The sequence below is a fragment of the Nilaparvata lugens genome, chromosome 10, assembly GCF_014356525.2.
Source record: "Nilaparvata lugens isolate BPH chromosome 10, ASM1435652v1, whole genome shotgun sequence".
Taxonomy (NCBI): domain Eukaryota; kingdom Metazoa; phylum Arthropoda; class Insecta; order Hemiptera; family Delphacidae; genus Nilaparvata; species Nilaparvata lugens.
The window spans coordinates 408,132-530,027 of NC_052513.1; the positions used below are offsets into that span (position 1 = coordinate 408,132).

General features: G+C 34.9%; 1 protein-coding gene across 1 annotated transcript; it reads left to right on the forward strand.

The window, feature by feature from the left end:
* Window positions 1–66,169: 66,169 nt before the first annotated feature.
* LOC111058695 (serine-aspartate repeat-containing protein C-like) lies at window positions 66,170–121,204 on the forward strand. Its single transcript, XM_039436577.1, has 3 exons — window positions 66,170–66,925; window positions 120,174–120,225; window positions 120,966–121,204. Exons 1-3 carry the CDS (start codon window positions 66,170–66,172, stop codon window positions 121,202–121,204), a joined length of 1,047 nt encoding a protein of 348 aa, XP_039292511.1.
* The last annotated feature ends 692 nt before the right edge of the window (window positions 121,205–121,896 follow it).

Below are 121,896 nucleotides of genomic sequence, written 5' to 3' on the forward strand. Positions count from 1 at the left end.
GTGAATTAGAACTATGATAAATTATCGCAAATTGTATTGCAAAAATTAAATATTGTATGCATACGTTTGATAGCCTAGATTTCGTACTTCTTTGATTAAATAGAAATTTCTAAAATATTGATCTATATTTTTCTTTCAATTAAATACCTTTAATACTAATTTTTTTTTTTTTTTTTCTTTATCTTATTAATTTCTTAATTTATAATAACCCTTTCGGCGAGCTAGCTTTGATCATCAGATTATTTCGAAGCACTAGGGCGCCCATCACTAAATTCAAATTTAAATCACTCACGTGTCGAAAATCTTCTTGTAAGTCGCCGATCCGACCACCCATGTGGTCCGGGAATATGGTAGCCGGAATCGTCTCCTCCAAGGGTTATAAATTTAATTATAATGAAAAATGACTTCTGCTTCACAATAGCATCACGAAGTCTTCTTAAAAATTTAATAATTTACTTTAACTTTAACTTTTACAAAATTATTAATAAGTACTTCGCTCTAAAATATTTGGGGTCCTCTTATGGTGGCATCTGGCTGGCGAGTCTTTTTGTTGGCGAGTGCTGGTTCTTCCTTCTCAAGTTTTACAGATTCTCTTTCCGACTTTCAAATTAGCATAAAATTTAAATATCTCAATCTTCCGCCATTAAATTCAAATAGATCTTGCAAAGAATGCCAAAATGTTGCTTATATGATATGAAAAAGCAGTTTGTAATATAATAACTATAGATAATAATCATATTGTTATGCATCTACATAAATTGGCGGAGCTTTGGACATATCAATGTCCATTCTTCGGAAAGAATATTAAAAATATCCTCCCCACTAACTCTCTACCAAAACGTTAATTTCGTTATTTAAACTAAGGATTTATTTATTAATGGAAATATTGTAAAAGTTTTAATCAATATGAATATTAAAGAGAAAAAAAAACAGAAAATTGATAGAGTAAAATAATTATATAGGTAGATAAGATCAAATATTGATTAATAAAATGAAGTAGGCTGAAAGTAGATCAGGGTTATCAACTTTCAGTAATATACAGCATTATGCAGTGGATAATTGAAATAACATGAGTTTATAATATATATATATATATATATATATATATATATATATAATATATATATATATATATATATACAATTCGTTCTATAACATGGTTTAAAGGTTTGTATTTGTGGGATGGGTGGGGATGGTTGTCATGTGATCGTTCTAGGGCCGGACAGTTTCAGTCCAAAAGATGTTTTTTTAAAGTCAGGATGAAGCTCGCTCGGCTCTCGATGGACCTGATAGAAACAGGAAGTGCATTCCATGCACGACAGGCACTGACTAAGAAGGATTTTGTGAAAATAGTAGTTCGATGATTGGGTATCCTTAAAGTACTTTCTCCGGTTCTAGTATGTGAAGCATCTATCCTCCTACCTTCAGAGACAAATTTGAAATCATCTTTAAAATAGTTCGGATTACCGTATATCAAGATATCTCTAACAAGCTTGACTATTCGAAAAAGCCTCTGATCGGGAAGCTTTAATGTTGAACTAGCAATGTGGGCTGGGGTGATATGATCATGGCGTTGGAGAGAGTAGACGAAACGTAGACAATAATTTTGGCAACGCTGTAGTTTATCATTCAGAGTGACTTGCATATCGTTAAGAACAGAATTACAATACATTAAATGTGGGAAGATGAGAGATTGAACCAATAATAATTTAATGTTTCTAGGGAGGATATCGTGCATTTTCTTCAATGCATGCATGGCTGAGAATACCTTTTTACAAGTTTTGTTCACTTGTTCTGACCAGTCAAGAGTATTATTCATAATAATGCCTAAATTTTTAACTGAGCTACAGTAAGGAATGTCATTACCGTCTACACTAATTTTGTGAATCGATTCAAGGTCAATATGTTTATAAGACGAGAATATCCAATTATAATGGGTTGTGTTTTGATGGGATTAAGCTTAAGGCCATTTTTCTTTGTCCATTCCACTATCGAATGATATCCTGATTCATTATTCCAACTGTTTCATTAATTTTTGTTATGGGACAGCTTAAATAGATTTGAAGGTCGTCTGCATAAGTATGGAAACTGGAGAATTTGATAATGGAAGAAAGGTCATTAGCATACAAAGTGAAGAGGAGAGGGCCTAAAATTGAACCTTGTGGTACTCCATGCATAACGTTTTTCCAAGTTGACTTTTTGTCACCGACAGATACACATTGTTTCCTACCTAATAGATAGGATTTAAACCAAACTAACGAGTTGTGACTGAAACCAAGAATAGCCAACTTATTCAGAAGGACTGTATGATCAACAGTATCGAATGCTTTAGAAAAATCAAATAGGGTGAGGATGGTGCATTTTCTTTGGTCCATAGCTAACCTTATATCATCAGTGACACGAAGCAGAGCTGTCTCAGTTGAATGGAATTTTCTAAAGCCTGATTGAAAGTTATGAAGCTTACTATTGTTGTCTAGAAATTTTACAACTTGAGCATGAATGAGTCTTTCTAGCACTTTGGACAATGCAGGTAAAATACTGATTGGTCTAAAATCCTCAACTTTATGGGTGATGGAACTTTATTTAGAGGGCGAACCAGAGCAAACTTCCAGTTTTCAGGGAAAATGCCTTCTTCAAGTGACTTGTTGAAAATGTATGTAATGGTTGGTAAAACAGCAAATAACATCTTCTTGATAAATTTAATAGGAATTTTGTCTACACCCATAGCATTACTATGATACGTTGAATTGCTCTGAAAGTGTCTTCTTCTGAGATTGGATGGAAATGAAATTGATCAGTGATTGGTAAATCTAAGTTTGTAACCTGCTCTTCAAGATCATCAATGTGATTAGCAATGACAACTTCGTCGCGTTGGTTAGAGTGTGAAACGAAATGGTCATTTATATTATTCAATGGTAAGTCAATTTGTGGATTCGATTTCTCTTTGCCAAGCCCGAATTCTTTTATTCCCTGCCAAAGTGATTTAGAGTCTTGTCTATTGTTTGTCATAAACGAATTCAAGTACCTAATCTTTGAGTTCCGTAATTCCTGTTTAACCCTATTTCTAAGGCTCCTATACTCTATCAAACTGTCCAAGTCAAATGTCTTTTTAATTTTCTATGTGCTTTGTCTCTACGTCCCATCATCTTAGTATGTCTTCAGTCATCCACGGTACTCGTCGTTTTCTATTAATCCTCCTTGTCACATAAGGTGCATGTTTGTCATACAAAGTCAAAGTCCAATTCTCGAAAGTCTTGACCATGTCATCAACTGAGGGTAATGCTTCAATTTGATGCCATGGAGTCTGAGCCACATCAGTCAGGAAGGCGGCTTCATCAAAGTTTTTGAAGTCTCTATAAGTGATAATTTTCTGTTCTGGCTTGGGTATCTTATGGGAAAGTACACAGTAGATCAAATCATGTCTAGAAATAGCTGGGACTGAGATTTGGCCTGCTTGAACAACCTCATTGGGATCACTAACAATGAGAAGGTCAATGAGTGTGTCTGATTCATTAGTATGATGAGTTGGATCGAGAGGTAAAATAGTCATGTTTAGGCATTGGAAAATTGTAGTCAGTTGAAAGTAGTCAAAGTTACGATTTGTCATGTTCAAGTCGGTGTTCATATCCCCCATAACTAGTATACGGTTATAACAAGGCATAAGAGAAAGCAAGGCACTTTCGAAATCTGTGAAATGACCTATTTTTGGTGGGCGATAACAGATACCAACGAGTAATTTATCAGTACTAGATAAGGATAATTCAAGTAGCATAAACTCTGGTCTGGAACAATACTCTTGTTTAGATGTGATTAAAACTTTTGTTTTGATACCTTCTTTCACATAAATTGCTACACCCCCACAAGCTTTATTTAATCTATCATTCCGGAAAAGATTATATCCAGGCAATGCAACAAAATTTGATGAAATACTAGGCTTCAAAAATGATTCGGAAATTCCGATTATATTGAAGTCCTGAAAACGGAAGATTGCTCTGAGTTCATCAATGTGGCAACTGAGGGATTGTACGTTAAGGTGAGCAGCCTTGAAAAGTTTTTTGAAAGAGTGGAGCTTATTTGCTAGAAACATACCTGCGTCATTATTACTATTATTGAAATAATCATACCTACTTGAGGGCGAGCGAGCTGACGTGTCAGTGAGAGGCATCATGGAAGCAGCAGACCAATCGTGAACCGACCTCAGAACAACACATGACGGGGAAAATGGGGATGAAACTGATAAAACTTAACCTAAATGAAAAAGTCTCTTGATTCGAGTGCATTCAGCATGCCTTGACAGTTCGGCTCCCTTCACTATTTAAAGCACTAGTTCAAAACAAAATTCACTAAACACAATAAGATGTAGATGTGTGGAGTTCCGGTGATGAATAATCCTAATGGTGAATAAGACGAAGATTGAGGAAGAACTGGTAGTGGGAGATCTGGTCCAAGTGGAGATAGAGCGAGTAGGTATCCAGTAGTGGAAGAATCGGGTCCAAGTGGAGGTAAGCGAGAAGGAATCCAGTAGTGGAAGATCGAGTCCAAGTGGAGACAGAGAGAGATGGAATCCAGTGGTGGAAAATCGAGCCCAAGTGGAGATAGAGAGAGATGGAATCCAGTAGTGGAAGATCGTGTTCATGGTGGAGATAGAGCGAAATGGGATCCAGTAAAAACTGAAAAAGAGAAGAAAAAGCCAGCAGAAAAACGAAAAATCTTTGAAGAAAGTTATCAATTGAGAAAAGATACATAATACAACTGATAATGAATAATATCCCCATAAAATTGAAGAGGAATAGTATGATTCAATGTGGGAAAGAATCGAATATTATATGGATAAATATATGGATATTATAATATAATATATGGATACTAGTAGAAGGTAATCAGATAGAAAGAGAAAAGGTAGGAAGATAAATAGATATAGAAAGAGAAATAAACATTTGAACATGCTGGATAGCTAGTGAAAAAATCACAGGGAAAATAATGATAACAATGGGGAAGAAAAGAAGAGAAAGAAGGAATGTGCACAAATTGAGAAGAACTTATGAAACTGAACTATAGAATAAGAAATAGAACATCGTATTGTGATCTTGAATTAATCAAGGAGAAAGAAGAAGAAGAAGAAAAGAAGAAGAAAAGAAGAAGAAAAGAAGAAGAAGAAGAAGAAGAAGAAGAAGAGAAGAAGAAGAAGAAGACGAAGAAGAAGAAGAAGAATAGAAAAGAATAATAATCATCATCGCAAACAACAATATTCAAGTAATCATTATAAATATAAGATCAAGAAGAGAAATTAGAAAGAAAAATAAGAAGTAGAGGAGACGATGGAGAAAGTGCTAGATTATTTTAGATGAGTTTTAAATAGGATTGAACGGTGAAGTGTGAAAAATATTATATAGTATTAGAAGTATAATTAACTATTGGGAGTTGCAATAACAATAAAAGTAGTAAATTGAGAACTGTAATATTTTAGTGATGAATGTCTAAGATAACATTAAATGAAACACAGCCCCTATATAAGCATATGAACAGACTACCCACCCCTCCGTTCTATCAATAATTCTTCACACCATTGCTTCTATTGCTCGAGCTGTGGCAACAGTAGGAGATATCATTATGTACACCTAATATAGAAGAGATTACTATCTTTACCTATAGATTACATCCATATCTATAACGTATGTTAATCATCCAATTTATTTGAAATTCAGCATTTCGAAAATTATTAATTATGGAAATAATTTTGGTAAGAGATGTAATAATTATTAGTAAGAATAGAGATAATGATTCTCTAAGTACCCTCTGGAGTATAGTAGTTGATGCATTGAACGTAGTTTTGGGAATTAATATCAAGATAAATTATTAATCAGTATTAACAAATGTGGATCTCCTTAGTTTGAAATAATTGCCTCATACATAATCATAAATAGCAGTGGAAAGATTCATTTATAGAACAGAAAGCCAGCTCATGAAAAATGCCAAGGTATATCACTATTGTGAAATGTTTTAATACGAATTTCCTATTTTTGTAGTGAAGGGCACCTTAGTAATCGAATCCTGAAATGATTCAATTTACCTTTATTTTTTGAAGGTCGGTCATCCTCTCGACTGTGTGGACCCTCTTGGATCCTCCCTCGCCGATAGAGATCTTGATCCTCCCGTCCGATGACCAGACATTCCTATGCCCATGACGGTCGGCCGCAGCGTTGAGGATCTTGAGGCGCTCCGCAGTCAGATCCTCGCGAATGGTGACGCCGGAACCCTTCAGCTTCCTCTTAGCGTCGAAGATCATCTTCCTGGTCCGGTAGCTGCAGAGTCGAACTATGATGGGTCGGTCCTTGGGTTTAGCTTGCCCTTGTTGAGGTGGTTGACGCCTTCCAACGCGATGCGAGCGGTTGACATCCGCCAAAGTCACGGGCACGTTCAGCTTCTTGTTAAAGACATCGAGCGCCAGCAGGTCCGTGTCTTCTTTGTCACTCTCCGGGATCCCAAAAATACGTATAGAATGTCGGCGCCCATATTGCTCGAGGTCGTCGACCTTCAGGTGACAAGACACCTCCAGCTCACGAATTCTATCGTGCAGCTGTTTGTTCTCCTCCTTCAATGCCTGAAGTTCCTCGAAAATAGATTTTACAGCCATTGATACAGCACTGTGGACAGACTCTTCGATTTGCTGTCGAATAATGAGGAGGGTCTCTTCGGACAATGCTCCAGAAATAGCTGGCTTCGGAGCATTGACCTCATTCTTCGGTGTGCCTCTATTCGGTCGAACCATCGTGTACCGTTAGGTGGATTTACACTTTTATAGGCGAGAAGGTGAACTGAAGATTTAGGAATGTTTTTTCAAGATAAATAAAGAGAGTGTGAGTTAATCAAAAATATAATTTCACTATTGAATTAAGCTCGAGAAACTGAATAACTAGATGTATAATTTGAAGTGAATTGAACTGTATAAACCCTACGAAATATCTGTTAGAAGACGGAGCCGAACTGACACACGTTTACTCACTCGACATAACCGACAAGAGATGAAAGACATAATCTGAGAGAGAAAGAAAGATGGGAAAGATAGAGAGAGAGACAATTAAAGTATGAATGTATGACAGAAGAGAAGAATTGATTTGTATATAGTTTTTTTATATATTTTCATATAAATAATAATATGAAATCAATAGTGATGGGAGAGAGTGAGTGTATGGGTAGAAGAGAAAATGAGAAGATGAGGAGAGGAAGAGAGATAATGAGTGAGAAGTCAGGACGAAGATGGAATTTGATTTGTCATGCGTGAAAATGCTAGAGACGTGCAATTAATTCCGATGTTCGCTCGGCTCAAATTAATTTCCCTTTGCAGGGTCCGACTTTTTGCCTTGCTCGCTTGGTCTCTGCTCTGCTGTCTTAAAACTCCTCTCTTCCTTCCGCCCTCGCTCCCTCTCACTCACTCTCTCTCCCTCACTCTCACTCTCTTTCACTCACTCACCTACACCCCTTCTCTCTATCAGACTCCTCATGTAAATGAGTGTCGATTCGCTCCAGAAAACAAGTGCGCTGTTGGAGATATTTTCGCGTAGGAATGATATTATTAAAATGTGTCCTTCATATTGAGAGCATTGGGATTCATTCATTGGGTATGTTTGTGAAATGGAAAAAAGTGAAATTTCTAGTGTAGCCTATAATATACTCCACGGGAGTTGATTCACCGTTTTATTAGTGATATTGAGGTTGATAACCATATTGAATGAGAATGACTTGATATTGTCAAAACCACTAATACATTAAAACAATTTGAAATATTACTCTCAGTTGATACATATTATCAACAATGAACTGGATGCATGGACATTGAGCAGCATAATACTAGTAGCTCTGTGAACAGTAGACCTCACGCAATTTCTTATCCACAAGTATCTGATGTCACCTGTTTGTAATGTTAGCAAACTCAGTTCACGTTCGAATTTGTATTCTATATGATATAGTTCAACCAGTTCCGTGATAATCTTTCCATATGATGGAAATTAATTTTTTACAATCAAAAATATTAAATTTCTTCAGCATTATTCAGTTTATTTGATTATTTCTAATCACCTATAAAATAAGTTTTTTTTCAAATTTGAGAATATTGATACTGATGGGCACGCATAATAATACCATGACTGCAAAACAATATATTGAAACCAAAAACCTTAAAGATGCATACCTCTTCAAGGTCTCCGATTGAAACAATAGACCTTATAGAAATAGACACGGCTTCTCTAGACATCTGTGTAATCCACTTGTCAGCTGATTGATTTTGGATAATTCTATAGTCTGATTAATAATATCTTCAGAGTATATGATATATATAGTGATATCGGAGTATGTGAGAATTCCTTTTCTCTTCATATTATCCTTAAAATGCAAAGTTTCAAAAAACGTTGTGTATACATCTACGCGCATTTGATGAAGGGATATTCCTGCCAATTCTCATCGAATTATATCAACGCGTTTGGCCCTAATTGCGTTACATACATACATACATGGTATTGTCTGTGTGCCTTTATATGTATATGTATATCAATAAATAAATGAAAAAATTAATAAAATACATTCATACAGGCAAAAGGAAATCCGAGTTAAAGAATAGACCTCGCTACGTCCGGTCAATAAAATAGTAAGGATAAAGCCCCACGGTTAGCCATTAGTTGTTGACCAATGAAGGTTGTCATCTACTGTTATTGGCCCAGACAATTATTCCAAATATAGCTATGAGAACAGTTAAGGAACAATAAATGTGGATAAACTCAGTTACTAACAGAACCAAATAGATAGGCTCAATACGAAAAAGAATGCAAGAAAAGTCAAAACAAAGATGGAAATTGTAGTAGGAGCAGTGCAGTTTCTACCCACTTGTTATTTCAGTTTCGAATTTGAACTTGGCTCCTGTCTGAATAATATTTTTTCTTCCTTTCGTTTTTCGTAACGTGATTGTATTTTATCATATCTTTTGTTTCATATTATCCGTTTGGCTTTGTTAATACAGTAACACGTTTCTCTCCATTGATTGTTATTTTAAACGGGTTTCATGACTATTATTGGAGTACTTGGGTGTGTCGTGTCTCGACCAATGACAGTGGAGCTCATCCTTCATTGGTAAACAGCTAATAGCCAATCTTAGAGCTTCACCCCACCATAATATACTTCCTCCTTCATGCAAAAATATCCATCCGCTGAATGTTGAAGCTTTCACTTCACTCGAGATTAATAATGGTGTGAGAACCAAAACTATCATTTTCATTCATTCATTCATCCATTCATTCATTCATTCATTCATTCATTCATTCATTCATTCATTCATTCATTCATTCATTCATTCATTCATTCATTCATTCATTCATTCATTCATTCATTCATTCATTCATTCATTCATTCATTCATTCATTCATTCATTCATTCATTCATTCATTCATTCATTCATTCATTCATTCATCCATCCATCCATCCAACCATCCATCCATCCATCCATCCATTCATTCATTCATTCATTCATTCATTCATTCATTCATTCATTCATTCATTCATTCATTCATTCATTCATTCATTCATTCATCCATTGATATTGACAATACTTACAATGTGGGTAATATCAACAGGCATCACCCCAAAACTACTTCAAACCCCAATCTAAAAAAAATCTGGTGTGGCGCACTCACACAACTTTCCTTGCCGTTATGAAAATCGATCACCTGACGCTAGTGTTCACGCGCATCTCAAGTCCACTATTGAAAGATCTGAGCCAACTGGTGACAGGACAATAACGCTGGAGACACACAAGGTCTGCTATCTCTTCATAGTGAATGATTTAATAGAATCAACTCTTAGCAACAGTTTGCAATTGAAATAATCACATTATATCGAATTTCGAGCTTGTTTTCAATTTTTGATGAAAATGTTACTAAACATCAATTGTAGAGATTTTCATGTTCGATCTTTCCCACTTCAATTTTTTATTTTAATTGTATCTGAAGCCTGATAGTTGGGAATCTAAAATAAAACTTTGCATAGATGGGGCGGAGCTCCTGAAATTTTTACAAATATGGGACTTGTAACAGTTGGTAGAGCTTATCATTGACTACTATTTTAGGTATAAATTTTATCAAAATCATAGCAGCTGTTTTCGAGGAAATCGCGAAAAACCCTGTTTTTGACAACATATTCGCCATTTTAGCCGCCATCTTGAATTGCATTTAATCTAAATTGTTCGTGTCGGATTCCTATATTGTAAGGACCTTTTGTTCAAATTTCAAGTCATTCCTGTAATTGGGAGATGAGATATCGTGTACACAGACACACATACACTCATATACACACACACATACAGACCAATACCCAATAAACCACTTTTTTGGACTCAGGGGACCTTGAAACGTATAGAAATTTACAAATTGGGGTACCTTGACTTTTTTCGGAAATCTTCCCTTACCTATGGTAATAGAGCAAGGAAAGTAAAAAATGAACAGTCTAGAAGTTATGTAGAAAGCATATTCAATGATTGAAGATGATCCACAAAATAATTCATAGTAAATTTTGAACATGAAGCAAAGTTCTCAATAATGAATCAAGTAACGATAATCCACTAGCCATTTTTCATGGGTTCCTGATTTAGTAACTTAAATCTTTGATCACTCAACACACTAAACTTCAACAAAGCCAGTCAGTGCATTATTTCCTCCCGAACTTGATATCACAATTTAGCGCCGATTCAGCGATTTCGCGCACTAATCCAGCTACTGCCCTTCAAATTTATAAATCGCCACAAACAATTGCCACAAAATGCATTGTTTTAATGAGAGAAGCTGTCAGATTTAATGAAATAGCTGCTTTGTGTTTCACATGTGCACATTGGGGCACAGGGCTCACATGGATTTAATCGGGGCCCTCGAATATAATGGGCAGGAAAGTGTCGAAATCAAGTGACATGTTATTAATGGTGGGTGGGTCCCTTTGTTCTTTTGTCGGTGACGTTTCTTTGGGTCCATAGAGATCAACACCGTCATTGGAATTTTTGTTTGGGGTTTGTTGTTCTGCTTGACTTGCTAGTTTCACTTTTTGTGTAGTTGAGAAGTTGATATTGTGGTAGTTATTCTTATTGAATGAAAAAGACTAAGAAATTGTCAAAAAAACACTGATTTATTGATAATTAGAAAGATCGGTTTTCGGTTATTACACCATTGTCAATCTCTGATAAACTGACAATTTTTGCAATTTCTTAGTCTTTTTCATTCAGTTTGTTGTACTCACGTTATTTAAGTTTACATGAATGGATATTTCCAGATCTTCCTGATGATATTTTTGTATTATATTTTTCTCCTCAGATATTTTTGATGTTTCGACGTTTATAATTCAACCTAAGTATAATATTTGTAGATTTGAGTGAAATTTTTAATATTTTTTGTGATTGTGAAGGAAGAGTTTTGTTTGGATTTGTATTTTTAAATCAATTGATCTGATAAATTCAAACTTATTGAAGTACATACATTTTTTTGGACTCAAAATAGTGTGTGAATTAAGTTATCATTCACATAACCTCTAGACTGTGTATTCCAAATCAAGGTTAAAAGCAGTTTAGGGCGAATTCCTGTTGTTTTTACCTGCATTGTATAAATAAATGAATAGATAAATTATGATAATTATCTATGAATAAATAAATGAATTCTCTCTCATTCTTGTACGATGAGTTCTCTCATCACTGTTTCTCTCATTAGTTTCTCCCATTTTTCTCATATATGTGTCACTGTTTCTCGCATATATATTTTCCCCATTTCTCCACTCTCTCATCTTCTTTTTCAACTTTCTTCAAGTTCTTCTCATGCCTCTAAGTTTCTACACTTCGTTCTATTTGTCTCTAGCTCTTGCCTTTTCCTCCTTCCTATAATCTTCACTGAAGATCAACATCATCTTCAATTCTTTGATGAAAACTACTAGTCTGTTCTAGTATGTTCACGGTCATAATAGTATATTTCGAACCTAGGGCCGAAAATGAGACTTTTCCGGCTCGAAATCGGTTTTCAAGTCCGAGGCCGTAGGCCGAGAACTAGAAAAGATTGAGAGCCGGAAAAAAATTTTTGCCCATGGTGAGAACGTTATTTTTCGCCACACAGAAAAATAAACAATATAAATATGAGAATAATTGTTTATTAGGCACCTCCGAAAGCAAAACAGGAAGGTCATAGCTCTAGCAAATCTGAGGTAGTCTGAATATCAGGAAATTGTCCAAGTATTTTTATTTTTTAATCTGATTTGTATAAATAACCTAAAAGATTATGTTCAATTATGTAAGAGGTTGAGTTTTTACATTTTATTCTTCCAAATGACAATAAGATGATATTATTAGGAATGTTTTGATTCTTGAATAATAAACACAAATAATGAAAAGTTTTTTGATCAGCTGTTTTAGCACTCTTGAAATTTGGCCAATCTGAATGTCAACATCAATAATGCTTGTTGTCGTTGACTCCGGAAGTTTAGGTTAGAAGTTCTATCCCACTCTGAAAATCGAATTTGAATAGTTTATAATATATATCTTATATGTATTTTATTCATCCAAATAAAATGATAGTATCTTATTGCAGAATACTTATTCAATTCTAGAAGCATAAACTGATTCCGTTTCATAAGCCATTTTGTGAACACGTTCACATCAAATCAGAATCAGCTGACTTCAAGGTTATTTTACAGCCCTAGGGCCGTAAAACTTTTACCGTCCTGGTCAGAAAACAATCATTTTCGGCCTCCATATGACGCACGAAAACCAGCTAATTACATCCAAGTGGGGCGAAAACTATTATTACAAATAATCAGTAATTAATACAGCTGGATATCAGTATCAGTGAACTGTTTTTACCTTGAAGATATCATTTCTATGAGATCTAATGGGACTATTCACACTCGCTAGGCCGGGCTGAGTGGGAATAGTTCTATTGTAACTTATAGCGATAATATTTTAACTGAACCGGACATGTTCATTGATACTGAAAATATGTGAGAATCCAGCTTCATAAATCACTAATTATATGTGAGCTACAATGACCTTGATGCAATAATTGGTATTCATCGTATTTTCCAAACATTATGATAAAATTAGTGGAGAAGGCTTTTTATTTTGATAGCTCTTCTTTGCTCTTAATTTTTTTTCTGGTTCCGACTTCGTTTGATGATTCTTGGGTGTCTTCATCTATTGAGACCATAAAACAAGGATATTGATAGTTTTGATTGTTTATAATTCCATAATTAATATTATTAGTGAGAATGCAGAAATGTAGTGGAATATCATGGATCCATTCCACCGTGTCAGGAGTCGATATAGCCTAGTTATTTGTACATCTAGAGTTAAAAGTACTGTTTTTTCTCCCTGAGGGGAAAGTTTGAAGCCCAAGGTGAAGCCGAGGGCAACAATTTTCCTGGGGGAGAAAAAACATTTTTCACTCGTGATGTACACAACATTTCTCCTCCACCTACATTTACAGAGACTGCAAAATAAATAATTTTGATAACTCAGATTATTGGTGACAATGTTTCAACAATATTATCAGATGACCGACAATCGAAAATGGCTGACTCCAGTTCACGCGTTTCAGATTTGAATTAAAGATGAAAAAAATTTGTTTACTGGTATTTTGAATAGTATAATATATTTCAAAATATTTATACATTTTTATCGTCTACTAATATTAAGTATGTAATATTATACAAACATATATTTCATGATTTGATCAAATTTCTGGTTGAGGTATTGAATTCAGTTTACTCAATGATAGACACTTCTATTATGTTTCCTCATCTGAGCTTAGACCTTCTAACCCATTTCAAATAGTTTTTGAATAGAGATGCTTTCCATTTTATTCAAATGGAGTTACTTTTACGCCCTAGGGAGTTTTTCCGTTTTTTCGTCCCGAGAGCGAAAAAGTGACACTTTAGTATTATGTTCCAGGGAGTAAAGTAAGCACTTTAGAAAGTAGGTGGAGGAAAATTTTATTTTATAATACCCATGTATAAAAAATATTCTTTATTTATCTATTTACAACTGTTTTCTTATTTCAACAATTCGATTCTCTTTTCAGAAACCACAAATCTCCCACATCACTCAGGATTGAAAAACGAGGAACCCAGCAGTCAGCAAACCCAGGTATTTCGCATTATTAGCACTTTATATGAATATTTCAAATTCCTCAACATATCTATCTATTGCCCAGTGTCCATGACAAATATGCCGGTGGATGCACTTTATAGCTTGCGTCCCTCCCATGTCCCCCTATGTTCACTATGTGTCCCACCATGGATCCCCCTATGTCCTCCTTGTGTTCCCCTATGTGTCCCTCTGAAACTTATCGAATATTCTCGCAGTAAAAGTGCTTACCAAGCGAATTTCGAACGATAGCTTGCGGCAAGGTGGGCGAGCAAGATCAATTCCCAGTGTTATTCTTCATTAAATATGAAGCTTCCGCTGCGAAATGAAGAGATATTGCATTTTTACTCTGGAAAACTCGCTGACTGCGCGCTTTTTTGCGGCTTGTCCTTTCATGTGATAGAGTGCTTTCACGCCGCAATTGTATTATCGAGCTGGAAACAAAAATGGAACGAAAAAGATTAGGGCGAGGTTGAGTGGGTCCTTTTTGTGGCGGTTCCCTTTGGATGCCAAACGGAAGTTGTCGGTATGAGTGCTGTAGATGACAATTGTGTCACCAAAACATTGTTGGATGTTCTGTCTAGATTGGTATGACTGCTTCAGTGCATTTTTTGGATCTCGGACTGCCTTGCTATAGTGAGGTCCACGTTATAATGGCAGTATTTGCACAACTTTGGTTTTGTAATCCTTGTCTATCATTCAACAAAGCCGGTGGTACTATCCTTTTCCAGGTCCACAACGATGCAAATTATGTTTTTGACAGTGTAGAAATATAATTAATTGTTGCAGAGAATCGGCATCGCTATTCTCCTATCTTCATCTACTGCCATTATAATGTGGACCTCACTATACAATGTTGGAATTTCAGTTTAGATTGATTCAACCAGATTTAGATTGATTTTTCAGATGATTCAGTTTGGATTGATTATATAACAACTGTTTCGAGCTTTACACATCAAGTTCATCAGCTTCCAAGTCTGGGCGTACACCGGTTAGTCAAGACAAGACTAGTCACGTTTAGTCACAATACTTCACATAGTTGACATGTCTATTTGCAATGACTAATCAGTGTGAGTTGCGTCATAAGCAACAATGTGAAGTATTGTGACTAAACGTGTATGATCATGTCTTGTCTTGTCTTGACTAACTAACTGGTGTGCTCCTAGCCTAAGTTGTCTTAGTAATACCACAGATTCAAGCTTATTAAGTTATCGTTTTTTGTTTATTCAGTGTATGGTAGTAGCGAAGTAACATAGATTTGGATGGCTATTTTCTACTGGTATTAGTATAGAATACTTCCCTGTTTTAGTAAGGAATGGGCTAAAACAGGGAAGTATTCCATCACCAGCCTTGTTCAATGTAGTTATGGAAGGAATGAATAGACAAGTGAGAGAGGAAGTAGGAGAAAGGGAAAAGAAAATGATATTTGCGGATGTTATGATGATTTGGGGAGAAACAGTTGAGGATGTACAGATGCAGTTGGATGCTTGGAGCAGGGTTATGGAGAAATATGGTCTGAAAATAAGCAGGGAAAAGAGTGAAGTAATGGTTTTTGGAAGGGATGACAATTTTGCCGGAAATATCAGATTGAATGGAGAACCCCTGAAAAATGTTGGAAGTTTCAGGTACTTGGGCAGTGAAATTGCAGATCATGGGAGAATAAACCACGAGTTAACTAGAAGATTACAAAAGGGGGGGAATTTCTACCAAACAGTGAAACATTTGATTTGGGATGGAAAAGTACCAGAAAAGGCAAAGATTATGATGTACAAGATGTATTACGTACCCATCATATTATACGGAGCCGAGACATGGAGAGAGAGTGGAGTCGAATACAGGCAGGAGAAATGAGGTTCCTCAGGGCAATAAAGGGGAAGACACGAAGAGACAGAGTTAGAAATAAGAATATAAGAAGAGAATTGAACATGGGGAGTATAAGGGAAAAGGTTGAAAGTATGAGACTACGCTGGTTTGGGCACATGAAGAGAATGAGAGAGGATCGGCTGCCAAGGAGAATGGCGGAGATGAGGATTGAAGGGAGGAGACCAAGAGGACGACCGCGACGACGATGGACAGACTCAGTGGGCAACGAAGTGGAGAAGAGAGGACACCGATGGCGGCAGGTGGAGGAGGAGCGATGGTGAGAGGACCGAACAAGATGGAGAGGCATTGTAAACACCCAGACCCGGCACTAGCTGGAACGGGACCCGCATATGTATGTATGTATGTATTAGTATTGTAAGTAGTTTAGGGTTCATTGCATTGGAAATTTTTTATTTTCTTACAAGAAAAGAAGAGTGATTTTGATTATGTCTGATTTATACTGTATTATTTTTGTTTTTTCGGAATAATAGTTCTGTAATCGGTCTGATAAGCACTACAAATTCCAAACACAAACTTCCATTTTACCTTCTTGCAAACATAACCTAAATATATAAATAAAAATTGGAATCTGAGTAGGTCTACCCTTTTTAAAACTATGTTTTCACGACATGTTTCGGTTTATAATGCCATTATCAAGTAATCATGAAAAAATTGTCGTGACAAAATAATTGTAAAAATGGAACTCAGATTTATATTTTTATATATAATCAAAGTATAAAGTACATAATCAAAAAGTTTATTGATAAAAAGTGTAACTATTGTATTTTTAAATTGTCTTGATGGAATAAACATCCACTCTATTCCATTCTATTCTATCCTAGTAGCACTAAAGAAAAATACATTAACTTAAATATCAATGGTTCTCTAAACGTGAACTACTAATCAATTAAAACAATGGTTTCGGTTGCTACACGATTATCAATCTAGTTAACTGGGAGCCTAAACATCGAGAGGTAGAAAAGCAGAATATATGCCCAACGATTGGTCGTTAGCTGTTGACCAGTGGGAATTGATCTTTACTTCCATTGATCTCAGCCTATTCTTGGCCAATGACAGTGGAGCTCAACCTTCATTGGACAACAGCTAGTGGCCAATCGTAGGGCTCCAACTCAACTACAGTATTTATATTCTGCTACCCAATGTTCAAGTTTTCTTTTTACTGGAGATTGATAAAAGGTGTAACAACGGAAACTAGCATCTCGAATTGTCTTAAATGAGTGGTTTTGATAATATCAAGTTGTTAATATCGGGGCACCGAGCTTCGCTCGTTATTTATTTATTGACTTTTGATAAACCGAATACTATTATTTAAAATGATTGGGGAAGGACTAACAGGCACAGCCCAAAACTGTTTCATCCCCGAATTTTTTATTTATAGACTATGAATGGTCTAGAAAGTAAATTATTATGTTCCATACACTTGAATTCAGGTTCAATTTTCTGTTCAAACATTTGAAAACAAAAAATCTAATTTAGATTATTCACAAACCAAATTGAATAACAAAATAACACTAACTAATCACTTAAAATTGTCAAATAATGATCAACTTTGAAAATTATTATATACTCCAGTTTAGGAGGATTATCATGTCATGTCAACAAATCAGATTATGTTAATCAAGTCGATTAAATTGTCTAGCTGATAGAATAAAATTTATGAATAACATTTCTCGCTGATTGATTATAATTGAACAGCTGGAAATAATTCTGTCTCTCCCCCACACAGGCAAATGTATCTTCTGTTATCGAGAGACGACAAAATTTTCATCTGTTTTCCAAGGATGAATTATTCTTTTCATGTCCTTCAGCGAGTTTTCCCAGGGATAAGACCCAGTGCAATTGAATTTTTATATCATGAACCTACTATGTTCCAAATTTCGTGAAAATCGTTAGAGACGTTTTCGAGATCCGTTGAACATGAATAACCAGATATAAATATACAGAAATCGCTCGCTTGATATAATAGGATATCATAAACCTACTATGTTCCAAATTTCGTGAAAATCGTTAGAGCCGTTTTCGAGATCCGTTGAACATAAATAACCAGATATAAATATACGGAAATTGCTCGCTTAATATAATAGGATATACAAAAATTCAAAGTACAAGAGAATGTAAATATATATAACATAGACATTATAAAAAAATAGTTGAAAAGTCTTGAAAATTTCCAACTTTCATTCCATATTTAACCGTATCTCGTATTATAATGATGAGTCAGTGGATTTGATGATATCAAGTTGTTATGTAACATAGACATTATACATAAAATCGTTGAAAAGTTTTGAAAATTTTCAACTTTCTTTTTATATTCCTGGACCATATTCACGTGATTTCCATTCCGATTTCCAAATTCTATCAACCCACAAAATGAGATTCTCTAAGATTTGGAAGAATCTTATTCAGTTTGAAGCCAAACGATAGAATGAATTGAATTTAGTGCGCAAATCAATACCGAACGTATCTTGGAGACTTTGAAGGCTGTGTGCGCCTAGCTTTGAAAGTGGATATCTTTGTCAAATCACAGCAAGGGGTTGGACATCTACAACAACTCTAGTGAAATTCACTTAAATCTTCACCATTTCTTATGATTAGCACCAATGCTTTTCATTTAACCAATGCTGACATGGTAAGATTCACTTAGAAATTGTCAGTGTTTCTTATGAATAATATCAAAGCTTCCCATTTAAATAATGCTGACAGTTGATAGTTGAAATATCCAGCCGTCCGTCAGTGGAGAAGTTGAGCTGTTTTGCGATTTATCTTTGAAAGTTTCTCTCATTATTTCGCTGCCCTTGAAGCGTGAATCCGATTAAAGTCTGATACTGGAGTTCGTCCAATCTGAGCGGATCTCGATCATTCTTGGCAATGTTAGTGAAAGTGAAAGGAGGAGGAATTGAGGAAAGGGAAGATGCAAAGTGGAGAAAAATTGGAACAAGGAGGAAAACAGTATTGAACTTGCTTTGGTATATTTTGATTGGACTGTTATGCGAAATTGAGGATTAGCTTCCGAAAACATCGTTAATTGCATACTATTCCAAGTCAAGTTTCAAACCACTGGGTAAGTGACAATCGAATAGTTATCAGTTTTATTAGATAAGAGATTATTGAAAGTAACGTATTATTTGTATTTTTATGTGCCATAGAGGAAAGATACGGTACCGTTAGGCTTAATTCGTCTAGGTAGCCCATAGTACGTACTTTCCAAAAACTCTAATACTGTTGGTTCCTATACATTATAATTCATTTACGTATTTCTATGCATTATACATCTAATAAGAAAGCCTTCGTAAAATGAAGGAGCATATATCAAACTAGGACAATCATTTATGAGTCCAAGAAAATGAAAGTATACGAACATAAATTATCATGGAACGTATTGATCGCAGTCTTCTACCTCTGATAATACTTCCAAAAGTTTATTACATCTATACCTCCTTGAATTATTCCTCATGATGTTGAAATTCAGTATTTTCAAAATCTGCTGAATGTCAAACACTTTCGTGAGTTTGATGCGGTACCTGTGCAATTTTCATGTACAGAATTGATGGATTTTCCACTGGATCCTTCATAAGTTGATCGTACTTCTATGTTGAGTTGAAGCACTTATAAAGGTGGGACCTATAAAGGTGCGTACAGATATACGCACCGCGAACATGAGCAACTCACTTTTAAACAGCTGACTATATTTGTATTTTTACAGAAACGGTAAGATACAGATATAAAAAGCTTGGCATCATCTGATTAAAAGTGAATTATTGCTCATGTTCGCGGTGCGTATATCTGTACGCACCTTTATAGGTACAAACTACAACATAACAACTATCTCTCATCAGTTCAAGATGAAACACAATGATAATGAAACGTTCCAAAACCCATTATCAATTCCCAGTCTCTATAGCCAAATATTATTGTACTGTAATTGTATTATGGCATTGAAGCTCAAAAAAATGAAATGAAATTATTATGACCAATTCATTTCATGGTCAACTCCATAATAAATGACGAAGAAAAGCATGATGGATTTTAAAAATATTCCAACTATCACATCATCAACAATAATATGCATTTTATTATACATTACATCATGAAGGATATTATTATACAGTAGAAGTACAACCAGTAGGCTCCGAAAATATCACTCTCCCCAATCCGAACCCTTCTATAACTTCAAACAAAGAATGTCACTCTCCCCAATTCGAACCTTCTATAACTTTTACCTTTGGTTCATGATCAGCCTTTCCGTTTTCTCTTCTCAATTTTCATTTGTAGGCAGCGTCGTGTCACAGGGAACATTTCTGTCTCCCACTGACATGACACAGCGAGACTTTCACTTGTTTGATCTCTCACGCAATCTTATTGAAACCGCGTCTCGTTTCTTTGTGCTCATGATACATTGTTCTGGCAGTGAGTTCAACTTTTTCCTACCTTCTTTACTTTCTTCCTTCATCCTCCATCTTATTCTAAACTTTCCGTGCTTGAATCTTTATGTACAAAGTTTTTGTCTTGTAAGATATCACGTGTTTATTTGATACAAAAACTATTCTTTATCCAGGCTCATGGCTATACTAAAACTGTAGTTGAACGAGCGTAGTGAATTCTTACTGATGACTAGAACTTTGAGTCGTTGTCCGTTTGCGGGTTTGTCGTTCAACGATTACTTAAAGGTGCGTACAGATGAACGCGCCGCGAACATAAGCAATTCACTTTTAATCAGCTCATGCCAAGCTTTTTATATCTGTATCTTACCGTTTCTGTAAAAATACAGATATAGTCAGCTGATTAGAAGCTAATTGCTCATCTTTGCGTCGCATATATCTGTACGCACCTTTAGATTACTTCATCAATCGGAGATTTCTTTAATCAATCAACTTTAAATTCTCCACACTTATTTTGTGAACCATTATGAAAATCAAGTTCGTTTGTAACGAAATTTTCTCACTCCTTCATCGTCCTTTGTGAGGATATAACAGGATAACAGCTGACTGCTGGTTTTTAGAAGTTATCACATAGAATGTATGTTGACCTTTATGCTTCGAAATGTGATTTCAGCTGTTTGTTTTGAATTCAGATCCTGAGTTATTCAGTAGTAGTAGACATAGTAGAAATCCACTATGTAAAATAAATAATACAGTGTAATATGTATATTAATAACTATGTTATTTTGCTTTTGAGAACTTGTATTTTGATTTTATATTGTGTACGTTTTTGTGAAATAGATTTGAATTTGAATAATAAATTTGAAAAATATTCACCCATACAGAGTAAACTATAGAGTTCATGAGCGAGCTCTTTAGGCCATGGGGTTCACTGTTTAATCTCATTATGGGTCGGTTTCCGAGCTCGAGATTTAGCTAAGTTCTAGAATTCAAACAGCTGGAGTCAGAAAATTGGCTTTTCCTACAGTTACGTTGAAAAGTGGCCATTGCTGCACTGATTACAGAACGCAAAGAATCACTTTTCCGCTCTAGTGCGGGAAAAATTTTTCTGCACTCCAGATTTGCAACATGGCAACGCAAAATACTTAGTAGGTTATATGGAGCAACAGTGCAGCAAAATCAAAATGAAGTTGGTAACAGTGACTGCTGTGGCTGCTATAGTGAGCAGAGGTGCAACCAAGCACAACGCGCTAATTATTATTCATTATATATTATAACCAAGGACAACGAGGACTTTAGGATTTTAGGATTAAGGTTTTTATCAATAATAAAATTACACAGAAAATATTTGATGGATTTCAGGCAATTTTACCCATAATAATTACCCACTTTTCATATTCAATGGTAACTGTAGGAAAAACTTAATGTGAAATACGTGCGCAAAGTTCCTCTGCTGCACTCAAGAAACCATTCCGCCCTCGCCTACGGCTCGGGCGTAAACGTTTCTTTCGTTCAGCAAACTGACACTTTGCGCACTAGTTGCACAAATAACTATTCCGAAACGGGGCGTAGTGGGTTCAAATTAAATTTCGATAAAATAGAAAATTGAACACAAAATAGAATAAAAATAGTGTGAAGTTTCAGCTATTTTGAATCATTTAGGAATGATTTATTCCGTCAAGGAAAAACGTTTCCAATTACAGAAATGATAAAATGAATATAATCATAAAAACTGCGACTACGCCTCGTTTCGGAAGGCCAGTTTTCTGACTCCAGCTGTTTAAATTCTAGAACTTAGCTGAATCCCGACATCGGAACCTGGCCCTGAATTCGACTTAACTTACATGGAACCGTGAGAAAGAGGTATTCCACGTGGAATCATGAGTTTCTTGAAAATTCTACCGATACGATCTACAGTGACTATGAATAAAAGTTTGTATAGTCTCTGTAGTACGATCCAGTAACAGCTGCCACCTACCGGCAGAATTGAGAACTACACCAGTAGGCGTTCTAATCCACCAATCAGAGAAGAGTATGGGGAGCTTAGAAGCGTGGCTTGCTTGCATTGGTTCGTTTTTCTTACGTCATGATTTTGGCATTCTCTATCATTCTTTCACTCTCTTTCAATCACTCACTTCCTCTCTCTTCGAGAAAAGTGTAAATGACAACAAAATATTGTTGAGTTTTTAGTTTCTTCATCCTTTTTCAAGAATAAACCCATACCCAATATCCATACCGGATCACCTATAAAGTTCTATTGGTTCACATAATAAGCCTTCGATTTCAATTTTTCTACTTTTCAATAATTTTCCAAAGTTTTGTTCATGTTTCTTATAATATCTTCAATACCTCAAAGTTTCCAAAGATCTACCCAAATTATCGATTTTTTCCATCTTGGACTATTTGCATAACTCTCCTTCTTCTTTCTAATTTTCCTTACCTGACTATGTTTCCTAACTACATTTCCTTATTAAGATTCTACTGTACACCTCTGAAATTTCGTATTTTAGTTCCGCCACTTCCAACTATGACAGATTCAGCGCTGGAGAGAGTTCGTTTGGAGGAGTAAAGACATATTGGAAGTCTAGAAGTGTCTCCCCCACCAATTGACCATTGCTACAAGTGAGCAACAAAAAGGAGGGAGAAAGAAATGACAAAAACCTCTGTCTCCATTCATGATTTCTGGTTCTGGAACAATGAGTCACGTTCCAACCAAGACACGACAAAGTATATTTGGCTACTACGTTATTGAATGCTAGAAAAGGGACAAAGCTATTCTCATGAGTGCTGCTCGTATCTTGAAATGCAACATTCCAACCTATTTCACACCAATTTGAACAAAATCATTGCTAGATTCTCTATTATATCAGTAGGCCTATAAATGTTATACAGTATGTATAAATCTGTTATACAAAAATAATTATTTATATTGATGACTCTTGGCCTTGTAAATGAGCGAGTAACGAAAAATCTTTCATAACAGGCATTTGTAAATTTAAAAATAAGGTAAGTTCTTGTCAGGTTCTGAATTGAAAAAAAACAAATTCAAATTCAAATAAAATTTATTTCCGTAAAATAATACATTGAAAAAATTATTAGTTTTGTAATCTACAATCAATTGTACAATTCAAGTCAAATCTAAATCGAATTTTTAGCATTATAGCAATATACATAGGCTACAGTTTACAATAAATCAAACTTGCATTAACAATAAATCAATAATAAATAAATATACAAATAAAATGAAATAATTGGAAATAACCCATAGGTTACAGAACCTGTTTGGGAAGAATGAAATTGTTCTTTTGAACAAGATGATTACAGTATGGAAAAGATTAGAACAAAAAAGATTATAGTAATGGATAAATAAATAAAATTGAAAATATATAAATAAAATAAATAGAAAAAAGAATAAAAATAACAGTTAAACATTTTCTTGGAACATTAAAGCCTCTAGAAGTGCTGCATTCACCAGCTATTTTTTAATCAATTTAGACGGATTTGTTGGAAAAATTATGTAGCTTCAAGTAAACATGCTAGATAATGTAAATTAGTTTTATAGAATAGGATTAATTATTAATTTACATTGATAAACTACAATAAGTCAGAAGATAATTGAATTATATCCTAAAGGTAGTCAGCCCAGGAATTCAATATCACATAAATATACACTATACTGTTACTAGAACTACTATTACACTAGAAACTGAAGCTACTATTATACCCTACAACTTCAAATTTATCAATATCAGAAGAAAACTTTTCTCCGTGAGTGTTCTCAAACACAAAATGTGTGCGAGAAGTACAAACTCATTACTTGTTTTAAAATGGAAAAATTAATCTAAAAAAGTATTATTAATAATAAAAAAATAATATAAAAGAAGTAATTGAAAATATATTTCTATGTATTTTAAATATATATTTCAGCGGAAGTTGAGACAGATAAGACGATAAAATATTTTGATGGTCTTCAAACAATATTACGTAAATTTTGAGAAATAATAAGCCTTACTTCTTCTTGTTCTCCTTCTTCACCTTCTCCTCTTTCTTCTCCTATTCCTCCTTCTTCACCTTCTCCTCCTTCTTTTTAATCTTTTTCTCATTCCTCCTTCACCTTCTCCTCCTTCTTTTCCCCTTATTCTTCTTCTCCCTCTTTTCCATCCACTTCTCCTCACTCTTTCCGTTCTAAATCTTCTCATTCTCCTCCTCGCTCTCACTCGTTTCTTTCTCTTTTTCTCTCTGCACAAATGCCCTTACCGGTGCAATGAAAAATGAAAAATGACTTTGTTAAAAATGAAAATATTGAAATTATGCAAAATTGAAGACACAAATATAGAATTGAACACAAACCATAACTACTACTATAAAAGGAGAAAAGGAAGAATAGTTATGTTTGTATAATTGATTGTGTTTGAGGAGATGTTGTGGTATTTCTCCATAATGGAAAATAAAAACAAATATTGTCACATACCACTTATTTATTATTAAAACTTACATTAAAGTAATGTAAGCCTAGGCCATTATGAAACCTAGGTACATTACTTTAATGTAAGTTTACTTTAATAAAGTATTACTTTAATAATACTTTCATGTAAGTTTTAATAATAAATAAGTGGTATGTGACAATATTTGTTTTTATTTTCCAGTTATGTTTGTGTCATCATTATTTCTTCTTACGTGCTTCTTGCGCCTCAATAATCCAATCTGGATTTCGAATTGGCATTGAACGCGTGTGTCGAGGATCAACAAGTTCCGGCAATACACAGTCCATATAAAATTTTTTCACTTGTTCAAGAATCTTCGAACTCCAGAACTGCTCATCTTTGTATACAGTAACAACTTCTGTCCCCTTTGGAGACCATATACAAAATAAGCAGTACTGACGTTTCGTAATGTGGAGTTGTCCCTGTATTTGATAGTAGTAGTTATGGTTTGTGTTCAATTCGATATTTGTATCTTCAATTTTGCAAAATTTCAATATTTTCAACTTTGCTGCTTCCCTTCGGAGTAGGTCCTTTATTGTCTGAGGGCATTTGACCTCCACAATACCATGCCCATCTTCTAATAATCCATCCGGCGATGCTGCCAGAAATGGAAAATCGGCATCAATGAATAGCCCACATTTCAAAATTTTTTGTCCAGCTATCTCACTAACTTTTTTTAGAGCAGCCTCCTCGTTCATCCTCCCATACTCCATTGCTGAACAATTTTTACCGCCCCCATACAATAGTTCGCGAACTACATTTTCACATCCGGTATTTGGCCTTCTCTTGCTTATTCGTCCAAAATTTGATGCATTAATCCTTTTCCGTGTCTCTTCAAGCCATTCAGCGGAGTGATGCTGCAGGACAGTCCTCCTTTCCAACTGGTGATGGCTCTCTTCTGATAACACCAGTGAGGCTAAAAACCTATTTTTCTCAATGACAAGTTCTTTTTCACTGATGTCAGGGCGTTGAGCATTCGGTCCGTAATCATGGTCAACTGTTGTTTTTTCACTTCTGCCTCTGCCCCTGGAATTACAAAAAAAAACAAGATCAATAGGACTATTCATAGGTGGCAAATTCGTCATTCCCATTCAAAAAATAGTGAAAATATATTATGGAAAATGCAGTAAAATTAGTGTAAGATAGGTCTGCCGATTACACTATTCGTAATTGACAATTGACATTTTTTGAATGGGTGTTTTCCAAGTTCCCTGAGCTTTCATAGCATAGAATCGTGAAACTGTTCAATATTTCTAAAAACGTTGACATGTATAATTGTATATTCGATTGAGAATTGAAGCTTTATTACTCAAATTACAAATGGAGATATATTGATTGTTATGGTTCTTGATGAAGGAAATTATGGATGTGTATCAAATATTAGCTTACCTTTTGGAAGCCCAGTATTGAATTAACGCTGTTCCTCTTCGTTTAAGCGGTTTCGCGCTAAGTTTCAATCTGCGTCCACTTTTGTGTCTAAAGCGTCGGCGACTTTGATGAGGCTTCGGCGTTTCGTCCATTTTTTATGATAAATAATTTGGTCGCATGCACTTCAACATTTTTATAACATTTCATGTAATTCGAAGTCAATTGGAATAGAATAGAAAAAGTATTATTCACTAACAAGGATTGTCTAGAATAAACAAGGCAAAACGTTTCTATAAATGAAAACCCATAGTAACTTATCACAAATGACTGGATGAACTGTCACTGTCACGTTTCAACGAACTAATAAGTCACACATGGCATGGATATGGCAAAAGCTAGCTGGAATTGAGAGACAGAGAGAGTGTAACAGACTTCTCATCTATTCCCCTCCCATTCCCACTCTTTCTTGTGGTCATTCATTCAATTCATTCATTGATACACTGCTGGGCAGTCTTAGTATGTAAGTAGTAGGTGGTGGGGGTTACGTTTCAACAGTAGAGCTCTCTGGAGAATAACCCTCGAACTAGGTTGGCAATGTAACGGTTCATTTTTGGTTCAAATTTGCAATTTTACGACTCAGTTTATTGCAAAAATATTAGGAATTTGAACAAAATTCAAACGGATTTAGATTTGTGTTGTTATTCTAAAGGTCACTGTATTTTCAAATTCGTTTCTCGATGCTTCTTTTTCAAAATAGCAAATTCATGTTTAAATAGCTAAAATAAGAAAAACTTGAAGAAATAATGAAATTATGAAAAGTGTATGCTCTCTGTAAAAGCATATAGTTGAGTCCTACGAACTTTCAAGGAAATAGTTCAATCCATTCTTGAGGTATGAGTGTAAGCAATATGCTTACTTTTCAGCTTGTTAGGTGGGTGTGCAGTAGAATCTTAAATTCACATCACTCACTAACTCTTGAATTTACTTGCCTTTTTCTCCCCAGTATCTTCATCTCTTTCCTCTCAACTGTGTCCTTCATTCTGTTCTACTTATATATTATATCCTGTTGTTCATCCTGTGATATCAAGTTTTGTTTCGTTCCAATTTTCAACTAGTTTATCCACCACTCTCTTTCCTTTTACGTATTTTCTCATCTACTTCCAGTGACTTACCATTGCTCTCTTCTCCCTCTTAAGCCCTGCACACACATCGATTTCTGTTCGTACGATATTTTGCCGTCCTTATGAATTCTCTCAGATTAAACGAAACTTGACAAACATCGTCTGTTTGAAATCATCTATTTAATTCAATACAATCTATAAGAACGGGAAAATATCGTATGAGCAAAAATCGATGTGTGTGTAGCTAGCGTTATTCATCTTCTTCCCTCATAATTCCTTCTTTCTCACTTTTTGAATCCCTTCTTCTTCGACAATCCTTCTCTACTTTCTGTTGCTCCTAATTGTCTTCTCATCCACTTCACTATTCCAATGCTGTTTGATTTCTATGATTTTCAACAATCATAATATTTCCCATTCCCTGATCCACTCCCTTCTCTCTCATATCTTCAATTTCCAAATTTTTCCTAATACACTCCCTCTTCTCTCATATCTTCAATTTCCACATTTTTCCTAATACACACTCCCTTCTCTCTCATATCTTCAATTTCCACATTTTTCCTGATCCACTCCCTTCTCTCTCATATCTTCAATTTCCACATTTTCCCAATCCACTCCCTTCTCTCTCATATCTTCAATTTCCACTTCTACTTTTCCGCTTTTAATATCTCATCTTATAATAAGTTCTTCTGCATTTTCTATTCCAATTCCCATTTTTCCTTATTCTCTCTATCAATCTATCACTCCTCCTTCTCCCATACACTACAGAGTGAACCTACTCTGTCTCTCTCTCTCTCACACACACATAACTCCTTGAAGACGTAGACCTGCATGAATGACTGATAACAATCGATTCCTTTGTACAGTAGTGACGTAGTCAAGCCACTCTAGATTGTGAGCATTGGTTGAATGGGACTATAAGAGGGATACTGACAGATTGAAGTGAGACTGACTGTAGCAGCGTCGAATCATCCTTCATTTTTAATAAAGCAACAATGCGAAACCCGCTAAGCGATTCTGGCCCATATATGAGGGATGGGGTTGTCAGCCATATTGCACCTTTATATAATATAGCGTTATATACCATTATATCACCGTCACAATACACTCATATTGGAGCAGATACACCAAACTAGAGAGTGTATTGTTCACGTTACTCAACCGAGTAGAACTTAGATTGCTTATTATATGCTGTGCTTCACTTTTGAAAGTTGGAACATATTCAAAGTGAAATTGACTTTCAACACGTTTGATATAGCCGTGAGGAGATTTGGGTTCCAAGGTCCGTGAAGAGATCAGTCAAGGTTCATGATCATGATCAATGGAATCATTGATAACTAACTATTCGTGAATTTATCCATAAAACTTATTCATGAACTATGGACTCAATGATCATCATTCCATGAAATTCTCTCCATTCAGAGTCATCCTGTGTATGGAGAGAATCGAATATATATCGTTGTTTCTCCAAAGATAACGAGCTACTCAACATAAGCCTATAAATGTTAAAGAAGCAAACAGCTTGAACATTGTAACTTCATTTTCGTATGATTTCAGTTGGATTCTTAAGTATCAGTATCAGTTATCGTTTCCGTTACAGTAGGAATATCATCGCTAAATGCTATAAGTTCCAATTCATACTCGTTCGGCTGTGCTGAGTGGGAATAGTCCTTTGATGAAAATTCTTGAGAATTATATTTTCACTGTGATGACTGATACTGATACGTTGGAGTCCAGCTTAATGCTCAGTTTTTGCTGGCGAAAGTTTTCTGCTTTTTAATTCATCCATCAGACTCATATATTTGTAGTGATATTGTAACAATATTCATTGTTCCAATTGTGAATGATGAGGATTATGCGAATTATCATTAGAAGTCAGTCCTGTATAACATTTTATTTCGCTGTCCCTCTTGTCATTTCTGGTTTCCCGTTCTCTAGCACTAGGTATGTTTATCAAGCATCCCTTTTATTAAGTTATATTGTCTAAATTCTAAATTCCAAATTAACTTTCCAAATTCATAGCACGGCACAATATATTTAAAGCTTTTGTTTATTATTTGAGTTTGAGCTTCGTTAATCACTTCCATCACAACTTTGGAAGATCATTATATCTTACTTGTGAATCAGACACTCCGTTGAACTAAGGGTGAGGACTTTTGATATGTTTACCCCTTACTATCCTTAAAAGAGCTGCGGGGTCAAAAATTGCGTTCCAAACTTTTCCCCCTATACATTTTCTTGAGCATTGGACTTGGACTATCCTATACTATTAAACGAGCAATTTCTGTTCATATGTTCATATGTTTATATGTTTATATGTTTGTATTTCACCGGATCTCGAAAACGGCTCTAACGATTCTCACGAAATTCAGAACATAGTAGGTTTATAATATAAAAATTCGATTGCACTAGGCCCCATCCCTGGGAAAACTTGCTGAAGGACATTTAAAGAATAATAATTTTTTATACAACTTTGGTGAGCGAGTTCATGTGTGTGGGACTGTGTCATAAAATTATGACTCAGCTGTTGAACTTTTGTAATCATTCAATCAGGTACTTAGAGTCGGTTGCAAAAAAGTCGGGTTATTCTTAATCCTGATTAATTCCAATGCAACCATCTTTTTAAATGGTCTTCTCTTATTTGGTTCACGTGAAATCAATCAGGATTAAAATTTAACCGGCTTTTGTGCAACTGGGCCTTTGTGAGGGAAATTTTGCAGTCATCTTTATCAATCGCATCAAAAACGTCTATCAGTTCTTCTATTATAATTATATTTACATTCAAATAATGATTCACTATAACCTAAATAATAATTACTATCGTCTACAGAAGCATTAAAAACAACCGTTGAAAATTAATTTACTATCAGCTGTTTCCCCATCAAATCTTTACAGATCTGATGTCAAGTTAATCCAAATTATTTGGTTTAAACCTCCTGCTTTGGAGGTTTAAACTTTCCAAGAGTTTAAACTCAACACAGAGTTTAAACTGATACTGTGCAAACGGAATTTTAGTTTAAACCAAAAAAAAACAAGATTTGGTTTAAGCTTTAGCTTAAACTTGCACTGTGCAAACGGCCCTAAGAGAAATGCCAAACCGTCGACTTGAATCTAAGACTTCACTTCGCTCGGTCAATAAGCTACTCAACATAAGCCTACAAATATGTTGCTAACAGAAAAGCTAACAGCTTGGACATTGTAACTTCATTTTGGTGTGATTTTAGTGGGATTCGTACGTATCAGTATCAGTTATCGTTTCCGTTACAGTGGGAATATCATTGCTATAAGTTCCAATTAATACTCGTTCGGCTGGGCCGAGTGGGAATAGTCCAGTAATAAAAATTCTTGAGACTTACATTTTCACTGTGATGACTGATACTGATACGTTGGAATTCAGCTTAATGCTCTGTTTTTGCTGGCAAAAGTGTTCTGCTTTCTAATTTATTCATCAGACAAATATTTTTGTAGTGATATTTTCAAAGCTTTTTGTTTATTATTAGAGTTTGAGCTTCGCTAATCACTTTCATCACAAATTTAGAAGATCAATATATCTTACTTGTGAATCAGACACTTCTGTTAGTTTAACATCCGTAAAACTAAGGGTGAGGACTTTTGATATGTTTACCTCTAACTATCCTTAAAAGAGCTGCGGGGTCAAAAATTGTGTTCCAAACTTATCCCTCTATACCTCTCCTTGAGCATTCATTGGACTTTGACTATCCTATACTATTAAACGAGCAATTTCTGTTTATATGTTCAGATGTTTATATGTTTGTATTTCACCGGATCTCGAAAACGGCTCTAACGATTCTCACGAAATTCAGAGCATAGTAGGTTTATAATATAGAAATTCGATTGCACTAGGTCTCATCCCTGGGAAAACTCGTTGAAGGACATTAGAAGGATAATAATTTATTATCCAACTTTGATGAGCGAGTTCATGTGTGTGGGACTGTGTCAAAAATTATGACTCAGCTGTTGAACTTTTGTAATCATTCAATCAGGTACTTAGTGTCGGTTACAAGAATAAATAAATAAATAAAAAAAATAAAACTACAACAACAATTACACAAAGTGATAGGTAAATTACAATATTACATACAATAGTTAGTTACAAAAAAATCTTATAATGTGTTCTCTACTTGTTTAGTTTTTTCTGTGTGAAAATTGACCTACTCCACTATAGCGTACCATGTTCTAGAGTAGGGTTTGTTAGTTTTTTTGACCTACTGGGTTACTCTTAATACTAACTACCGGTTCCTCCGGGTTACTCTTAATCCTGATTAATTCCAATGGAACCATCTTTTTAAGTGGTCTTCTCTGATTCACGTGAAATTGATCAGGATAAAAATTCAACCGGCTTCTCTGCAACTGGGCCTTTATGAGGGAAATTTTTGCATTCTTCTGGGAATTAATATCAATTCACTGTGATTAGATAGAACATTTCTGTATGAACTATAAATATCATTATAATTTCTTCTTTCGTAATATTTTTTATGCTTTTGTACTCCAGAGCGAAGCTCGGTCCTCGATATTAATATATTATATGCAACAGCTCAGCTTGAATGGAGCTAAACCAGCAGTTGGATAACCCGGAATGTGACACATCATGATAAATTATTCGACAATATTTTTATTTGAACCTAGTTAAGCCTTGATTGATCGTGAATGGTAGATTTTAGCCTAAATTTTTCAACACCAACACATTCATGATCTGCGAATTGTTCCATTTAACCCATATTGCATAGCAAATAGCACATATTGTAGCACAACTGAACGTTGGCTGGTATGAAGAGTCGTTACTCATAGCTGAAACGACAGGCCGCTGTCAGAATTCCCGACAAGTTTGCAGGAGCGGCCAACTTTCCCGTAAAGGATCTAATAAATTTCAAGACGGTGCGCCGCCATTTTGTTTCTGGAAAGCGCGCGCGAACAGAGTCCCTGACTTTTGGCGGGAAAACTCGAGTGGCGGTGATGTAAGAAAAACATCTTTGTGTGTCGGCGTTGAAGAGAACATACTGTGCACCACCCACTTGAAATACAAGAGTGGAAGATGTAGAAGAAGAAGGAAGAGGAGGAAAATGTGAAGAAGGAAAAGAAGGAGAAGGAGGAGAAGAAGGAGATGGTGAATTAGAAGGAGAAAAAAAGGGAAATACGATGACAGGAGAACAAGAACAAGAAGGAGTAGGAGAATACAGCAAAAAAGAATAAGAAGAAGGATGAGGAGAATACAGGAGAAGGAGAAGTGGGAGACAGAGAGATGAGAAGGAAAATATTGAATCAGATTAGATTTCTTTTATTATGTATGTTACAATATGCTAGAAAGACAGGGGATGAGAAGAGGAAGACAGAAATAGGAGAAGATGAAGATTGGGGAGAGGAAGACAGAAGAAGATAAAGAGAGAGAACAAGGATAAGAGAAAGAAGAAGAAGAAGAACACAGGAGAAAGAAAAAAAGGAGACGAGGAAAGGAAAAACAGAATACAGGGGAAGGAAATGAAGAATGAGAAGGAAAAGAAGATGAAGAGGAATGAGTAGGATTAGGAGGAGTTGAAGGAGGAGAAGGATGAGATAGTAAAGGAGGATGAGGAGGGGAGAAAGTAAGAAAATGAGGAGAAAATGGAGAATGAGGAGAATACAGGAAAAGAGAGAAGGGTAAACGAGAAAGGAGAAGAGAAAGATTAGATCAGATTTCTTTATTTATGTATGTTACAATATGTTAGAAAGACGGGGTTGAAGAAGAGGAAGACAGGAAGAGGAGAAGAGGACAGAAGAAGAAGAAAAAGAAAAGTAGAAGAAGTAGGAAGAAATAGAGAAATATGGGAAGAAGAAGGACGAAATAGAGAAGTATAAGAAGAAGAAGGACGAAATAGAGAAGTATAAGAAGAAGAGAAAAGGGAGAATAAGGAGAAGAAGGGGAAGAAGGAGAAGCAGATGAAGAAGATGCAGAAGAATGAGTAGGATTAGGGGGAGTCGAAGGGTGAGGAAGTGAAGGATGAGGAGGAGGAGAGAAAATAAGAGAAAGTGGAGGAAAAAGGAGAATGAGGAGATAAAGGAGGAGGAGGAAGAAGAGGAGGTGAAGGAGTAAGAAGCAGAAGATAAACGAGAAAAACATGAAGAAGAAGGACAAGAACAGGTTGTCTGTAGTGTTACTGTAGGACAGGTGTTAAGACTTTGTAAAAGACGTGTGTTGCAAAGAAGTAGGTAGGCTGCCTGAAGCCACTCTATAGTGAGGTCCACGTTATAATGGCAGTGGATAGAGATAGAAGAATAGCGATGCCGATTCTCTGCATTAATTAATTATATTTCTACACTGTAAAAACATAATTGGCATCGTTGTGGACCTATAAAAGGATAGTACCGTAGGCTTTGTCGAATAATAGACAAGGATAGCAACATCAAAGTTGATCAGATACTGTCATTATAACGTGGACCTCACTATAGAGAAGAGTGTGGATGGCTAACTTTGTTTCGCCGTTACAGTGTTGGTAACTTAATAAGGATTTACGTCTCCATGCAGCCAGCTTTTGCACTTGAATGAGTCGCGTTCACACGGAGCAAGTGAGTGTCGCTTCAGGTTGGATAGTTTGTGGCTGATAGTGTCGTTCATTTTCTTGAGAATTGTTCGTAGGAGTGAACCCGAAGTAAGAAGTTTGTTGCGGGAAAATGTTGGGATCTGAAGACTTGGAGTAGCAGAGTCAATGATTCTAAACATTCATATTTTAGTTCACAGTGTGAATAGTTTTGATAGCTTGAAAGCAATTCGGGATAGATCATGAAAGAGTTTTGATAGGGAGATTACGTTGCCAAATTATAGCAGTTCATTCTAGAGATGCCTACTTTAAATCACAGTGCAAAGAGTGAAACTGGAACTATACACTCGACCAATTATTACAAAAGCTATTTGTACTTGTAAATTGTCTTTCAGCATTCTCCTTAATGATCAATAATTTACAAATATAAAATTAGTTATTTGTATATCTAGAGTGAAAAGTACTGTTTTTCTCCCTGAGGGAGAAAAGTTTGAAGCCCGAGGCAGAAGCCGAGGGCAACAATTTTTCTGAGGGAGAAAATTTTTCACTCGTGATGTACACAACATTTTTCCTCCACCTACATTTCTATAAAAACTGCAAATAAAATAATATATTTTTAAAACGTACGTGGCCAAACAATGTGAAACAACATATTAATCTTTAAAGTAAACAGAAACAGCTGGCTTGTAATCACAGTTCTCCGCCGACAACAATGGCCGCCACAACTACAGCTATGATGAAGTTCCCGTTTCAAATTTGATTAGTTAATGAGGAATATTCGTTGGCTGGTATTTTGAATAACATGGAATAATAAGAAAATTTATACATTTTTCCATTATAGTGATATGAGGTTTGTAATAATTTTAGCATACAAACATAAATTTCATATATTGATCAAATGTCTGGTTGAGGTATTGAATTTAGTTGGTTTAATGACTACTCTATATGCTTCCTCATCTGAGCTTAGACCTTCTAACCTATCTCAAATGTAAGTTTTCAAAATAGAGATGCTTCCCATGTTATTGAAATGGAGTTACTTTTACGCTCTAGGGAGTTTTTCTGTTTTTTCCTACCGAAAGCGAAAAAGTGACACTTTAGTATTATGTTTCAGGGAGTAAAGTAGGCTCTTTAGACAGTAGGTGGAGGAAAAATTTATCTTTGTTTCAATGATGAATATTGTTCATGAGAATGGATGGTTACACAACATAATAACTAACCAAAATATTATTTGAACCAATTTAGGCAATAGGCTAATAAGAAATAATAGAGGTAATTTTTCAATATTAAATTTGTTTGCTTCATCCAATATATAAGTAGATATTGTAGGTGAATCATTTGTGTTGATAACTCTCATATTGGTATCTCTTAGCTGGAATGAATAATTACATATAAATAAATAGGAGAGAATTGAACGACTTTTTCATTCTGTAGCGAAAAGAAGGCTTGACAATTTCAAATCCTTGTTATCATTTGAACAATTCAACATGGAAACTGTACAATGTGAAGGCCTTTCCATCAAGGAAAAATAGTTAGCTACTATCCTTCCATTTCTGTGAAATCAAGGCATTGGATCAATTACCATCACTACTCAAAAAACAACATTCCACTTTCCTCTCTCATTACTAACAATTCTTGCCCAAAACAATTAATCCTGACATCCGCCTCACCCAGATTCCAAATATTATCATACCGAAGGTGAAACATAAACAAGCAAGAAGTTCTAATGAATGGAAGTTGGTTGAGTGACAGAGAAATTCTATTGTGTAAGTTAGCTGAGTGACAGAGAAGATGCTATTGTGCAAATAGAAGCTGGCAGAGTAAACAGTTGGCGTTTAGCCCAAAGAAGGGTGGTTGACGCCCCGTTTTATCAACGTTCTACCGAACCGTTGTTTTATCAAACGGTAGTTCACCCACCCAGCCTTTTTACAAGTGAATAATTATTGGTGTCAGTGGATAACACGATCGGGGCACAATGATCGGATAATTGATGGGTGGACAACACGATTTTGTTTGGAATTCGGATCAAGGGGGTTGTTTCAGTGGTTGGTTTATTATTTTCACACCTGTCTTCTCCAAATGTATTGGAGATTTCTTCGCCTGGATTTGAAAATGTGTCAAGTGCATTGATTTTTCTATTTCAATGGATCCTCCTGTTCATTACAGTGCTTGTAACATGTTGTTTCCGAAGTGAGACCGATAATAATTAAATCAATAATTCCATTCAATTCAACACAAAATACAAAAAAGAATTCAAAATACAAAAAATCACAATCAAAAATAAGTCTCTAATGAAATACAAAAATCTGGTGTGGCGCACTCACTCAACTTTCCTTGCCATTATGAAAATTTATCACCTGACGCTAGTGTTCACGCACATCTCAAGTCTACTATTTGAAGATCCAAGCCAGCTGGTGACAGGACAATACCGCTGGAGACACACGAAGTCTGTTATCTCTTCATAGTGAATGATTTAATAGAATCAACAGTTGTCAACAGTTTGCAATTCAAATAATAACATTTTCTCGAATCTCGAGCTTATTTTAAATTTTATTTGAAAATCTTACTGAATATTAATTGTAGAGATTTCCATGCTCAATCTTTTCCACTTGGAATTTTTTGTTTGAATTGTATCTGAAGCCTGATAATAATTGGGAATCTAAAATCAAACTTTGCATAGATGGGGCGGAGCTCCTGGAATTTTTACAGATATGTGACTTGTAGCAGTTGATATAACTCATCAATGACTATTTTAGGTATGAATTTAATGAAAATTGGAGCTGTTTTCGAGAAAATCACGAAAAACCCTGTTTTTGACAACATTTTCTCCATTTTAGACACCATCTTGAATTGCATTTGATCGAAATTGTTCGTGTCGGATCCTTATATTGTAAGGACCTTGAGTTCCAAATTTCAAGTCATCCGTTGATTGGGAGGTGAGATATCGTGTACACACACACACACACACACACACACACCACACACACACACACACACACACACACACACACAACACACACACACACATACAGACCAATACCCAAAAACCACTTTTTTGAACTCAGGGGACCTTGAAACATATAGAAATTTACAAATTGAGGTATCTTAATCTTTTTCGGAAAGCAATACTCTCCTTACCTATAGGTCAAGAATTGTAAAAACAGGCTTCATATGATGGGGTGTGCTGAAAAAAAAGTGGAAAAGTACCTAGGCATGTATGGTTTCCCATGTAATACGCAGGTTGAGGGTATAAAATTAAGGAATGAAGGGTGAAGAGGAGCGGAAAAGGGAAGAAATATTGAACAAAAAGTTAGTAGGATCATTAAAAATACAATATACCTACTACATCCTATTCCCTCCAGTAGGATATTGCAATATTCACTAGTAAAATCACAGCAAATCCCGGGAGTACAAAACTGCTGTCATAATCCCTCATAAATAGTATCAATGCTTCGAATTCAACTAATGCTGAAATTATGAAGTTGATTCCACTATACTTGACATGGTGTGAGAACTTTGTTGTTCATTAGGAAATCTATAAACGGAGACTACTCTTTGAACACTATTATATAATGATTTTCCACAAATTTTTCTAGATACTACACAATATGGTGGATAATATATATTATCACAAATATAAAATCAGGGGCTACTTTATTCAAATCAATAAAAACAATATAAAACTTGTAGTACCCTTTTTATTTAAAACATCTTGACTTGAAAATGGCCAAAGTAGGTCGAAACTAGTCGTTGAAATGTTTCAAAGTTTTTAAAATGTTTTAAATGAAAAGGGTACGACAAGTTTTATATTGTTTTCATTATGAATATAATATATCATCACACTATTTACTCTATTTTGGATAGTTCGTTCATTCTTCAGATCATACTCTTCAAAATTCATTGAATATTGTCAGACCAAGTGAAATTATTATTCAATATCATTTTGTGTATAATCTAGCATGATTATTTCTGGGTTATTGAAATGTGACTCCGAAAATCTATATTCTTGAACTGTGCTCAATAAATTTATTTGAATAGGAGCGAAGCTAGACACGCCCAAGTTGTCCAAATATGGTATGATTAGAGCCGTTGAACCTCGTATCTAAAACCGTTGAGAAGCGTATCCAGCCTCAGCCAATGACAGTAGAGCTCAACCTTCATTGGTCAACAGCTATTGACTAACCGTAGAGCTCCACCCACAAATCTGCTCCTCAATGTTTGACCATTCAGTTTGCTAGAGATTGATAATGGTTCAACAACCTAGAATAGTATCTCTAATTGTTCAATAAATCAAGACGGTCCAATTCAATATGGTTCATAATGAATGAATTCTTCATAAAGCTACTACTTAAAGCAGATATTTTCAATTAGTTTTGTTATTTTATAATTTTGTTCACCAATATTAGTACCTACTTTTGGAAATGGATATTAACATCAAATCCATAACAACACAGGAAGGAATTATCTGATGAGTATTGGTTTAGTTTTGTGTTATTGGTTTTACTCTCCATTCCAATCTTAATGAGACACAATTTGAATAAAACAACAAGCAGATATGAAACCTTCTTATGATTTAATTCAATATAAATATCTATCATTGACCGAACGAAGTGAGGTCTAAAATTCAAGTCGACGGTTTGGCATTTCTCTTAATGTTTAAATGTTTATATGTTTATATATTTATATGTTGCGCATTCACGGCGAAACGCGGTAATAGATTTTCATGAAATTTGACAAGTATGTTCATTTTAAATTGCGCGTCGTCATATATACAAGGTTTTTGGAAATTTTGCATTAAAGCTGGGTTTACACAAAATGGTTATAACTTAATCCTTATAGATTCTATTAGATTGAACGGAAGTTGACAAACATATATGTTTATCATGTGTATGATAAGTTATGTTCAATCTAATATAATCTGAAAGGATTGAGTTATTAACATTTTTTTTAAATTGATAGATTTGGTCGCAGCTTTAAGGTCTTTGGTTTCAATATTTTGTTTTGCAGTCATGAGTGCCCATCAGTATCAATATTCTCACATTCGAAAAAACTTATTTAATAGGTGAATAAAAATAAACAAATGAACTGAATAATGCTGGAGAAATTATAATATTTTTCATTCTAAAACATTAATTTCCATCAGATAGAAAGATCATCACCGAACTGGATGAATTATATCATATGAAATACAAATTCAAACGTGAACTGAGTTTGTTAACATTTAAAACAGTTGACATCTGGTACTTGTGGATGAGAATACTGCGTGAGGTCTACTGTCACAGAACTACTAGTAATATTACACATTCAATATTCCCCACACAGAGAAGATCACATATAAGTGACGATCCATCTGTTTCGTTCAGTGTGATCATTTTCCTCAACATATTCTTCACTCAGCATGAATGTATTCCATATCCTCCACATATTCTCAATTTATTCTCCATTTACCCCCAGTGGGTAACAAATTGTCGAGAGGTGGATTGTGATGGAAGGAGATGGGGAATCGAAAACACGACGGAGTGAGGGGAAAGGTAGATTACAGTTTCGGGTTTGTCGTGCCATCGTGTTTCATATGAAAAACACACGTGTGCAGTCTGAGCCTTTATCAAGGGCACCGGCAATCTCGCTGCTCTAAAATCTAGAATATCATGGCTTCCACCCTTGCTCCTGTTACATCCGGGAACAATCTGGTGCTTCATTGGTTGCTGGTGTTTACACAGTCGATGGATTTTGTTGAAACGGATCCACGTGATATGATCTCTGAGGGATTGATTGGGAGGAATTTGGAGTCAGTAGAGTGTCTCCAGATTGATTAGAAGAGATTCGAAGTGTTTTGCGATTGATTGGGGGAAAGTTTGAGTCTCACACATCCTCATATAATCATTTTGTGATATACTAGGAGATATATTTGTAGCCTCTAGATCTATCTATTTGAACAGTAGTATCATAGAATAAACAATCTAGCTTTAAACAATATGATATGATAATCATATGTCATAAATCAGTTGTTTGAATTATTCTAAATCATCAGAAAGTTTGAGTCTCACACATCCTCATATAATCATTTTGTGATATACTAGGAGATATATTTGTAACCTCTATATCTATCTATTTGAACAGTAGTATCATAGAATAAACAATCTAGCTTTAAACAATTTGATATGATAATCATATGTCATAAATCAGTTGTTTGAATTATTCTAAATCATCAGAAAGTTTGTTATTTTATCTCAGTTTATTCTAGTCAATAAAAGCCATTATTCTAGCTCTTCAATGGTCTCTATTTATTACAATTCTATTGACTAAAATAAACTGAGATAAAATAACAAACTTTCTGGTGATTTAGATGATATTCTAGCTCTTCAATGGTCTCTATTTATTACACAATGTGGGAGATAATAATCTAATAAACAATTTATAGCTCTCCTCTGGTATAGTCTCTAGATTGATTTCCTCTGTTAGTTGAATTCTAATGCTTTTTTGAATGTTACAATAAAATGAAAAATATGTGAGTGATAAGATATTTTGGTTTGTAATAAAATTATTGGATTCTAGATGTATCGCGATGGATTAGGAAATATTTTGAGTCTCATAACTATATCCTCGCATGATCTTTTCGTGATAAACTAGGAGACATTTATAGTTTCTATCATGATCTATTTGATCAGTAGTTGTCTTCAGCAGTTGTTTGAGGAAAATAATTGTAGTTCATGGCGTGATTGCCTCGTAATTGGTTGAGAGAAATTTGGAGTCTTCAGCATGATCGATTGATTATGAATTTCAGATTAAATAAACGGAAATTCAACTTGAGTTCTCAAGTTCCTAATGTTCAGTAATCACACCAAACTAATAGAAGTCAGTTCTAAGCTACCTTGTTTCCTGATGAGATGGAAATGATATTGGAATAATGTGTCTGAATAATTGAACAAATGGACTTTTTCTCAAATTTATTATCTGTAATAAGAGTAAAAATATCGGGGCACCGAGCTTCGATCGTTATTTTTATTTATTGATAAACAGAACACAATTCTCTTAAATGATCGATCGTGTTTATATTTCACAGCTGGCTATATGTCGTCTTATGAATTTCGGGGATGCAATATTTCGGTTTTTCACATACTCACTTGCTCACTCACTTTTTTACTATCCACAGCTGTTTCAGCCAAGGATGAATTATCCTTTTAATGTCGTTCAGCGAGTTTTCTCAAGGATGAGACCTAGTGCAATCGAATCATTATATCATAAACCTACTATGTTCCAAATTTCGTGAAAATCGTTAGAGCCGTTTTCGAGATTCGTTAAACATGAATAACCAGATATAAAAATAACCTGATATATAAAATACAGAAATTGCTCGCTTAATATAATAGGATAACAAATAACAAGATGAACAATATCAACCTGCAGGTTGAAGTATTTTGAGTCTGGTGACAGGAAGTTCTTGGAGAAAAATAGTTTGTGCTTAGAACAAATCAATGGATAAGTAGAATTTATTAATATCAATTTCCCTTTTCAAAATAACAGGGATGATTTGAAAGAAGCCATTATTGTTTCTCCAATATCATAAGATTATTATACAGACTCATGATGATCGAATTGGATTTTGAGGAAATAGAAAGTTTGTTAGTTAATGATCGTTAAACATGTTCGAAAATGACACAAATGTAAATATTCATCTCAATTATTATTGATCTAAATAAGAGTATGTTATCTCCAATACCAATGAATATTTATCTCAATGATCATTAATCCAAATAGGAGTATGTTATCTCCAATATCAATGAACGCAGTAATATTCAATCTAAATTTGTAGATAACTTAAGCTATTCACGTCAGTTTGTAAGCACATTAATAACACTAGAAATGCTATAGGATGGTTCTTGTAGGATTTGAACAAAGCTCTTTGACGCGTGTGAGTGTGTGTGTGCATGCCTACGTTTTTGGCAATAGCGCGAAAGGAATTGTATTAATTCCGCAACAGAACATGTAGTGAATGGGAAGCTTCATATTAGGATGATGATGGAATCTGATGTGGGCCACATCATGTGGGAGATCTCATGAAACTGTAGCTCATAACTGTTTCATCGCTGAGATGTTGGAATAATGCAAGGGTATTTTGGATTTTGTAACGATATTTCACTCAAACATTGGAAGATAATGGTGATGCGATAGTGATATTTCACACTTACAAGAAGGCAATATTGTTGAAATATTATTGAATTATCATGATATGACACTGAAGAGAAAAGATAGGATAAGTATTTTTTTCATCCTATAATATTGAGCGAGCGATTTCTGTTGTATTCAATATATATCTGGTTATTTTTATATCTGGCTATTTTTATATCTGGCTATTCATGTTTTACGGATCTCAAAAACAGCTCTAACGATTTTTACGAAATTTGGAACATAGTAGGTTTATGATATGAAGATTCGATTGCACTAGGTCTCATTCTTTGGAAAACTCACTGAACGACATTAAAAGGATAGATAATTCATCCTTGGAAAACAGATGATAATTATTTCGTCGTCTCGACGAAACAGAAGATGCGTGTGCCTGTGTGGGAGAGAGACAGAATTATTTCCAGCTGTGTAATCATAATCAATCAGCGAGAAATTTTATCTAGCTAGACAATTTAATCGATTTGATCAACATAATCTGATTTGTTGACATGATATGATAATCCTCCTAAACTAGAGTATATCATAATTTTCAAAGTTGATCATTATTTGACAATTTTAAGTGATTAGTGAGTGTTATTTTGTTATTCAATTTGGTTCGTATATAATCTAAATTATATTTTTTTTTTGTTTTTAAATGTTTGAACAGAAAATTGAACCTGAATCCAAGTGTATGGAACATAACCTACTTTCTGGACTATTTATTGTGTATATATCAAAATTCGAGAAAGAAATAGTTTTGGGCTGTGCCTGTTAGTACTTCCCCAATCATTCCAAAGAATTGTGTTTGGTTTATCAAAAGTCAATAAATAAATAACGAGCGAAGCTCGGTGCCCCGATATTTTTTTCTATGAGGTGATATATGATGAGGTGAATAATTTGAATCAAATAGTCTATATTCACAAAATTTAGTAAATACAGCAGCAGAGACAAAATATACATAGTGAATATTCCTCACAAAAACAACAAGTCTGGGTGTTATGTGGAGAATTCATTCTTTCTCATTCTTTCACACTTCTTTCTCCTTCCCCTTCATGAAGATTCACGACCAACTCAAAATTCCCAACTTGAGTCTACGCACCGGCCACAGTGCCCATGTGGGCTCATTCCATAATGTATAATATTAACATCCAATTGAAGTACTCTATTATTTGTATTTTAAATTCTATATTATTCATCAAAGTATATTTGTGAAACGGAGAAGATTTGATTTGATGTGATGAATTTGGTAGATGATCATGCCATATTGTGAACAGCTTCTGAATGGCTAATTGGTAATGAATTTGTAAGGACTGTGGATTGACTGTCATCTATCAATCTTTATTTTTTGAGAAATTAATATATTTTTGTCATTGTCATACGATCTCAGATGTTTTCCATGCATGAAATCAAGCCGGTAAACAGTTGTTTGCAGAACAAATGAACATATGATTCTCATTACAGCATACTCTACACTGTAATGAAACAATATGTTTTCTTTACAGTCGAGTATGTTTCCTAGTTCCAAAATAGGAACAGCAAAACTGCTACAAAAAATAAATAATACAAAAAACCTTTAGCACCTTTAAGTTTTGTCAACTTCCACAAAATTCCTGATTCGGAATTTGTAAACTAGGTTATGTTCATAGAATGCATCTAGTAGCTTCAGCATAAGCAGGTAATGTTTTCTATTTCTCAATATTATTCATCTTGAGATTATTATGACTGAAAATAGTGTACAATAGTGTACGTTACTTGGACGTGAATGTCTTTTGCAGTGCTCGAATGAAATTATAGTCTCGGCTAACACCTCGACTAGAAACATCATTCTCGCCGAAGGGGCAAAAGGCCCCTTCCCGTCCATGTGACGTAAGATACTATTTCTGAATGGTGTATTCTTACCATCCATCTTTGTTCAACAAATGGATGAACCTTAACTCAGAGTGAATAATATGATGCTGACTCTGTTTAACTCATGTTAGACAAATAATGATTATTCTCATAGAATAGAGCTTGCTTCTTGAGCAAGACTGTTCAAATTTGGAAAATGAACAGTTTCAGGCTTGTGTCCCATTATGCTGTGAAAGTATTCAAGTTGAGAAATTGAATTGCATACAAACCAGTAATTAAATCTGAGCGGTATGATAATATGAAGAGCCTAGCACAAATATTAAGCTGACAAATTGAAAAGAATATAATAAAATGCATTTTCCATTGGATTAAGTGATGAAATATGGACAGTTATGTTATGAAATACAGAGTGTTTCAGAAGTAGTGTCGAAACTTTCAGGGTATTGTTCCTGGATGATGAGAGACTACAAATGTCGTATTTTAAGTATCCAAAACTCAGCGGTTATCCTTATAGCTGCCATTTTGTCTTTTTCACTTAGGATTTTATAGATCTCAAGAACTAAATTATGTATTGATCTGAAATTTGGCATGAATATTCATGCTATGAAGAATCAACTTTAAAAATAAAATAAAAAAATTACGATGTAAATTTTCAAAATGGCGGCCATCTTAAATTGTTTATGGCAAATTTCACGAAAACCGTTCACTTTACAGAAAATTTACAAAAGACAAAAACGTTAACAAATTTTATCAAGATTTCAAGGATACCTCATTTATCAAGATTGGTCGAAGAACAACAGAGGAATTATTTTTTTTCGTATTGCATGCATGACCACTTTACAAAATTTAAACATCAATATTGAATTTTCAATTCCAAGTGTATTTAAGATGAAGCTTTGAAACTCGGTATGGCTCCATATGGCCATCCAGCTGATTTTACAATGTTTTTCAGTTGATCTTGTTTGTTCATAGTCATGCATGCAGTACGAAAAGAATTGATTTCCCTGTTATTCCTTGACCAATCTTGATAAATAAGGTATCCTTGAAATCTTGATAAAATTTTATACGTATTTTTTATGATGCTTCAAATGGGAGGGAGTGCTTGTCTGTTGAAGTGACTAGTTTTCTTGGAGTGGAATTGCAAAAAAATATGAAATGGGATAAACAACTGGAAAAACTTATAAAACAGCTCTATCATGCACTTTTTGCACTGAGAACTGTGAGGACTGCATCCACTATAAAGACAGCTCAGAAGGTGTATCATGGTTATTTTTTAGCCCTAATACGCTACAGCATCTTCTTTTGGGGGAATAGTAAAAATAATTCATATAAAATATTTAAGATGCAAAAGAAAGCTGTTCGTGTTCTGGAGGGCTTGCGGCCATCCAATTCATGTAGGCCCATTTTTAGAAAATACAGTTTTCTCACGGTCCCAGCATTGCACTTCCTTGAGACTGTAAATTTTGTCTTCAGAAATTCAGAGAGATTTGAAGGAAATGTAGTTTGCCATGGCTATAGCACAAGAGCAAAGAGTTCAGCTGTATATCAGTACCCCGCTCACAGACTGACACTTTTGGAAAAAGGACCATATTATTCGGGACTGAAGCTCTTCAATTGTCTACCTGAAAGAATACGGTTATGTGGTAGTCATAGGCTTTTCTTGTCTTCAATTACTAATGTACTTGTGGAAGCGTGTCCCTATACAATGGAGGAATGTTGTGGTGCCTTCATACTTTGAGTTTATACAGATGCATACACTTTGCATAGAAAAATGTTCATGACATGTTACATACCACTTGAGCTCTGCTCAGATTTGTGGCTTCACGTAACAAATGACAATAATAATAATGATACATTTTTTATCTCTTGTAATTTTTTTGTGAGTGAACAGTCTCCATGAAATTAGCAATCAAAAATCTAAAATGACGCCATTTTTAAAATTTAAATCGAATATTTTTCATTTTATTTTTTGAAGTTGAGTCTTTATAGCATAAATATTCATGCCAAATTTCAGATCAATACATAATTTCGTTCTTGAGATAAGAAATCCTGAGTGAAAAAGACAAAATGGCAGCTATAAGGATAACCGCTGAGTTTTGGACACTTGTCATTAAATACGTCATTAATACAAAAATACGTCATTTGTAGTCTCCCATCATCCAGGAACAATACCCTAAAATGTTCGTCACTACTTCTGAAACACCTCTGTAAATCTTCTTTACCACTATACTACAAACAAGAAACATCTTACGTCACTGTGATCATGAATTAACTGCACATTATCCGTCTATCATGTTTTATAGAAAGTTGACATTGAAGAATCTTCAAGGTTACACATGATAAATTACTACAATTCAATGTAATCTAGCACACGCTTTCTGGAAATTGGTTGGGAGGAAATTATGTGTGAATGTCAACTTTTGCTGGAATTCAGGCGTTTGTGAGGGGCTCGGGCTCAGATTGAGAGGCTTGCACTTGACAGAAATTGATGGGGAACATGCTTTGCTTTTTCCACACATGCTCATGACTTACTTCTCAAAGAATAAAGTCAACTAGCTCTGTACATTTTCTATTTCTATCAAAATTTGGGAAGTAACAGTTTTAACTGTAGTTCCTTCCTCAATGATTCAATATCGTGTGACCGAGCTTCGCTGTGGAGTACAAAATTATAGAGAATCTATTACGAAAGAGGATATTATAAATTCTATAGTTTATACAGAAAGGTTCTATCTAATCACAGTGGATTGAGATTGAGATTCCCAGTGGAATGCGAAAATCTCTCTCAAAAAGGCCCGGTTGCAAAAAAGCCGGTTAAATTTCAATCCTGATTAATTTCAGGTAAACCAAATCAGAGAAGACCATTCCAAAAAGATGGATCAACTGGAATTAATCAGGATTGAAATTTATCCGGATTTTTTGCAACCGGGCCTTTTTGAGAGAGATTTTCGCATTCCACTGGGAATCTCAATCTCAATCCACTTTGATTAGATAGAACCTTTCTGTATAAACTATAAAATATATCATATTTATATAATATCCTCTTTCGTAATATCCTCTTTTCAGGCACTAAGTACCCGATTGAATTATTACAAAAGCTCAACAGCTGAGTCATAATTTTGACACAGTCCCACACACATGAACTCGCTCACACACTTCCATCATCAACAGACGACGAAATAATTATTATCAGCTGTTTTTCCAAGGATGAATGATAATTATCCTTTTAATGTCCTCCAGCAAGTTTTCCCAGGGATGAGACCTAGTGCAATCGAATTTTCATATTATAAACCTACTATGTTCTGAATTTCGTGTGAATCGTTAGAGCCGTTTTCGAGATCCGGTGAAATACAAATATATAAACATTCAAACATCTATACATATAAACAGAAATTGCTCGTTTAATAGTATAGTATTAGTTAAGAATGATATTGTAATAATGAATTTATGGATAAATAAGATAATATTATCACATATCATTCATCTGGTTGAGTTAGTTATACGAAGTTTCTCTTCATTGATTGTTGTCTAACGGGTCTCATGACCCGTGACTATTGATATAGAGATAAAGCATCACTTGTTATGACGTAAGCGACGTATGATGATGTAAAAGAAAGTGAGCTGGGATAATAGAAGTAGTCTTTAAAGTACTGTAAAGTCCAGTAAAGTACTTTGAAATAACATCCTTATAATTCCGAATAGATATAAATCAAATCAATTCACTTACTTAAATTCAATCAGATAGTCAGTGTTAGTCATACAATCCATATTTGAATAACTTATTTATCACTCAAAAGTGTATTATTAAAACAATATTGAATAAACCTCGATTGCATCCAGCTGATCTGCTATTTGAAGAATTTAATGTGATGACTGTAGGGCAATATTGTACTTGAAAAATTTAGCAAAGTATATTATTAAGTATAAAAACAAATTTTTATTGAATATATTTCAGTATTATGATGTTAGACCAAATACAACCTATAAATACGAAATTTATAAAACAAAACTAACAGTAGTTAGAAGACAGCTCATTTATATAATTATGTACAAGATTCATGAATGAATTGCCTTTTGATCTAGAAGCAAGAATTAATTACAAAATAGGCCTACTAAAAAATTGGATAATAGACAACTATTTCTTTTCTCAATTGAAAGCATCATCTAATTTTTTAAAAACATAATTTAAAGTGTGGTTTTTTCTCTATTATTGTATAAAACTAGGAAACAGCCAATGTAACAAATTTATCCAAGCATAACTTAGCTGATTGCAACTCTCACCAGCGGGCAAGGCTTAATTCCTTTTGCTGGTAATGTCAAATTACACATGAAAAGTATCTAATTATGATTTTGATATTATCTATGCTTAATTTTTATTTTATTATTTCATACTTTTTGATTATGAAATTGTTTATTTTCTTTTATTATGTTTTGAATAAGTATTATTGTATGGCAAATAAATGATTTGATTTATATTTGAATAACCCATCCCAAAAAACAAATTCCAAATCCTTATCTGTTCCAATCCGACAATATTCATCCCATAGAACGTACTCATTATCGACTCGGTAAGAATGCAACCTCAACAATTTATTACCATAGGCTAGCTAACTGTTCCATAATACATATGATATTACATAGAAATGACTGATCTGCAATCTGTAATACTATCGCAGCTTAATCCAATAGACTTCATTGAAACTCACTGACTGATGATGATTCCTACAAAGCGACGACTTGTACATTAGCCTTCTACTGGATATTGCACGTGTAGCAGCGATTACCAATTACCTATTACCAATTACCAATTATTATTGGTATGGTCCACGCCATGACGGATATCCAACGCAACCCTGACACACCATACATCAAGCCGAATCAATGCGGTAAACATGGCTTCGCTAATAGATTCCACCCAACCAGTGCAATTAATTTGATTAGACATGGCTTAGCAGCATGAATGTTACCCTACTATAATACAATATTCGACTCAGTTAGCCTACCCTAATTCATTAGAATGGTTCTCATCATTCATAGTAAGTAGTTCATTGAAAGTTTATAGTAGTTTATTCATAGTTAATTCATAATTGATAGTGGTTTTCAATTAACAATCAGTAATATAAAAGATTGGATTCGGTAGTTCAATTTCCTTAAGCTGTTTTCTCCATTCATAAAATCCACTTTAGCTATTGAAGCTCTCAATTCAGTCTGTGCTACTTCGTTCTATATGGTCTGTTCTATATGGTCACTATTTCACATTATTTTATTTTCCAAAAAAAAAAACTTTACAAATCTGAAATAGACCAGTCTCAATTTCACAAAAAAAAAACAATATCTTCAACAACTAGAACAATAGCATATGAGAAAACTTGGCTTTGGTAAAGTTGGTAATATTGTCCATTGAATAAATAAATGAATGTTCATTTCCCAAAAAAAACTACTACATTAATTACAAAAACAATTAGATAGTTTATAATTACATACAATAGTTAGTTAGTGAAAATTCATTATAATTAGTCCAGTCACTATATACATTGGTGCATGCAATTTATATTGTAGTTCTGATTTTTTAATATATTATTTGAGTACATAAGAGAAGTCCAGAACCAACTTCTTCATGCAAAATTTCCTTGTGCTAGATACAGAGTTGACGAAGGATCTGGGTGTTATAAACTATATACAATGGAAGAGAGTAGCAATGGGCAGATTTAGATGGAAGGCTGCCAACCAATCAAACGATTGAGCTGTAAGAAGAAGAAGATACAGAGTGGCCCAAAAACCTCGTATTTATGTACTTATGTCATTATGCGAAACATCAATGTGAAGGCAATGTTGTTGGAGTTGATGGTTGAAGCTGAAAATTAGGTGTTTTTCACAATACAAGGAGCATTGTTGTCAGGTGTACCTGGAAATCTATATGAGATAGAGCGCTTTACCTGATCTCAGATTGTAGAGCACAAAAATACGCCCAAGGGATTTTGAATTATATATCTAAATGTTAACAATCGGAAGATATTGTTGATCAAAAACTAAAATTCATCAAAATCGATTTTTTTTCTTCAAATTCCACTCATTTTTGAAAAATCATAACTCAGTACTCATTGGAGGTAAGAAGTTCCGAGTGATCTCATTCCATTCAGAATCTCATAATCTAGAAAAAAGGCAAAAGTAAATTTTTCTGACCGACTACGAGATTTGGTAGAAATAGCTGAAAACTGGAAAATGAGCCGAAAATACGAGGTTTTTGGGCCACTCTGTATCTAGCACAAGGAAATTTTGCATGAAGAAATTGGTTCTGGACTTCTCTTATGTACTCAAATAATATATTAAGAAATCAGAACTACAATATAAATTGCAAGCACACCCCCTTTTTTATGTCTATATTGACTGGACTAAATGTGTCTTCCACATGTTTAGGTTTTTCTGTGTGAAAATTGACCTACTCCACTATGGCGTACCATGTTCTAGAGTAGGTTGCATCCATTGGTTGATAATTGATAAAATATTTCACAAAAAATTGGTAGACCAGTCTGAATTTCACAAAAATACAATATCTTCAACAACTAAAACAATAACATATAAGTAAACTTGACTTTGGTAAAGTTGGTAATTGTCCATTAAATAAATAAATGAATGTTCATTTCCCAAAAAACTACTACATCGATTACAAAAACAATTAGATAGTTTATAATTACATACAATAGTTAGCTACAATAAACATTTCTTATAATCTGTTTTCTACATGTTTAGTGTTTTCTGTGTGGAAATTGACCTACTCCACTATGGCCTACCATGTTCTAGAGTAGGTTGCAATAATTGGTAGAGTATTGTGAATGGAGCTGTAAATAGTACTGTGAATAATACTATAAATCTAAAATTGTTACATGTAATCCAAGAACTCGTTGAATAACAGGACTCCATAAGTCCACCGACTTTCCACTCTGTCAATATCGGAGAGGTTCCCGGAAATCAAGAAATATTTCAGCAATGTCAAATATCACTTTCCCGACATAATATGTCAAGTGGGATAATATCCTTCAAGCTTTCTGACGTGCTGTCATACGAGGCTCCTCTGTTCTTTCTCATATAATATTATAAGGAGCAGAATGCAGTGAGAAACAAAAACCAGAGCAGCTCCGCTTCTCCAAAGATGCAAATCCTCTTACAGTTTAGAGAAACAATTCTGGCGTTTCTCCAGGAAGATTATTTACTAAAGATGCGCGTTCCCTTACAAATAATACTGGATGCTGAATGCTGTGTTGCCGGGGAGTGTATCGGTGTAATCTGCTGTGCCCTGGGGTATTAGTTTGCAAAACGCGAGGAGATGTTATCGTTCTAAATCCTGGAATTCACGAATTAATTTGAGGAAATTTGGGTTGGAGCAACATGGATGATGAAGAAATAATGGAGATCATAATTTCTAGTAATGATCAATAAAGGATTATTTTATTTATTTGTAGTACGAGTAGTTCTGTAAACAGTAGACCTCACGCAGTTTTCTCATTCACAAATATCTGGTGTCACCTGTTCACCGGCTTCTCCAGACATCTGTGTAATGCATGCAATAAATCATCCACTTCTCAGCTGATTGATTATGGATAATTCTATAATCTCATTAAACCTTTCTTCAAAGTAGATGATATATAGTTATATCGGAGTGGGGAGGAAATTCCTTTTCCTCTCATATTATCCTTAAAATGCGAAATTTCAAAAAAACCTTGTGTACTCATCGACGCGCAGTTAAAAAAGTAATAGTCATGCCAAATCTCATAGAATTCTATTAACGCGTTTGGCCGTAAATGTGTTGCATACATACATACATACAGACGAAAGAGAATCCGAGTTAAAACATAAACCTCACTGCGTTCGGTCAATTAAGCAAAGATTGTTAACCAGAAGCTTATCACTTTATTTCAACAATTTTACTGGAGATCGAAACCGTTGTAAAAGTTCAGTGAGGAGAAACGCCTATGTAGACCTTGTATTATTATGAACCTCGAATCATGATACTAGACTACGAGTAAAATCCTGTTTCTGACAAAATTTGAGTTATAGCCTATTGATAATTTTCAAGTGAAGATATAATAATGAACTTGCAATATGCATTGTTTGATTTATGCCAAAGTAAACGTCAACCGTCAATGCAGGGACGAAATAAAAGAAAACCTGTTTTCGAGCATAAAAATGTTCGTCCTTTTTTGGCCTTGCAATCAATTGTTTCTTTGATTTTTGAACAGGATCAAGCCAGTCATCAGTTGACAATGATTTGGGGATCTAGAGGATCAGAAGCTTTGATCTAAAGGAGATTTTAGCAGCTTTGAGGATTGAAGGTGATTCTGCTCCAAAAATCGTTCTGCACTCTAACAAACGGCGTAGCCCTCTTCTCTGTTTCACTCATTCTCTCTCCTATCTTCTCTCCTCCTTCCCACCAGCCTTTCCTATTTTTTCTTCTTTTTTTCTACTGTCACCTCCAATTCCAAATCGCCGTTCCTCTATTCTGCTCCTTTTGGGGGTTTTCCACTTTTCCTCATGTTTTCCTGATCCTTAATCTTATTAGTCTCTCTTGCTGTTCATTTATCGTTTTCTTCTTCTTCTTCTTCTTCTTCTTCTTCTTCTTCTCCTTCTTCTTCTTCTTCTTTCATTTTTCTACTTCTTCTTTTATGTTTCTGTCACCTTCTCTTCCTCTCTTTCTCTCTTGAATCTCTTGAGTCTGCTTCTTTCATCCGTCTCTTATTCTGAATTTATTATGTTTTTCCCTTGTTTCATTCGTTTTCGTCTTATACTCCCAAATGGGGTTTCCATTACTTTCCTCTATTTCATGTACATTTTCCTCTTCCATTCTACTCCTTCTTAAGAAAGTGATTTTTCTTATATTTTCCAATTTTAATGTATTTTCACTATTTCATCAATTCTTCATCTTTTATGTTTCTGTCACCTTCTCTTCCTCTCTTTCTCTCTTGAATCTCTTGAGTCGGCTTCTTTCATCCGTCTCTTATTCTGAATTTATTATGTTGTTCCCTTGTTTCATTCGTTTTCGTCCTATACTCCCAAATGAGGTTTCCATTATTTTCCCTCTATTCCATGTACATTTTCCTCTACTCCTAAATGAATGTATCACTATTTTCTCCTCTACTTCATGTACATTTTGCTCTTCCATTCTACTCCTCCTTAAGAGAGTAATTTTCCTTATATTTCCCAATTTTAATGTATTTTCACTATTTTTTCAATTCTTTCCGTTTTTTTTCATATCCTTCTTCTTCCTCTTTTTATCTCAATTCTCTCTCTCACACACACACACTCTCTTCGTCTTTACCCTTCAAGGAAAACAATGTCAGCCAGCAATTCAGAAATGGGGAATAGAGTGGAAGATCACATTAGTAATTAAGACTGGTGGCTGTGCGACATTTCATCGCTCTACCACCTTCCGTTCCGTTCTCTTCAAATTCGCTTAAAACCGCGCGCGCTGCTATAGTCACACATTCATTTCAATTTGTCAGCATTAGTTAAAGGTGTAATATTGATGTGATTAATGACGTCATGCTGACAGTTTGAATCAAATCTCACATCTCACTATTCACCTAATACTGTCAGCATTAATTGAATGGGAAGCATTGTTGGGATTTCATGTCGAATGCTGACAGATTAAAGTGAATCTGACTATAATGATATCTATATTGAACTGTCAGGATTGTTTCAATGGAAAGCATTGTTCTGATTTTAATGACGAACGCTGACAGATTAAAGTGAATCTGACTATAATGAAATCTATCTTATATTGTCAGCATTGTTTCAATGGAAAGCATTGTTGTGATCTTAATGACGAACGCTGACAGATTTGAGTGAATTTCATTCTTTGGTTCAGCATTGTCTCGCTCGTTAGTGTTCCAAAATGTCGTTTGTATTATTCTCACTGTTACAAATAATAAGATTACCTTCAACGATTTTAGAGTAATGCTTTGCGGAGAGGTGGGAGTGTGCCTATTTGAACCACAACATTTACTACTATACGAGAATGTGGATGATTGGACTGTATTACTCACAGGAAGAGTAGAGTATAAATTCAAATTCAAATTTTGTTATCATGGCGAGTCTGTTGCTTAAGCCGCCATTTTCTGACACCGTTAAGTGGGAGGAGACTGTCTAGCTGGGCCGGTGTTCATGCCCTTGACCAATAGCAGTACTCGCCTACTAGTATAAATTCTGCTGCTCTTGTATTTAGCTTTAGTTTATTAGAGATTGACAATGGTGTAACAACCGAAACCGGTCTTTCTAAGAGTATCAATAAATCTGTGGTTTTTGAAAATTTCTTAGTATTTTTATCTGGTACTAGCCGTCAGGCTCGCTTCGCTCGCCATAACCATCTAGCTGGACCCCCGACTGGATCGTCAAAGAATGAGATCAGCAAGCTCGCTTCGCTCGCCTGAATTTTGCATTTGAGCATTTTTATCATATTTTAGGACGATCCAGTCGGGGGTCCAGACTAAACGTCTGGCTAAACGGATATGGCGAGCGGAGCGAGCCTGACGGCTAGTAATATAATATTCCCAGGAATAGCTTTGATTGAAGTAGGAGTGCCCAATCAATTTTTCGGCGATAAATGCATTTCAATCTTCAACTTGGTGCCACCAAGTCAACTCAACTTAATGCCAACCTGATAAAATTATTAATTTAGTTACCAGTTATCAACTGTTTCGAAGAGGTACTCCCTCTAGATTATAGTTCTATATTATCATATGATATGGACATTTCAATTATAATAAAGAGATTGGAATAAGAAGAATATACATGCTAATAGACGAACTTTAAACCCTTAAAAACCACCCTTAGAGTTAAATTTTTTCCAAATCCGTTCTTAGTGCGTCTCTAAAGGGCCAACTGAACATACCTACCAAATTTGAAAGTTTTTGGTCCGGTAGATTTTTAGTTCTTCGAATGAGTGAGTGAGTGAGTGAGTCAGTCAGTGAGTGAGTGAGTGCCATTTCGCTTTTATATATTCTAGTACTAGTACTAGTATAGTACTAGTATAAATTCATGTCACATATTTTTATGGACTTTTTACTGTTATATAGTATTTATATGGAATAAGCTGGGGCAATTTCTCTGTATTTGTGCGATTCTACTGAACATTATACTTTATTATAATAAACGATTGAAATTCTCCCTTGTAATAATTTAGGACTCTTCTCAAAACTAATTCATTTCATTAACTAATTCACTGAACTAATAGGAGAAATTTTGAGAAATGTGAATGAGTATTTTTGTCAATTTATTCCAAAATCTGTTCTTAGATTGAAGAAAACTCGGAACCAAGATTCGATCAATGTAAACAAGTATCCGTAGAATCAGTATCACTAAATGTACCTAGAATACATGGGTATGTAGTCTGGTACATTACTTACTTACTTACTCCTTGGCACTACAGCTCATCCAGAGCCTTGACCTCCTTCAAAAAACCTCTCCATTTGTCTCTATCGGCAGCCTTACGTCTTCATCCTCTGACACCCAGCTTCCTAATATCGTCCTCCACATCCTCCAGCCACGTCCTCTCAGCCTTCTCCTTCCTGGGCTGTTCCTGAAGACCTTTTTTACCACTAGTCTGGTACATTGGTATCAGCTTAAAGGAAGTATATCGTATTACTCATTTAATCTGTGGTATCAGGAATATTCCCTAGCGAAACTTGCTGTTTGATGTTTTTAACGTTAATAACGGCGAACAAAGTTTTGTTCTACATGTAGATTTCACGAGTCCCTTTGTATTAATAAATTATTGTGATGATGTATTCGGAGTACATTTGAAAGATTCTATCACTGAATTTCTATGTATTGAATCATGTATCTGAATTGAGTTTCATTGTTGACTCGACTTCAATTTTGAATACTAACTCAGCTTAACCAACTGTGAGCTTAAAATACACTTGGAAAGGTTCTATCAATGAATTTCTTTGTATTGAATCATGTTGGGTATATCCAGTGAGTATAGAAAAAGACTAACAATTAATTATTTATTTAGTTCTATACTCACTGGGTACATCTGAATTGAGTTTTACTGTTGACTCGACTTGAATTTTGAATACTATCTCAGCTTCACCAACTGTGAGCTTAAAATACACGTTTGACGTAAACTCAAAAACTCAGAACTCAAATTGCAAACTATAAAGATTTCATGGTTCTCATGACCATATTTGGAATTTTTGGGCGTGTCTAGCCTCGGCCAATGACAGCGTAGCTCTACGTTCATTGATAAACAGCTGATGACCATTCATAGGGTTTGACGTACACAATTTTATATTCTCAATGTTAAAGCTTCTAGTTTCCTAGATATTGATAATGGTGTAACAACCTAAACTAGTATCTCAGAATGTTTTATTACATTGGAGGTATTGACTATATGGAACCGTTGCTATTCAAAACTATATTTCTGTCAAATTCAATAGGTATTGTAGTAAGTCTTGTTCAATGTATTCTATGAGAATGGAGTTTAATGAAGTGATTTCATTTGGAAGGAGTCTGAACTAACATGATTAATTTCCTCACTGCAATATCCGAATGTTAGAGCAACTTAGTTTTTTGAATTGATATATTCAATTATTGTTATAAACATAGATTGAATCATTGCTATAAATTTCGATTGTCGGATATAAAATTATTATTGATAGACTAACATATTTTGACTGGAAGAGAAATACGTGCAAACATATCCACTTCTTCGATAAAATCGAAACTTCCCTCTGAGAATGAAGAAAATTGGAAGAAAATCTCAGAGAAACTGTTGAAAACTGGAGACCTCCCTGAGGACGTTGTAAATTAGGACAGAACAAGAGGTAGCATCTCGAGGGGGGTATCTCCAGAGGGGTATCTCTCGGGGGGTATCTCTAGGGAGATATCTCCAGGGGCTTCGACATACTGAGTAAAGATTGACAACGGGACAACATTAATCTGTCAGCATTGGTTAAATGAACAGCATTGATGTTATTTATCAGGAATGCTGACAGTATAAAGTGAATCCAATCATAGCAGTGTCTCGACTAACTTTTTCTAGTTGGGTCTTTTCGTCTCTACTTGATTTTTGCTCGAAGTTTCCAACAGAGTTCCGAGTCCCAACACTCAATCAATGTGAGATAGTGTTCTGGAATGAACTAATAATTCAATTTCAGAAGTTTCTTGTGTCGCCATCTTGTTTTTGTAGCAAAAATCTATTATTACTGTTTCTGTAGTCTTAATATTTTTCATCATTACAATCCAATTATTATTAATATCAACGATCGTTTAAGACTAGCAGGAAACCCGTGCTCCGCAATGGTCTAGTCAAAAACTTGACCTACTGAAATCTTGAAGAATTTGAAATATTCTTCATGCTCCGCAATGGTCTGATCAAAAACTTGGCCCACTGGAATGGGTTATTGAAGAATTCAAATAGGCCTATAATCATCCTCGTTAAGAATCTAAATAACACATTTCATGTAAATCAGTTGAGTAATTCAGACGTGATGATGCGTCATTTGTGAATTTCCTATCCTGTACGTGTATAAGCCGATTCTTACCTTTATATAGATCATCGGATAACATCATATTGTTTCTACACAAATGGAGAGGAAGTAACGAGTTTGACATAGTCCTACTATATATTAAACTATTCCCTCTCACAAACAAGAACTCAAATCATCACAATGACACAGAGAGATGATCACTAGGTTGTCTACCCTGTTCATTGATACAGGGTCCCTATATTATGTCAGGGAGTGTTTTACCGCAATTTAATTGTCTACTGAAAGATTAAAAGTTAGAATTTGAAAATCTAATCCAGTTAATCCTTGCTAGATTCCTGAATCCAGTGTTTCATGTGCAGAGTAGATAAAGGAGACTTGAATGGATGTGAAAAATGAAATTCCTTTATTGTTTTGGAATTGATCAAAAGAAGAATGTCCCTATACTATGAATATATGACTCGGGCCCGGTTGTACAAAAGCCGGTTAAATTTTATCCGTGATTAATTTCACGAGAACCAATGAGAGAAGGACTTTTTGATATTATGAATGAAAGACTCAGGCCCGGTTGCACAAAAACCGGTTTAATTTTAACCGTGATTAACTTCACGAGAACTAATCAGAGAAGGACTTTCCTGATTGGTTCTCGTGGAATTAATCACGACTAAAATTTAACCGGCTTTTGTGCAACCGGTACTCAATCTTATGAACGTCTAGTTGTAGAGCAGCAGTGGAAATATATTTATAACGGAAACAATGTAGAATCATAAAACTACCACGAGCTCTGCAACTTATTTGACTGTTTATCAAAATGTTTTCATCTCAACAGAATCTGATGAACAGGGAGTTCAATTTCTCTGCTCCAGGCAAGCTGGAATAAACATAGACTAGGAGAAAGAATACTTTTCCAGTAATCCAATTCAACGAGAAAATATTGTTGATAATATCTAACCCAACTAATAAAACGGCAACAAACATATATCTGCAATATAAGCAAAACTGGCCAACGAAAAATATGGTAACAATCACAATCAAATTACAAAATAACAATAAACATAACAACTACGATTGTTATGAAGATAACAAAGAATGATGACAAGACCATAATCAAATGGAAATAAGACAACGAAGACTATGATCAGTGTTTCAGCGTACTAAAAATATGATGACAATAACAAATCAAATTCTAATAAAAGACCAATTTTATTCCACAATTCCAAGAGATCGACTCCTTTGAGGATGGCACTCATCAAAACTTGGATCCTTCAGCCGTAAAATACAAGCCCTAAAGATAAAGTTGGAAGATATGGTCTGCTTTAACCCAGTGTCTCAAGGGACCTTTTTCCCCTCGCTGGGAATAACTTATTTCCCCGTTAAATTTTAAATCTTGCCTCTTTCAACAACCGGTTTGGCTGCCCGAACCAACGAAACTTTTTAGTAGTCTTTCAAATTTCATGCTAATGCAGATATGAAGTGGATGAATGAAAAACTTCGCCAGTAAACTTTTCCGCGAGATGAAAATTCGTTTTTCCGCGCATCTTTTCTTTGCCGCATAACTATCAAATTCTTTCGGGAAAGCGCCCGACAGAAAAGTAAGCCGAATAGTTATGAGTTTTCCCAACAATAGTCTGCTGGGAAAAGCTTGTGATTGAATAAGAAGTTACATGTTTGCAGGGAAACTTTCAATGATAATATAGTGTCATCGAACTCAAAACTATTTTGGTGAAATTTCAGAACTATCAATGAAACTGTTACAATGCAGTATATTTTTGTACTTTTATTTCACCAATAACCATCTTCTATCACCCAATTATTCCTCTATCCCATTACTGTTACTGTACTGCACTATAAGTTTTAGTATACTTCCTCCTTTTAATATTCATTATTTGTTCAAAAAAGCCCTTTCACTGTTTTTTCTACTCCATTTTACATATTTTACACTTCCTCCTCCTCTTGTATGTCTCTTCCATTTTTATTTTTCCATCACTTTTCACATTTTCAACATCCTTCATTTATTGTACAAAATACTACAATCATAATATAATTATGACATTAAAAGAAGAAATAGTCTGAGCCTGTACTATTTCTCTCCAAAAATTTTGATAAAAAGTTAATGTTGTCCAAATTTTAAGGTAATGATATCACAACTGTTTCTTCACTTGATTTTTGATCCAGGAATAATGATTTTGAATTTTGAAGGTTGATATAATACTTCAAATGAATCACTGAATGTAAAAAACTTCCTTCTCATCTCCAATTCCCACTATTCTACTCCCTTTTATTCTCGAATTAAACTCAAATCAGCTTAATTTCACAATAAATGAAGTTAAATACGATAAATAACAGAAGGATGAATGAAAATAGTAGAACAATTGCATATATTTTTCCTTTTAGCTCTTCTCATCGAGTAATTTTTCTAAATCTTCATATTTCTTGTAAATCTTGCCCAATTGTCACTTCCCTAACCTCCCCCTCCAGCAACAATGGTCTTCCTTCTCCCCCCCTTGTCAATGAAAACTCCCTTCATACACCCCTTGACACACCCACTCCTCTCTCACTCATTCCTTCTCCCCTCTCTCACAAGTTTCATCCTCAGATGGTTTAGTACGTCATATAAGAGCAGTCAGCCCTGATCCCACCCTTATTAAGTGTCCACTGAGTAACACATAAAACGTTGCCACCCACTCCAATGTGTCTGAGTGAGAGAGCATTACTATATGGAGAGAGAAATTGAGCCCTTTAATCAACACGAAATATCGTTGCTACTGTATTGTCTCCTTGCGTGTTTTACTCTTCTTCCCAATTCTCTTCCTTATTATTTATTTGTTTTTCTACACTCCCCATCTATCTGAATTTCCCCTCCCCATCATATTGTGATCGTATTTCTCTTCCCTTCTCTTACTCTACTTTCCTTTTTCTATCCTTTTCTTTGGAAATCACGATTACCTACTATTTCCTTATCAACTTATTTTCTTCATTAGTTTCCAAATTCTTCTACCTCCACCTTATCTACGTGTTTTCCTTCAATCCTCAGCTTTTATTCTCATATTGAACCTTCCCATTCCCACTTATTCCACGTGTATTTCTTCATATATCATAGCGTACCTGCTCCTTCCCTTCGTACTGCTCATTCTAACATTTTTTGTTTTGTAATCCTTCATTTTTTCCTGTCTCCTACTCATTCAACTCTATATTCATTCAAGCTTTTCCATTGATTATCTTTTTCCTCTCCCTCTATCGACTCCTCACTGTTTTGAGATTTGTATCTTCCTTTCTTCCTCATCTTCTTCAATATTACTAGTCTCCATACTCTCCTTATTGATCATCTTTTTTCTATTATTCAGCGCCGCAGTTCCAATCAGAATTTTTTCTTCTTCGGCCTCACCCTCTCTTTCCAGTTTTGTTTTGCATCTCTTCCTATCCCGGTCTTCTCCATCCTCTCTGTTCCTTTTTCCATATTCTTCCCATTATTTTCTCTTTTCTGCTCTTCTTCCACCTCAACTACTATCTCGGTTTTCTCTCACATCTTGTTCCCCCTTCTCAAATCCTCTTCTCATTCTATAACTTCTTCTTTTATCTTTTCTTGTCCTTCTCCGGAATCCTCTTCTCTTTCTGTAACTCCCTCTTCCATCTATTCTTTTACTTTGTCTTATTCATATAATCTTTCTCGCCCCACTCCTCATATTCCTCCTTCTCTCGTTCTCTTCCTTTATCTTTTTACTGTCTCCTTTCCCAAATCCTCTTATCATTCTCTACCTCCTTTTTATATGAGATTGCCACACATCGTTCTCTTCAATTAAAGTCGACACAACCAGAACGAGTTGGCTTACTTGCTGACATCGCAATAATTCCGGAGCTACGAGAGTGCAATCTCGCGAAAATAATCTCTCTAAATTGCAATCAAATTTTGTCAGCAACAAATAGACTGCTATAACTCGTACCTGGAAATTGTCTCTGTGTAGACTTATGAATTGTCACAAAGATATAAACCGCTTTTCCAGTGTTTCATACTAGTTTCATTTTATATTTCTAGTGTTTGATAAATTAAATTTTCTGTTGCAAAGAGATTGAACGAAAATTATGTTTTCCGTTCACAAAGAGGTTTAACTGTGGTGTGTTTTCCAAAACAAAGCCCTTCAAATCTCACTTGTTTATTGTTTCACTTGTTCATTCATCCATGTGTTTATTTTATTAAAATGTGATTCTGTACTTTTCTCATTGTGTTTGATTCTGTACTTTTACATTGTGAGAGGTTCCACTCTATTCTAGATCTGAATGTCTGAACTGTCACAAATATATAAACTGCTTTTCTGGCATTTCCTCGTTCATTTCTAGGGTATGATAAATTCAATTTTCTGTTGTAAAGCCGTTCAACGGTGGTATGTTTTCCAAAATAAAGCCCTATATCTCACTAGTTTATTGTTTCACTTGTTTATTGATCTATGTGTTTAATTTGATACGTGATTGTGTTCTTCCATTGTGTCCAAGAATTCATTGTGAGTAGAAGTTTCACTCTATTCCAAATTTGAATGTGTTGATTGTCACAAATATATATACAGTTTTTCCAACGTCTCATACTAGATAGTTACTTCCCAGGGTGTAATAAATTCAATTTTCTGTTGCAAAGCGGTTTAACTACGGTGCATTTTCTGAAACAAACCCCTTTTAATCACACCATTTTATTGTTTCACCTGTTTATTCATGCATGTGTTTTATCATGTACTTTCATAGTGTTCTATGTGTATGAATAGTTGTTTGTGAGAAGATTTGAATCTCAATTTGAATGTTGGTACTATTGAAAATCATTCATCATGGTTGAGATGGAGTCCACGTTTGCTTCCTAGAGCAAACCCTTTCTAGTCTACCAGTTTATTGTTTTACCTGTTTATTCATCTATGATGACTCTATTTATTCATTCATTTATTTATTTGTTGATACAATTACAATTACTTTGAACGTGATTGTGATGTATGTCCACTATCATTCTGTTTCAAAATATTTTTTATATAATATCAGTCACTTTGCCAATAATGTAATTGATTATGCAGCAGTTATCTTGGATTTATAAGTAAAGTATGTTGCTACTTGTAATTTGATAATGTGTATCTAATTTATTGCATTTCCCTTCACAGATGAATGGAGAAAACTGTTCGTAATAGCTGTGACTTCAATTCTTCGGTAAGTAACTGAATTTATGTAATAAATTGATTTAGAGTCGGGGCGGAAAAATATTGGGCCCAGAAGCACAAAATTGCTGAATCTGGCCATGATTCTAATAATTGATTTGTAGTAAATCAATCAATTTATATCAATTACTAGCTTACCCGGCGAATTTAGTACCGCCAAAAAGAATAGTCAATGTATCCCATGTCAACACACAAACAGACATTAATTTATATACATAGTGTGATGAATCTTTCAAATAGATCTCATGAAAAGAGAGAAAAATTGTGATTACCTTTTAAAATGAAAGAATTTGCTAAAGGAATAGTTAGCGACCGAGCGATAAAGCTTACTTATCAATAACTGTATATTAGATAAGAGTACCGTTCTGTACTGAATATTTTTCTAGGAAAATTATTCAATAAAATTATAATTATTTTGCGAATAAAGCACAAATTATTTATGAATCGCTCACCGATTTTGAGGTTACACTTGTTTACTATCGATCAGATGTTTTTAAAAACAGTTCGAACGCAGCTGACTGATTCAAAGCATTGTCAAATATCATACCGGTTCTCATGCAAGGTAAAATATCATTCCTAAAAATTATAAAACTATCAATAAAGGATCAAGAATTTCAAAATAAAAAATAAAATGTATGTATTATTGTTGAAATTATTTATTATTTAAGAAATTGTATTATGCGTCAGGTCTTATTGTAACTAAATAGGTCATAGCATGAAATTCTATTATTGATAAAATGGCAGAAATTAATTATAATAATCTCAAACCTAATAAAAATTGTACAAGAATATTAATTTATTAATAATTTAATTCAACTGAACCACATGGTAATTAAATCTCTTTGGTAGGTCTAAGCCAATCACAGTGCATAGAAATAGCACCAAGACGGTGATCGTTTGAAAGCAACACATGTTAATCTATTATCAGACACCAACCCTGCCTTATCAGTTACACTAGCACATGTACATTGTATGAGAGGAACTATGTCTATAAGATTAAGCAGTTTTAAGAATTACATAAATTAAATTATTATTGTAATTAAAGGAATTGTATTCTACTACTTGCCACTGACGTCATGTTTACGTCACAAGCGTTCTACCAATGGCAAATTTTTATGCAAATTATTACATTGAGATTCGAGAAGCAAGGTCTAGCCTAAAAGCTTAGAGAAAAGAGCAGCACTTCCCTTTTGAAATCCTTACCGTGTAGATCTCTTTTATAGTTACCAAAGACCTATTTGTAAAATTTCTTGTTCGATTTTAAATGTTCTATTTGTGAGCCGATATTTTAGGCCAATCTATTTGTTATTTATAAATTTCTGTTTTCATCAATCGATAAATTTAAAAGCTTAAAGTAAACTATCCCTTAATTAATTCGGTGAAGGAGATATTTAAATTAAAATTCCCCACGTGCTGAAACCGAAGCCTGGATTGCCGCCGATCAAACGATTTTTGATCTAAAGAAGAAAACCACGACCGCCAAGGAATTCACGTGAGTTATAAGTTTAAAAGGGGCCCCAATCTACGCTTCGAAAATATTTCAGTGCAGAAAAACATAAATTTTTCTTCGTTAAATTATTGGCCACGCCGACAAGCGCTTTAGCATTTAAGAGCCTAGAATTTATTCATATTAATTTATAAGAATTTGTAGTTGATTAACTATCCTCCGCTGCCTGAACCACGACCCCGAACATTTTAAAAAATATTTCTATAATTCATTTTTCACTATTTTTTCAAACTGTTCAATTTTATCAATTGTAAAATTCTGTTGAATCACGCATGGTATCATGCAAGCACAAGAAAATTTTTAACTATTCTATTAATGCTAAATTATTATCAACCTGTAAATCAAATTCTGAATCTGCACTGTATGATTACATATTTTATTGTAATATATTTCAGTTTTGTTAATTCGCTTTCTGAGTTCGATTATTTCTTAAGCCTGTCAATTATTGTGTCTGATACGTTCTATATCATCAAGAACCGATCGAATACGATCATTGGAATAATTGAATCAAGCTGGATATTGGAACAGGTCTAAGTGGATGTAGCGAGTGGGGTCAGATCGAGATATTTATTCTTTGTCCTTACCTGCTCATATATCAGCTTTTATCTGTTACCTACCTCGACTTAGGAGCGAACACATCAATTGTACAGCAGAGGCAGCCATAGATCATATAAATTCCTACAATAGAGCTTAAAACCCGACAAGACTCTGTTCTCGAAGTATATTCTGAACGATATTTGGTTCAAATACCGTATTTTAATCCTTCAGAACTTATTAGAGACGCAGTCCCGTAAATTATCTACATCGGGATTTTTGCTCGACCTGTATGATTTTGTATGCTCATTCTTCACAGGTAATAATTTTAAGGTATCCGTATTCAGTGTTTAGCGATCGCTACACTACTTATAAAAATTTCATCATTATACAATCTGTCATTAGAAGAATCAAGGTTGAGCGAGCGTTTAGGCCTCCCGCGATTCCGACAATTGTATTGAGTCTTGTAGTGAGTCAATCAGTCTGGTGTTCACTCAGCGTCCTCACACGCCATTGCAAAATTTATAGCCACTACACCACTGACTCAGTGCAAGATTCACCCTACATGTGTGAAGCCGTTAAAAAACGCACCACATGATTTGCCGGCCCAACGTGAGGCATTTAAATACAGCATTACATCACCCTACGTGTGTTGTCCTATCCTTGGAGGTGAGAGTGACTCCCCCAGGAAGAGCACCACATGATTTGGCGCCCAACAGTGATAGGCATTGAAGAGGTGGATAATCGACTGCGAGGATTATTTAGTTGCTCAGTATACTATAGCGCTGACAACGGGAAAGTTTTTTTTTTGAAAAATTCATGGTTGTGAATTTCTTCAATTTTAATATTAAATGTTCACTGTTATATAAAATAACAAGAAGCACCATACCCAATTTTTGAACAGAAAAGAAATTTATCGATTGATGAATTTTTAGAGAAAAAATCGAACTCAGAATTTTATTATCGTGTTATTCGAAAATTGGTCATACTATAAGTCATAGGTTTAAGAAATACCATAAGAAAGGTCATATTATTTGAAGAATATTAGGTCTATATTGAAACAATTTAAAAAATTTACAGAAAAGAGGATTGAAGTTATTTATATTTTTAAATTTTTAAAACATAAAGAGGGAAGTAAAATTAAATCACGGATATATTGTGGAATTCAAGCAGAGCATCACTGCTTTTATATAAAATTTTGCGAAGAATACTAGCCCTATATATAGAATTGCGGCAAGAAATTATAAAAGTAAAATATTTATAATAATAATAATAATAAATTGTAAGAGGCGTACCTTTGTCATCGCATTATCCATTTTGTATCCTTTATGTTGTTATCATTTTATGTTAACGATATTGCTAATTTGATTCACTTCATCACTGAACATATTATCGAATCACACTTTTGTATTTCTTCATTGAACAATTTTTCACACTATTTCAATTTCTGATCATTCACTTATAATCGTTTCACATAACCTCACATGTTTGCGGTCGTTTCAACACACTTGCATCTTTATATCATCCGATAAACTATGGAAGATCCACACCGCATCCTGGAGCCCACATCGGCGACTTCAAGGACGGAAGATGTCGCGCGGGAAAAACGCCCATGTACCACCGTTCCAGAGGTTCAGATGCCCACATCTAACGTCACAGAACCATTGCCGCCGGTTGAGGACCGCACACTCACCCTTTCCTTGCAAGAAGTGAGCCTCCGACTGAAAGCATTCTACGATGCATATGAAGAAAGCAGACGATCAAAGGAAGACCCTACGCTCGTTATCACGCTGGGTGAGGACGCCATCCTGAAAGCAATAAAAAATGCAGTTGAAGGAAACATACAAGCAAATGAAGAAATAATTGAAGACGTCCGACAGGTGCGGATAGCATATGAACAAGGTCTTGATCTTGAAGAACTGGAACAACAGTTGAAGGAAGCAGCAGAGGAAAGCAGGACGGTAACACAGCAAATTGAGGAGGAGTGTCAAACAATTAAAATCAATATTGGACCAGTGATCGAGCCCATGCATGCGAAAGCAGACACACTCGAAGGAGAGGTCATAAAACAAGCAAGTGAACATGACACATATAAGGGAGACCAACCTACCGAGAATGTCAAGACTGAAGTTGCACCGCACGCCGCCGAACGCCGAGAGGGACCTGACGACATCACCAGCCAAGCCGAGGACGTCATCCATGGCATAGAGGGACAGCCCGCATCACCGCCCGCAGAATGCCAAGAGGAGCCGGACGACATCACCCGCCAAGCCGAGGACGTCATCCATCAGGTAGAGGGACAGCCCGCACCACCGCGCGCCGGACACCAGGAGTCCAAGGACGTTGCCCACCACGTTGAAGAGCAGCCCGGACCGCCGACCGCACGTATCTCCCATCCACCGAGGACAGCACCTGCAACAGAAAAACCCAGCACTCATGAAGATAGTTCGCCAAACAATAGAAAAACAAAAATTCACAACAAATCAAAATCACAACTGAAACTAAAAACCTACAAATCAAAACTACACACAAGCAAAATAGCAGTTCAACGGAAAAGAAGAAGCAGTAATAGAGTTTATCTACACCGCCGTCATGTTAGGCTGAAATCCCACATCAAACTCCCTACCAGCATGCAAGGAAAAAAGAAGACCATAGCAAGAAAGGCCTACAACCACCGCAGTCATGTCCGGTTAAAATCAAACAGACTGTACACCGGCATGCAAAAAAGAAAAAGATTATTCGAAAAAACCCACAGACACCACCGGCATGTAAGGTTTAAGGATATCAAACCGCATGTTACCGGCCAACAAAGAGGAAACGAGTTTGTAAGAATCGATCTACACCACCGGCACATTCGTTTTAAGCCGAGTTTAGTAAAACGGATAGTTGCAAATTGGAATTGGACCTTGAATGACACCGAATCAAATTTAGATGGGGGCTTAAGGAATAATTTTTGAATTAATTTGGAAGCTACGTTGTGAATTATATCAATCATCAAACTTTTCATAATCACAGCCTACACATCGAATCATATCTTAGCAGACTGGCATCTTTCTACTGCAGCCTAGTTAATCAACATAACCTAAACTTCACCACATCTCAGCCAATAAGGAAATATTATTTAATTCACTTCAAATGAAGAAAATCGAAATCAACTTTAATAACAGAAGAAATTAAAACTACGAAACAACCTTAAAAATTTACCAACCTAATCAAGCCATCCGCCTCATGCTACAAGCATCACAGAAACAATCGCCTGGTTATATCCGCCCAACTGGAAAACAAAAACAAAAATTGTATTATCCACAGAAAATAATTATAAATTATAAATCAGATGAAGTTAGTAGTGAATAGGAGGAAAGAAAATAAACAAAGTTTATTTGAAAAAATGCGTAAATATAACCTCGAAATACAGAATCGATCAAGAAATCTATTCAGAACCAAAGCCTGTTCGATAATTTTCTTCGTCCCACCAACCAATGTGTACGAAATCCTAGAGTCAATGTTAATAGAATCCAAGCAATATCGTTATTCAATTATTAATGTAACATATTATTTAATGTGAAATCATAAGCAAAAACGCAACCAAAAATATATATTTATGTTAATTTGCACGAAATGCGCATGTTCTATGTCATATATGAATGTATCTCTAAAAAACTCCAAAGAAAATGAAATTCTTACCTTTAAATGTGAAATTTATTACTGTTGCATCAAAAGATCATGAATTGTAATTCAAATTGATAAATGTAATCTTAAGGACTTAATATTTGTAACCAGCATTGATAAAAATCAAGAAAGCCGTTTCAAGTGTAACCCTGTTTGTACACAACGTACTAAGCGCAAATAAGAAATTGCTCGAGTCAAACGGTAGACGATTGTCAAGTCACCGAAGTTAAATCACACTCTCACCCAATTTATGTAAAAGCCAGAATAAAGAGTCGAAACCTGTAATAACTATGAAAAAATGATGAAAGTCTATATTTGTTGCAAATACTATTCAAATCTTAAGAAGTAATATGTGAAATCTTGTATAGTTGTTATAGTTATGGGTCTGCTCATAAGCCACCCGTGAATGGAAGTTGTGGAGTTGTTTTAATGAAGGATCCTAAGAGACCTCATTAATTATTGTATTTCGATTGTATCCAATGGAAGGAACAATCAATTATTTTTATTTTCTCGTAGCCAAAAGTGCACGATATATTGTTTTTAGTGTTAAGTGTTGAATTTTCGTAGAAGTAAGGAGATGAAATAGTGTATTCATCACAATATCGGATTTTTCAAATAGTCATTGTTTCGACTCGTCTCCCAATTACCTATTTAAAATATCCTGGGGGCTTTTGTGTGATGAATCTTTCAAATAGATCTCATGAAAAGAGAGAAAAATTGTGATTACCTTTTAAAATGAAAGAATTTGCTAAAGGAATAGTTAGCGACCGAGCGATAAAGCTTACTTATCAATAACTGTATATTAGATAAGAGTACCGTTCTGTACTGAATATTTTTCTAGGAAAATTATTCAATAAAATTATAATATTTTGCGAATAAAGCACAAATTATTTATGAATCGCTCACCGATTTTGAGGTTACACTTGTTTACTATCGATCAGATGTTTTTAAAACAGTTCGAACGCAGCTGACTGATTCAAAGCATTGTCAAATATCATACCGGTTCTCATGCAAGGTAAAATATCATTCCTAAAAATTATAAAACTATCAATAAAGGATCAAGAATTTCAAAATAAAAAATAAAATGTATGTATTATTGTTGAAATTATTTATTATTTAAGAAATTGTATTATGCGTCAGGTCTTATTGTAACTAAATAGGTCATAGCATGAAATTATATTATTGATAAAATGGCAGAAATTAATTATAATAATCTCAACCTAATAAAAATTGTACAAGAATATTAATTATTAATAATTTAATTCAACTGAACCACATGGTAATTAAATCTCTTTGGCAGGTCTAAGCCAATCACAGTGCATAGAAATAGCACCAAGAAGGTGATCGTTTGAAAGCAACACATGTTAATCTATTATCAGACACCAACCCTGCCTTATCAGTTACACTAGCACATGTACATTGTATGAGAGGAACTATGTCTATAAGATTAAGCAGTTTTAAGAATTACATAAATTAAATTATTATTGTAATTAAAGGAATTGTATTCTACTGCTTGCCACTGACGTCATGTTTACGTCACAAGCGTTCTACCAATGGCAAATTTTTATGCAAATTATTACATTGAGATTCTGAGAAGCAAGGTCTAGCCTAAAAGCTTAGAGAAAAGAGCAGCACTTCCCTTTTGAAATCCTTACCGTGTAGATCTCTTTTTATAGTTACCAAAGACCTATTTGTGAAAATTTCTTGTTCGATTTTTAAATGTTCTATTTGTGAGCCGATATTTTAGGCCAATCTATTTGTTATTTATAAATTTCTGTTTTCATCAATCGATAAATTTAAAAGCTTAAAGTAAATTATCCCTTAATTAATTCGGTGAAGGAGATATTTAAATTAAAATTCCCCACGTGCTGAAACCGAAGCCTGGATTGCCGCCGATCAAACGATTTTTGATCTAAAGAAGAAAACCACGACCGCCAAGGAAATTCACGTGAGTTATAAGTTTTAAAAGGGGCCCCAATCTACGCTTCGAAAATATTTCAGTGCAGAAAAACATAAATTTTTCTTCGTTAAGTTATTGGCCACGCCGACAAGCGCTTTAGCATTTAAGAGCCTAGAATTTATTCACATTTAATTTATAAGAATTTGTAGTTGATTAACTATCCTCCGCTGCCTGAACCACGACCCCGAACATTTTAAAAAATATTTTCTATAATTCATTTTTCACTATTTTTTTCAAACTGTTAGATTTTATCAATTGTAAAATTCTGTTGAATCACGCATGGTATCATGCAAGCACAAGAAAATTTTTAACTATTCTATTAATGCTAAATTATTATCAACCTGTAAATCAAATTCTGGATCTGCACTGTATGATTACATATTTTATTGTAATATATTTCAGTTTTGTTAATTCGCTTTCTGAGTTCGATTATTTCTTAAGCCTGTCAATTATTGTGTCTGATACGTTCTATATCATCAAGAACCGATCGAATACGATCATTGGAATAAAGCTGGATATTGGAACAGGTCTAAGTGGATGTAGCGAGTGGGGTCAGATCGAGATATTTATTCTTTGTCCTTACCTGCTCATATATCAGCTTTTATCTGTTACCTACCTCGACTTAGGAGCGAACACATCAATTGTACAGCAGTGGCAGCCATAGATCATATAAATTCCTACAATAGAGCTTAAAACCCGACAAGACTCTGATCTCGAAATATATTCTGAACGATATTTGGTCCAAATACCGTATTTTAATCCTTCAGAACTTATTAGAGACGCAGTCCCGTAAATTATCTACATCGGGATTTTTGCTCGACCTGTATGATTTTGTATGCTCATTCTTCACAGGTAATAATTTTAAGGTATCCGTATTCAGTGTTTAGCGTCCGCTACACTACTTATAAAAATTTCATCACAATACAATTTGTCATTAGAAGAATCAAGGGTGAGCGAGCGTTTAGGCCTCCCGCGATTCCGACAATTGTATTGAGTCTTGTAGTGAGTCAATCAGTCTGGTGTTCACTCAGCGTCCTCACACGCCATTGCAAAATTTATAGCCACTACACCACTGACTCAGTGCAAGATTCACCCTACATGTGTGAAGCCGTTAAAAAACGCACCACATGATTTGCCGGCCCAACGTGAGGCATTTAAATACAGCATTACATCACCCTACGTGTGTTGTCCTATCCTTGGAGGTGAGAGTGACTCCCCCAGGAAGAGCACCACAATAGATAATAATAATATCGAGTGACCTGGCTGGCTCAGGTCTGGTGTCAGAGTTTTCAGGTCGCAACTGATCAAATTCAGGACCTCTGACATGACCTAACGAATGTTTTTCAGGCATCCGGGACCGACGAGTTACCGTGTCCATCCGAATATCAATAAATTATCCATCCTCAATCAATTATCATTTGAGCAGGAAGTCATATATCTTCTACTAAAGATTGCACTGATCCAGGATCAAAATTAATCTCATGTGAGAAAACTCAGAAAAGAGAAGTCGCACTGAACCATAATAACCGTTCTCTTTTTGCAGCTCTACTCATAATAATACTCATTCACAATTCAAATCGCTAGTATCCTCATTCATGAAATATACATTGTTCATTGAATAGTGTCACACTGATACAGATCGTAAAAATTCAGATATCACGATGAATAAAAATTCATCAGAAATAGGATTAATATTGCTATTTGGATATTTACAACTATTGCTATATTATGTACATATTATGTATGTAGCAAGTAGGTTCTTAGTATAAATTTAACAGGTGATTGAGGTTTCAGTTCTCTCATTTTATATCAGCTACTCATTATCAAGTTTCATTTCAGCTATTTATAATTTCTCTATTGATCAATTCATGAAATCATCACAAATAGAAACTATATTATCATTCATTTTAGCTAGGCTTAAAATACTTGTGGATAGTTGACTCTGTAAGTAGATAAATGAGTAAATTCATAAGCTCTTCCTATTTGAAATAATATAGCAAACCAATGTATCACACATTTTGGAAGCTGGACTTCCAGCTGTGAACACTCAGACCAAAGTTTGCTCTGCAGCCTCTTGAACTCTGATTGTTGGTGGCCACTCGAGCCTTACAACCTCTCCCCCTCTCACCACTCCTTATCGACCCCCCTACCTCAACCACCACTATGATTTGACCCCCGTTACCAATCCATCACTGTCATCTTGTTCTTTCCCTGGTCACTTCAAATGTCCTCCAACTTCGGCAGCACAAATGCAGTTCGCGTTTCTTTCTATTTCCTCTCATTTTCTCACACTCTATGATTCCCCTTTTCTCTGAGAAACACTTCTTTTTTGGTTTTTCCTTCATCCCTACTTCTTCTTGATTTATTATATCTCTATCTTCATCTCTCACAGTATCAGAGTATATCTCATGTCCATGTTTATCACATCTCGAAGTCCCTCTTATCTTTGATTCTTCGATCTCTCAGCTCTTTAGTTCCCAATTTTAGCTCTTTATTTTCCATCACCCAGCTATAATCTCCAATCTAATTTTTTATTTGATTCCTTGTCATATAGGACTTCCTTTTTACTTCCACTTTTCATTATATGTTGAGTCATTATTTCTGCCTCAACCTCTACGTGAATCTCTTTGTAGAATCTTTGTAGAATCTTTGTAGAATTTGACGATATATATGTGTATTTCCATTTCTTTTCTACATCTCTCTCCCTCTGCCTATCACCACCTCTTTATTCGTCTACTTCAGTTTTATCTATTCTTGCTTGGCATCTATTTTCCTCTCACTTTCAAGTCCCTACATCCTGTTGAACATATTCCAATCATTTCTCTTATTATAATCATCACCTTACTTACCCTTCTAGTCTCCTTTTACTCCAAGTCTACATAAATTAAAATACTAGTAGTTTTGTGAACAGTAGACCTCACGCAGTTTTCTCATCCACAAGAATCTGATGTCACCTGTTCTAGTTAATTCAGTTGGATCACAATTCACAGTTGAATCATAATTTACTCTTAAAAACTGTTTTTTGTTTCCTCCAAGATCAAAAACTCAATTATGTTGATTAACTCAGTTCACGTTTGAATTTGTATCACATATGATAATTTTCCAGTTCCGTGATAATCTTTCCATCTGATAAAAATATTTCTCAACTATTTTAAAATTAATTTTTTTTCAATCAAGAATATTAACTATAATCTCTTTAGCATTATTCAGTTCATTTGATCATTTTCATTTTATTTCCAATCACCTATTAAATTTGTTTTCCAAATATGAGAATATTGATACTTATTAGCACGCATCATATAAATATTGAAACCCTACCTTATAGAAATAGACATGGCCAGACATCTGAGTAATGCATGCAATGAATAATCCACTTGTCAGCTGATTGACTATGAATAATTCTATAGTCTGACTAGCCGTCAGGCTCGCTTCGCTCGCCATATCCGTCTAGCCAGGGGGCTCCGCCCCCTGGACCCCCGACTGGATCGTCCAAGAATGAGATCAGCCGGCTCGCTTCGCTCGCCTGCATCTTTAGCATTTGAGCATTTTTATCATATGTTAGGACGATCCAGTCGGGGGTCCAGACTAAACGGATATGGCGAACGAAGCGAGCCTGACGGCTAGTAATATAATATTACCAGGAATAGCTCTGATTGAAGTAGCAGTGCCCAATCAATTTTTCCGCGATAAATACATTTCAATCTTCAACTTGGTGCCAACCCAACAAAGTCAACTCAACTTAATGCGAACCTGACAAAATTATTAATTTAGTTACCAGTTAACAACTGTTTCGAAGAGGTACTCTCTCTAGATTATAGTTCTATATCAACATATGGTATGGACATTTTTCTATTATAATTAAGAGAATAAGAAGAATATACATGCTAAAAGACGAACTTTAAACCCTTAAAAACCACCCTTAGAGTTAAAATATTGTCAAAAGATTTCTTAGTGCGCCTCTAAAGGGCCAACTGAACATACCTACCAAATTTGAACGTTTTTGGTCCGGTAGATTTTTAGTTATGCGAGTGAGTGAGTGAGTGAGTCAGTCAGTCAGTCAGTCAGTCAGTCAGTCAGTTAGTGAGTGAGTGCCATTTCGCTTTCATATATATAGATTAGTCCTATCTTCAAAGTAGATGATATATAGTGATATCAGAGTATGAAGTATATATCCTTTTCTTTTCATAGTATCCTTAAAATGCAAATTTTCATAAAACCTTGTATATACATCGACGCGCAGTTGAAAAAGGAATACTCCTGCCAAATCTCATCGAATTCTATCCACTCGTTTGGCCGTAATCGAGTTACATACAGACAGACAAAAGAAAAACCGAGTCCTCACTACTTTCGGTCAACTATGTAGACTCTGTACATGAACAAAAATAGACTTTCTCTCTAGGAGAGAGAATGAGAGTCTACCATGTAGACTACCTTTCTCTCTTTTCTCTCTCTTCAATTTATCAACATCTTCCTTTTCTTCTTCTTCCCCTACAACTCTTCTCTCACATATTTGAAACTTCTCTCCTCTCATCTAATTCCTCATTTCAATCCTTCCCACTAAATATACTTCATCTCCCTTGTTGTCTCTGACATGAATTACATTGACTCAAACCTTTCTAATTTGTAATTGGGATGAAATTAGAATGTAAAATGAAGATGAAAAGGAGAAGGGAGTGACCTTGAAACTAGGAAGCAGGGCAATCTGATTTGATTTTGGAATCGAGGCACATACAAATCGAACAATTAAGTTACAACTTACAAAATTCAAGACGCTCTTCTATATTATTATGTGGTCCTGGTAGAGTGAGGCTAACTGGTAAGTAGGTGAGTAATATATAGGAAAAGTGAAAGAACCAGTGTTCTGAAAAGATAGGTACCGTATATGAAGTTAGAGTGGAGAGGAAATCGAGGAATTTACAAATCAAATAACTAAATTTCAGCTTACAAATCAAGATGATCTTCAGTATGATGCCTTCGAAAAATGGGAAAGTATAGGGAAGTGAGTACGGTGTAGGAAAAGTGAGAAAACCAGCGAGTAGGAAAGAGAGCGAAAATAAAGAGAGAAAGGATGATGATCAAAGAGACGATAGAGTTGAATTGTTTGCTCGGCCGCTAATGGAGGTTGACACTCGTGGGCTATTTTAGAGTCGCTTTTGTTAGAAGATCGTCAAACAGAGGCGTTGTCTGCTTGCTTGCTCTCTGATCGGAGGTTTTAGCTGGAGTTTGAGTGGCCTCACTTGAAAGTAACGCTTGCCTGATTAGATGATGACCTAACCCACGAATAAACTCTGGATTTGCACCGGAAGTCCTGTGTTTTCAGCGTGGTTTCATTTGAAAACAGTCGGAACTGTTCTCCAGACTGTAAAGTGAATTATAGTGAGGTCCACGTTATAACGGTAGTGTTTGATTAGCAATGGTATTGCTATCCTTGTCATTATTCATCAAAGCGGATAGCGCTATCTCTATCTCGGAATGCTATGTTGCCAAAAAACATGCTTTGTGTAAATTGTAGAAGCTGCAAATTTCATGATGATGGTTTGTAATATGGTAAATTGTAAATATGTTTCAATTCTTATTTTATTTAACATATGAAAATGATCGAGAATGAACATGAAATATTATTATTGGTGAATCATATATTGATACTGAATACTTTGACAGAAGCATTTTTACAGAATTTCTCAATGTTTCCCTTCTCACAGTACTACAATCATGATGATTAGCCTACCTTATAAATGCCTCAGTCGCACTGTTTCCAATAATCGTTTCTCGAAAGACCTCTTCAAACGTTTCATCTTTCAGCTATCTTCTTATTCCAATGACTCTCACCTGTAAAAAAATCAAATTAGCTTCTATGATCTATCAATGAAATTTTTATATTGTCATCAAAATTTATGTTCATATTTTTTACATCATCAATCACGGAACAGTAACCTAAATGCATACAACTTGAGTCAATGTATTCTAATTCATGGAGAGCTCACACATGCTCTCGACTAGAGTCGAGTATGATGTACTGAGTCGCGTAAGTGAGAGTTGAGCCTAGGTGCATGTGCACTTTATAAGTGTTTTTAGAATTCAAGTTTCAAGAAACATTCCTTCGTTTGGTCTATCCCCACCCTAAGGTCATCAAATTTATTCACAATTTTGATGAACATTTATTTACAGGAGAGTGATTCTAAAAATGAATATTCCATTATCTGATAAGCGAAAACGTCAACTTATCATCTAAACTCACATTCCCGATATCATTCATATTGAGATAAAAACACTATTGACATGGGCTACTTTTTAATTAATAAAACAAAATAAAATCTTATAGCACCCTCTATTTTTGAAGAAGTTTTTTTTTTTAAAAAAAAGGGTGCTATAAGATTTTATTTTGTTTTATTTTTATTCATTCATATTGAGTATCATTCATGAAAAAGTCGCTTATGGTTAGCGAAATTCCACATCAAACTCTACCTTCTTTACAGCCACCTGTTACGATATTTTTTAGGTTCAATACCAATACACAATATACAATGTTTTGACAGATCAATATCAGCAATCAGAACAGACCCGTTTATAAACGGAATCCGTTTTTTGCGGCATCACAGACATTCAAAAGTGAAACCGAAAAAGCGCTCCCGTAATAATGGAACAATCTGTTGAGCTTTTAATCCAGAGATACGACGACAAGCTTTGAATGGATGAAATGAATGAGCTAAAGCTTACATTCGTGCAACCGCCAATGGGGAATCGACTATTCTTTACATGCATGGAACGTGCGAGTTTTTGTTTCGCCGGCAATTATTGTTGGGGCAAAAATCGTTTAACGCTTTCAAAAGTTTTAAATTGGAGAAACCGTTCGCCAACTTTTTGAGGGAAGGTTTGGCGTAATATAAATCCTTTATTTCAAAGTTCGACTATTTCAAAGTTTTGAAAGTTTTATTGATATTATTCAAAACTTGATTTATTTTCCCTCATGATCAGTGATTTTTTTTTCATTCAAACGATCTCTTGAAGCCTGTGAATTTTATCAGTTGAAGTTTAATACCCTTTCTACGAGCACTTGCTCCTATAGTGATGTCCACGTTATAATGGCAGTATTTGATTAGCAATGGTATTGCTATCCTTGTTTATCATTCAAAAAAGTGGATAGCGCTATCTCTTTCTCGCTTTGCTTTGTTGCCAGATGGTCTTTAAACATTGTAGAATTAATAATTGGCGAAATATTTCATCTTAATTATGAAAATCGATTATGTAATTATTTTCAAATATAATTTATTGCTCAATAAAATATAATTTATAATTTTAAATGAGAATGAACAGTTAATATTACATCAATGAACCCGTATCAGCTGCCGTCTCTAGAAGGCATTGAAAAGAGTGAGGATCGGCAACGTTGTTTTCCTATCTTTCTTCACTGCGATTATAACGTGGACTTCACTATATTATTACATATCAATTAACTGAATATGAGTTGTAGCTCCGGTAATAACTCCTCAAATATTTATTTTGTGCTCCAAGTTTCCAATCAAACACAATATTCAAACCGTGTTATTTAGTCATTCATGAAATCATTTAATTATTTATCACACAACTTTCAGGAAGAATACCACAGTCTTAAGCCCAAAACGGCTCCGATTCTAATACTAATTTTATGTAATGTGTATTAGTGTTCTTCACTAATGCTTCAATTTTGAACATCTTATACAGCATTCCAAAAGTAGCAAGGTCTGTGTCACTTGCACATTTTTTAATCACACACTCCAGTTCACAATATGAAACAAACAAAAAACAATTAGAAATACTTCTGAAATTAATTACATCAATAATTGAAGACGATTCTATTAGTTCTTATTGTGCTTTCAAACTTAACTTTGAAGTACCAGTGGAATTGCAAGAAGTCTCTCCTTCTTTTTCACTAATGCTTCAATTTCTCCTTCACTTGTGAGAAAAACGTTTACGAAAAATTCATCAATAGGAGAAGTCAATGTGTCATTATATTTTCATTGTGTGAATTAATTTGGGGATGAATATCTATAATGTATCTAAACCCAAAAATGTTAGGAAATCAATATGTATTTAGATCACAATTCATGTATTAACGATATTCACTCCTTTCTTATTTATGATGTAACTTGAAACTATAGTAATTTCTGAACAATATTAAATAGAGTTATCAATATGACTCATTCTTGTTGAAGTCAATACAAGAACGTCAGATAACGTTCAGTTTTACATGATAAACAATTAGTTCTTTATTCTATATCGATTCATACAATAGCTACATCAATGATAGGGAGAGAAAAAACAAGGTAACCTTGTGCTATTCCTCTCATACATTCATAACAGACATGCTACCTTGCTAACACTATTTGCATAGAGAGCTACCAGCGTATTTGGAGCGAAAAAGTGAATAAAAACGTGCACCCAATCAATGAAAAGTGGATTAAACTCCGTTAAAAAATAGCAGATGTCCTCCATGTCAAATCATCGCTACAGCAATCAGAGATTGAACTCTATACCGAATTAATTCAGCTCTATACACTACTCTAGGGGAGATTCACTTCATTCTGTCAGTATTACTCGTACCTAATATTAGTGCCTCTCATCCAAAAAATGCTTTCAGCTGAAAAGTGAATAACTCCACTGTATGGGAGTTGCAAAGGTTTTTTACTACTCTATAGTGATGTCCACGTTATAATGGCAGTGTTTGAATAGCAATGGTATTGCTATCCTTGTCTATTATTCAACAAAGCGGATAGCGCTATCTGTTTTCGCTTTGCTCTGTTGTCAGGTCGTCTTTTAACATTTATTAATCATTAATAAACAAAATATTTCATCTCAATTATGAAATTATTGAAAAATGTAATTTCTTGCTCAATAAAATATAATTATTGATTATTTTAAACGAGAATGAACCGTTAATATTTCATAAATATACCTGTATCAGCTACCGTATTTTATTATTATTTTTATTTTATTATTATAATTTTTACAAGAAGCACTGAATGGGAGAGAAAAATTAAGGATACTCCTTGTACTATTCCTCTCCCAAATTTAGATAATAATTTAGAAGTCCTAAATGAGGTTATGATTCCACTTTTCTAAAATTTAGTACTTTTCACTCAAAAACAACTAAAACTAAGAATTTCGAATTTTGAAGGTTGATAAACTGGATAGGAAACAAAAATATATAAATAGAAGGCATTGACAATATAGAGGATCGGCAACGTTTTTCTCCTAATTGAATGAAAAAGACTAAGAAATTGTAAAAAAACCACTGATTTATTGATAATTAGAAAGACCGGTTTCGGTTATTACACCATTGTCAATCTCTGATAAACTAAAACTAAATACAAGAGCAGCAGAATTTATACTATTAGGCGAGTACTGCTATTGGTCGAGGGCATGAACGGAGCGCCTGCCATTGGCCTAGCCAGACAGTCTCCTCCCACTCAACGGTGTGACAAAATGGCGGCTTAAGCAACAGAATCGCCATGATAATAAAATTTACTTTCAGTACAAAATAAGAACCAAGAAAACAAGTGTGAAAGATAATAAAACAGATATGTAAATTTTTCTCCTAACTTTCTCCGCTTCCATTATAACGTGAACCTCACTATAGCTGATATTCACACTACAGGCTGTCAGTTTTGCTCATAAATAACATCATTGCTCCTCCATTCAATCAATGCTGACAGTATTAAGTGAATCTCACAGCAATAATTTACACTACAGGTTGTCAGAATTTCTCATGAATAAAAACATTTCCTCCCATTCCACTGATGCTGACAATTTGGAGTGGATATCACACTACAGGGGAGTGATACAGGTGTAGGTTTTCCGTTATTCTGTTATCAGTTGTGTGCTATAGTGGAATTGAAGACCATAAGTAAAAACTGGGCTAAGTACCAATTACTAACTTTCGAGTAAATCAAGAAAAACTGTTTAAAATTTATCTCACTCAATATTTTGGAATTTCAAAATATTATATTGATACAGACTACTCTCTCCAATCAATCTATCACAATAACATCATCAAATATTAATAATTGGATGAAGAGGAAAGAAAAAAAAATTGAAATTCAAGAGCGGGGTAAGTCCAGACCAAATTTTGTTATATAGCGAGCTAAGTGCCAACTCTTGTTATGTTATATAGCGAGCTAAGTACCAACTCTCATTTTTGTTGAAAGTTGATTATTTTCTGCAGAATGGCTTGGCTTGAAAAATCTTGTCAACAAATGAAATAAATTCAAGTCAATATTCACAAGGAGAAAATCACTTGTTTATTACAAATACACAATAATAAAAATTATAAATCATAAAAATGTAATCATGGTGGATACTCGATCATTTTGTATTTTCTAAGCTAACAATTCGTTGTGAAATTCTGCACTTTCTACTTTTAGATAAGGGATCATTTTTTTCAAATCTTCTTTTTTTTTCTTGTTTGATCCAGTTTACAGTTTCAAGTTTCGGCAGGTCTTTTTGAATAACGTGTTCTTTTTTTAACACCTTTCTTAAACACGTTGACAGCAAGCCAGGGTTCGAATTCATTCAATTTATTTTTACTTCAATGACACCAGGATCAGCTCCCAATACTCTGATCCATTGGAGCTGAGAAATTTTGATTTTTTTGGTGTCAAGAAAATTTTCGGAAGCTCTTTTGAAATCAATAAAATCTTCATTGTTCATTAAAGTTGTCAGAATAGGTCTTTTATTGGAGGCAGTCACAAGCAGTCGTACTATATCCAGTGGAACCTCACATAAAATTTCCATCACCCTTTTTACGTCTTTTATTAACATTCTCCATTGAGGAAAGAAAAAATTGATAGAATCGGAATAATGAAAAGAAATTATAGATGGCTGAAATTGTGATTAATTATTATTAGCTTAGTAGCTTGAAGCACTTAAACTTGACACACGCAGGTCTGAATGAACATAGCCACAAATTCGACAACTTGGCCGCGTGGCAGACTGCTGTGGAACATAGCCCGGTTTTTACTGAAACCAATGTGTGAGATAGCTCACACGCATTCTTGTGGCAGCTTTTTGAACTAATAAACTATTTTCTCTGGCATAGCCGGTTTACATCATATTGGGAATGGCACATAGCACACTTTTTGATGTCAAACTCGATTTATCAAATTTTGGCACTTAGCCCGGTTTTTATTTATGGTCTTCAATTCATGTTTCAATGGCAGTGGAGAAAGATAGGAGACCAGCGTTGTCGATTCTCTGCCTTGCCACTGCATTCTAAAGAAGATAGCTGATACTGGTATAATATCTGAAGTGATATTAACTGTTCATTCTTGTTTGAAATGATAAATTATGTTTCATTTGTCAAGAAAATGAATTTTTCAATGATTGAATGATTATTTATTTATTCATTTGAATATTACAACAGTGCGATAGTATCCCTCCAGCTGTAATCTATTTGAGGGGTTTATGAAAATAATCCATTACATACAATAAAACAATCAATAACAATAGTTCTGTTTTCTCAATCGACCTGATTATATTCCTTCATTTTTTGTAACTGATTGTTCTGTTTTGTCCATTGCATCATAACTTAACTTAACTCAGATATTACATAGAAAAAACTTTGCTCGGTAAGCGACAATTAACAAGATATCACTTTCTTTGGGATATTATCTAATATTATTCACTTTGACACAAATATTTATCAAATCATAATACATTTTCATTCTAAAAATAAAATAATTTTAAACACAATAATACATAGTATTCCTTCCTGAAAATGATCGAAATGATTTATTCTTAAGAAGTGCACTTTAAGTTTTGTTTGAATCTCTGCAACATTGTCAACACCAATGGCAATGAATTCAAGAGAAATGGGATTCTTAATTCTGGAGCTCTTCAATAAATAGAGATTTAATGTTTCTTTAAAAATTATATTTCTGGATTGTTGAAAAAACGAGCTGGCAACTTTGCAGAGCTAGAAAAGGATAACGCTATCTGCTTTGTTGAATGATAGACAAGGATAACATCACCAATTTCAATTGTATACTGCCATTATAACGTGGACGTGGACCAACATGTATGCGAGTCAATAAAGAGGGAGCACATCAGCAGTGGCTAATCAGGTTGGAGTGCTGTCTGTATAAATGTGTGCTGGATAGACTAACGTGAGACAAGCAGGCACATGGTTCAATATCCAAACCAAATTGAATGCAAATGCGCAAAAGATGGGACTGCGACAATGCGATGACACATCGGGTCACGTTTCGCCAGGTTTTCCGCTGTTCTGCACTCTTGCTGACGTCAGCAAATGTCTGCCTTCAATCCAGATCAGATCACGGGAGAGAGAGTGAGTGAAGGAGTGATGAAGAGAGAGAATGAGTGAGTGTGTTTTAGAGAGATTGAGAGTGAGAGAGTGAGTGATAGGGGATGAGTGAGTGAGAGGAAATCACCTTCTACCTACAGTGAGATTGACTTCAATTTGACAGCAATCCTTATGAATAACATCAATGCTTCTCATCAAACCTATGCTGACTGTTAGGAGTGAGTCTAAATTTGACAGGAATCAGGAAAATTGAACAGTATTTTCCATGCAGCCAAAATCAGGGAAATGGTAGGCATGGTATATCAATTTCCATTATCCTCAAATCATAAAAACTGCAGCGAGTTTCTTGGGCATCAATTCATATGAGTGAATAATATTGGATTATTTGATGGGATGTATTATGTTAGCTGAAAACATTAGTGGCTTAGCTTAGTGATAAGTGTTAATGATAATGATAAGATATATTGCGAATACACTTATTTTCCAATCGAAAGATATTTGAAAGAAGTACAGTAAGCTATAATATGTTTTTCATTGAATACTACATTCAATTTAATTAACAATCAGGGTTATTAACATATATTATCTGAATTATTGGAATAAAACGGTTCATATTTTTCAAGCACATGTTACCATTGTAACCGGCACATGTTACTACACATTTTACTAGCAACTGTTACTAAATATGATATTGCCACAATGTCTCAGTCATTGCAGTGTAGGCCTATTCTCCTGATGTAACTTACAGATTGGTCTCTCTATCCTATACATGTTACACCATGCCGGAAGCCGGAAGTTACAAAAAATAAAGTAGAGAGGATTAGTCAAATGTTAAGGATTCTCAATAGTTCTGGATGACATTTTAAGTGTTGCTATCCAGCGTTCACTTCGACAAACAGCTTCGACCAATCAGGAGCGAGTAGGCTCCAAAATGTTCACGCCCATTTCACATTGTTGTGACGAGATGACGTATTAAGTGCTATAATCTACCGTTTGTTTCTCCTACTCAACCTGAAATTGAAATATTCGACTCACATGGTACGTTCTAGTATACTGATATTCCTGATTCTGATTGTACAATACTAGAAAGGGGAGAGACTATTCAAATCTAGATTATTGCAAAAAAAGTTTTTAATGATATAAAATGAAATAGTAAACATTTGCAGAAAATCAGCCAATGATATCACTAAGAAGACCTTCACAACATTGATTAGAGAAATATTCAACAACATATGCTGAGACAGTTACTTTCCATGATGTTTGAAGTTGATGAACTGCATTACTCCAGTGAAAAACAGACAAAAAATTTAAATTGAGTTCTTGGCAGTGAACCTTTTTGAAATATTACTGTTCATAGAATTCGGGTGAATAACAGTTTCGAGTGAATAAAAGTAACTAAGACTGCAGTTGTTTATGACTTTCATGATTTGTGATTGTGATTTCATTGATATAAATTCATTCGAAAATAGATAAGTATAGTTTTGGTCCTACATAGCCTATTGTTCTCTCCTAATCATAATTTATATTATTAAATTGAATTTCCAATTTTATCAATAATTATACATCAACTTCACAAGTGCATAACAGAAAAGAATAATACATAAGAAATAATAAAGAATAAAATCAGCTAACTTCTCATGACCTTATCATACGTCTTCTTTTGTCGATATCAAAACCCGCTACTCTATATGTAAATTAGTCTCCAAATAAACAACCTCTCTCAATCGAACATGTCACTCGAAAATTATAATTGAGTTTACAAGTGTCACGCACATCTAATGCATAACTGGATGATTTAAATTGAATCAATTAATAACCTCTCATATCACCTTTGTATGTGATGACATGCCTTCTACGCCGTAGACAGTTTTCAAGAAGGGCTTATTTCAATCCCCATTACAAACTTGCTCGCTCGTTCTTCTGATACATATATACTAGCTGCTCACATATACGATATGCGTTGCTTATAAATGTATATACTCGTTGCAAGCTAACTTTTGCATCCATGTTGCCTCATAAGACTTTGGTGTTAGTGTGAGAGTTTGAGGTGTTGAGAAAACTTGAGGACCGATTTGGAGATGATTCTGCTACTCACACCTACTTTTTGAGATAATATGAGCGCCTGAAGTTTAAATTTTCAGGACAGTTCATATAAAATTCGGTGAGAGGTAAATTCATGAAAAATTGAGAATAAATTGTTCATGGTAGGCTATTATTGATTGAATAAAACAAAAATTTCCTGAAAATATGAATTCTTCTAGAGAGTTATTCACTTAACTAAAGATGATCAAAAAATAACTTCTAGCTTAGTTTTTCATTCAATGAATAAACTTCTCAAATATTCATAATTGCAGGAAATTTTTGTTCAATTCAATCTTATTCAATCAAGCTCTCATTATGGAAGAGCTCAAATTTAATACATTGATATTGAATAATTTATCAACGATTCTTACCATCAAACAATCTATAAGACTGGTTACTAATGACAAGACCTGTGTGTAGGCTACACATGTGTGAAGTACACACATGTTCATCATGCATTTTCTGTCGTTATTGGCCAGCCTTAGCGGAACTTGATTAGTATAATCGTTTTCCTGTGACTTAAGTGGATTTTTTTCACTGGATTCTCAAAGTGATCAAAGATCCATGAGAAAGTTGGATCTCAGGAATTTGCTTCAAGTTCATAAACATTGTAATTTATCATTATTTTATCTGAGAAACCACTGAGAAATAAATGTCAGTCAGTGAACGAATATATCACATTTTTACTTTCCTTGCCCTATCACCATAGGTAAGAAAAGTATTGCTTTTCGAAAAAAAATTAAGGTACCCCAATTTCTACATTTCTATACGTTTCAAGGTCCCCTGAGTCCTTTTTTGGTATTGGTGTTTAAGTGTTTTTTTGGTATTGGTCTGTGTGTGTGTGTGTGTGTAAGTGTGTGTGTGTGTGTGTGTGTATGAGTGTGTGTGTGTATGAGTGTATGTGCGTCTGTGTACACGATATGTCATCTCCCAATCAACGGAATGACTTGAAATTTGGAACTTATGGTCCTCACAATATAAGGATCCGACACGAACAATTTCGATCAAATGCAATTTAAGATGGCGACTAAAATGGAGAAAATGTTGTCAAAAAGAGGGTCTTTTCGCGATTTCTCGAAAACGGCTCCAACGATTTTGATTAAATTCATACCTGGAATAGTCATTGATAATCTCTATCAATTGCCACAAGTCCCATATCTGTAACAACTTCAGGAGCTCCGCCCAATCTATGCAAAGTTGGATTTCAGATTCCCAATTATCAGGCTTCAGATACAATTTGAACAAAAAATTCGAGTGGAGAAGATTGAGCATAAAATCTCTACAATTAATGTTGAGTAACATTAAATTGGACAAAAATCGTGAAGTGTTAACATAACCTATTTTTTTGGAGAATTTCTATCTAAATTTGGGAAAGGAACAGTTTTGGGCTTTAAGCCTGTTGTTCCTTCCCAATCATTCATAGTTGAGAATTATATTGTATCTATCAATGTATGTATAAATGTATTTTCACCTAAAATTGAAATTAAGCTCGAAATTCGAGAAAATGTGATTATCCAATTGCAAACTGTTGGCAACTGTTGATTCTATCAAATCGTTCACTATGAAGAGATGTCAGACCTCGCATGTCTCCAGCGTTATCATCCAGTTGGCTTAGATCTTTGTTTATAAGTAGACTGGTAATGCGCGTAAACACTAGCGTCAGGTGATCAATTCTAATAACGGCAAGGAAAGTTGTGTGAGTGCACCACACCAGATTTTTAACTGTTTATGAGGAAGCAGTTTGTGATGGACCAATAAATTCAAGACTTAACATCTATAGTGAATCAATTATTATGTTTATGCCAATATTTATCGAATAGTTTCTCCAATTATAAACCTCTGTTTATCTTGTTTATCTGTGTGGATAGGACTGATTCAATCTTATTCAATCAAGCTCTCATTATGAAAGAGCTCAAATTTAATACATTGATATTGAATAATTTATCAACGATTCTTACCATCAAACAATCTATTAGACTGGTTACTAATGACAAGACCTGTGTGTAGGCTACACATGTGTGAAGTACACACATGTTCATCATGCATTTCCTGTCGTTATTGGCCAGCCTTAGCGGAACTTGATTAGTATAATCGTTTTCCTGTGACTTAAGTGGATTTTTTTCACTCGATTCTCAAAGTGATCAAAGATAGTTAGATCTCAGGAATTTGCTTTAAGTTCATAAATATTGTAATTTATCATTATGTTATCTGAGAAACCACTGAGAAATAAATGTCAGTCAGTGAACGAATATATCACATTTTTACTTTCCTTGCCCTATTACCATAGGTAAGGAAAGTATTGCTTTCCGAAAAAAAATTAAGGTACCCCAATTTCTACATTTCTATACGTTTCAAGGTCCCTGAGTCCTTTTTTGGTATTGGTGTTTAAGTGTTTTTTGGTATTGGTCTGTGTGTGTGTGTGTGTGTAAGTGTGTGTGTGTGTGTGTGGTGTGTGTGTGTGTGTGTGTGTGTGTGGTGTGTGTGTGTGTGTGTGTATGAGTGTGTGTGTGTATGAGTGTATGTGCGTCTGTGTACACGATATGTCATCTCCCAATCAACGGAATGACTTGAAATTTGGAACTTATGGTCCTCACAATATAAGGATCCGACACGAACAATTTCGATCAAATGCAATTTAAGATGGCGACTAAAATGGAGAAAATGTTGTCAAAAAGAGGGTCTTTTCGCGATTTCTCGAAAACGGCTCCAACGATTTTGATTAAATTCATACCTGGAATAGTCATTGATAATCTCTATCAATTGCCACAAGTCCCATATCTGTAACAACTTCAGGAGCTCCGCCCAATCTATGCAAAGTTGGATTTCAGATTCCCAATTATCAGGCTTCAGATACAATTTGAACAAAAAAATTCGAGTGGAGAAGATTGAGCATAAAAATCTCTACAATTAATGTTGAGTAACATTAAATTGGACAAAAATCGTGAAGTGTTAACATAACCTATTTTTTTGGAGAATTTCTATCTAAATTTGGGAAAGGAACAGTTTTGGGCTTTAAGCCTGTTGTTCCTTCCCAATCATTCATAGTTGAGAATTATATTGTATCTATCAATGTATGTATAAATGTATTTTCACCTAAAATTGAAATTAAGCTCGAAATTCGAGAAAATGTGATTATCCAATTGCAAACTGTTGGCAACTGTTGATTCTATCAAATCGTTCACTATGAAGAGATGTCAGACCTCGCATGTCTCCAGCGTTATCATCCTGTCACCAGCTGGCTTAGATCTTTGTTTATAAGTTAGTAGACTTGTGATGCGCGTAAACACTAGCGTCAGGTGATCAATTCTAATAACGGCAAGGAAAGTTGTGTGAGTGCACCACACCAGATTCTTAACTGTTTATGAGGAAGCAGTTTGTGATGGACCAATAAATTGAAGACTTAACATCTATAGTAAATCAATTATTATGTTGATGCCATGTTTGAATTCACTAAGAAGATGAAAACGGAGTTTATCAATCAAACTTTAATCTTGTTGACATCCAATTGTCTATTTCCTTCAGCCTTATCACTTATACATACTCTCTCCAATAATAATCCAGAATCGAGTGCTTTCATCCCAAAATTTTCCAGCGAAACCTTGGAATAGTTGAACAATTCCAGTGTTAAGGTGCGTACAAACTAATATGCCACGAACACGCGGATTTGGCCTTTCATCAACTGAACTGATGATATTCTATTTCTTACTGTTTCTGTAAAAATACAGAAAATCTGGTGTGGCGCACTCACACAACTTTCCTTGCCTTTATGAAAATTGATCACGTGACGCTAGTGTTCTCGCGCATCTCAAGTTAACTATTCAAAGATTTGAGCCAGCTGGTGACAAGGCAATAACGCTGGAGACACACATGAGGTAGTGAATGATTTAATAGAATCAACAATAATTTGCAATTGAATAATCACATTTTCTCGAATTTAAAGCAACTTATTTTCAATTTTAGGTGAAAATGTTACTGCGCGTGTTAGTGGCACATAAGTCTGTATGCACCTTAACACTGAAATTATAAACTATTTCAATGTTCAGCTGAAACATTTTAAGTTGAATGCACTAAGTCTGTACGCACTTTAATATTATTTCACCAAGAAATGAAACTCAGTTTTGAAAAATGCAGTAATAAATTGTTTCAGTCCACATTAAAAGTTCTTCTTCCATACAACAGAAGAATTTCCGTGAATTCATTGTCTTTGAAGCAAAGTTTCAGTTCAGTTTCCAGCTGCCTGCAAAACGCAGCTTAACAACATACGTGTAAACTTTCATCTGAGCCGTATACTTGAGCGTGAAGAGTGCCATTCAATGGGGTTAAAACGACCGAGAACTTTATTCCTCGTACCTCAAGTCTGCAATTTTGCTCTTCCCTTCTCTTCTAACATGCTCACCTGCTTCTTGTCCTCTTTATAATTCTTCTCCGACGTGGATATGGGAGGGAGGAGAGCACCTATTTCCTTTCACACTCTCTCTCTCTCTCTCTGTTTCTCGCTTTCTCTCTCACTCCCTTACATTTCGGTGAGAGACTCGTTTTTGCAATTAGGTTTTCCGGCTTCTTTACGCGAGAGGAGGCTGAATAATTGAGACGTGGATCTCATTTGTAGAGGAAAAAGGGTGAAAAGAAATGGAACCCAGGGTGCTAGTAGAGGATAGAGATACTTTGAAAGTTGAGTGCAGGGCGCTTAATTCGTAACGAGTTTCAGATTCTCAAATGTTGAATTCATTTCGCAGTCGTTTAACGTGCAAAAAGTATGTTGCTGCAGTTTCTTCTTATAGCTTGGATTAGGTGGATCTTCTTGACGTGATCAGTGGAAATAATGTTGTTGTATTATAATGAACCAGGAAAATAGAGGGATAAAATATTATCGTGATGAGTGTGTATTATTGTATATTTCATAAAATTTAATATAAAATAGTCCATTGTTGATTGGGAAGCTTCACTGAGCTCCCAATATAATGGAATCATGATGATAAACTCTGATGAGACACTATAAATTTACCTGTTACTTCCTTGCTAGATCACTGTGTTATGTACTGTGAACGAAGGGTGGTGTTTCTTCTCCTGTATAATATTTGCTAAAGTTTACTGCTATCAATTCATCTACCGGTATTTGAATCCTTGATTGGTTGGGAGCTTTTAGTGGATTCGTTCATTCAAATGCACAGATTATCATCATTGTCACCTACTCTAGCAACTATGGTAACTACGAGCCAGGAACTTCAATGAAGATACTTTTAAAATTTAACTTCAGGTTTATTGAACTCTAAATAGGTAGAACGAATTAATAAGAGTCAGGTAACAAGTCAAATTTTCAAACAGAACAAAGTTATTCAGCAATCGAATCAGGTCAAGAAGACTTACTACATTTTTTAATCTATACATTTTGGGAACCTGCTAACTTGCTGCAACTAAATTCGGGCCTCGGTCATTCTATGTACTAAATTTTGAGCTATAATACGAGAACAAAAAGAGTTTGGCACTCACCATTTTAACAATATCTAAACTTTACTTTTGAGAACACATAATCCAAAACTCAATAAACTCAGACGTAATGAAAGTCACTACACTCAACTAGATAAAAATTATAGATAACTGGAAACTTAACAATTCGTCCCTCTGAATGGGAAATGGGCCCAATCAGAGGACCGAGGCTCGCACACCGTTACATGTTTTCCCAGTTACGTCTTAATTCGAACTGTGGCCCTTTCACTGAAAATTATTCCCCCTCCACGAGCGTTGAGCATAACTTCCAGTGGAAAAGCCAAAGCTGCAAAAAGGTCAATGCTCGTACAATTCTCAAATACAGAAGCTTTTTCGACAAGAAATTGAAACTGCATTTGAAAAATGCACGAAAATTTCGACAACTGAGCAACAAGTTAGCAAATTCAAACAAGACCGAGTCAATTCTCAGACTCAAACGCAGGGTTCAACATACAGTAAAAATCAAAGATCATTCCAGTTCAAAAACCTGAAAAATAATATAAGATACACAAAAACAACTACAATACTACCCTCTCAATATCACACTATTACAGTACTAAGAAAACAGAAGGAAATCATTATATCTCCTATTTTTGTCACGCAGTTTAGCCTAGTACTTGGATGTCTGAAGAACTTGATAAATCAAAAGGATTGTCACATACTATTATAATTTGGAATCTGTTGAACGCATTATGAAAATGAGCAAACTTCTCTTTATCTATCAATTTTGATGCAATATTCACTTCTGTTGACATGATAGTAATTATTGAGATTACTGAATTTTCTCACTGCATCACAAGTCAAGGCATACTTGCAGTTGAAAACTTTATCGTTCACAAGATGAGACCATGATGATTGATTGATTGATGATTGACTGATTGCTGAAAGTATCTAAAAATCAACTCTTCTTTTCAAAATTGAAAATGTCTATTTCACCTTCGATTATTACAACTATAAAATCATGAAATGGTATTCATTACAGATTCCGTTTGAGAAGTACATCAATTAGGCTAATTCTATACATTTGGGATCTACTATTTCAGGAACAATATAAAATTATATTTATCACCGGTAGCATAGATTCTTAGATTTGGGCTACAGCCTACAGCAATGAATTGATATATTATAAAGGCTGTGCAAAGGCTGAGAATAAACTTCCTACTGGTGATATTTTTCCAAGTTTTTCGATTTGTATAAAATCAAGCTATCAAATGAAAAAGTTTTCTCGGGAAAACATGTTTTTCCGATATATATATAGACACAATTTCTATGAAAGACACATTACCTTTTGAGATATGAGCGCCTGAAGTTTGAATTTTTGGGACAGAACATTTTAAATTCGGTAATATATACCCATGAGATTTAGAGGATAAATTTTTCATAGTATTGTTGATCTAGTATGATAAAAATTTTCTGAAAATATCAATTTTTAAAAAGTTATTCAATTTACCAAAGATAACTCAACTAAAAGTTTTTTTTTTGTTATTTTTGGTAAATTGAATATCTATCTTAAAAATTGATATTTTCAGAAAATTTTTATCATACTAGATCAACAATAGGCCTACCTTGGAGAATCTATCCTTTGAATCTCATGGATTTATCTCTTACCGAATTTTAAATGTTCTGTCCCAAAAATTCAAACTTTAGGCGCTCATATCTCAAAAAGTAATGATCAGAAAAAAATCTTTTCCTGAGAAAACTGTTGCATTTTGATAGCTTGATGATATACAAATCGAATAACTTTGAAGAATATCACGAGTAAAAAGTTCATTTTTAGCCTTTGCACAGCCTTAAGACAATGGTAATCAACTCACTGTGGTACTATTAAATTATAAATAAATCAAATTATAATTGAATAAATTCCATTGAAACTCAATGATTTTCAACAATAGAACAGGAAGATGATGATCGTTCCTACCTTGATTCAGCTTTCTATTTCGGAGCTCCTTGCTCGATTCTGATTGGCTCACATCGACCAATGAATAGTGATGGACTGTCTGAACGTTTCGACCAATAGGAAGCGAAGGCTTGAATTCAGTTTCTCCTCCTTCCAGTTGCATTATTGTATTCACGTGATACGAGGGCCACAATGACTAAGTTAAAAATGATTTTTATCTAGTTTCAAGATATTTATCCTACAAATTACAGCTCCATAATTCAGTTTCATTTGAAACACAATAATACAGTAAAACCGAGATTACAAGTCTTTTATTTATGAAATTCACAATGGACGCACAGATTTTGTGGAATTTCTCCATCTTCTTCTTAATTGTACCGTTTGAATGTCGGAGGTTGGCTATCATGGTGGTGATTTTTATTCTATTAACAGCTGCTCTGAAAACTCCTTCAAAACTGTCGTCTGGCTAGGTAGGCTATTCAAATGTATTCTCAATAGTTTCGAGGAACGGTTCTTATTATTATTCTAGCTCTCGAGCGTCCATATTCTTACAATACAATATGTTCAGAGCACGTGTTACAACAAATAACAGAAATCTACAATTTTTCAATTTCAGGAGAGCACGTGGTCGCCATTTGTGGCTTAAGGTCGTTGGATGTACATTGGCAAGAATAGTGCTATACACTATCCTTGAAAATCTACATTGGAACCAATCCCTCAAGTTGCACAAGCTGTATCAAGATATTCGTCTTCTGTCCACTGATCTCTTGACAGTTATTTTTTCCTTGCATAATGAGGTGCGATATTTCATATTTCTGTCCTCTCATCATTTGTGACCTAGGTAGACTACTTTAATTTTCGCTCCTTCATTTCATCTATGAGCACTGGCCTTTCCTCCATATTGAGCCGAATTGAAAGAGATGTTGTTTGTTCCACATGATTTATATTTAAGCCGAACGATGAGTGTCTTCAGTCATATTTTTTACTACTATTTCCAATGCTCTTATGAGTTCTCTTTATCTATTCTAGATTCAGTTGTTCCTTGAAACTGCAAAACTGCAAGGCTTCATAAACTTAATATAACACAAGATCAATTTATCACATTAATTTTTTCTCCGATTTCCTTTTAAAATGAATGTCATTATAGCAATTTTACACGAATTGGCAACCATGTAATTTCTTCGGATGGAGGGCCAAGTCTCAACTTATTTTACACAAACTATAGTAGTCAAATAGTCATTATTATTGAATTATTTCGTACGAATCAGAATTAGTATAAAATACGGATATGGATAACATATTAATAAATACAATATAGAAACTTGAAGTACCCTTTATTATTTATTACTTCAAGTTTCTATATTGTTTTTATTAATCTGTAAAAGTAAAACATTTTAGTGAAGTGTTTTTATGGATAACATGATATCAAATACCATATACGGTACAAATTTTTAATATAGGTATCTATTACCCACATTGAATTATTAATTATTACATTCAAATTATTATTTCTGTAAAAATAGCTGATAGGAACTAAACTGAAAATTCAATTAATTTCCCGATCAATTTGTAGTTTTGATTAACTGAATCAAGAATGTATGACGATGTGCAAGCAGCATGTAGCAGCTACGGTACCACACATCAAATGGGTAAAGCAACATGTATCGACCCACTGACGATTTGGAGAGTCGGTTACGTCAGGAAATTCGTTTCGGCAAGAAGGCCTTCGTCAGAGTGAACTGGTCCGGAAATCAATTAAGTTATCGAATCGAGTCGACGAGCTGTATTTCGACTGAAAGACGAATTCGAAACAAAGACAGTGGCACAGTTCTTATTCGCTCTCCATCTACAGAGGAACTCTGTGGCCTCTCATAGTAAAACTTGGCTAATAACGTTTGCAGGCCTACGTTTCTATTCTCTCTCTCTGAGATGGAATGAAAGTGAACAGAGTCAATCATCTTTCATTCATGTTCGATGCTTTAGTTTCAGTGACTTATTTCTTGATGTTGTCGAATTTGTGACAACAAAATTGTTGAATCTATTTTCAAATTGATAGGAGATGTAATTGATGTATTGATGTTATACAACTCAAACATCAATGATGCTTCAATTACAATGATTCATTTGGAGATGTTGTTTAATTTGTTACATTTTCGAATGTTGAAGCTATTTTCAAATTGATAGGAGATGTTATTGATGTTGTATAGAATCATAGAGAAACAATAGCGTAAGTAGATATCCCATGGTATAGGGAATTTATGTCGCAGCTTTTACTGTTATCTCAAGCCGATTACTGTGGATTATTGTCAATTTTTACTGTTTTGTTGGGGTGATGGTGTATGAACGGCACAATTTGAGAGACTACAAGCGTCACACAGCTGCATAGGAAAGAACTTCGTGAACTATCGGCTTGGGATAACAGTAAAAGTTGCGACGTAAACGCCCTATACCATGGGTTATCTACTTATGCTATCGTTTCTCTATGATAAAATCAATCGAGAATTCGTATTGATAAAGCACTATAGTGAGGTACACGTTATAATGACAGTGGAGAAAGATAGGAATTGAAAGATATATAGAGAGAGTTCAGCGTTGCCAATTCTCTGCATTGCTACTGCCTTCTATAGAGAATAGTTGATACTGGTATATCTGATTGATATCAACGTTTCATTCTTGTTGAGAATAAACTATACTATAATAATAAAGGAAAGAACTGGCTTATACACGTACGGGATAGGAAAAATATGTTTGACGCATCATCACGTCTGAACTACTGGACTGATTAACTTGAAATGTTGTATATAGATTCTTAATTAACCGAGGATGGTTATAGATCTATTTCAAACTCTTCAAGATTCATTGTTTTCAGTTTATAACTTTTAAAATAGACCCATGCGGAGGACGGTTACCTGCTAGTCAATTGTATTTTATTAGTCAAGAAAACTTTTTTCAATTATTGTATAATGAATTTACGATATTGTGATTGGAATATTCTGTTGATTAATTCGATTTGTACATAGTTGAAAACGATCTGGCGACGTTACGAAACTACAAGAGGATAGCGCTATTTGCTTTGTCGAATGATAGACAAGGATAGGAACACCAATGTTAATCAAATACTGCCGTTATGTCGTGAACCTCACTATACGCCTATAGTGAGGTCCACTTTATAATGACAGTATTTGATCAACTTTGGTTTTGCTATCCTTGTCTATCATTCGACAAAGCCGGTGGTACTATCCTTTTCTAGGTCCACAACGATGCCAATTATGTTTTTGACAGTGTAGAAATATAATTAATTAATGAAGAGAATTGGCATCGCTATTCTTCTATCTTTATCCACTGCCATTATAACGTGGACCTCACTATAGTTGAAAACGATCTGGCGACGTTACGAAACTAGAAGAGGATAGCGCTATTTGCTTTGTCGAATGATAGACAAGGATAGGAACACCAATGTTAATCAAATACTACCGTTATGTCGTGAACCTCACTGTACGCCTAGTTCCCATATTCTCTACACACACTTCTATAGAGAGCAACAAGAAGAACGGATGAGAAGGAGAAGGAGAAGAATACGTATATAAGTTGAGTAGGGGAGAACAATATCATCACAAATTGTAGTTTTCATTGAACTTATACGCCCCTCAATCGGAATTCGATTATCATGAAAAATTCATTTCGGCGTTACAGGAACCCTTCACACAAGCATAGACATTATGCTCCAAAGTACTGTGTAAATCATCAACAATTCATCACAGAAACTTATTTAAGTTGTTTTCTTGTCCATATAGACTATTCAGGCTACCTGTACTCGTGAAGTTCACCTCATCTAAAAACAATGATCATATAAATGGAGAAATATTAATTAGAAAGAAAGGAAGATATACATTTCGGTGTTAGGAACTCTACACAAGATTGGACATAATGTTCTATATTGCTGGGTGAATCATCTACAATTCATAACATGAACTTAGATCAGTTGCCTTCTTGTTTATACATTTAGGCAACCTGTACTCGTGAACTCCTTCCCATCTAGAAACTATGATCATTGTAGTACATGAACGAATATTTTTACAGAATTTTTATAGGAAAAAAATAGCATAAGCTACCTTTCGCTTAAGCTAGCCTATACTACCTTTCCTCTATTATATTACCATGGATAAAATATAACATATGAAGATATAGGGCGTTTTTGTTTCAAATTTCACTGTTCCAAATATCTCAAGCCTATAGTCCTAATCCTTATTCTTTTTTTGTGAAGCTATGTGACGCTAGAAGTCTCATATACTGTGTCATTCTCACACTCTCACCCCAACAACTCAGTAACTAGTAGTTCTGCGAACAGTAGACCTCGCTCATGAATACAACTCTCAATCTAATGAGAAGGGCCAATAAGTAAAGTATATTATTGTGAAGATTTAGCAATGTCATCTATTATTTTCTCCATTGAAAGTGTTGAAGACACTGTTTGCAGGGACACCGGACTTATTAAGGAGGTACCTTTATATCGTCTCCATACTCACAATATAAACATATATTACAAGAAATCGGTCAACTGACGGAAAAATGGAATATGCAGTAGGCAATTTAGATTATGAATCGTCTCACAGACGATGGTGAGATGGAAAATGATTCTAAATAAGACGGGTTTGTTGGTGACAATGACAGGAGGATGCTAATGATATTTTTCATGAAAAGTGGATTCAATGTTATGGCTTTGTTAAAATTAATCAATTTAAAAATGATAAGATGATTCAATATTATCATTTTATATAGTCATAATGATATATTATTAGAATAAGATAAAACAATATTAGTATCGTCTGCAAAAAAATATGGTCGGAACGAGACTCAAACCTGTGTCCCACGGTAATAATCTACGCTCAAACTGCCTTGTACACCATGCCCTGGTAATAGTGGTTGCGAAAAAGTAGGAACATGAGTTGCTGTATCTTCAAAGATACTTTTGAGGTTATTCTACAGTTTTTTTAAATATTACAAAAAAACCGGAGGTCTTACCAAAAATCGTTACACATACGTTTCTGCGGCTTGTTTCAAAGAGCGTGCATACCAAATTTCATTCAAATCGGACAATAACTGCGACTGTAACTGCGGTACAAACAAACAGACAAAAGCCGATCAAGTCGAAACTAAGACCTCAGCTTCGCTTCGGTCAATAATAGTTAGCAGTCGACATTAATCGGCTTGAGTTAACAAAAATCGGCTTGAAATTCTGAACATCAAATACCTATTACATGGCTGTGGGATATCTTATTATACTATGTTTCCTCTATGGTAATAGACAGTAGTCGACAGTAATCGGCTTGAGTTAACAGAAATTGGCTTGAAATTTGGAACATAAACTAACTAAGTCCATGAGATATATTCCTTCCTATGCTATCTTTCCTCTATAGAATTACTCATTAGAACCAATGAATCAATTCAAGTGTATAGCATAACCTATAATTTTTATTCATTCATAACTCCACCTTCATTGTATTATAATTCATCCCATTATCATCACCTAAGCTTAAAATACTACTAGTAAATTGCCTTTGTAAAATAATAAATAAATAAATAAATATTGCATGGAACAAAAACTACCTATACCTACCATGGGATATATTATTATGCTATATTTCCTCTTTGGTATTACTCACTGCTTGAAAGTAATGGTTTACCAGTAATGCAGTAAGTTCATAATTCCGTTCCAGACCCAGCCTAGAAAAGTACTTTATCCCAGGTTTAGTTGTTGTGGAGTAGCTTGAACTTATTGTTGTGTGTTGATTTGTCGCCGCAAAACACGAGGGCTGGGCCGAAAGTACGTCTTTGTCAAGAATAGTGTATATACCGGCTCACTAGCCTTGCGTCTTTGTCACCAGCCTGGCTCCAGCTTCATATATCAACCGGAATTGCAGTATGGAATACTCAGTTTGTTTTAGGAATTGTCAGCACGCAATGAACACAAATAATTGTTGTCTTCCTTACTAGATGATAAAGTGAGATAGTCAACGATCTGACTCCAAACCTTGGGTATCTGCGTGTTTAGAGGGAATATTAAATTTATATATTTGGGAATATAGTTCGAGGAATAATTATAAAAGATAATTTTCATACAAGTAAAGTAGTTGACAGTTTTTCTCTATGAGCTTCTTCTTTTCTATTTTTTACTTTCTTTGCACTATTACCATAGGTAAGGAAAGTATTGCTTTCCGAAAAAAATTAAGGTATACGACAATTTCTAAATTTCTATACGTTTCAAGGTCCCCTGAGTCAAAAAAGTGGTTTTTGGGTATTGATCTGTATGTGTGTGTGTGTGTGTGTGTGTGTGTGTGTGTGTGTGTGTGTGTGTGTGTGTGTGTGTGTGGTGTGTGTGTGTGTGTGTGTGTGTGTGTGTGTGTGTGTGTGTGTGTGTGATTGTATGTGCGTCTGTGTACACGATATCTCATCTCCCAATTAACGCAATGACTTGAAATTTGGAACTAAAGGTCCTTACACTATAAGGATCCGACACGAACAATTTCGATCAAATGCAATTCAAGATAGCGGCTAAAATGGCGTAAATGTGTCAAAAACAGGGTTTTTCGCGATTTTCTCGAAAATGGCTCCAATGATTTCAATCAATTTTATACCTAAAATAGTCATTGATGAGCTATATCAAATGCCACAAGTCCCATATCTGTAAAAATTTCAGGAGCTCCGCCCCATCTGTGCAAAGTTTTATTTTAGATTTCCAATTATCAGGTCTCAGACATGATTTTAACGAGAAATTTTGAGTGGAAAAGATTAAGCATGAAAATCTCTACAATTAATGTCCAGTAACATTTTCACCTGAAATTGAAAATAAGCTTGACATTTGAGTAAATGTGATTATTCAATTGCAAACTGTTGGCAACTGTTGATTCTATTAAATCATTCACTATGAAGAGATAACAGATCTCGTGTGTATCCAGCCTTATTGTCCTGTCACCAGCTGGCTCAGATCTTTGAATAGTAGACTTGAGATGCGCGTGAACACTAGCGTCAGGTGATCAATTTCCATTACGGCAAGGAAAGTTGTGTGAGTGCCCCACACCAGATTTTTATTCTGTTGATTCTTCCAGTCATTGAAAAAAGGAGGAATACTTTTCACCATTTGCAAACAATCACTTACATATTCACATGTTTGGAGGAAATATTCATAAATAATATTCAGTGATATAGTTTATTATGGAAATATAATAAATTAATCTTCATACAAGTTTCCACTATGAGCTTCGTATAGTGCGGTGCACGTTATAATGGCAGTATTTGATTTATTGGTGTTGCTGTACTTTTCTATCATGCGTCAAAACAGATAGCACCATTCTCTTCTACCTCCGCAACGATACCAGATTGTTGCCTAACGATGTAGAAATACAATTAATCAACAAAATTTTCAATCTCAATAGATTTAAATTCAACTATTAGAAAAATATATTTTCTTGACGAATAAAATATAACTGATTTTTTTAAACAAGAATGAACAGTTAATATTAAATATTAATATTAAATAAGATATATCGGTATAAGCAGTGACAACGCAGAGAATCGCAGTGATAACGCTATTCTCTATCTTACTACACTGCCTTTTAGAAATGGGCCTCACTGGAGTTTAAATTTTTTGTTAATTATTCCAGACTCATCAAAAAACGAGAACCACTTCGTCCATTCGCAGAATTAATTGGGAATTTCCATTGATATTGTTCAGTTGTAATCCAATCTCCAATTTCGATAGAGGGTAACGGGAGTTGTTTGCTAATAGACAGAAACGACAGTCTTGTTGAAGTGAGGTCATCAGAATTCAAGTGGCGTAGGCCTATTCAATTCGGCCCTGTTCTGTATGTAGATGCGAAACACTGTAGAGAATTTTGGGGAAGTAAAGAGCAATAGGAGAAAAAGAGACAGATTAAGAGGGAGGTGGAAACTACAAACTTGAAGATACTTCATCTATGTAACTTATTAAATTCAAGATACATTCATTCAACTTGAAGATTTTAAGTACATTTAATGTATTCGAGAAAGAATTTTAAGAAATACAGAGCAATAGGGGAGAATTATATGAAGTAAGAGAAAGGGTGAGTGCTACAAGCTTGATGGTATTCTATTTCATTCATGTAACTTACTGAATTTGAGATACTTAATTCATCTAACTCACAGATTTCAAGTATATTCATGTACCTACAAGAGGAGCTGAATCTTTCTTGGAAAGAAAGATTCAGGATTTTAGTATTATCATAAAGAGGAGAAACTGTTAGAACATTACAAACAATACAAACATTACTCTTCTACGATATCACCCGGAACCATATTTTACTCCAACATGTTTTTCAATAGTATAACAATATCAAATAAAGATGAATCATTTTATTTTCCAATAAATTGCTACACTAGCTTCGTATCCTCTTCAAATACTCCATTGCAAAAGGCAATAAAAACGTATATTGTTAAAATTTCTCACATCCACTGTAGTACTATCATCACGGAATTCCAAATTCACTGCAGGATTTTTCTGGAAGAATTATTAGCATTGGGTATTTTGATGCTACTCATATATCTAGAGAATGTGAATAACTTTGAAACGGCTTGATATATCGATGTGCGGCTTCCACCATGCATTATCCTTTGAAATTCTGAATTATATGACCACCTTCCCATTATAAAAATTGAGTTGGATTGAAAATGGTGGACAAGAATTTTGAAGCGACAGTTTTTTTTTCAATTCTAGTTAAATTTACAATGGAACCTTCTGTCAACATATCTTCGTGAAAGAAATTTTTCCTCCACCTAAAACTGTCAAAAGTACTTACTTTACTCCCTGAAACATGATACTAAAGTGTCACTTTTTCGCTCTCGGTACTAAAAAACAGAAAAACTCCCTAGGGAGTAAAAGTGACTCCATTTGAATAACATGGGAAGCATCTCTATTTTAAAAACGTACATTTGGAGTAGGTCAGAAGGTCTAAGCTCAGATGAGGAAGCATATAGAGTAGTCATTAAACCAACTAAATTCAATACCTCAACCAGACATTTGATCGATCTATAAAATTTATGTTTGTATGCTGAAATTATTATTACAAATTTCATATCACTATACTAAAAAAATGTATATATTTTTTTCTTTTATTCCATGTTATTCAAAATATCAGCCAACGAATATTACTTATTAACTAATCAAATTTGAAACGGGAACTTCATCATAGCTGTAGTTTTGGCTGTCATTGTTGTTACAACTTTAGCCGACAGATAGTGCTGTCGGAGGAGAACTGTGATTACAAGCCAGCTGTTTCTGTTTACTTTTTAGATTATGTTGTAACACATTGTTTGGTCACATACGTTTTTAAAAATTATTTTATTAGCAGTTTTTATAAAAATGTAAGTGGAGGAAAAATGTTGTGTATATCACGAGTGAAAAATGTTTTTTCTCCCTCAGGAAAATTATTGCCCTCGGCTTCGCCTCGGGCTTCAAACTTTTCCCTCAGGGAGAAAAAACAGCACTTTCCACTCTAGATATACAAATAACTATTAAGCTGTTTCCATAATTTTGACCAATTCTGTGTGTGAGTAGGGAATCCAAGTTCGATGGAACATCACATTCTAGAACACTTATCAAGAATAATGGAAACTTCAGGTGAAAAAATCATCATTTCTGAGGAAAAAAAGTAATATATATATAACTTATTGGGAGGTACCGGGTTCGATTCCCGGGCTGGCAACTAATTTTTGGATAGTAGTTCTCATCGAATTTCCATCTAGCTGTTAACCCTGTTGTCAATGTCTGCAGTAGCAGAAGTCTTCGGGGTGATTTGCAGCATTTATTTGGATTTTCGTTAAATAATAATAATTATATATTAATTAGCATTTGAATAAATGCATTCTCTATTTAATTCCATCTAATATTTATAATTTACATTATTTCTGAGGTGCAGAAACCCTAGTTTCAACTCTGCGATTCTCAGCACTCATGTTACCAGTTCTACAAAAATTGTCAATATTCTAGCATAAGGGAAAGATAGCATATATGCTATATTCCCTCTATGATTATAGTTTCTAGCTCGACACGTCTTTCTAGTACTCTGTGACGTGTGAGCGTGAGAACTACCATCAGTTTGAAGACGCTCAACGCCACTAATGGGTTCTTCAAACGTGCGCCTCCTCATTTGAGAGAAAGAGTGAGAGAGAGAAGAGAGTGAGTGAGTGAGTGGCTCCTCTCAAAATAAGCGAGCTCGATTAGCGCGCCTGGCGGGAGTGCTTTGTTCAAAAACAATTGTGGTGACGCCGTTTGCAGAATATTATACCTATATAGGGGAGTATTAGGTATATATTTTAGATATACAAATAACTATTAAGCTGTTTCCATAATTTTGACCAATTCTGTGTGTGAGTAGGGAATCCAAGTTCGATGGAACATCACATTCTAGAACACTTATCAAGAATAATGGAAACTTCAGGTGAAAAAATCATCATTTCTGAGGAAAAAAAGTAATATATATATAACTTTTTGAGAGGTACCGGGTTCGATTCCCGGGCTGGCAACTAATTTTTGGATAGTAGTTCTCATCGAATTTCCATCTAGCTGTTAACCCTGTTGTCAATGTCTGCAGTAGCAGAAGTCTTCGGGGTGATTTGCAGCATTTATTTGGATTTTCGTTGAATAATAATAATTATATTTTAATTATGGTTGATTGTAACCTTAAGTGGGAGCCTCATATAGAATATATTTGTAAACTCTTGAAATTTATTTCCTTTATCTTTCATAAAGTCCGTAAAATATTAGACATTAAATTACTTAGGGTCCTTTACTTTGCCTATGTTCAATCGGTGCTGCAATGTTAGTGGTATGGGGAGGAGCGTATGATGTTTTGATGAATAAAATTTTTACATTTCAAAAAATGATAATGAAAGCAATTCTTAATAGGCCAAGGGCTTTTTCTAGTAGTGAAACATTTGCCGGATTTAAAGTGATAACAGTACGTCAAATTTATATAAAGAAACTTCTCTACTATGCATATGCATGGATGAGGAAGGATGAATTTACAGTGAATAATATCGTTTCTATGTATAACCTGAGAGTTACATCTCATAACATTTATAATATTAACTATTCAGATTTGACAATAGTGCGAAGACAATTGGGGTATCTTAGCTCAAAAATAATAAATATCATGTCAATTGTCAGAATCTCTTTCTAATAGGGGTAGACAGAGGATGGAACAGATAAATAAGTGGGTGATACAAAAATTTTTCTTCGACATCAATCAAATATTTACTAGTAATTTATTGTTAACTTCGATTTTTTGTAGCTTTGATTATTAGTAAATAAATTTTTATATTGTCTAAACAGCTGATACTCTCACTCAGCGGTCAGGGTTTTGCCCTTGCTGGGTGGTGCCATGTAATTTTAATTTATTCGTGAAATAGCATAATATTATGATCTAGAATATTCTTTTGTAAGTTTTTATTTTGTATTTTGTTTTTATGGGCAATAAAGATGTTTGAAAAAAAATTAGCATTTGAATAAATGCATTCTCTATTTAATTCCATCTAATATATATAATATACATTATTTCTGAGGTGCAGAAACCCTAGTTTCAACTCTGCAATTCTCAGCACTCATGTTACCAGTTCTACAAAACTTGTCAATATTCTAGCACAAGGGAAAGATAGCATATATGCTATATTCCCTCTATGATTATAGTTTCTAGCTCGACACGTCTTTCTAGTACTCTGTGACGTGTGAGCGTGTGAACTACCATCAGTTTGAAGACGCTCAACGCCACTAATGGGTTCTTCAAACGTGCGCCTCCTCATTTGAGAGAAAGAGTGAGAGAGTAAGAAGAGAGTGAGTGAGTGAGTGGCTCCTCTCAAAATAAGCGAGCTCGATTAGCGCGCCTGGCGGGAGTGCTTTGTTCAAAAACAATTGTGGTGACGCCGTTTGCAGAAGATTATACCTATATAGGGGAGTATATTAGGTATATATTTTATATATAGAAGAGTATATATAAGAAATTGCGACGCTCAGGTGGTCTACTGAGAACCAGGCAAGTGTCGCCAGAAAAAACAAACTCGGTTATTCTAGCGTAGCATGTCTAACGTAGCCTTTTTCAAGCCTCACGTCTCAGTTTTGTGGAGGCGAAAACGGATATTCTGTATTTTGCTTTGTAGGTTTAATATTTGCTCTGGGTGTTTGAAATTTGGTCTTCATTTGTCGTTTTAATCAAATCCGTTATTTATTGGTACAGTATATTTTTTCTATTTTCTTGCAAATTTATTTGATATGAATAACACTTTAATATCTATATCTAGTTTTGATCAGTTGAATTTGTCAACTAAGAATTATCTTTTTGAAATCGTATCTATAATACCTGTGTATCGTTTTCAAATAAGATAATATTAGCCACTTAGCTGTTTTGGTGCGTATGTTTTGTTTCATGCAAGCTATTCTGAATAAGCAACGTTTATCCATTTTTCATTAGTGTTTAGGGTTTGTCAACTAGAATACTAGAATAGATATGGATTGTCAACTAGAATACTAGAATAGATATGGGTTTGTCAACTGAAATACTAGAATAGATCTGGGTTTGTCAACTAGAATACTAGAATAGATCTGGGTTTGTCAACTAGAATACTAGAATAGATCTGGGTTTGTCAACTAGAATACTAGAATAGATCTGAGCTTGTCAACTAGAATAGATATGGGTTTGTCAACTAAAATAATAGAATAGATATGGGTTTGTCAACTAGAATACTAGAATAGATATGGGTTTGTCAACTGGAATACTAGAATAGATCTGGGTTTGTCAACTAGAATACTAGAATAGATATGAGTTTGTCAACTGGAATACTAGAATAGATCTGGGTTTGTCAACTAGAATATTAGAATAAATTTGGGTTTGTCAACTTTAATACTAGAATAGATATGGGTTTGTCAACTGGAATATTAGAATAGATATGAGTTTGTCAACTGGAATACTAGAATAGATATGGGTTTGTCAACTTGAATACTTGAATAGATATGGGTTTGTCAACTGGAATACTAGAATAGATCTGGGTTTGTCAACTAGAATATTAGAATAGATCTAGGTTTGTCAACTTAAATACTAGAATAAATATGGGTTTGTCAACTGAAAGTCAACTGGAATACTAGAATAGATATGGATTTGTCAACTGGAATATTAGAATAGATCTGGGTTTGTCAACTGGAATACTTGAATAGATATGAGTTTGTCAACTTGAATACTTGAATAGATCTGGGTTTGACAACTAGAATACTAGAATATATGGGTTCGTCAACTGGAATACTAGAATAGATCTGAGTTTGTCAACTATAATAATAGAATAGCTATGGGTTTGTCAACTAAAATAATAGAATAGATCTGGGTTTGTCAACTGGAATATTGTAATAGATATGAGTTTGTCAACTGAAATACTAGAATAGATATGGGTTTGTCAACTTGAATACTTGAATAGATATGGGTTTGTCAACTGGAATACTAGAATAGATCTGGGTTTGTCAACTAGAATATTAGAATAGATCTAGGTTTGTCAACTTGAATACTAGAATAAATATGGGTTTGTCAACTGAAATATAAGAATAGATATGAGTTTGTCAACTGAAATACTAGAATAGATATGGGTTTGTCAACTTGAATATTAGAATAGATCTGGGTTTGTCAACTGGGATACTAGAATAGATCTGGGTTTGTCAAGTAGAATATTAGAATAGATATGAGTTTGTGAACTGGAATACTAGAATAGATATGGATTTGTCAACTGGAATATTAGAATAGATCTGGGTTTGTCAACTGGAATACTTGAACAGATATGGGTTTGTCAACTGGAATACTAGAATAGAACTGTGTTTGTCTACTACTGGCCAGAAATTCACCTGTATGAACATTTACGTTTTATAAACATTTATGCATTATTCCCACCCCTGAGTATAGTGAGTTCAATTCATTTAAACTTGTCAACTGAGTTTCTTGCCTGCATTCTTGAAAAAAATTGGTATTAATTTATTAGTGTCGTTGAAAGATTGTTGATTTGAGGAGGTGGATCATTCTTAATTTCTTTCATATCTGGAAGATAGATTCGGTTTTTGACGAAACATTCTCTAGAGAAGCGCACTTCAAACTGATGAAATGAAAATAATAGATTATGACCTCAGTAATTCCGGTCTGGTATCAGAGTTTTTCAATTCAACTCTGATCTGGTCTACTTGAATATTATCAGATCTAGATATCTCCGAAATCATGATGAATTGAGTCTCAAGCTGCGTACTCATATACGCGCTTCCAACCCGCACCGAGCACGCTCCGCCCTCGTACCGCCCTCGTTCCTCCATCGTACCGCAGTCGCTCCACCCCCGCTCGGCAGTCGCACCCATCATGAACGTTACGGAAGATGTTAGATCTTCTCGCGTTCCCCGGTCGAACCACTCTTGCTCCCCGGTCGATCATCAATCGCTCTGCTGGAGTGACGTTTGGTTGCGGAGCAGAGCAAAAGTCTGTACACACCTTTACATATGACTAGATTTGAGTCTTAATAGAATAGAGTGTTGATAAAACAGAAGTGCTACAATGACAGTATCATTAGCAGCCCTGCATTAGTATCAATAGTGGGCTATAATTGCTTAGTATCATGAGGATATGCTATGGTTTACTGTATGCTTTTACTTTTGAGGGTTTCCAGATTTATTTATCGTATGGCAGATACAAAACAAATATAATAGCTTATGAGTCTCAAATGCCTAGAAATACGCTGTATATTTCCAAATTCTTTGAGATGTTGTGCAGTTTTCGGTCAGGAGAACATAAGTTTGTCTGACTGCCATCGTTTGCTAGTCCATTTAGAGTTACCCATGCGCACCATGGAAGCGAACTAGCATTAAAGCCGCGTTTACACCGGAGTTGGCAATAAAAAATTGCCGATTTCGATTGCAGACGCTAGTTGCCGATGGAAGTCTGCAACTTGTACTTGCAACCTGGGCACATAGTTTGTTTTTAGGTCTGCAACCTGCAACTGCAACTAAACTTTACAGTATGTAGAAAATCAGACAGTATGTAGAATGTCGAGTGCTGAAGAGGTTGTTCTTGCTGCGGCAGCGTGTGTTATTTTATCAAAATGTAGAAAACCGAGAAGATACTGGGTTCGACCTTCATTGCAGGCAAGAGCAAAGTATAGCGGCAGCGATCTTTTAAATGATTTAAATCGAGATGATACAGATCCTTTGACGGGAGAATTGAGATGCGATGGCAGTGTAAAAAACTTTTTAAGAATGTCAAGTGACGATTTTGAAAGTTTAATTGTTGGTATTGGACACATAATTAGTAAACAGGATACTAACTACAGGAAAGCAATTCCAGTGCGAGAAAGATTGGCTATTACATTGCGCTTTTTGGCGACTGGCGACTCTTATACTAGTATCAGTTATTTGTTTAAAGTTTCCAAAAGTGCGATATCTATTTTAGTGCCAGAGATTTGTGAGGCTGTTATAGGTTTCCTGAAGGATAACATACAGGTGAGCAAAGAAAGAAAATTACTAAATATTGTTATTTTTAGATTCATTTTATTTGTTTACGTTGTGCACTGAGTTGAATAAATCTAGACAAAAGTTAATTGTTAATAAATCTAGACAAAAAAAGTTGCAACCTGGTAGTGACTTGTTAATAAAATATGAACACAAAGTTAAGTTAATGTTCCAAAGTAACACAATTCATAAAATTAGAAATAATGTATACATCAAAAAAACTCCAAATCAAACAAAGAAACTCTATAGCTTAAGAAATATATAGCTTAGCTTGAGTAATGTATAGCTTAGCTTACATTATAGTACATTGCACTAGCACAAACAACAACCAAACAACAAAACACAACAAGTCACGACGACTAGCCTGCTTGAACTGAGGAACTGACGCAGCGCGACCACGTGGAGCCAACAGGCGGGAGGGGTAGCGGGGTAGTTGCAGACTCAAGTTGCAACTCAAGTTAGCGCTGCAACTCGCATTGCCAACCGGGGTTGGCAACCGCCTTTGATCTTTACCGACTCCGGTCGGAAAACCAAATTTCGATTGCCAACTCGCAAAATCGGTCTCCAACTACGGTTGGCAATGCGAGTTGCAGTTGTTTTAATGCGTGCAACTCAAAATTGCCGATAAATGTCGGCAATCATTGGTTGCCAACTCCGGTGTAAACGCGGCTTTACACATTCAAATCTGCTGGAACAATTTTGAGGTTAAAGAAGGTTAAAACTCAAGGTTTTCAGATAGTTGAGGGTTACTGAAGAGTTCAGATGGTCGAAATAAGTAACATTATTACACAAATGATCACTGTGCCAAATTATAAATCTACGCAAGATTCAAATTAGTGTAGTGTATTAATTTATCACATGACCTCCTAAACGAATATTGGAATACACACACTATAGTGAGGTCCACGTTATAATGGCAGTGTACGATTGATAATACTGTTGCTGTCCTTTTCTATCATACAACAAAACAGATAGCGCTATCTCTTTCAAGCTTTGCAATGTTGTCTGTTTGCCAGAATATTTTATTTTCACTTTTGACGGTGACTGTACAAAAGTAGACAATAAAATTCTCAGCCGCCATTTTTTTCTTCATTCTATAAAAATACTTGAGTACACAAGTCGTATAATTGATTTAAAATGTATTTTTGAAACAATGAAATGATTTTTAGACATCACCGTATGAGAAACACAAATTAAAATACCTGAAATAACATTTTAAAAGTTGATAACTAACCATCCTAGACTTTATCCACGCTTCAGTTAGACCTACTCGAATAAAATAATATTAAAAGGTTATTTCAGAATTGAATTCATTGAAATTACTTATTTTGATTAGTATTTATATTTTTCTATTATTTTTAAGAGAAATTGGAATAGAATACCTACCAAATAACTCAATTTCTGTTGTTTTGAAATTAAGATTGTTGCATCACAGCTTTTTAAATTAGCCGCCATTTCAGGTTTGTATAAAGATAAAAATCTAATCTCAGTTATGAAAGCAAATTTTTGAATCAAATTATGAAAAATATATTTTCTCAATCAATTTGACTTCAAATTGATTATTTTATCAATGAAATGATAATTATTATTAGATCAAATTTTATGGGATGAATTGAGTAACAGCTGTGTACACTCAGAGGCAAAATGGAGAGACTTGGCAACGTTTTTCTCCTATCTTTCTTCACTGCCATTATAACGTGGACCTCACTATAGGCATGTCATTATTGCAATAATAGATCAGTTAGACACATTACCCTTGAAGGAGGCATTCTCACACATATCCACTCAAATATATTGCTCTGAAACCGCCTCCACATGAAATGGTAATTAATCAAGGAGCTCATTACGCATATTAATTGTGGGAATAATCCCTTGTACTCGTAGCTTACAACTCTGGTGAGCACATTGCTATTCAGGCAGGCATTGCACCATCACCACTTCAAGTTGGCATCTTTCAAAACTTTCCTCTTATACGGGGAACAACTTTCGTATTAGTACTCGACTCTCACACTCTATCACACTATTTTCCTATCTTCTCTCTCATACTCTCACTTACTCTCTTTAAATTCCCTACTCTTTCTATTGTTCTTGCTCTCAGTCTTTCTTACTCTCTCCTATTCTTTAATACTCTAAATCTATTTCATACACTCTTACCCTTTGACTCCATCTTAGTCTCTCTTTCCAACATAAATATGAATAAATCTAATCTATCTTTTACTCTCTCTCTCTCACTCTCTTTCTCTCTCTCTCTCTCTCTCTCTCTTACACTCTCTTATCCAGTATTACTCATTCTTATTCTCTCCAACTCTTGTTTACTCTCTCTTACTCTCTTACTTTCACTTTTCTCACTTTCTCTCTCTCACATTCTTTCTCGATCACTTTTACTCTCGCTCTCTTTCTCTCTCTCTCCCTATTGAGGGAGATAAGTTCAAGGGCTGTGTGGCAGAGAGGACCAGGAGTCCTAGCTCTGCCCTAATAAAGGCAAATAATCAATCAATCTCTCTTATTCTTTCTCAATCATAATCACATAATTACACTACAAAACTCTTAAATTCTCTCTATGTCAACTCTTCCACTCTCTCCAATTCTTTTCTCTTTCTTACGTATCTCTTCTTCTTTTTATTTCTCCCATACTCTCTCATTTCTCTCGTTTCCTTTCTCAGTCTATCTATCTCCCCCGTTGCGCTCATCCTTTCTCTTTATCTATCATATTGCCTCATTCTCACTCCGTTTATCCTCTTTCTATCCATATTTCTCTTTTTTCTGTATTTCTTCTTCAACCTTTCAATCTCTACCTCACCCTATTCCTTAAATACCTAATCAATTCGTATCTGTATCTACCTTTACGCTTTGTCTCTCTCGACATCTCAATCTGTCTCTGTCATATTCTCTCTCCATCCCTCTTATATGTCAATCTATTTCACTTTTTGTGTAGTTGAGAAGTTGATATTGTGGTAATTATTCATATTGAATGAAAAAGGCTAAGAGATTGTCAAAAACCACTGATTTATTGATAATTAGAAAGACCGGTTTCGGTTATTACACCATTGTCAATCTCTGATAAACTGATAGACTAGTTATCTAGTTGTCTAGTAACTGACAATGGTGTAATAACCGAAACCGGTATTTCTAATTATCAATAAATCAGTGGTTTTTGACAATTTCTTAGTCTTTTTCATTCAATCTATTTCATTCTTATTTCTTTCCTTCCTCGTCCTTCATCCCTCCCTCATCATCTTCCATCCTCTCTCATTCATATACTCCTCCTTTTCCTCACTTACACCTTACTCACTTTCTCTTTCTCCCTCTCTGTGCAAAACTATCTCTCAGATTATCTTCTCACCGAATTTACACGCCGCTTTCAACGATTGCAGACCGCTTATAATGCTAAAGTGATCCGCCTAATCGCTCCCATAAGACTTCCTTGCTACTTGCTGCTTCAAACTTAGTTCACTCTCCATGCAACTCTCCACATCTAAATCTCTGGATGACTGTGTTGAAAATACGAACTTAGCATAGACATGCTTGGAATTTTGATAAATTCTTCGCGAGATAATCTAGAGATACGTATATATTCTGCATGATAATTATTACAACTTATACTCTACAAGATTACTATACAATATTATATGAGTTGGGTGTGAATTTGAAGTACAAATTGAGTAATTGGGAGATTCTTAAGCTTCAAGTTTCAAGGCCTCAAATCTTCCACGTTACTTGTATTTGAACTGTTTGAAGTTGTTTAAAACTTGAATTTGAACTGATTAAAGCTTTTAAAGGTTGCGAGTGATAAATTACATGAGGTTTTAATTACGGAACCTGACAAGAATATGAATATGGTATACAAACTTAGAAATTCTTGATATTCGAGCTGTTTTGAAGTTGTTGAAAACCTGAATCTGAACTGTTAAAAGCTTTTAAACATTGAAGTAATCACATACGGAATTAATTGACCGAGCGAAGTGAGGTCTAAGATTTAAGTCGACGGTTTGGCATTTCTCTTAATGTTTGAATGTTTAATGTTTAAATTTTTGAATGTTAAAATGTTCATATGTTTATATGTTGCGCATTTACAGCGAAACGCGGTAATAGATTATCATGAAATTTGACAGGTAAGTTCCTTTATTGATTGTGCGTCGACGAATATACAATGTTTTTGGAAATTTTGCATTTCAAGGATAATATAGAAGGAAAAAGGAGCCTCCTTCATACGCCAATATTAGTGTGAAAATCAGACTATAGAATAAATTATTCATCATAAATCAGCTGACAAGTGATTACACAGATGTGTGGAGAAGCCAGTCTATTGCTGTATTTCCATAAGGTCTAACACGGTATTTAGATGAAAACGGTAGGGGTCATGAAATGTATGCGCAGTGGCCAGCCAGCCAGATTGCGTCATCGCCACCAACTGAGGTTTTTTTAACACCTATTAGAAATTTATGAAACGTATTATTGTTAAAAACAGATGATTGAATATAAAATGACGTCAGCTACACCGGAAATTTAGCACAAACATGCGCGTGACACCTACCGTCTTCTTCTATATACCGTGAGGTCTATTAATAGTTTAAATCAGGTACTTGTGGATGAGAATACTGCGTGAGGTCTACTGTTCACAGAACTACTAGTGTAGAAACCTAACGATAATATGAATGTGATATTCAAGTGAGGAAATTTGTGATACTCGTGTTATCTACTTGAAACGCTTGGAAACTCACTTGATAGTTTTGCGGCTAGAAATGTGTTATTGTTTTCTGGTAGTTTCTATTTGTTCGAAAGATATCACTAACAAGAAGCCGAGAGGAAATTTGAAGGTACCCATAAATCAAGCCAAGAAACTGGTCATAAAAAGTCGCCCCTAAAAGCGGGATAGGCTTGCGAAACTAACTGTTGATTCTCTCTCTTTCTCATCCAACACCTGATCCTTTCCTATCAACTACCTTCTTTCCCTTATCGACTCTTTCCTTTTAATTCTTCTCTTTTCATTCTAGTTATCTTCCTCTATTCTCCCTACTCTTTATTGATACATTCTCCTCCCTTATAATATAATTTTCTATTCTCATCTTCAATCTCCCCTCAACTTCCCTTCATTCCCCCTTCAAAATCTTCACATATTTTACCTGCTCATCTCTTCCTTTTTTTCCTCTTTTTCTACCCTTCTACAAACTGATTTGTACCTCCTCTTCCTTCTCTTGGTTCCACTCCGCTCAAAACTTTGCACAAACCGTTTTCAATTTATGTTTTTATTTTCTCAATAATCTGTTCTACTTTCCAACTGTCACAAAGTTCTCTCTTTTCGGCCCAATCATCTATCTCTTATCTCTGACTTCTCAATTCTCAATTCCATTCATATTACTCTTTTTTTCCTTTTGCTATTCTTTTGCTTCTCATCCTTCTCTCCCTCATTATCTAAATCATCACTCATTATCCTTTCTCCCTCTGTTCCTTCTTTTCCCTATTAAATCCCTTCCGCTACTCTTCACTTCCATCTCCAGCATCAACTTCACTCCTTGCTCCTCCTCCTTCTTCTCTTCCTTCTCTTCTTTCTACACCTCTATTTCTATCTGTCTCTATGATTCTTTTCTATCCCTCTTTCTTAATCGTTTATCTCTTCCAATCATCCTTTTCCACATCCTCCTCTCTCTCCTCCTTCTCACCATCTTCCATTTCTTCTTCCTTTTTGTCTACCTGTTGATCATTTTTCTTGTCTTACTGCTTATCATTCTCGGAACTTCTCCTCTCCACTGCCTCATCATCTGCATTTTTCACTTCATTATTTTGTTTTCGTTTCTGTCTTATTCTCTTTTCAACTCTTACTGCTCCCCTCCCCTCCTGCATTCCCACCTATTTTCTTCTCCTCCACCTCCTCCTGTTTCACAACCTCCCCACTCCTCCTCACAATCATCTCCGTACCTTCTCTTCATCAAGTACACCTTCCTTCTCCTCATTCTCCTCCTTCTCCTCCTTTTCCTCCTTCTCCTCCTTCTCCTCCTTCTCCTCCTTCTCCTCCTCCTCCTCACCCTACTTTTCCTCCTCTACCCTTCCTCCTACTCCTCCTCCTTCTACTCCTCCTCCTTCTCCTCCTTCTCCTCCTCCATCTCCTCCTCCTCCTCACCCTACTTTTCCTCCTCTACCCTTCCTCCTACTCCTCCTCCTTCTACTCCTCCTCCTTCTCCTCCTCCTCCTCCTCCTCACCCTACTTTTCCCCTCTAACTCCTCCTCACCCTACTTTTCCTCCTCTACCCTTCCTCCTACTCCTCCTCCTTCTACTCCTCCTCCTTCCCTCCTCCTCCTCCTCCTCACCCTACTTTTCCCCTCTAACTCCTCCTCCTCCTCATCCTCCTCCACCAATCAATCCCCCAATCCAAGTCGATCAACTACAAATCAACCAGCAGTCACCCCCCAATACAACCAATCAGTTGACACCTAAACCTTTCCCCCCTTCCCCACCCCACCCTTGCAACCGAGGTGAGCAGAGTACTTTATGACAGTAATAAACCTGCCATAAACAGTGTGATACATCGCGCTTGCAGAGCCATAACTCTTGTAATGTCACTTGTCTGCCAGATCTATTGATAAACTTCGACTGGCTTCCTTCATTTCAACTCCAATCTCCTCTATAGTCTTCTCGTGACTCAAGCATAGTATATATTACTATTTTACTATTATACTATATACTATTCTTGGTCGTGAAAGACATTTTAGACACTTCATCTTGAGTTCGTGGGAAATTGTAGATGCTTTATGATGTCTTAAGATGACCCGAGGTGAAGGAATGGTTAACTTTTAGTGAGTTGCGACACGAACTTCATAAACTTGTAAATGAGGACACGTCTGTCGATTAAGTGACATTATATTGCTACAGGTTGACTCAGTTCTATGAATAAATTGTTGAACTAGGTTCTAAAATGTGGATGTCTTTTTGAATTCGATTGCGTGAATTGGGGATTGAATTATTTTGTAATGGAATTTCGTATGATGTATTGATTCATTCATCTGAGATGTAAGAATTAGTTTTTTTTGGGAATTTTGGAGCATTGATTTTAGAATAATTATTTGAAAGATTGTCCACTCTTACTGTAGTTATTATGCCTTTCGAGAACACTACTCTTTTTCAATGTATTCAGTCATCATTTCTACACTGTAACCAAACCTTAGACCAGTTATAGAATAGACACGCTGGGAAGTCTAGCCTCTGAAGCCAACATCTACTGCCAAATCCACCCATCTTGACGTCACAATCAAGCTAACAACAATGCATTGTTTAACAACAATGTACGTTAAACACCACAAACACTTACACAAAAACTCATTGCTGTGACGTCAAGGTGGGCGGATTTGGCTGTAGATGTTGGCTTCATCGACTTTCAGTATGAATATACAATGAGCCGTGTCTATTCTATAACTGGTCTAAGAACCAAACAACTTCTAGTCAACTTTTCAGTCAATTCGAAACGGAACTTCTTCTTTTGAAAACTACATAGAAAGTGGTTCTAGAGAAATGTTCCCCAAATTTATTCTCTCTATTCTGAACCCATTTTGTTCTTTGAACTCCTCATGGTGACAACTCTGGGCATAAAAAATTATCATTCAGTGGAGTTAATTTTAGGAATTCAAATATAAAATGTCGTCGATATGAGAAGACAAAAATGCGCTTCAAATGGTGAAATATTTCTGACTGTTTATATGAACAGACCAATTATTTTGAAATGTTCAAATCCACTTTAACATTTCTATCATGAATGTTGAGATCATCAATGTTGAGTTCCTGAATGTTGATATCATTAATGATGAGTTATAAATGTTCAGATTATGAATGTTGATATCATCATTGTTGAGTTCATGAATGTTGAAATCATCAATTTTGAGCTTATGAATGTTGAGATAATTAAAGGCTTAAGCCGTTCTATTGCACATAAAATTGCCTATTTATTCTTCCATACTAAGATTTTGCAATTCAAAAATTCTGTGCTTCATTCACATAGGTACTTCTACATGTTCTCAAACTTTTTTTCCATTACTTATCCTTTAAATATATCACATACAAAATGATAATCAATGCGGAGTTGGGGCTTCTGTATTCTTTTTATCTCAGATCTCTACACTCTATTCAATAATAGGTGAAAATCATCTTACTATGTAGTTGTATTATTGTAACAATAGTGGAGCTCGTGAAGTATTGAGAGATCTCTTCTGTACTTCAATCTCTTCAACAAACATCAATTTTTAATAATTCATTATAAATCATCAAAATCATGGCTTGAGATAACGAAAGACAAACAATTATTCAATTCAATGATAACTCACTCGAGTTCTTTTCATGAGTGTTTCACCAACTCTTCAGATTGAAATCATGAATATTTAATATTCTATAATTCAATCAATTCAACCTATTCAGTTGAATTGAAATATTCGATAAATTGATCAAAATTCACAAAAACTCTCCCAGCTTCATTTTAAAACTGGACCACCGTCTCTCAGCTCAAATAAGCTTTCTACAAGAAAAATAATGTTGTCAAGTGCGCAGTCCGATCAATGATTGCCGCCTTACTCAGTCTCAAAATTTAGGACAAAGCAGTCTCCAAGGAAATCAACAATATATCTCCAAGCTTATGCCAGCAGGACCGAGAAAACAGGGCCTCTGATAAATTACACCAGCTATTCCAATTTGTATATTGCGCCTTGCTCTTAGTAGCGAATCATAATTATTATTCCTGAGTAATCAATATGAAATTGGTTGTTGTCTTCCGATAATTAATCTCCGATATTACGTTGTGAAGATGCGTAAATATCGTCAAATGGATGATATCGATTGAATTGATTGTTCTCTTCTAGTGATTAATCTTCAATATCACATTGTATTGATCTACAACTAAATAATGTTATTGATGGAATAGATTATTCTCTTCCAGTAATTGATCTTCAATATCGGATAGAATAGGGGCATGTAATCAACTGGATAATAATAGACTATGGATAGGATCTATAAAATTAATGCTCCCTTCTGAAAATCAATCAATCTTCAATATCGGATAGAATAGGGGCATGTAATTAACTGAATAATAATAGACTATAGATAGGATCTATAAAATTAATGCTCCCTTCTGAAAATCAATTTGCAATAGATATTATATCATCGTGAAAATTTGTTCAAAATAGAATCAATTAAGCCAGAAATTGCACTGTGGGAATTCTTAAAATTGTGTGCTTCTTACTATTCAACAATTTTTACAAAGTATATTGTAAAAATCCTATAATATTTCACGGTTCGTCTGTCAACATGTCGACTAGGAATTTGTCTGGAAAAGGAATTTCCACTTAAATTCATTCTAATTTTCATTGAATTTTTCAATTTCAATTTCCTTCAAAATAAAAATGTGATCAAAACTAATAGAGTGAAACAGTTTTGGAAAAACAAACGAGATAACTCACAGTATAATCCAGTCAAATGGTCGTTTTCCAGGAAACAGCCCCGAAAGAATTTTTCTCGGCGGTTCTATATGTTTTTTGAAATTTCTAAATTTATTTGAAATTTTATTCTTTTTAATTTTGTCGAGAATGATTTTTCTTGAGAAACTCAAGGTTCACGAGATAAATCGGGAAAATTGGAAAAAGTCCGAAATTTTGGGGGTTTTTGGGGGTGAAGCGGCCCTCTGGCGTGTCAGCAAATTTTAGATTCGAATTCAGCGCCCCCAAAATACATATAGAACCGCCGCGAAAAATTCTTTCGGGGCTGTTTCTTGAAAAACGACCATTTGACTGGACTATTTCTTAGCTTCTAAATACTCTCAAAAACTGATTTGAAGCAATATTTTTCTCAGAAGGTGCCCAATTTCAAATATCCAAAATCGTTTATTGGATAATATGGTTCTTTAGCAGAAATTACATATATCCTTCCTCCAAGACTAGAACAAAAGTTAGTTTCAGTTACACATATAATAATACTGTTGAAAAGATATGCTGTAATATTGCATAAATGATGAATAATGATTGTTCAACTGAAAGTTAGGTACTTTCGGGTCCTGAAATACGTATACTATCTTCATTCATCAGTATGTGGCACAGAATTCAGTGTGTGCACCATAGTAAATTATAGTATACAGTATATAGTATCATACTAAGTATATAGTACCATAGAGAAACAATAGCGTAAGTAGATATCCTATGGTATAGGGCGTTTATGTCGCAACTTTTACTGTTATCTCAAGCCGATTACTGTCGATTTTTACTGTTTTGACCGGGTAACAGTATATGAACGGCACAATATGAGAGACTACAAGCGTCATAAAGCTTCACGGGAAAGAACTGCGAAGACTATAGGCTTGAGATAACAGTAAAAGTTGCGACATAAACGCACTATACCATGGGATATCTACTTATGCTATTGTTCCTCTATGATAGTACAGGGATAGTACTTTCATTAAACACAAATACAACTTCAAAGAAAACAAAATACACCACCTAAACAACCATCATTTCTAAACAATTTACTCTCCAGTTCACTAATTATGAACAAACATCAACTAGTCCCCAAATACTCATGATAACACAAAGTTCTATAACATAATAACACTCTAGTTTATTCACAAAGAAACTTCCCCGAAAACATCGCAAAACAATTTGTACAAACCAATTCAATCAATTTCAAACTTGTCAAAAGAAGCGACGCTTCAATGACACGCACAAGACATTTTGCTCTGTGAGACAATATTGATACAGCAAGCAAGGCACGTACTGACGTGATGTGTATATGCTTCACAGACTCACAGACCAGACTCACTGTTATATTATATACATGTTTGTAGTGTAGATATGTATGCTCTACATTCTATGTGAACATCTATAGATATTCTATATCTTTAGACTCACTGTTATATACATGTTCTAAGTGTATATATTTATGCTCTATCTATGTACTGTAGAAATATGTATATACTGTTCAGTAGTGACGAAACCTCATTGGTCAGTGAGGTTAAAGCAAGCCAGCAATGAAAATATGCGAGCGGTGGGGTTTGTAAACAGTGGAGGCAACTCTCTGTGGGACCAAACAGAGTTCTGTTCTGGAGAGATAGCAAATTGCAATTACAATATTCCAGCATTGTAACAGCTGGTGCTAGTTACTTGCGTTGGTGATGATCATTTGCAAATTTCTGTTGTGTACATGGAGGAACTCTTGTTACTTGAAAATGATGAAAGTATTGATTGTGGATGGTTTTGTTGGTTAAGATTATCAGTGGTGGGGTTGGAAATTGTACGGGTTTTGTTTTTGAATTCATTTACTGCTGAACACTGTGAATTTCGAACCTCATTCTCGTTGTATAATACTGATATCATCTTTTGTTACTGATTAAATTGATTTCCATCCTTATTAATGATCTTCTTATTAGAGTTTATATTTTCAATATCGCTTGCATTCCTAAATTACCAACAAGAATTTCATCAAGAACATTACAATCCAATATTTGTGACATCTGAGAAGATCAATGAAGAAATAATGCTTCTGCAGCATTGTTCGAAGCATTTCCGGAAAATATTATTATTATTATTTTATTATTACGGATGATGACCACAAGAAATTTTCTCTTGTGCGTGGTGGAAGAGCGTTGATAGATTAATGAGATGATCTAATCTGATCTAATTCAAGTGGATGAAAAACACATTGAACAATCTACATTCTCAGCTGGTAACAAATTTATATATTTCTCACGTTCTTGTTTTATTACGTGAATTTCCCATCTCCCCAGATTCATCTTGATCACGAGTATGTAATAGATTCGGTAATATAACATTAATTTCTGAAACAAGTTCCAACTCTCATAAACTTGTAGTTCTGTGAATAAATTCTGTCTGTCGGTCAAAAATACCGTGTTTACTAATGTATATATTATTCCATTCTTACTCATTGTATCATCCATGTGGTTCTCTCAGCTAATAAGTTTCTATGAATTGTATTTGCTCAACGGTTCCCATGACCATATTTGGGGAGCTTGGGTTGGGCCTTGTCTCGGCCAATGGTAGTAGAGCTCAGCCTCTATTGGTCGACAGCTAATGGCCAATCGTAGCACGTCTCTCTTACTGTGCATTGCACTGTTTAATATTGAGCTTTCAATTTACTAGATATTGATAATGGTATAACAACGAAAACTGGAATCTATATATAAAAAAGCGAAATGGCACTCACTAAGTCACTCGCAGAACTAAAAATCTACCGGACCAAAAACGTTCAAATTTGGTAGGTATGTTCAGTTGGCCATTCATAGGCGCACTAAGAACGTATTTGGAAAAATTTCCATAGATACGCCCAAAATCTTTCGAAATCGTTTTTCCAGCGTTATTTAGCGTTTTCTCAGCTTTATCGAGAACAAATGAACAGAAAATGTTCAAATTTAGTACAGAAGCTCACCTTGGGTGTAATAATGTTGTGTTAGAAGGAATTTGGAATAACGCCAAAGATACTCCCAAAATCTGCGTTTTTCCAGCGTTTTTTTACGCTTTCTCAGCTTTATCGAGAACAAATGAACAGAAAATGTTCAAATTTAGTACAGAAGCTCAGCTGGGGTGTAATAATGTTGTGTTAAGGTCGGCGCACACAGATCGCATCGGACGGACTGCACGCATCGGAAGATCCGTCCGATGACGATCTGTGTGTGCCTACCTCTAGAAGGAATTTGAAATAACGCCAAAGATACGCCCAAAAAATTAGCTGTTTTCTCAGTTCTTTCATCAAGCAATAGACAGAAAATGTTCAAATTTGGTACAGAGGTTTAGCTAGAAATTTTGTGATGTGGTGGCTTTAATATTTCATCAATATTCATTAGATTTCATCAGATACGCCCAAAATCAGCATTTTTCCTACGTTTTTCTCAGCTTTTCTGCGTTTTCTCAGTACTTTGACTTTCTGATGGAATGAAGCATGCTCAAATTAAAAATGCAGGCGAGCGAAGCGAGCCCGCTGATCTCATTTTTGGACGATCCAGTCGGGAGTCCAGGGGTCGGAACCCTCTGGCTTGACGGATATGGCGAGCGTAGCGAGGCTGGCTTGTCTGTTATATTAAATTTTTGGCTTTGACAATATCAAGTCGTTCCAATCCATATTGATAGGTTGAGTTCTGTTTAATCATAGATGAGTAGATTCACGATTCAAGGAAACATCAATACATAATCATACACACTTCGTTCAACGTGATACAATCATCACGTTGGGTATATCAACACTATCATTAGCACATCTTTTCTTCAAAGTAGCTTTGACCATGTATCCCACAGGATAAATGATGTTCCCATTATGATCATAATCACAAAGGCCTATCAACGAACATATATATTATTGATGCTGAGGATGTTGATGCCCATAGGACTACATAATGTTTTACAGGTACAATGAGGTTACTTTGCTGATGATGATGATGATGATGATGATGCTGACGATGACAGTGACAGTGCCAGTGCCAGTGCCAGTGTCAGTGTCAGTGACAGTGGCAGTGACAGTGACAGTGACAGTGACAGTGTCAGTGACAGTGTCAGTGACAGTGACAGTGACAGTGACGGTGCCAATGACGGTGACGGTGACAGTGATAACGATAACGATAACGATGATGATGAGGATGATGTGATGATATACTGACAATAATAGTACTGAGGGTGATGCCCACAGAAGCTTGTGCGTGGGTGATGAATGAGAGGGATGATGATGAGAGATGACGACTACTTTTTAGGTAGTCGGGACCTACGATTTATCGTCTCCTCCGAAAGACGAGGTGGCCGTATCTATGTGATTGTGCTGTGTTCAATACAATGGTTATTGGTTATTTTGATGATGATGATGATATCGATGTTGATGCGGTTAACAAGGTATTCTCATATTTATGATCATAACGTTTACACAATATTCTGATAGTAATAATAACGATTATGATGATGTTGATGATAATATCAGGTTTACATGATAATCTGTTGATAATGTTCCTGACATGATATCCGGATCATGACGTTGATGACTATGATAGTCATGTTATCTAATATAAGTCACACATATAAACAATAAAGTCATCTTAGTCACAAGTTTAAAAAAAGGTGGAACAAAAATTAAAAACAAAATTTTGAAAGTTATAAACATAAATCTAGTCGATTTGAAAATGCCAGTGCATCTGGTGTAGCTACCAGGAAGTCATCCAGCCTGCCCTCATAAGCTGTTCTTGTGCACTCTTCTACAATGTGTCTCATGGTTTGCACAGCGACACACTCACAAAAAGGTGTTGGAGCCTTTCCCCACTTTTGCAACGCATAGGCACATCTTCCATGCTCAGTTCGGATCCT

What these genes read in the sequence shown, in the direction of transcription:
- LOC111058695 (XM_039436577.1), top strand. Translation starts at nt 66,170, where the DNA reads ATGGAAGATCCACACCGCATCCTGGAGCCCACATCGGCGACTTCAAGG. An exon ending in CCGAGGACGTCATCCATCAG is followed by an intron (nt 66,926 to 120,173) that starts GTAGAGGGACAG and finishes CGGCGCACACAG; the next exon opens with ATCGCATCGGACGGACTGCA. An exon ending in TCCGTCCGATGACGATCTGT is followed by an intron (nt 120,226 to 120,965) that starts GTGTGCCTACCT and finishes AGGTACAATGAG; the next exon opens with GTTACTTTGCTGATGATGAT.